At 46.3% G+C, this 144,179-nt stretch overlaps 4 protein-coding genes across 5 annotated transcripts; all 4 read right to left on the bottom strand.

Moving 5' to 3' along the window:
* Positions 1 to 28,503: 28,503 nt before the first annotated feature.
* On the bottom strand, positions 28,504 to 31,001 carry LOC125944370 (cuticle protein 63-like). The gene is made up of 3 exons (XM_049664776.1): positions 30,869 to 31,001; positions 28,751 to 29,588; positions 28,504 to 28,648 (listed from the first exon to the last, which is right to left on the bottom strand). Coding segments are annotated over exons 1-3 (843 nt in total). The 5' UTR covers positions 30,872 to 31,001; the 3' UTR covers positions 28,504 to 28,646.
* Positions 31,002 to 39,942: 8,941 nt separating this feature from the next.
* LOC119445877 (uncharacterized) lies at positions 39,943 to 104,178 on the bottom strand. The gene is made up of 7 exons (XM_049664775.1): positions 104,029 to 104,178; positions 102,118 to 103,144; positions 73,101 to 73,291; positions 61,139 to 61,250; positions 42,011 to 42,120; positions 40,147 to 40,828; positions 39,943 to 40,031 (listed from the first exon to the last, which is right to left on the bottom strand). Coding segments are annotated over exons 1-7 (2,256 nt in total). The 5' UTR covers positions 104,161 to 104,178; the 3' UTR covers positions 39,943 to 40,029.
* Positions 56,253 to 69,597, bottom strand: LOC119445871 (uncharacterized). 2 transcript variants are annotated; one of them, XM_037710176.2, is made up of 5 exons: positions 69,483 to 69,597; positions 59,220 to 61,250; positions 57,770 to 57,878; positions 57,600 to 57,660; positions 56,253 to 56,369 (listed from the first exon to the last, which is right to left on the bottom strand). In XM_037710176.2, the coding sequence occupies exons 1-4, from the start codon at positions 69,483 to 69,485 to the stop codon at positions 57,605 to 57,607; spliced, it is 2,199 nt and encodes a 732-aa protein (XP_037566104.1). In that variant the 5' UTR covers positions 69,486 to 69,597; the 3' UTR covers positions 56,253 to 56,369; positions 57,600 to 57,604. The 2 variants fall into 2 exon arrangements, 1 of the variants encoding a protein (XP_037566104.1); XR_005190697.2 differs by having other exon boundaries at positions 57,600 to 57,878.
* Positions 104,179 to 119,188: 15,010 nt separating the features above from the next.
* LOC119444857 (uncharacterized) lies at positions 119,189 to 125,433 on the bottom strand. Its single transcript, XM_049664774.1, has 4 exons — positions 125,363 to 125,433; positions 124,133 to 124,582; positions 121,661 to 124,018; positions 119,189 to 119,318 (listed from the first exon to the last, which is right to left on the bottom strand). Exons 1-3 carry the CDS (start codon positions 125,431 to 125,433, stop codon positions 121,816 to 121,818), a joined length of 2,724 nt encoding a protein of 907 aa, XP_049520731.1. The 3' UTR covers positions 119,189 to 119,318; positions 121,661 to 121,815.
* Between the last annotated feature and the right edge of the window lie 18,746 nt (positions 125,434 to 144,179).

Here is a 144,179-nt window from a genome sequence, read left to right as displayed (position 1 = left end):
TCTCGCAGCTTCTTGATTTCTTTCTCCTGGAGCTGCTTCCTCTCTTCATATGCTTTAGTAACTGCGGCAAGTTCTGATAATCGAGCGGCCTCTACGCGCTTCCTTTCCTCCTCGATTAATTTGAGGCCCTGCTCCTTGCGGAGCTTCTGTTCGCGAATAGTGGCCGATATCGCCTCCCAATCCATCTCTGCAACTCCCGAGTATCAGTGACTGGGCTGGATAGAATCCGGGAACGGATCCTGGCAGGCTCGCCAATTGTGATGTCTTTCGTTGTCACTGATCTCGGGGGCGTGCGGGTGTTATGAGAGATGGATAGGGAAGAGGCATGGCAACACAGCAAACAGATTCTTTAATAACACACACACTCAAAACTCAAACTAAAAATCAAGCACATCTAAGCACACTACGAGAAGAAATACTAATAAAAATACAAACTAAAATACAAAGCCTAACATTCTACTTGGCGCCTATGCGCGTCCGTGGCGGCTAACTCTCCAAAGTCAGGCAACCCTGTCTTATTTCTGCGACGCTACAAATAAGAGTCACCTTGCTGCGTTCGTCGTTGCACGTTTGTCTGAGTCCGAAGCTCGTCGGCCCTTTTCTTCCAGCAGTAGGTGTACTCGTTGATGCTTTTGCCTTGCCGTTGGCGCGTCGTCTCTTTATCGGTAGGGAGCTCGCCGGTGCTTCATCAGTGCTGCGCTCGTCGGCTCGTCCGCAATGGCGGTCGCCGTAGCCTAGGCCCACCTGCCTAGGCCTAACGTCGGGACGCGTTCCAACTCCTTCAAGAGTGCTGACGTGGCGTCCTGAGGAGGATCAATCGTGCCGGTCTGCCGCAGAAGGGGGAGCCTCTCTGGGGTGCCTGGTCCTGCCGTGAGAAGCTGCAGCTCGTCCAGGAGCCTCGCCCGAACTTGCCGAGGTCGACGGCCACGCCTTGGACGGCCAACGTCACGGACTCGGCCAGACCCCCAAGTCTCCCGTCGCCAGTGCGGTGCTGGCGATGCGACCTTCCTGGCCCGGAACCACGTCGATAATCCTCCGACAGCGCCGTTCATCCCTCGATTACGGCTCGGCTCACGCGCCTCGCGAGCTCGTGCCGTTCCGAACGCTCCGCTCACATCGTCTTTTTCTTCTTTTATGGCGCCGCCGGCGTCTTACTCATGACATGGCTCCCCTTTTTAAGAGTTTTTTCTCAAAAAACTGCTTTCTGTCCGTCTTCTTTCTTGGTGGCGAACTTGACTCTTGTGACTTGGGTGCCTTTCTGTGCGTCGTCTTCGCTTACCACTCATCACCACACTTCACTGCACTATCGCGCACATTTCACTGTTTGCACTGTTCACAACACTCATGAGTTCATTGTTCGCACCACTTCAAATATGTACATTTGTTTTGTACGCGTTATGTTCTCACTGTTTAGTCAATCCATCGCCCTACTCATGTAATCTGCCCCCACGTTCTGTCGTCCCTTAATATACTCTATGTGTAAAGTAAGGCTCCCTCTCATTATATCTGTTATACGTCGGCTTAGCTTTATATGAACGGGCTCCTCTGTTAAACACTGCATCTCGCTCCGCCCAACTTCTATTTGCTCGGGTAGGTCTGAAAATCCTTCCTCGACCTTGTTTCTCTGCCTGGGGCCTGCCCACTGCTTGTATCGTATCTTTATACTCCTTGGGCTCGATTCGTCCCGTTCCCAACTTGTGCCCCACAAATTCCCTAGTCTTGTAGCCTATCTCACACTTGGTTGGCTCTATCGTCAATCCTATGTCCTTGTCATCGGCAATCGCCAAACAAACACCAGTCTTCTCCTCGTTTTTCCCCTTAGCCATCGCCTTTTGGCATACGTCACATGCTTTTACATATCGTTTCACGTCACTCTGCACTCCCAGCCAAAAGAACTCTTCTGTTATTTTTTGTAACGTGTCTTTGATTCCCTGGTGCCCTGCCGTTACCCTATCATGCGCTAACTTCAATACTTTATTCCTCAGTTTCTTCGGGACCATCAACTGTAATACTTCCCTACCTGAACTAAATATACATTTCCGGTACAATAAATCATTCTTCTTTATAAACTCCGCTACTGTCCGACTCCTTTTCCTTTGCACCCGTTCTCCTATCTTCTGTTCACATTTTCTTATCGACTCATCCTTGTTCTGCAATTCTCGAAACTCTGCTACCGTTATATCTAACCCCTTCACGGCCGTAACCTGCAATGCTGGCAGAGGTTTGATGCCCTTGCTACTTGCTCGTGTTTGTACTACAGCGGCTGCGTCTGTGTCTTGCATTTCCACCTTTTGCGCTTCTAAGCGTTCCTTCTCTTCTACGTCCTTCTCGGTCCTCTTCCAATTTGGGTCGGGGTCATCTGCTTTCCTCGCTCCCGGTACATTTCCCACAATCAAATCATAGAGGGGATCGTCTACACATCTAGCTGTGACTAGTCCTGTATAGAAGGGTGTCGATATTTGGATCTGTGCCTCTGGCAGATACTTGACTGACCTGTCTACTAAGATCACTGGTTTAAAGTATCCGGTCATGCTTTCATGCGGCACTAAACTTTTCCTCACTAAAATTGTATTTGTTCCTGTGTCTCTCAGCACTGTCCCCTTGTGCCCTTCTACCTCGCCTTCCACTAAAGGCATGTTCTGTCCTCCCTGTCCATCCTCTCTTGTGCTCATAATGCATGCAGTCTGATCCATGTAACTAGTCCTGCATTCATCTGCTCTGTGACCTTTCTTTTGGCACAACTGGCAAACTACCGGTGCTTCGTGACGATTACCTCTCACCCGACAGTTCATCGCTACATGACCCAGCCGATTACATAGGAAACGCCTCTGCGGTCCCCTTGGTCTGTTCATTTGTCCTTGATTCTTCACCTCTTCTACCGCTGCTGCGTGCGTATCTTTATCACTCTTTCCCAAATTCTTCAACCCTTGTGCTTCTACAAACTGTTCGGCTTGTTCGGCCATCTGCTTTACTGTTTGCAACTTTCTTTCTTTGAGAAATATTGCCAGACTGTTACTGCACCTGGCCAGAAATTGTTCACCTACGACTTTGTCACGAACTGCTTCATACGTTTTGTCAGTCTCTGAAAGCTCTATCCACCTTTCAAAGTAGTTAGTTAGTCGGCACGCAAACTGTTTGCCTGTCTCCGAGTCTTCTGGCTTGCATGAGCGAAACTTCTCTCGAAACCCTTCTGCCGTCAACCTGAATCTCTGTAATAAAGTATTTTTCACCTTGTCGTAGTCTAGTGATTCTTCAGCTGACATACGCCCATATACACTCAACGCTTCACCCACCAAACATAGGCTTAAGGCGTTAGCCCACTCGCTCTTCTCCCAGCCTTGCCCGATGGCTATTCTCTCGAACCGATGCAAATATGCATCCAAGTCGTCTCTTCGCTCGTCAAAAGGAGCCATTAATTTTCTAGGGCAAATTCTCTTTGGTCTGGAAGCAGCTGAGTCGGATGACGCCGATCCGGGTGAACTTGTGCCTTCGCGAGAACCCGCGCCCATCTCCGCTAGTCGTATCTTTAGTTCTAGAATTTCCTTTTCGCTTTTCTGCTGTTCGCGTACTTGTTCATGTTCCTCGCGTGCTCGTTCGTGCTTCTGGCGCTCTCGTTCGTGCTCCTTATCTTTCTCTTGACGAGTGTACTCGAAGAATGTCATCGCCTCATCCTTAGACATATTCAAATCCTTTGCTATTGCCGCCAAACGCTCCCACTCCATCTTTGCTACTGCCGAGTATCGGTGACTGGGCTAAGATAGAATCCGGGAACGGATCCTGGCAGGCTCGCCAATTGTGATGTTTTTTGTTGTCACCGATCTCGGAGGCGTGCGGGTGTTAGACGAGATGGAGAAGGAAGACGGATGGCGACACAGCAAACAGATTTTTTAATAACACGCACACTCAAAACCAAAACTAAAAATCAAGCACACTACGGGAAGAAATACTAATAAAAATACAAACTAAAGTACAAAACCTAATGTACAAAACATTCTACTTGGCGCCTATGCGCGTCCGTGGCGGCTAACTCTCCAAAGTCAGGCAACCCTGTCTTATTTCTGCGACGCTACAAATAAGAGTCACCTTGCTGCGTTCGTCGTTGCACGTTTGTCTGAGTCCGAAGCTCGTCGGCCCTTTTCTTCCAGCAGTAGGTGTACTCGTTGATGCTTTTGCCTTGCCGTTGGCGCGTCGTCTCTTTATCGGTAGGGAGCTCGCCGGTGCTTCATCAGTGCTGCGCTCGTCGGCTCGTCCGCAATGGGGGGTTGAGAGAGGTCATGTTTGTAGTATTTCTTCTCGTAGTGTGCTTAGATGTACTTGATTTTTAGTTTGAGTTTTGAGTGTGTGTGTTATTAAAAAATCTGTTTGCTGTGTCGCCATCCGTCTTCCTTCCCCATCTCGTCTAACACCCGCACGCCTCCGAGATCGGTGACACACGAAAAACATCACAATTGGCGAGCTCATGAATAATGAATCTAATAATAATATTAGATAATATTATATTATAATAATATATATTACAGGATATTAATATATCCTGTAATACATGCAACACAGCAAGCAGATTTTATTTACACGCGAACTCAAAACCAAAAAGCCTCAAACCGAAAATCAAGCTACACACTGAACTAAAAGACAATGAATAAATAAATGCCAACAAATGTACAACCTAATGAACACACTAAGGTATCGGCAATAGCAAAGGATTTGAATATGTCTAAGGATGAGGCGATGACATTCTTCGAGTACACTCGTCAAGAGAAAGAGAAGGAGCACGAACGAGAGCGCCAGAAGCACGAACGAGCACGCGAGGAACATGAACAAGTACGCGAACAGCAGAAAAATGAAAAGGAAATTCTAGAACTAAAGATAAGACTAGCGGAGATGGGCGCGGGTTCTCGCGAAGGCACAAGTTCACCCGGATCGGCGTCATCCGACTCAGCTGCTTCCAGACCAAAGAGAATTTTTCACACGTCGACCACCGACGACGTGTCCAACGCCGAGGCGTGATCGAAGGAGAAACGGCGTTGTCAGCATTATCGACGTGGTTCCGGGCCAGGAAGGTCGCATCGCCAGCACCGCTCTGGCGACGGGAGACTTGGGGGTCTGGCCGAGTCCGTGACGTTGGCCGTCCACGGTGTGGCCGTCGACCTCGGCAAGTTCGGGCGAGGCTCCTGGACGAGCTGCAGCTTCTCACGGCAGGACAGGCACCCCAGAGAGGCTCCCCCTTCTACGGCAGACCGGCACGTGCGATGATCCCCGGAACGCCACGTCGGCACTCGGGAAAGGAGCGAGACGGAAGCAGCGGCCGAGGACGTCGCTAGGCCTAACCCGTCACCTCTCCCGGCCACGTCAGCAACAGCGACCGGGTCAAACAGGCTCCGAAGATGAGCGGGTGAACGTACCGACTGCAAGGCAGCCACGACTATGCGACAGTCGGCGAAAAGCAACGACTTCAAGAAAGGCCCAACGAGATTTTCGCCGGGAGAATACGAGCGACGAGGGCGAACTGAGTAAGGACGATACATTCTCGTAGTAGGCCAGAGTTGCCAGACGTTCGCGTGGGAAACGCCCAGAATTAGTGTAGGCGTAGTTAAAGAGATGTTTAGTGTGTATTTTAGTGTCTTCATTAGGTTGTACATTTGTTGGCATTTATTTATTCATTGTGTTTTAGTTCAGTGTGTAGCTTGATTTTCGGTTTGAGGCTTTTTGGTTTTGAGTTGGCAAACTAAAGTGCACACAGAACTAAAAGACAATGAATAAATAAAGGTTAACAAAAACAACCTAATGAATCACTAAATATCCTTAACTTCGCCTCCGTTAGTCCTAGGCCTTTCCTACCCCAAAGTCTGGCATCACTGGCCTACTGTTGTGACGATGCAAGAAAGTCGTACAACCAAAGACTCCATCCCTCACGCGCTTTCACTCGCACATACAGCATACGACCAATGAGATTTTTTTTCTACATCCGGACACGACCATCAAAGACTGAGCCCTTAACAGATTCGCTGTAAAACGAAGAAAAACAACGCAGGCGAAATGTTGGCTGTGTTATTTGACAGGAATGCAAGTTGGCGTTAAGAAAGGCTATCTCACTACTGGGCAGGTTCGTAGGCAGATCTATAATGGAAGCATTGCCAGTTTTTAAGCTAAGCGTCCTTTGCCTACCATCGCATGGTTTTGCCAGGGTCGAAATAAAGAAAACTCCTCAGGTGGCGGGATTCGAACCTCGGCCTTCCCCATCATAGCAGCAGCCCGACGCTTTAACAATTAGGCGGAAAATGCTTTTTAGGGGCGAAGCACCTTAAGGCCGAGCCTTGTCCCTCCCTCGTCGTCGCACGTCGTCCGTAGCTCTGGTTTGCATGGAGTCCGCCAGGGGCACTGCGGTGCACAAGGGTGTAGGGATGTAGGCTCCCTACAAGGAGGATATATAGAATTTGCTGGCGTGGAGCGGGCGGTCGTCAAGTGAAGCCGGCCGTAGACATCTTGCCAGTGGCAGAAAGTGCGCTTGACGTCGGCTGGTGCTGCTGCTTTCGCGCATTGTTTTATAGTTCAAGTTGACGCTATGGGCATGTAAACACCAACGGTTTTACAATGGCTCACTCTTGCGTTTATTACGGATGTGCAAACAGGCTAAAGAAATGTTGCGGCCTCATATTGTACCTGTAAGTATACGAAAACATCTTCGATTGAGCCATTACGCCCGCGTTACTCATGAGGGGCGCTAACTGATGTGGTATATGAGTGTGCTACAAATAACAGGCGTTAAATTTTTGACAGGTTACTTAAGATCCCGAATTGCGGAGTCTCTGGGAGCGGGTCGTTAGCCGTGAAAGGTGGGATGCGAGAGATGGAGATCACCTGTGCTCCGTGCACTTCGCGCCAGAGTGCTTTATCGCACCGGGCAAACAAGTTACAACGAGACTACGGGCGGGAATTGTGCCTTTCATGTTTCCCGCGTTTCCGCAGCGTCTACAAAAGCCCGTTCGTACAACGGCAGAATGTCAACTAATGACACGCTCGGCAAAATCCCTTTCTCAAGTGAGATGGGTTCGGCTGCTGAAATCGAGTGTCGACGAAGGTTCTTGTCGCACATTGAAGCAAAGGAAAGGAAACGTCTTTGCTGCCGTCAGTGTTTTATATTTTTTTCCCTTTATGGTGTTGCATTGGTTGTGCGTTCGCAGAAGAAAAGTTGTCGCAGTTTCACCTGAAAGGCGAAGCATCAATTGCGATAGCAAATTTGTAGAGAGCTATACGGAGTAAGGATAGCAGTTTCATCAGCTGTATAAATTTGGACATGCAGCAGCACCAGCAACGCGCAGAACTGTTGTCGACGCGGTCGGCGTTTTGCCCGCGTTCGCACAAAATGCGTGTGGCGTTGGTGACTGTTGCTAGAGCCTCTGATATAAATAGGCACTTGATGCCGCAGCTAAACGTCGCCTCCCTTCCCTCCCCCTCCCCCCCCCCCCCGCACGGCCTTTCGTGCGTCAGAAGAAGGCGCGTTTGCTGTACGTATATGGTGATTGTAAAGGAGGAAAGAGACGCCTACTTCTGCAGCCCTTAAGGGAGCACGGCGCAGAACGCGCGTTTGTTCTCCGCCGTGGGTTCACTCCCCGTGAAAGGGAGAGACGCTGTGAGCGTCGAAGTGAGCGGACGCACTCACATCGGCTCCGTCATCGAATGACCTACACAGCGGCCAAAATCATCGGACCACCACGGAATTTGACGCAGAGGCATCAGAGGACGCCAGGAACTCGCTGATACCAAGATTTTGGCAAGGCAAGTCCTGGTTTTCCCAAAATTTCCATCTTTCGCCAGACCACGCTGAACCGCCACGCCAGCACTGCCGGCTGGAGGGGAACGCGGGGTCCCGGGAGCCCGTACGCGGTCTAACCGCTACGAGGTGAAGTGAAAACCATCGGACAAAGGCCCGGACCACCCAGTGACCGTTATGGACACGGACCACGAAAACGAAGACCAAATGGAGGATGCCTCGGCCGTCGAAGAGGATTTCCGATTGCCTGACGGGGTGATCAACGAGGGATCCACCACCGACGCCGGGAACAGCGCGAAAGAAGGTCAGTGGAAAATCGCTCTATCGTTACGAACGCGAAAGCAGCTCAAAAGGTAGGCGCGAGACGCCCAAATCGCCGACGAGGAGAAAAACCTGAGCCACGAGGGGCAGCTACGGTTAGCGCGGCGACAAGGCGTAGAAAAAGATAACATGGCATCCTCTGTCAGCATGGCGAGGTACGGCGCACATGCGCAGGAAAACTATAGGGGACGCTCCGACAAGGATTTCGTAAAACCACCTGTGCAGAACGGCACTATGCTTGGAAGCAAGCCTGAAAGGAGCCGCCCGCGCCGCCGCCCGCCGCCCCTCCCGCGCAACGACATGAAAATCGTGATACGGCCAAAGCCTGGGCTCGCCGTAAAGGATCTGCAAACCCATCAAGTGGCTCGGGCGATCTCACAAGCCAGCGGAAGCCCGCAAGAGTGCCGAGGAGAAGATTTCCTCCTGCGACTGAGGCCGGGGTCCAATATCATAGTGGTCAGTACACCCTATGAAAGGACTGCCGAACTGGTCATGAAGATTACGAGCCTGAATATCCAAGGCAAGCAACACCCAGTAAATGCCTACATATCGACTCCCGAACACCTCCTCAAGGGAGTTATCCACGGCATCGACGAAGGGACGACCGAAGACGAGCTGATGGCAAACCTGCGAGTCCGCACTCAGGGCGTCAAAATAATGCACGCCCGCATGTTCGGCAAGACCAGGACCGCAATCATCCTGTTCGACGGCCCGATTGTTCCTCGGTATGTCTACTATTACGGAGGACAGATCCCCTGCCGAATCTATCAGCCAACTCACCAGTTCTGCTACACGTGTCGAAATGCGGGACATCGGGCCGATGTTTGCCCGGAACCCACATTCAAGGCCTGCAAGAACTGCAACTTACAAAATCCAGAGGAAGGACACAAGTGTGAACCCGAGTGTGCCCTGTGCGGGGGGGTTCATGTGACCGCCGCTCCCGAGTGTCGCAACAAACTTAAGCGTGTGCCACCACGAGGCCGACCACCTACTCAACCGACAAAGAAGACTACCAAACATCAAAGCCGTCCCAAGACGGAAAACATCCCGAAGAAGCGGTGGCTGAGCTCTGACCGTGACGGCTCCTCATCGCCAGAGAGATCCCGTTCCTGCTCTAAATCTGGGTCCAGGACGAGGTCCGGCTCCAGAGGCAACAAGCAACCCGAGACCAAGCCACAACAACAAAAGAAGAAGAAAGAAGCCAACGGTAACGAGGTGAGCTGGGCAGCAGTAGCCTCCCACCATAAACCACAACCAAACACAATACAATTCACTAAGCTTGAACGCGAGCTTGAGCTCATGCGAATAAGACTAGGCGATTTGGAAAGGGAGAATGCACAGCTAAAGAAGCAGCAATCCCAACCCCAAAGCCCACAACAACAGCCAGCCGCTCCATCTAAACGGCCTAAACCGCAGGAGGAGACACAGGAACTAACGGAAGCCCAAAAGAAGCAAATTCAGGATATGCTCATCCAAATACTGCCACGTATTACAGAGCAAGTCACGACACAACTGACAAAACAAATGCAAGACCTAGAAACTAGGTTCGATCAGAAACTACAGGCTTACCAGATCGAAATAAATAAGACGATCCGCAAACAAACCACAGGAAGCACAATCAGAGAACGAGCCGAGAAGCCATACAGTAGACCGGGGCTCGCAGCTATGTCCCAAGAAAGCAACCATGGCTAGACGTAAGAACGCGAACAAAGAAAACTTTGAAATATGGCAGTGGAACTGCCGGGGGTACCGCCGCAAAAAGGGACTATTAACACAACTAGTGGCCGCTCAACAAACCCCGCCGGGAATAATAGCCCTTCAAGAGGTTGGTACCCAACCCACTCTCCAAGGATACGAAGTGTACACCACAAACGACAACGATTGGAAAGTAGCTACACTCGTACAAAAGACAATCACTGCAATTCGGCACGACCCCATCGCTGAAGCAGAGATCTCCCATCTCATCGTGGAACTCATATACAAAGGCAGTAGAAAGAAGAGCGCCTTCGTACTAAATGTCTATAGTCCCCCTAGCCAAAGGAAGGCAGATTTCAGTAAACTACTAAAGGAGACTGTCCACCTTGCTAAGGGTAGCCTGCTAGTAATTGTAGGCGACTTCAATGCGAAAGATCCTAGCTGGGGTTACCCTAAACAAGACATTAAGGGCAGGAACATCCTGGACCAGATCGACCAGCTAAACATGAGGCTAATAACTGACCCAGCCATACCTACACGGATGGGTAACAGTATAAATAGAGACACAACCCCGGATCTTACCATAGTCAAGAACTGTGACAGGGTTGAATGGACAAATACACTCAACAATCTAGGCAGTGATCACTTTATCGTGAGCACCGTCATCCCAACTGGGAAGATACGGCGGCAGATTGGAACGGCAAAAATAACAGATTGGCACGGGTTTAGAGAAGCACAAACTTCCACGTCCAATGAAATTTCCGACTTAGATAAGTGGTGCGAAGAGATCCGTAACCAGAAACAAAAATTCACCAAAGAAATCGCAAGAACTAACGAGACCCCCGAAGTAGACCCACACTTACTCCACCTGTGGGAAGCTAGAAGGAGCGTCACGAAAAGATGGAAGAAACAGAAGCATAATCGGAAACTTAAACTCAGAATTGCAGAGATTACCCGTACAGCCGAGGAGTACGCGAACCAGCTAGTGACAACAAACTGGGAAAAATTCTGTGACTCCCTGGATGGTACCCTGGGCACAGCCAAAACATGGCGAATCCTCAGGGCAATTATCGACCCACAAAAACCCAAAGGCGAATGCCAAAAGTCCCTGGAAAAGCTACTACACACCCTCCCAGGAACAAACGAAGACATCATTAAGGCTCTACACCTCAAATGTTACGGGGACTTCACCCCTATACCCCCATATGAAGAAAATACAATGGAACCCCAAACCCAGAGCTAGACGAGCCCATCACGGTTGCAGAAGTCAGAGCGGCTATAGCAAGCTCGACACGCAACACGGCAGCCGGGGTGGATCGTATAACTAACGCCGTCATCAGAAACATGAGCGACGCAGCCGTAGTCGCTCTCACAAAATTCATAAATGACCACTGGTCCAAGGGAACCGTACCGGAACAGTGGAAGCATGCGAAAGTAGTCATGATACCCAAGCCCGGGAAGAAACTGGCGATAGAAAACTTGAGACCAATCTCGCTTACATCCTGCTTAGGAAAGATCTTTAAGCGAGTAGTAAACGTCAGACTACAACAGTACCTGGAAGAGAGTGGGCAGGTGCCGGATACCATGTACGGTTTCCGAGCTAAGCTCTCAACCCAAGACATCCTCCTCCAACTAAAGGAAGAGGTACTCACTAACATTCCGAATTCAGGCGAACACGTTATCCTAGCCATAGATATCAACGGAGCTTTTGACAACGTGAGCCACCATAGAATCTTGGAAGGACTAGCAAACACCAACTGCGGGGAGCGAACGTACAATTACGTGGGAAGCTTCCTAAGCCAAAGGACAGCAGAGCTAAAGCTGGGAGAGATCGAAACTGCAACCTTCCACCCCCCGAACAAGGGGACTCCTCAGGGAGCGGTAATCTCACCCACTCTTTTCAATATCGCCATGATTGGCCTGGCCAGAAAACTCCAAGACATCCATGGTATCAGACATGCTTTTTACGCGGATGACATCACGATATGGACAACCAAGGGCTCCTTGGCCGATAAGAATGAACAGCTCCAAACAGCAGCCACTACAATAGAGCAATATGCCCGCCAAAGAGGACTCCAGTGCTCACCCGACAAATCAGAAATCATAAGAATATGGAAAGGGAAAGGAAACCGAGCGGTACCCACGGACCCAAACCTACGCATAGAAGTCAAAATCGATGGAGGCAACATACCCGAGAAAACGACTGTACGGATTCTAGGGATGTGGCTCCAATCCAATCACAGATGTCAACATGCCCTCGCCCTCCTCAAAACAACGGCCCAACAAATCGCCCGAATGATAGCGCGAGTCACAAGCAGAAGAAGGGGCATGAAGGAGGGAGACACACTCCGCCTAGTAAGGAGCCTAGTAGTCAGCAGAGTAACATACAGTCTGCCCTACTACAACCTAACTAAAGCGGAGAAGGAAAAAAGCAGATGTAATCTTAAAAATGGCGTACAAAACTGCCCTACGCCTACCAAAGAACACTCCAAATGAGAAACTTTTGGCCCTAGGACTTCATAACACCTTTGAAGAACTAGCCGAAGCTCAACTCATCTCGCAGAAAAACCGGCTCCTCCAAACACCCACAGGCAGGAGCGTGCTTGAGAGACTTGGTTACAATGCCCAACTCCAAGCCCACAAACAAACACAACAAATACCGCGCACCATCAGAAGGTGGTACCAGGTAACCCCGCTTCCCAAAAACATGGACCCGAACCTCCATCCACCCCGGCAGGAGGCAGGCAAGGGCCCAATACATCGAAAGGAAATTCGGCTTTATGAATGCAGCACGATTTACCGACGCCGCACTCTACACAGGCAACGCTAAGAAAGCAGTAGCAGTGGTGACTGACTGCAGAGGAACAATAACCTCCAGCGGGTCGATATCCCCCAGCTCCATCACGGAAGCGGAGGAAGTCGCCATCGCACTCGCTATCCAAGAGGGAAGGAAATCAATGAAATCGCTGACAATCCTAACAGATTCGCAAACGGCATGCAGGAATTTCCAAAGAGGAAGGGTTGGTACGAACGCACACCGAATTCTCACCAAACTCAAAGAAGAATGCCAAAAAGAATTTATCCAAACGATTACATGGGTACCGGGACACGAAGGGATCACAGGGAATCTACATGCGGATAGAGCAGCCCGAGGATACGCTAACTACCGGGCCCTCAACACATCCGCTGTAGAGGACCTAACGCCCATCGATCCCGATTACTCGACTATATTAAACTACTATAGAGGGAATCGTATGCTCTACCCACCGCCCCACAGAAAACTAAAGACTGAAGAGGCCACCGATCTGCGTAGGCTACAGACAGGCACCTTCGTCAGCTTACACAAACTACACAAGATACACCCCTCAGCCTTTAGAGACATGTGCCCATGGTGCGGGTCAACACCAACCCTGTACCACATAACATGGGAGTGTACATCACACAACATCGAACCTCACATACCAAATCCAAATAGAGATCAGTGGGAGGCACTGCTGGCCAGCTCAGACCTAGAGGACCAGATCCTCCTGGTCAGAAGAGCTAACAGGCTTGCGGAAGCCAGCGGAGCCCTGAAATAGGGGCCCCGACCATAGATAAGCCTCGCATGAGGCCAGCTGAATAATTTATTTTACAATAAAGTTTATTCACTCACTCACTCACTCCCCGTGAAAGCGCGCGTCCCTTGCGCCCTTTCACGCGCACATACAGCGTTCGGCGCGTGGCGACGATTTCATCTCCATTGACGTCATACGGAACCTCACGGCGACGGCGACGGTGACGCCGACGGCAGAAATCTGCTTTGGAGTGTCCATATAATTGCTATCGCAATAAAACGTGTGCCGTGAGCGCCGCTTTCCTGCTTAGTTTTGTTGAAAAGAAGTGATCTTGATGTCGTGGTGACAGTCAAGCCGGATGTAAAGATGTGGTTAATGTCCTGTCTGCCAGCAAAAAGTTGTCGCAATTTCACCCGAAAGGCGAAGCATCAATTGCGATAGCAAACTTGTAGAGAGCTATACGGAGTAATGATAGTAGCTTTATCAGCTGTATAAACTTGGACATGCAGCAGCACCGGCAACACGCAGAACTGTTCTCGACGCCTTCGGCGTTTTGCCCGCGTTCGCACAAAATGCGGGCGGCGTTGGTGACTTGCCGGAGCCTCTGATATAAATAGGCACTTGGTGCCGCAGCTAAACGTCCCCTCCCTTCCCCCCCCCCCCCCCCCACGGCCTTTCGTGCGTCAGAAGAAGGCGCGTTTGCTGTACGTATATGGTGATTGTAAAGGAGGAAAGAGACGCCTACTTCTGCAGCCCTTAAGGGAGCACGGCACAGAACGCGCGTTTGTTCTCCGCCGTGCATTCACTCCCCGTGAAAGCGCGCGCCCTTTCACTCGCACATACAGCGTTCGGCGGCGCGCGGCGACGATTTCATCTTCATTGACGTCATACGGAACCTCACGGCGACGGCGACGGCGACGCCGACGGCAGACATCTGCTTTGGAGTGTCCATATAATTGCTATCGCAATAAAATGCAAAATCTGTGACATGTCCCCTCTGCTCGCGTGCGATAGCTCCCTCAAACTGCAAGTTGCTTCGTAAGGTGAAAGCTCTAGGGGCTAGAAGTCCGAGCACTAAGTTTGTGGTAGCAAATAAGGTACATTTGGTTTATTAGCAACTGTTTCCTCTTTTGCTTTAAAAGAGCCGAGGTGGACTGCATTCCAAGACGTCATTGGCCTGTGTGAAGAAGTTCAGAAAGGATTGCGACGGCTACAGGCTGATTGTGATGCCATTACAATGGTGAAGTCAAGGGCAAAGCACCTCATCTTGGAAGTCCTGGGTGCTTCCTCAGAGAAAAAGTGGTTCCATAAACTGGAGCAGCACATCCTTGACTTCGATCCGCTTGATAATCGAATTTACAATTCGTACAAGCAAATCGATCAAGAATGCATAAATGTGAGAATACATAAATAAGTTCCCCAATGCATAAACATGGAACTAAATCGAGAATTGAGCAAGAATAAAGGGAGATAACTTTTGACAAGGGCGATTATCTTATATCGCCAGTAGGGTACTTGTCACCGTGTTATTGGCGGCGCGTCTGAGTTAAGCGTCTCTCCTTTATATTTGTGCAGGTGAATTGCCTTCTGTACATGAGAGTTGGCTGTTGACAGGTGGAAAACAAACGTTTGGCGGCCAGAACGGCTTGTTTTAAATGCCTTATAACCGCGAGCAACTTCGTCGGCAGCGCACAGAAGCATGAGTGCGGCTGCGCTCAGCTCCTTCTTGCCACTGGCAAGATGGCCGCCGCACGCTCGGCGCGGCTTCACTCTCCCCAATACGTGCGTATAGGCGGCTTCCACTCCAGCAAGCTTTATATACGCTCCTTGGCTCCCTACAAGGGTGTTCGTTCCCGACGCGCGCTCTCTTTCTCTCTCGTCCATAGCTCTGGTTTACATGGAGTCCGCTAGGGGCGCAGCGGTGCACTAGGGTGTTCGTTCCCGACGCGCGCGCTCTTTCTCTCTCGTTCCCGACGCGCGCGCTCTTTCTCTCTCGTCCATAGCTCTGGTTTACATGGAGTCCGCTAGGGGCGCTGCGGTGCACAATGGCGTTCGTTCCCGACGTGCGCTTTCTTTCTCTCTTCAGCCATGGATGATAACGGTTGCTTCTGATAACGACGCGCCCGCCATGGATGAAAAGGCGAGAGTGGCGGCTCAACTGCAAGCGGAGTCGAGGGCTCGCAAAACTGCTGCAGCACGGTGACGCCGACAACAAGCGGACCGGGGGTCTAGGGTGCGGGAAGCTGCAGCAAAACGGCAACGCCGGCATGCGGACCCGGACCTGAAGGCTCGCAAAGCTGCAGCAGTACGGCAACGCCAGCAAGCGGACCCGGAGCTGAGGGCTCGCGAAGCTCGCGCTTGAACCGAGCATAGGCGCCGCCAACCTCAGGCAGAGAACGCTTCTGGCGTTTTGCCGCCGCTTCCCGTGCTCTCGCCGCCTCTGGGTCCGCTTGCCGGAATCGCCGTGCAGCTGCACTGATCACAAGGCAGTCTTATTGAAGGGAAAACGAAGTCCGCACCTCAATTCCATATACGACCAATACAACAACATTGTGTATACTGTACACATGTGTTGTAACTCATATGCATGTTCGAGTGGGCAATGTACGATCATTCACGGTTACCAGAATGATCCCCCGGTGCTTAGCCGACTCATCATCATTCACTTCGTGGATATGCGGTGATGTTTTTAAAGCAAAGCTTTATATAGCTAGGCGCAACGAAAAAGCGTTTATTAGTCGCCTGTCCACAGAAAACTATAATCATCAGCATTGTCTCGAGCGTCGCCGTCTTCTTTCGCACCCGGCTCGTTGGCGCCCCTCGGGCTGTGCTCGTGCTCAGCCCGCGCTTGTGCCACTGCTCCCGCGTTCGTCGTCGTCGTCTTCTTCCACAGCTGGCTGTGTTGCCGCTCATCATTCCAGCGTAGAATTTCACTTCTCTTCTGCCGTCTTTATGGGGAGGCCGCGTTTATCTATTTATTAACGCGATATCGTCAAGGGCCTCATGTCGCAGGAAACCCTGCGTTGGTGTCGGCGTTGCCGTGGCAGAAGAGATCATCCCCAACCACCTCGACCGGGCAGGCCCTCCGCCTGGCGCAAAGTGTGGCGCAGGCTTTTGGGGAAGAAAAACTGAATTTCTCAAAGTGAAATCCCTCAAAAAAATGGTAAAGTACAGCTTAAGCACAGCCTAGAGACATGGTGGCGTCGAACTGTTATTTCAATGTACGAGAAAACATAATTCTGTTACGAGGAAACTCAAAACACAAATCTTTTTTGCCAGCATTTCTACCATAAAAACAACGGCTCACTCTGGTAGCCTACTTGCGAAAATGTTCTCCAAATGGCGGAACGCTGTCGCTTGCGGGAGAGCGCGGACGCGCTCAGATGAGCTCCTCACCTTTTCAGCTTTTCAAGCGGAATTCTGCAAGTACGACCATTTTCACCATTCCCAATGGATCCGTGAAGTTCACCAGTATAAGAGGATACCAACCAGACCTGTGAGTGACTGAAACATTTATTGCGATAGCAATTATATGGACACTCCAAAGCAGATTTCTGCCGTCGGCGTCGCCGTCGCCGTTGCCGTCGCCGTCGCCGTTGCCGTCGCCGTCGCCGTGAGGTTCCGTATGACGTCAATGGAGATGAAATCGTCGCCGCGTGCCGCCGAACGCTGTATGTGCGAGTGAAAGGACGCGAGGGACGCGCGCTTTCACGGGGAGTGAACGCACGGCGGAGAACAAACGCGCGTTCTGTGCCGTGCTCCCTTAAGGGCTGCAGAAGTAGGCGTCTCTTTCCTCCTTTACAATCACCATATATGTAGAGCAAACGCGCCTTCTTCTGACGCACGAAAGGCCGCGGGGGGGGGGGGGGGGGGCAGGGAAGGGAGGCGACGTTTAGCTGCGGCACCAAGTGCCTATTTATATCAGAGCCTCCGGCAACAGTCACCAACGCCGCACGCATTTTGTGCGAACGCGGGCAAAACGCCGACGGCGTCGACAACAGTGCTGTGTGTTGCCGGTGCTGCTGCATGTCCAAGTTTGTACAGCGGATAAAACTACTATCCTTACTCCGTATAGCTCTCTACTAAGTTGCTATCGCAATTGATGCTTCGCCTTTCGGGTGAAACTGCGACAACTTTTTTATTTTCCGAGCGCTAACGCAGTTCACCAACGTGCGCGCCTCGCTAACCCAAACGCCGCCGGGAACGCGGCCATCGACGCGCCGGCGAGTGTGCGGTGCTCGCGCGTGCACATGTCGACTTCGGCAGCTCCTGAAACGACACCGATACTCACCAGGCTTTCTGAGCTTCCGGATAACAGCCGGGACAGCATGGACTGCCAGGAAATTGACGCGCACGACCCTCCCGGCTCGCACGAGCCTCGGACGCAAACCCACAGGACGGAAAACGCCAAGCAGACGGATGGGGACTGGCAAACAGTGCTCACGCTCAGGCAGAAGAAAGCCCTAGCACAAGCAAAAAACCAGAAACGCTACTCGGAAAACGCCGGAACATCGACGGATCACCACACGTCGAGCACACCGGCCCCCGGAAAGCCGAAACGGAAATCTAACTATCGGCGACTGCCCCCTCTTCCCAGAGATGACTTCAAGATCGTTGTGCGTCCACACCAAGGACTGCCCGTCAAAAACTTCACCAGCCCGCAACTAGCGGATGCAGTGACTGCGGCCTGCAATGGTCAAGTAAGCGGAGACCAGTTCCTACTCCGAATCAAACCCGGATCGAACATTTTTATTGTGTCAACGCCAAGCCAAGAAGTGGCCGACAAAATTCGCCGAATCGCTCAACTGAACTTGAATGACCGCGCGTACGCAGTAAACACATACGTGGCGACCAGCGAAGGAACGAATAAGGGGGTCATACATGGCCTCGAACCACGTACGCCCCCCGATACCCTCAAGGCCAATCTCCGAATACGAACGCAAGGAGTAGAAATACTTAACGCGCGCATGCTGGGCGACACGAAGACAGCCGTGATCACCTTTTACGGAGATATCACTCCGAGATACGTCTACTACAAAGGTGGGGAGCTCGCATGCTATCCTTACAAGAATACCACACAAGTATGTAAGATATGTCACGACATAGGTCATCGCTCGGACGTATGCCCTCAACCGGACATAGTGGTGTGCCACACGTGCGGAACGCAGAACCCAGCACCTGATCACGAATGTGCCCCCATATGCAAAGCATGCAGAGAAGGACATTTGACGGGAGACCGCGAATGCAAGAAAAGGCTAAAACCGACAAGCAACCGCTCACTCAAGACCGGAAAGCAACGACAATCCAGAATAGACGCAGCAAAGCAAAAACTGCCCGCGCCACCAAGGTGGTTCAGCTCCGAAGATGCCGAACGAAACTCATGGCCGACCCTCACCGACACACAACCAGACTCCCAGACAAGACATCGACTCAGGTCCAGATCCCGATCACGATCCAGTTCCAGGTCCAGATCTAGGTCAACAAGAAGACAAAACCCAGATCCTCCCACCTTCCAATCCTCTAGGGCCCCAAAACCCGAGACTCCCGGACACAGGGTGGAGGACTCGCAGAAATTCGACAAATCGAAGGTAAGCTGGGCGAGAGTGGTAACCCCTGCTGTTCCCATAACAGATAACCCAGAATATCAAAAAATTATAGCCGAGAACAAACTCCTAAGAGAGAGCCTGCAGGAAATCAAACGAGAGTTGGCGTCCCTAAAGCAACAACATTCTGCCACTTCTCAAAGCACCGCAAAAGCGGGCACGGCAACGACATCCCCGGCACCGGCATCAAAAGCTCAGACTCCGATAGAAAACGTGCTGGCGCAAATCTCGCAACAAATGCAAAGTATGCAGAATTTCCAACAGCAGTTATACGCACAATTCCAAAACCTTAAAAGCTATGTAGACGAATCAATCTCAAGCTTCAAACAAACAGTGCGTAAACGTACGAGTGGAAGCCCGGGCGCCCCATCGAGCAGACGGCCGCGTCAACTGAATACAACAGAAAGCGAGAACAATGGCGAGTAGCCTAACATGCACATCAGACCGACTCGAACTATGGCACTGGAATTGCCGCACTTTCAACAAAAAAGCGGCGGCCATGCAACAGTTTATAAACGCGGCTTTGATCAAACCAGATATCATATGCTTACAAGAAATCGGTACCAGACCAGTTAAGGTACGTGGATACTACACGATTTTTAACCCCGATTATCCACGTGTGGCAACACTGGTGGCCAGGGACGTCGCAACGAGTACCCACTACGCACAAAACTGTGCCATGCAGCACCAAATTATAAAAATACATGCCAACAAACGAGGTAGGGCCACAACCATCGTAGTAAACATATATAGCCCGCCAAAAGAGAAAGGAGGGGATTTTGAAAATATCCTCGCAGAAACGATCTCCTCACTAGAACGGAAAGACCGACTAGTCTTTTTAGGTGACTTCAACGCCCCTCACACAACCTGGGGTTATAAACGGGACACTACCAAGGGAGCGCTACTATTACAGGTGACAGAGAGATACGGTTTGCAGTTAGAAACGCTTCCAATGGCTCCAACACGCATTGGAAATAGCGTCAGCAGAGATACTTTCCCCGATTTGACATTTACCCTCAACTCGGACAGTGTGATTTGGCAAAATCTCGACGAAACCTTGGGGAGCGACCACTACATTATCAGCCTATCAATGGACTCGGCAAAAATCAGACGCACCATCGGGAAAGTAACAATCACGGATTGGTCGGTTTATCGAAACATTCCCTTCCCCGACAACGGGCTAGATAACGCGGAAGAGTGGGTTGCTCACATTCGGGAGGCTCACGCCCGCACCTCTAAACAAATCACCCTTACCACGGAAAACCCCGTAATTGATACCCATCTCCTGCACCTATGGGATTGCAGGAGGGGCCTCACATGACGGTGGAAAAGGCAGAGATTAAATCGGAAACTGAGAATCAAAATAGCTGAAATTACTGAAAACGCGAACGACTATGCTAGGAAACTGGAAGCCGAAAACTGGGTCCGGTTTTGCGACTCCATGAGAGGTACACTAACGTCAGCCAAAACATGGGCAATACTGCGAAGCATGCTGGAGCCGGAGAATACAAAAACGGTCACCAACAGGACCCTAATAACACTCGCCGAGGAGTTCAAGGGCTCGAACGAAGCCCTCATAAGCTTACTTCGGGAAAAGTACCTCGGCACGGTAACCATGGCTCCAGTCATACGGAAGTACAATGGCCCCGCAAATGGGACGCTAGACGCTCCGATATCAAAGGCCGAACTATTCGCAGCGGCGCAATCCGCACGACGGAACACCGCCCCCGGTCCAGACAAACTAACTTACGCAATGCTACGAAACCTTAGCGACGAGCATCTAGAAAAGCTCACAGACTACTTTAACCGGCAGGTTTGGGACAGGGGAACACTACCGACGCAATGGAAGGAAGCGTCCATAGTTCTTATACCAAAGGCCGGGAAAGCCCGCAGCCTGTATAACCTTCGGCCCATATCTCTCACTTCATGTCTAGGAAAACTATTTGAAAAAGTCATACTAAATAGATTAACTAACCACCTAGAAGAAAACGACTACCTATCTGACAGCATGTACGGCTTTAGGCAGCATTTATCCACGCAAGACATATTCCTAAGACTGCATGACGAGGTTATCACCAACATCCCAACAGGAGCAGAACACGTAGTGGTGGCATTAGATTTGAAAAGCGCCTTCGACACCATAGCACACGACCTAATTCTGCAAGAAATAAGCAGTACGGCGTGCGGAGAAAAAACCTATAACTACATTCGATCCTTCCTAACGGGCCGAAAAGCCACAATAGGTCTAGGAGAAGTCCGATCTGAAACTCTCGAGATGCCCAATCGTGGAACCCCACAGGGTTCAATATTATCCCCTTTGCTCTTCAATATGGGCATGAACAGGCTAGCTAAAGAACTGGAAAAAGTACCAGACCTAAAATTCGCGCTATACGCAGACGATATCACGCTTTGGGTAACAGAAGGATCCCTGGGGCACAAAGAAAGCGTGCTACAAGAAGCAATACAGACAGTACACCACTTTGCAGTAAAGGGCGGTATGGCTTGCGCGCCGGAGAAATCTGAATTCATCAGAATTCACGGCAGAGGGTACCGCAAACCACAATTCTCGCTCCGGCTCGATGGCGAAGAGCTCAATGAGGCACAAACAATGCGCGTACTCGGCCTTCGCCTTCAAAGTAACAGGCGCGCAGATAAAACAATCAGAACTCTCCGAACGACAGTCAAACAAATCTCTAGAATTATACGAAGAGTGACGAAGCATCGTAGCGGCTTTAGCGAGGCCGAAACTTTGAGACTTGTTCACGCCTTCGTCATCAGCCGCATTACATACAGCCTCCCTTACCAGGAGTTGTGTAAAACGGATCTGGAGCAGACAGACGCCCTTATACGAACGGCCTACAAAGCTGCCATCGGACTCCCTATGAGCACCTCCACGGCTAAACTATGTGCACTGGGGTTGCACAACACCTTCGAAGAACTCAAGGCAGCGGTATTAATATCGCAAAGAGAGCGCCTAAACTTATCCCCAACCGGGAGAAAGCTGCTAGAAACATTAGGCTACCCCGTACGACCGCACTACTGCGAGGAAGACTTAGTGGCTCTACCTCGAGCGATACGCGAAAACCTCATAGTGGCCCCAGTTCCCAAAAACATGAGCCCCTTTTACCACCAGGGCCGGCGCAAGGCTCGGGCACACCAACTTCAAAAAAGATTTGGAAATTGTTCTGAAGCGCTGTACACAGATGCAGCTCCGGGGCCAGGTTGCCATGTAATAGTGGCCACAAGCTCGATGGATCGATCGAAATTCCAAATTAGCGCGACAATTAGGAGCAAATCCATAGGCACGGCGGAGACAGCCGCCGTTGCAATGGCAATTAAGGCCAAAGATGCAGCCGGCCAGCCCTCTGTGATCCTCACGGACTCACAGGTGGCTTGTCGCCTGTTCATGCAAGGCAGAGTACCGGCATGTGCCCTACGCATACTAGGTCACACGCTCCGGGAAACGCACAGTGTCATCTGGTGCCCGGGCCACGTGGGGGTTGCGGGCAATGAAAGGGCAGATGCTCTCGCTCGAGAATTGGCTTGCCGAGCGGGAGTGCAGCCCGAGAAACCCCGATTCGATCATTTGACATCTCCACGCGACATCCTTGAGCATCAGCGTCTGGAACGCAGAACTTACTCGGGGCCCCATCCGAGTCTGAGCGGAGCGGATGCCCGGGATTTGAGACTAATTCAGACGAATACCTACCCGCACCTCGGGCTGTGGCATGCCATTTGGCCTACGGCCTATGCAGGCCACTGTCCATGGTGCTGGGGGAAGCCAACTCTCGCCCACGTAACGTGGGAATGCACGAGTAGGCCCCCAAAATTCAATTCCCCCATGTTGGGGTCCAAATTCACAAATAGGGAGCAGTGGGAGACCATCCTCGCCGGCGCGGACCTGGAGACCCAGAGGGGTCTACTCGACCAGGCCCGGCGAGCAGCTCTGGCCAGTGGAGTCTCGGAATAGGGACCCACCCATCCGCTCCCAACACCCCTTTCCTGTCCAATCAATAAAATGTTATTCTCTCTCTCTCTCTCTCCAAATGGCGCTGGCATGCTCGGAAGGTTAGGGAGCCTACATGCAAGCGCTGTTTAAAACAGCGCTTGCATGTAGGTCAAAAATGCGTTTCAGACACGTGAGCGCGTCGGGGCAATAGCAAACAAATAATAAAATAATGAAAGAAGGTGAAGGACCACATTTTAATAAGACGAATTATATTGCCCCTAGAGAAACTTCTTCAGAGCAATAGATTTCTGTGTAAAAATAAAGCCGACTTTGAGGGGATAGGTGTAAGCTTCGTCTTCGTAAGCTGGCTTTCCCACGTCCCACGTTCGCACCCAGCTTGCTTGCTGGGTGCGAACGATGCGATGCGAACGGGTCTCGATAACGCTATCGCGTTCTACTCTTAAAGGCGAAGCTTAAGCGTCCTGAATTTTTTGTTCATTTATTGACAGCGAAGCTGTTTAAGCCAGCCGTAATTTGTCGTGCCTATCAAGAAACTACCAAGAAATAAAATATACTTGCCGACGCGGGACTCGAGAACGCGTACCCACGGTCCCAAGGCGAGCGTCGTAATCACTAGGCTATACAGCCACTTTTTTTTTTTTTTTGAACGTGCTACATACAACAATTCATTCATTGTAATAAATACTAGGCTATACAGCCACGCTTGCAGAGCATGCATTTATGCGAACCATATGATTGCGTTCGAGCGTCGTCGTCTTCGACCACGACTGGCGCATTCGTACGCTCGTTCTCTGCGATAGATAAGTGGTTCTTGAGGGAAAGGGAAAGGTTGGCGCTATCTTCTGCAGCCCTTGAGGGAGCACGGCTCAGCGCCAAGGTGAAGAGGTTTTGCGCGCCATGAGAGCGAGAGAGAGAGAGAGACGCATTCACGGAGTGGGTTTCCTGGAACGCGGTGTCGGCATTGGAACGCGGTGTCGGTGTAGGGAGCCTACATGCAAGCGCTGTACTAAAACAGCGCTTGCATGTATAGGCTCCCTATGTCGGTGTTGCAAGCAGCGCTATGCAACGCGCAGTGACGGCCGCAAGTCCGAGACGCGCGAAAACAAGCTATCATCATAATGAGTAGTAATACGATGAAAAGTTCGCGCGCACTTCCAGAAAATGCTGGGCTACGATCGCCCAGCTTCGCTGTTTCAAGCGTTGCGCGGCCGAGTGCAAGGCTAAGCGTTTATTATTTATTTATTTATTTATTTATTTAGTTAGTTATTTATTTATTTATTAAATACTGCGGGCAGGTATTTCAATCAAGGAGGGCGACATATGGTACATACAATGAACATAAGGTTGACAAAACAAACACAACAATACAATTACAAGATTAGCATGTGGATTCAGTTTTTCGATTCCACTTGTTTACACTTAGAGGAAAAAAAGAAAACTTACATGTGTTCTTGCAAAGTAAGGGGCTAATACGTCATGTCTGCGGTGACATGTAATTCTGGTTGATAACTGTGATAAATGTTCAGATGGGCCAAGGCATAATTTGTTGGTCTGAAGTAGTTTAAGGACTTCAAGTCTGTTTCTTTGTTCTAAATTTGAAAGGTTTAATGTTGATAATTTCCATGTTTGGTTTGCTAAATTTGTTAATTATACATCTCACCGTTTTTCTTTGAATTCTCTCAAGACTATTGATATTAGTTTTCGTGTACGGATCCCAAACTATGCATGCACATTCCAGCTTAGGTCTAATTTTGTAGATGTAGCATAGCATTTTAACGTTAGATGTGGTTTTCATAAGTTTGTGCGAAAGACTTCATGAACCATTGCTTAAGAGGGAATGAACCATTCATTGTTTTACGCAACTGCCATATTTAATTTTGAAGCAATTCAATTTCGAAGAATCGCAAACGGCACTGGTGGGCGAATGCTGCTAACCACGCCGCCGAGCAAACTCTAGACATCGAACGCAAGGGACAACGGCGGATTGCGGGCATGCCATCAGTCACGTCGTTCTCTCCGTCGCAGCCGAACGTGTGTGCAACCACATTAAGAAACACAAAGACGTAACCAATAATTGAGAAATACATTAATGAACCATCGGGATTAACCGAGCTGCTGATAAACAACGGAGCTGCAAGTTTCAGCTTCGCTGGTTAACCATCTGTACGGAGTGCTTGGCCGGTGATTTTTATTGCGATAGCACTTATATGGACACTCCAAGCGGATTTCTGCCGTCGGCGTCGTCGTTGCCGTCGCCGTGAGGTTCCGTATAAAGTCCAAGGGCGATAAAATCGTCGCCGCAGCCATGTGCTGTAAGTGCGAGTGAAAGCGCGCGAGGGACGCGCGCTTTCGCGGAGAGCGAACGCATGGTGGAGAGCAAACGTGACGTCTTCCATCGTGCGAAAGGCCGTGGGGGTATGGGAGGAAGGGCAGATGACTTCTAGCTGCGGCACCAAATGCGTATCTTGCGACCGAGCGCAAGGTGAACTGGCGACTCATTCTCCCACGCGAAAGGAGGAAAGTGACAAGGCAGCGTGGGAGGGAGGGATGCGGCTTCTACTCTGCCAGCAACTGTGTATTTGTACTTTACGCGGCTCCGGGCTGTTGCGCGCACCGTATCTTGAAAGCGATCTCCACAGGCCTCGTACCTTAAGCATGCACTTTGCTTTCGCCGCTCAGTTTCTGTTGAAGCGATAGACCACACGAATGTTCGCTCGCTGCTGCGCCGCGCTTGCTCACGCCAGCGTTTTGACAGTGGTTGTCTGCGGTCATCGAGTGTGACACATTCATATTTGCTTGCGCGCGGACGCCATGCTTATTAATTCAGTTAGTAAGCGAATTGGTCCAAGTTTTTGCAGCTGATAAAATACTCTGCCTACTCCGTATGGGCCTCTTGTGCTAGAGTCTGAGGTATAGTAGCGGTGCCTGGTGGCGGCAAGAAAAGTTATCTGGGTAGTACCAGCTTGGGCTGTATGAGCCCTGACTGTGACGAAGCACGTTTCTAGTCCGAGTTTTGCGTTGATTCGCACTTTTTTCTGCCCTGTTGCGAGTACGAAAAGGCTCGTCACTTCTAACAGACCACGCCGACCACGCTGCGCGCTGGCCGCAGCATAGTTTTATGAAAACGAACTCTCCGTGTGGCGTGGGACATAATGCTGCAGAAGGCCTGAATCCCAACATCAGATTCTAGCGTTTTCTTTCAAGGCCTCACGCAGCGGAGCGTCGGGCGCGCCGGATAACTTCACTTCCCCACTATGAGCAACACAGGTTCGAGAGTTAAATGGGCTCAACCTTGTCCTCCAGCCAACACGTTAACGCAGCGCAGCAAGGTAGTATTGATTACTGCCGATGTTCGAGCGCTGTCATTAAGGGCTACATCAAGCGAGCAGCGCGCGATTCGCACGTACGTTATTGCGAGCTCATATGCATTGCATCACTTATTCACCAGTTGCTAAAGAGGCAGATGGCTGCTACTAGAGCGCAGGCATAACTACTTGTCTATATATTTATTGCGTAGTGTGGATAACCGGTCGAGCATTAGAGTTACAGAACGGATACCAAGAGATGGGAAGCACAGTCGCGGACGGCAGAAAACTAGGTGGGGTGATGAAGTTAAGAAATTTGCATAGCGGCATGCAGTCCTCAAAGATTGCAGGAGGCCGCCGTTTCGCGGCATGCTGAAAGACTGCTGCCATCGCATCACGTACGATCGTGCGCTCCAGCAGTTCGTACATCGCGGCATCTTGAAAGGCCGCTGCCGTCGCGGCGCGTACCGTCGTGCGCTGGAACTGTTCCGTACACATGATGTCTGATTATCGCTGCTGTGAATTCATTTATAGCAAGCATTTCCTCGCGTTTGTGCGCCTGAATCTAGCAGCGTGCAAACTTTACCTGAAGTTCAACTTCGTATGCGACAACTTCACTTGAGATTGACAACGCGCTAAAACTTCGCCGCGTATTTCTTGAACGGCGTACACGTATTCGGCGTTGCATAATTTCTTGCCTTTACGCAGCGTGCCACCCCTGAAAAAGTATTCGGCGCCTGATATTCGCTGCAGGCCATGGTACAACACAACCGAAAGTGGCGGGTCCATATTGTAAACGTGTTTTTCGAAGCAGACGACCGAGCTTGGTACTACCCAGTTCGGGACAGAGGGCGCGCTTTAGCACCATTTTCGCAGCGCCCCCTGAGCAAAGCAGGAGCTCCATAGCTCTCTACAAATTTGTTATCGCAATTGATGCTTCGCCTTTCGGGCGAAACTGCGGCACTTTTTCAGTGAACACCAACAATTACTCAATCCAACTTTGAACTTTTTCAATGGAAGATGGTGCTTGCTCAAGAGGCATAATTTGGACCTGATTAAAACGTCAGTATTGTCGTTCACTAGGCCACTTGAGAAAGTGGTATTGAATTATTGGCTTTCAGTTGGAGAGATACTACGTTTATGGGCATAGATTTACAATGCACTTTTTCGAACCAGTTGCTGTAAGAAAGTGGCGTATAGTTTCAAGCCACTGCTGCAAACTCTAGCCGTGAACCGTGTGAGCCGTGGACTTGGTGGGGCATATATTAACTTTTGAGTAAATTGCGCGAAGACGAAACAAGGAAGGAAACAAACACGACTGCAGTAGACAAGACGCTTCACTTTTCTCTACATGTGTCAAATATTGTTAAGACGGCCCTACGATCCTTCGATGTAGTTTCAAGGCTTAAGAATTCTTCGTAGATAACAATGTACTCGCGCTCTCTACTGTGGGATGGTATGTTCACGGCTAGACTTTGCAGCAGTAGCTTGAAACTATACGTCACTTTCTTACAGCAACTTGTTCGAAAAAGTGCAGCGTAAATTTGTGCCCATTGTGTACGACAGGTGCATTGGCCGGAGTAGAATTCATAGTATTAGCTGATAGTGGCTTGTGACTTCTTGGATGGCGGCTTCATCGTGACATGATATTTCTACACCAAGTATTGTGAGGTTACACTAACTGTATCATGCTGCTCATGTCATTGCACTTTCCCGTACCATCAAGGAAAAGTACTAAATGTCTGCTCACATTTAATTCTTACGTTCTCCTACCTTTCCCATTCTCACGACTGTACCAAACATACGATTCTTTGTTTCTGAAGAGTGAACTATTGCTTTGACTTCACATGAAAGCTTTCATGTATTATCGTTTGATTTTTAGTCATATTATTCATGGTCATGTCATCATATTGTTTAGACAGACTATCGCCTTCTGCTTGTCTGAAAACATTTTGAAAACATGAAAACATTTTACTTTTTAAATTATATTTCTTGCACGCTGTGCAAGAAACTTCGTGTATATAAAGTTGTGAGCTGTCGCCAAGGCTGCAAGGCTGTTGGCAGCTGCTAGTAACTAATACATCAATCAATTAATTTATTGGCTTACTGCATTGCGAAGACAATCTTCTTTAGCTAGTTATAGCGATGACTAGACTAAATGCAAGATTTCAAATACCGCATATACATACACGTTTGTTTTAATATAAGGAGGCTATAATTCCCTGGAAGCCTTATTGGCAATTGAAACTCTAGTCTGGTTTCACGTATGTAGATGTGCAAGGCATGATACCGTTGTAAACAGTCAGGCATCTTTGATAGAACACTTTATTATGAAGTGAGAGCCAATAAACTTGATTGCAAACTCGAAACAAGCTGCTGCATTGCTTTGTGAATTCTGTCCATACAGAGGGTCAGGAATGGGTAAATTTCTGCAAGGAGAGAGAAGGAAGAATTTAACATTAGTGCTGCACACGGATATACCACAACTCTGAAATAAGAACACGAATTGCTGAAGAGAAAACAGTACTTACACTTCTTCTTGCGGAGGAGGGTGGAGTAGCTGAGAGGCGAGCCAAGGCCGTAGCCATAGTTCAGGCCGTAGCCAAGGAGACCATGGCCGTAGCCGTAGCTGCCGGCACCATAGCCAAGGGAGCCAACGCCATAGCCGTAGTAAGCTGGGGCAGCGTGAGCAACACCGTAGGTGGCGACGGCTGGAGCGGCATGGGCAACGCTGTAAGTTGCAACGGCTGGGGCAGCGTGGGCGACGGTGGCAACAGCTGGGGCAGCATGGACGGTAGCGAAGGCTGGAGCAGCGTGAACAGCGGTCACGGCTGGGGCAGCGTGGACGGTATGAACAGCTGGAGCAGCGTGGACAGTGGTCACGGCTGGAGCAGCGGCGTAGCTAGCGAAAACTGGAGCGGACTGGACCACCCTGGTGACAGCTGGGGCAGCGGCGTAGGTGGCGACAGCTGGGGCAGCGTGGACAGTGGTCACTGCTGGGGCGGCGTGAACAGCGGTCACGGCTGGGGCGGCGTGGACAGCGGTCACGGCTGGGGCAGCGTGGACAGCGGTCACGGCTGGAGCAGTGTGGTAGGTGGAGACGGTGTGGGAAACGGCTGGGGCAGCCACAGCGTAGCTGGCGGATGGGGCGTATCCGTATCCGTAGCCAGCACCGTAGCCAGTCAGGCCGGAGTAGCCAACTCCATGGGAAAGGCCGTAATGGGAGAGACCAAGGCCACCGTAGCCGAGGCCGGAATAGCCGAGGTTGCCATAGCCGACGCCATAACCGACGTTACTGGCGAGGGTGTAGCTGCTGGGTGGGTGACCAAAGGCACAGGTGGCCAAGGCGAGGACAATGCAGGCACGCAGCTGCAAAAGACAAATATAAGTAGTTGCGAATCGGCGCTGAACGGCTTATGGTGTCCGGATGTAATATATGTTTCTGTGCGTAGCCTCGAACAGTGGTAATCTAGAGATGGTCAGCTATTCTTATTACTGGATGATGTTTATTGCAGGCAAACCCATGTCGAAGATATATTTATGTGGTAGAAATTTTAATGCTGTGGTGTAGAAGTGGGGCTGTGAGCATGGAACTAATTTTAATGCCCATGAAATACCGGCGGGTCTCGGATAATATACCGCGGGGCCTTACAAAAAACTCGTCTTTGTCGATTTCGGCTGACTGCAATCCTAACGACCTGCGTGGTGTCAGGTGATGAGGGTGATATATGCTGGAAGGCTCCTGAATTCTGGAAAACCAAGTTGGCGGCTCTATGCTGTGTTTACAGTTGGGACCGGGTAACAAGATTGCTTCAAACACTCGCTGGAATTAGCCGGCCGATCCAACTGTATCTGCGACTACGTTCGGAAAATTTCAAAGCGATTGATAATGTGTGCGCTCACAAGAAATAGTTGCGTTAGCAAAATGACTGTGTATAGACTCAATAGTCTTTTCACCTGAACTTGGCTCTATATGCACTTGAACTATGCAGAGAACATCAAAGTAGCGTTGAATAAGTCTATTGATTTCTGTATATTCCCAAAAGATATTTATGGTAACTGCAAACTGCTAACCCTCCGCAATCTTAGAGGGTACTCAGCAGTAGGTCTGTTATTGTGCGCTTTGTACATTGAATAGCCGGTTGAGAGGAGCACTATACTGCACTAGGATTAAAAACTGTGCGATTTAGAACATCGTCAAAGTAACTAAAAAATAAAAAAGGTGACTTGAAACCGAGTGGGGATTATTAGCTTGTTGTTTTTATATGTGTATTGTTGTTTCGAGCTTAATATTATCTTTGAAAATAATGCCACTTTTCCATTTATTGAGCAGCAAAGCACTGACATTCAAAGTCATGTTTCTCTATCCACATATACTACAAGGAAACCTGTGGCGCTCAGCTCCCAGGGATTATGTGAACACCAGTAATGCGAATCAAGCTACTGCCCTTTCTTTCAAATTTAATGTATCGACAAGCCAAGTTTGCAGGACATGGACGTAGAAGACAAAACATAGGTTGCTCTCTTAGACGTTCTGACAAAAATGACAGTAAAGATGTTTTATCAAAGCCGACAAGGTCAATTTTAGCCAATAATGCTCTTTTCATGGTGGCACACTGTAGGTACTGCTGAGTTAACGGGAGACTTACCATAGTGGCGGTGGTCCTAATCCGGTGGAGGAGCAGATGCTTCTGGTTTCGGCTCGTGAACAGGCGACCTTTATACCTGATAGTTGGCTAAGAGAACAAGTCGCAAACCGGCCTTTACCGTTGCTGAGGGAGACATTAACGCACTCTTTAAGAATAATAATTTTCTCTCCGCCAGCAGCCGAAGCGCACGTGCGCGTGGAAGCAGTAATAGTTTTACATTATTCCTATTGCCCGCGTCCTCACCTGTCAAGAATTGGAACGTCCGAGAAATGGCTCTTATTTCTATTCCATGGCACATGCTGCGTTCTCGTTCTCAGTGCAAGCAGTAATAAAATAAATGAACGTGGGCCTCTGATTGAACAGTACTCAATTACACATTCAGTACAACGCCTTAGACCGAACACCATGAGCCCCACAGAAGTTGCAGTGCACGAGCATCGAGTAATCCAGCATTCCGTGTAAAAAATGCTAGCATCGTTTCTATTTTTTTTTTCGGAGTCCTTTGTAGATTATTATTTCTGTCATAGTATTAAGGCATTTTGAGTACGTAGTGAATTAGTAGGATGGAGTTGTATTCAAAATAAGTTTAATTTATCTTCACAATATGAACGTGCTCGTCTGGAATGAAAGTGCAACTTTTATGTCACTTGAAGCCCATACACTACTATTTTTTCTAAATAAAAAAAAACAATTTTCCTCACAATTTTTTATAAATAAAAAAAGCGTTCGTTCAACGTTATTATACTTTTGTAATCCTACGTTATGTGAAGCTTGAATTGCGCAAACAGAAGCTTCGCTTTCACGTATAGATGGCGCATGATAGAAAAATGGCGAGCATTCTATACACACGAAAATTATCTCGAGTTTCTGATTATGTATGGACTTTGGCCAGAAAGACATGAACTAGATTTATAGGAGAGGACAGGCGCTGAATTTTTCCTGTATTGGTCGTCTCTGTTTTTTTAGCACATTGCTTAAGTCGAAATCATGGAGCAACTAGCCGACTAGGACGTGTTAATCAGTTTCTCATTATTTCGCGATATTGTCAAATGAATGTGCGCACTCTCTCATTCGCCATTGAAAATGAACTGCTTGTGTTCTCAGAAACATTACTCTGACTACTGCATAGTGACTCAATTAAAGATTTAATGTAAACTAATCATTAAGAACGAATGAGAAAACTGAATAATGACGTGTTGCAATTCAGCTTGAAGTTGGGACATGTCTTTCGCATTATACGGCGCTTGGCTTATGCAGGAGACTTGTATTTGGACTGCACGCAGTTGTCGACAGTGAATTATATGATTTAGCACAAAAGGAATGTAGTCTTATTGTATATAGAGCGTTTGGGTTGCCGAACTATCCAAACCGCAAATTCATCGCATAACTGACATTCTATTGAATAGGAGAAACCATTGGCACTCGGCGTTTCCAGGTTGTCCTTACGAGGACCTACGACCTTCGGTAGCGAGTAAATTTTCTTATGTCAAGGCATTCGAAAAAGGAAAAAGTATTTACAGTGTATTTACAGGGTGATAAAGCGCAGAACAGTATGGCCGAGAGCGCGCGGCAGACCAAAAGCGTCTTCATCCACGCTGCTATTGCTGCTCTAGATGCATGAACCCCGGCTCCTAAAGCGCCGTCGTGGTCCTTGCGATGGTGTGGACGAGCGGTAAAGCTTAAGGCGTGATACGCGAACCGCCTCAGTAGGAAGGGGAAAGAGAATAATGCTCGAGTCGGCAAATCTCATAAGTGAAGTCTGTCACTCGTCGTGGGCTCTTGAGTGCAGGGAAAGCAATTTTTCAGAGTGGATGGCGAAGCGGGAAGCGCTGCGCTGCTAAGCACGAGATCGCGGGATCGAATCCCGGCCTTGGCGGCCGCATGTCGATGGAGGCGAAATGCAAAAGCGCCCGTGTGCTTGCGTTGTAGTGCACGTTAACGACCTCCAGGTAGTCAAAATTATACCGGAACCCTCCACTACGGCTTGCCTCATATTCAGAACTGGTTTTGGCACGTAAAACCCCAGAATGAAGAAGAAGAGGAAGCGGAAAGCGAAGAAGGCTTGAGCAGGCGAATAGCAGCCCAATCCCATAAATGAAGTCTGTTACGCGTCGTGGAGTCCTGAGTAATGGGAAAGAATTCTTGCACAGAGCCCAGCGCTCCGAGTAGGAATCTACAGAAGAACAAGGGTACCCGGGTTACAGGAACGGCGTGATGGTGGAGTGATAACGTTGCCTGTGGTAGTCTTGCGATATAGTAAGGCGCTTGCGGTCATTATGGTGTGTCTCGTCAACTCTGGAAAGCTAGTGTCAAACGCTGAGCCGAACGAGACATAAAATGATGAAAAACAGGCGGTATCGTGATGAGAGGAATTTATATAGGCAAGTTTACCAAAGGGCAATGCAGCGTCTCAAGGTGGATGGTCACAAGAAAGCATGCATAGAAAGCATGTCAGTTAGTGTCTCGTTGAATGTTCAGTCAAGCCGTTGGTTTGCGGCTAGTAAGCCGTCGTAAGTTCTTGTTTTGGCAACGCGGTCGGCTAACGCGGTCGGCGTCGGCAGCTGCTCTACGCTTCACACTACTTAAAAATTCTACGCTGGAATGATGAGCGGCAACGGAGCCAATGTGGCAGAACACGACGACGACGAACGGGAGCCTAATGGTACGAGCGCGTTCGCGCGGTTGCGCAGAGATGCGCCAACGTGCCAGCTGTGGAAGAAGACGACGCACGAGAGAGCCAAATTAAAGCTAATGAAATGGCCAAGTTAAAGCTAAGAGTGAACTAAGTTAAAGCTAGGGAGGGGCCACCGGCTTCGCAGTTTGCTCAGACTTCGCACCACTAGTGTGAAGCTGCCCCCTTTTTTTATGTGCTACAAAATACAAACATTACAAAATTTAAAAAACAGAAAGGCCCACCGTATAAATTGGACACATTTATGTGGTAAAACGTTCAGAATAACCACGCGCACTGAGCGGGCCGACGGCTAAATGGATCATTTTTATGTGGTTAGGAAGTTGAAAATACCGACGTTTAAAATGCAGCCCGTAGTGTAAGCGGCTGTTCTTAGAAATTTTGCATGCGTCAACGGTTTTTCAAATTTGCGTTTACGTAGTACAATTGCGCCATGGGGGGGGGGGGGGGATACACAATTCTTCGTACAACTGCACGCCATGGTATGTTACAGAACGTATGTCTGTTACTCGATTCAACTAGGGAGCCTACATGCAACGCCGTTTTGCATGTAGGCTCCCTAGATTCAACCGCCCGGCCAAAACCAACCAACCTACTAGCAGCGGTGGCACGGGGCCATATACGGCAACATTATACAGCGCAAAGGAAAGCTGAGGCCTATTAGAGGCAAACTATATGTACATAACCGTGATTCGCACCCTTCATTTAATAAGGAATACACGTTGGACTGTTTTTTAGGTTAGTAAATGAAAAATCAACGCGTTAGAAATGGTGTCGAAGAGACGCTACGCGTTAAAAACAAGCCGACTGAAGCCGCGGCTCTGTAACCGGCTTTGAGTCAACAGTAGTAAAAGGTCCCAACAGATGGCGCGAAAGAAGGGCGAACGCGGGAAACTTGAATTGAATTCAGCAAAACCTCCATTGCATCCATCATGGGAGGAGTGAGAGGGGAGGGGAAGAGCGTGAGGGGTGGGAGGAGGGAGAAGCGAGGGTGTCACGTGTCAGGGGCGGCAGAAGACTATCGTCTTTCGACGTCATTTGCAGCGAAGCAAGCAGATATGCGGCCAATTGTTATTCATCATCATCATCATCAGCTTCTATTTGTGTCCACTGCAGGACGAAGGCCTCTCTCTGCGATCTCCAATTACCCCTGTCTTGCTGTAGCTGATTCCAACTTGCAACTTCATCACCCCACCTAATTTTCTGCAGTCCTCGACTGCGCTTCCCCTCTCTTGGTACCCGTTCTGTAACTCTAATGGTCCAACGCTTATCCATCCTACGCATTGTATGGCCTGCCCAGTTCCATTTTTTTTCTCTTAATGTCAATAAAATATCGGCAATCCCCGTTTTTTCTCTGACCCACACCGCTCGCTTCCGGTCTAACATTTTTCGTTCCATCGCTCTTTGTGCGGTATTTCACTTGTTCTTGAGCTTCTCACGTGTACTTCGTGCGCGGCAGCTCCGTCAAGAAGGTGGACAGGGGATGATAGCGGCGCCGGCAGCAGTGGCAGCGGCTGTGAAGGTGGCGAGAGGGGGGAGAGTGACAATCGTGACCTGCAGTTACGAACGTTTTTGGCGCCATTTATGACAGTGCTGGATACAAAAAATTATGGGGCTTTACGTGCCAAAACAAACATCTGATTATGAGGCACGCCGTAGTGGGTGACTCGGTAAATTTGGACCACGTGAGGTTCTTTACCGTGCACCTAAATCTACGTACACGGGTGTTTTCGCATTTCGCCCCCATCGAAATGCGGATCCCGTGACCGTGAATTCATCCGGCGACCTCGTGCTCAGCAGCCCAACACCATAGCCACTGTGCAACCACGGCGGGTGACAGTGCTGGATACATGCGGCTTTCCAGGTGCGAGCCTTTTGTATGCTAGCCAACTCTGTGCTCGGCCGGGTAGATTAATTACTCTTAGTGAGTCAAGCTTTACTCTACCAGCGGAAAAATCGATGGGTTCGAAGTAGGCGGAAAAAAAGTCGACACCGGTGATGTCATTGGAAAAGTGGGCGACGATGGTGAACAATACAGAAGGCTGATGGCCGGCCACATTGACATGTGCCGTATAGAGGCCAGATACGAGAGGCGTGCCACCGTCGGCAATACGCACAACACGTGGTAGGGCAGGGGTCATAACTTTATTCGGGTGGTCACTGAGGTGAACGCTCATTACAGAGATGGGCGCCTGCGTTGATCAAATGTGTCATAAGTAATTCGTCCACTTAAACGTCGATGATATTGTGATAGGTCAGAAGCATCAACCTCGAAGTTTGAGGAGGGGTCTTAAAAGCAGCGTCACCTCCAGTAACTGCACCTGTCATGTTCTCGAAGGAAAGCCCCGGGAGTAGCACGGGGAGAGGGAACGGTGTGGTGCAGGTGAACCGGAAAGTCAGCGTTGTGGCGAAGGCGAGCTGCTGCACTGGTTGGCGGTCAGTGTCCTCGGGGAAAAATTTGTGGTTCAGCCTCGGCTAGTACCTGGCCCAGACTTGAAGGTGACGCTGATGTCCCCTGTCCGAGATGGCGTGGACAAAAGACTTGAACAATAGCAAGAAGTCTGTCCCGCACTTTCACATCGAAGACAAGTCGGCCTGTCGCAAGGTGTACCTTCCAGGCATTCAGATCGTGATGACAGTGGCGTTAAAGAGGGTTCCAGGTGCAAGAAGGGTAAATGTCGGTATGGTTAACAGAACAGATGGGGTGAAGTCACATGTTCGCCAGTTCTTGCCGAAGAACGGATTGTATGAGCGATATGTTCGATTGGCTACCACTTTGAGTCACTGGCATCAAGTGTGCGGGTGATGCGGCTTCAATTTCGCGTCGAACGATTCGCGCAATAGTCTCAGACGTCGAATGCTGGGTTGTCGTACCAAGATTCTCACATGCTGATATTGCAGTCATGTTCGGAAAGTGCACGAAGTGATGGGCGACGTGTCGACTTTTGGCCTATTCTAAGCGCCGGCATACTGTAATAATCGCTTTGACGGTCGAAGAATCTCTGAAGGCTATCAGAGTAAACGCATCGTACGCGATCCATTTCTGTACGTGCGCGACCTTATCGGCTTCTGTCAACTTAGCGCCAACTTTCTGGCAAATGTCATGAATACCGTGAATGTACGTCGGAGAAGTATCGGTACTCGTCTGCACGAGCGAGGCAAGTTCATCCTTCAAGGCACGCTGGCAGGCAGCAGGCGGCCCATACAACTCGCGAACTTTCGTCTTGCATATGCTACAGTTTACGATCTGCACTTCGATATTATTGAACCAGGCCTTCACAGTTTTCGTTAGAGAGATTATGACATTGGCGATCATCAGAGTCGCTTCTCATGTGAAATTTGTGCTTACGCGCTGAATCCCGTTGTCGACGTCGTTGGAAAAGTCCCAGGATCACGGGCCGAGCCAGCATGTAGACAGTAGACGTGCCTAGTGTAACGAATTGGCGGCTGTTGCCGAGCCCCGTCTTGAGTCAGAACCCAGAACCTCCACGAAAATGTTACGTGATGGAAGGCAAACAAGAAAGACGTATTTGCAGTATATTTACAAGGCGATGAAGCGCGGCACAAGATGGTCGAGAACTCACGCCAGACCAAAAGCGTCTTCTTCATTGGCACTGCTCTGAATTCATAGTGGCTTAACAATATGATGTGACCAACAAATATCATCACAATTGACGATCGACGAGTAACCACGTATTTATCGTGATATGACCGATCATGGGTTTTAATAATCAAATAGTAAATATCTGCCCTAATTGAACTGGTGATTCATTTCAAGCCTTTCGTCTTACTCCCCCCCAACACGCCTCCTACTTCCCCTGGAAGCAAGGTAGCACATGATGACAAAACAACAGACGCAGCATGTGGTCACCCATTGCCAAAGTACAAAAGCAGCTTACGCATATATCTTTTTCCTCCACGATTCTCAGATCCACCAAGATTTCTTTTACTGCTTTTCCAATAGTGAGGGCAAGCAACAGTTCATTCGAAATTTGGTGTGCCGGAAAACATCTTGTAGTGCGCTGCTAGATTTCTTAGCACGATCAGCTGCTCACAAGTGTTTTTATGGTTTGTTACTATTTCACTGGGGCAGCAGCTTCGTTGTTCTATATAAGCAATTCCACATGAATGTAGGATTGGGTAGAGAGCAGTTTTCCTACATTCTATGAACTTGTTCTTGTGTTTGACGTCACAACTATGCTTATGCCCCAGGCAATGGTTAATCATACGCAGCGTCGTTTGTTTTGTCAACGTGCTCTTCCGTTTCTGTGCTTTTCTTTTCTGATTTTCTTGTTTCTTTAAATAAGAGAACTTGTTTAATTGACAATAAACAATTCGGTAGTGTGCGATTTGTCACCTAATTATCTGGCATGTCCTATAGTGGTGTCAATTTTACCCAGTTGTGATCACCACATTAAAGATGCACTTACAGTTTGTCTGAGTTTATCTATAAGTAAGCTTGTGGTCGATTGTTGACAATGGCTTTGACATTACTTAAACCGTTGTTACTTTCTCATAGCTTAGGAACTACATGCTTAAAGCCTTAGGCTGTCTGTTACAGAGCATATCATGTGGTTCCAAAATCCTCCCCACCAAGGAAAACTTCCGTAGTTGTCTACGTAAAGAAAAATAAGCTACTGCCCCATTGGCTAAGCTAGTGTTTGCAAGCAAGATTTATTCCCGGCATTTACCCATATCGTAGCCTTGCATTTACACCTATCGGGCCTGTAAGAATCAGGATGTATGCTGCACTTCCGCAGACTTGTATGTGCGCGTGACATACGTCGCTAGCGGTGGTGGTGTTTGCGTAACGTCATCTAACTTCGATTGTGCTTGTCGAACGTCGGCAACAGCTTCGCTGTACGTCCACTTTCACAGGGTGGAATGGAGGCGGAATTTGTTTTTCTTCCGTCATTACTACACCGCCCTCTTCCAGTGACAGTATTGCGTGTTCTACCTTGAAGGAGTTTCCGGAGTCACGTGGCATATTCAGTGACAGTGCAGGCAGTGCGTCTTTCGCAGACGCAGCTGTGCGTGTGTCTTTGACTCTTTGCCAGGAAGCGGGGTTCCCTCGAGAGTCATGGTGCGCAGGCTTCTACATGAAATCTGAGCCGTTTTCACGCCGTGGAGCCGTTAGATATCTTAGCAGGCACAATTGTGACCACGTGATGTACAAGCCGCGCTTGTAAGTTTGCAATACCCAAGCAAGGTGAGGGGCCCTTCAATTCAACGCCGGCCAAGTTACTGCCTTGTTTGCCTGTAATACCCATAATGTCTGAGTACGCTGCAACTGTAGTTTCATAGTTTCATTTTAATACGTCTGCGCAATGTGTTCTCTAGCAGAGAAGCTCGAGCGTCTTGCACAGTAAGGGAAAGGTGGCGTAGTGGTGCCTTCAGCGTTCAAAATTCGTTACCTTTGAAGGACCATGTTGCGTTTTACATCAAATAGCTTTCTTTGGATCTTTCAGCCGTTTTCGTGGTAGGTACCGTGGAATAGACTTTCATACCATAATTACTAGAGGGAACTTTGGCGCTAGTGTCTACGACAGCTGCAAGTGGGGTGAGTCAGCCAGCGGGGGAATTATGGTTAGTACATTGATTTGCATATAGTTCTTCCTTGTTTTGCTGCAAGCGGCTTCATGACATTGTACACTCGCCATTTGCAGCAAAGTACTGTGTAATAAATAACTTACAAAACATTAAAATTGTCCGGCTGCAGCATTCGAACAGAAGACCTCTAGCGCAGAAGTCTGACATTGAAACCATTACGCCACGAACGCTTTTCATTTATTGGTTTCTATTAGGCCATGGACTAATGCACGTCCCTCGCTCGTTGCTTCATCTGTTCATTCAGGCTTTCGCCTACATTGATAGTCATAGTCGGTAGTTTCTGCATGATATTTTATTTAAAGCCCGATGTGTTTCATACCGTTAGTCCATTAAAGAATATCGAAATTTCCCCAACTTGTAATGTGGCGCTTGTATTTTCCCCAAGGAGAAAGCAAAGTGAGCAAGTGAGGTCTCTATAAATGTGTGAATGTATCCATCGAAGTGCAACCGACATAAAGGGAGGGGATTCTACGCTGCGACGATGTTGCACCTGCGTCAGTGCGATGTCGAGCAGATATTATACATAAGGCAACGAAGAAGTTTAATGTTAGAAGGGCAAGAAGTGAGCTGTGGGTGTATGCACCTACGAAGCTTCGAAGGTGCATACACCTTCGAGATCGCAAATCCTGATCTAATTTAAAGCAAAATAGTTTGTGTTTGTCGGCGAGAGGGACTACATTCAGGACACATTACCTCACGGTATTGCATCCTCGATTGAATCGGGTGCAATAACCGATATAATAAATTGAATGCTGAGACCAGAAGCTCACGTGCGAACAGTTTATTTTTCGGCTGCCGTCACTGTAAATGACCGAAGCCTCGAAGACTCTTCTGTCCTTCCTATGTGCTCTGTGTCCATTCCTGCGTCGCAAAATAGAGAAATTTCTGAAATGTGAAAATTCAGGAAGAAATAGCGTCACGCGTCTTTCCTAAAGAGAAATAGGCAGAAACAAACAACAATCAAAAGAGCACTTACACTTCTTCTTGCGGAGGAGAGTGGCGTACTGGAAGGGGGAGCCGAGACCATAGCCGTAGTTCAGACCATAGCCAAGGAGGCCGTGGCCATATCCGTAGTGACCGCCACCGTAGCCGAGGCTGCTCACTCCGTAGCCGTAGGCTGGGACGGCGTGGTAGGCACCGACAAGTGGAGCAGCGTGAGTGATGCCGGCAAGAGCTGGCGCGTGGTGGACAGCAGCGACAGCTGGGGCGGCGTAAGTGGCGTAAGTGGCAACGGCTGGGGCAGCAGCGACCACTGGAGCCGTGCGAACAACACTGGTCACAGCAGGGGCACTGTAGGTGGCAACCTTAGCGACAGCTGGAGCAGCGGCGTAAGTGACGGCTGGGGCAGCAGCAACAACTGGAGCGGAGTGCACGTATCTGGTCACAGCTGGGGCAGCGTAAGTGGTGGCTACCCTGGCGACGGCTGGTACAGCGTAAGCGGCGACAGCTGGCGCAGTGTGGACGGCGTAGCTAGCAGCTGGAGCATAAGCGTAGCGAAGGCCGTATCCAGTCAGTCCAGAGTAGCCAACGCCATGGTGAAGACCGTAGTGGGAGAGGCCGAGGCCGGTATAACCGAGACCATAGCCGAGGCCATATCCACTAGAAACGTGTCCAGCGAAGGCGCTGGTGGCCAGGGCAAGGAGGATGTTGACACGGAGCTGAAACGAAAACGGCTATTATAGAGACGATGCCATTGCAAACTGTTGATTGCCAACCGTCGATTCTAAAAAAAGGTAGATTGAATTACTTCGTAAATCATATATTCATATTTATAAAATGATGAAGATAAGGTTGAAATATTGGGTGCGTTTTATAGACGCATTTTTCTACCGCACCCTCTTAACCATGCAAGCGCACTGGATTTCCGTTGACGTTATTTGGTAAAATACTTTTCTTCGGGTTACAGAGTTGCAAGAACATTGCATCAGCATTGTTCTGCATAGTGCTACAATGTCAGGCGTTAGTGCTTGAACTAAACGTCGAATGCTTTCATAGCAGCATTTGCTACGCGTGAAGTCACGATGATCTTTCCATTTATCTTTGCATTGTCCCAAATCTGAGATAATCTTTGCGTGGGCTCCTATTTATGCTATATTGGAAGCAGCGGTAGCAAGGTAGTAAATTATACATTTATGAACGATAACATGTCCTGCAAGTACCAAGAAAACATGTAAACGAGAAGGAAAAGAAAACTAGTAATTTTTATTGTAGCGTTAAAGCGTAGCTACGCAGAAAATAAAACTACACGTTAATCTTTCCTTTGTCTAAAGCTGCACAGGATTTCTGGCTTATTCAGCGACCTATACTAGGACACTATCGTCCCGCCTTTGGGCTAAAACTTTCGTAATTCTTACATCTCAACTTCTAAGTTCTGAAAGTTTCGCAATTTATTAGTTGTCCAGTTTTCAGAAACCGCCTCCATATTGGCATAATATTCGTATGGGGTATACTTCAAGGGTCACATTTGTGCATAGTTGTTTTTATGTTTTTTTTTCAGAAAGTGGCGATGCTGAAATGAGAAATCGTTTCTGAACTATTCAGATTGTTTCTTTTATTGCCTTAAATGCGCTGCACTTAAAATTACCACCCTGAAAGTTTTGCCTAAATACAATTTTTGTTTACTGATTAGATGTGACTTTCATGGGAGATAGTTTATTGTTTCCGGGAGCTGCAGAGAAAGAAGCTGCTTTCAAATGAATTCTTTTCTGGGGAAACTTTCATCCTACAAGTTGTGAGGCAGACTGGTTTGAAAAGCTACCAAGTATGTTCAGGGGCTATCCGCGGAAAGCACTCAATTTACTGATCTCCGGTCATCTAAAGACCTGTGTCTCTGTACTCACCATGTTGTCGGTCTTAATCCGATGGAGGAACAGAAGCGTCTGTTCCGTCTTGTCCTGAGGCTCCGCTTTTATAGCTGACACTTGGCCCGGCAAGAAACGGCAGCAAATTACTCCCCAGCGGAAGGTGAGGAGAAAGTGAACGCCCACCCTTAATATTCATCTTTGCTCGTCGCCAAAAAACTGAAGCATGCCTTTTTCGCAACCAATTAGATTGCTAACTGCAAGCGCTTTCTTGGCGATCCCCACCTCCTCTTCTATACGGCGCGAAGGACAGTCATCAGCGGCCATTTTTTTATGCGTGTGTTTTTATGCGGCGGTGTTTGCGTATCTGTCGTGCCAACGAGGAGGGAACCAGAGCCAAGGCGCGGCCTGTGGTCAATTACCCATGCAGTGTAAGTTGCTATCGCGATGCAGAGCGGCCGGTAATTCAGATGAGCTACTGACCGCCCTGTTTGGCGTTCGAAGCCATACCGGTAACCACTTTACAATCAAACTACAAATCAATATATTCTTGTTTACTTTCGTGACGGGGGTAGATCTAGATATCTGTGCTATCGATGCGTTGGAGGGAGAGTTTGAGACGCCAAGAAATCAAGTAACCAGGCAATGAAAATAACAAGGCTACTAAGTTTTTTTTTTTTGTTTTTTTGCGCATTCGCAAATTGTGTTCTAGCCAGGTCAAGGCGGCCACGCAAATTTGTCTTTTCTATCGTTGTTTTCTTGCTGTGACTTTTTCGGTAATTCGCTTGCAGTGCTGTTACAGCGGTCGTCATGGCTGACTGAAGACATTACTTAAACGAAGAATAGCTGAGAGCGATGCACAGACACTACGAGTTTCTTTATTTCAGTCGCCAAGGTGAACTTCAGTGCTCCCTCCTTATTTTATTCAAATAATGAAGACCTTACACAGGCATCCACTCAACTGCTCCTGATAGTGCAGGAGCAAGTCTTTCAGTGGTCAATAAGTAAACGTTTAAGGTCAGTTTCTGTCATGAGCTAATTTATTTATTTTTATCGGTGGCAGGAGTAACACTACACTTTTTTAATACATCGGCAATGATTCTGCGCATCGGCCCCTGGTATCGACCTAGAGTGTACGTAGTGGGATATCAGGCGAGGAAGCATTGCTAGTATTCGCCTTACAAATTCACTACTAATGCACCTTTTTCGCTTTGGCAAAATGAACAAAATAATGACTGTCACTTGAAAACATCTTTGCGTGATCGCTGAGGCTCAAATACAAACAAAAGGAGAGAGAACTGAAATTTTTGTTAAGCTAACTTTCTGTGATGTTCCACAAGGTGTTTACATCTCATTATTACCTTAGTAAGCCAAGGAATGCAAGGTTGAAAATTTAGCACATGACTTGAAAGACACTTAAAAAAAACTAATCGAGAAGCTGATGTGCACATTGAAAAGACTGCACTAGAACGCACCGCAGGTATGTGTGTTCACGCGGATAATGCTGTCATTTTTTTACGGTGCATGGAAATTCAGACGGTATGAGCACCATTTCATTCCGATTTCCCATGTTGTACAGCAAAATATTCTGAACATGGGTTCATAGAATACCGAAAAAATGGTGTTTATCAAACTACTTTCTTGAGTACGAGCAAGCTATAACAAACAAAATTTAAATCATAGCGGAGGAAATCAAAGAAAAAAAAAACGCGGCAATAGTGGCTCTCATAAAATGCTCTTTAATCTAGAATGACATGTTCACTTATGTTTCAGAAATTATTGTGACGCTGCATTGTTGCGGACTACAACATTTATTACCTAGTTTTTACTGAATAAGTGCGGGTACCATTTGCGTCTGTAACAGTTTGGCTGTTAATCGAACGAATGTTGAAATCGTATTTTTAAGAAACGTTGCTGTAAACAGTATCGGAAAAAGTTGAGATATGAAAACCATTCGCGGAGAATTCCGGTAGCAGCGCCAAAAAAGAAAAAAAAAAAGAGAACGTCTTTCTTGACAACCGCTGATTTAAGTGTTATCATAATTGTTCATTCTTTTCTTTTCATTATCTCCACTTTTGGCAGGTGCTTTCCTTGCTCTAGATGAAGCCCATGGGACATTTAATTCCCGTATTACTGCTTAAATACCGGCATTATTTTCAGCTCTTTTAGCTCCATTTCTTCATCCTTAAGGGCCAGCTTTTAATTTAGGCATTTTGCGTACGCTAGTGGATTCGAAGTAGTGATAAACAGGATACAGGGGCTCCTTCTATAACTAAAGGTGAAGACAGAAGGACTGTGCACGGCATTACCCGGGGGAACGTGGCAGGATAAGATGAAATAACAGTAGTTGATTTAATCAATGATGGAGGAGCTATCATGCTTGAAAAGCTTGCAGCCCTTTATATGCAATGGCTCATGTCTTCAAGTGTACCAGGGAGCTGGAAGGCTGCCAACGCTATACTTATTAATAAAAAGGGAGACATTAAAGAACTGAAGAATTATAGACCCATTAGCTTGCTTTCAGCATTGTATACAATATTCACCAAGATAACTTCCAATAGAATGAGGACAACACTTCAATCAACCAAGAGAACTAACAGGCTAGCTTCAGCAAAGGATATTCTTCAATATATCACATCCAAATCATCACTCAGGTAATCGAGAAATCTGGGAAGTCCAATCAAGCTCTATATATGACTTTCATGTTTTATTAAAAGGCATTTCATTCAGTAGCGATACCAGCAGTCAAAGAGGCACCGCGTAATAGAGGAGTAGTGGAAGCGTACGTGAACATCTTCGAAACTATGGTCACGTAGTAGTGACAGTGAAAAAAAAAACAGTCGTAAAACTGTGACTGACGAAACTGATTCATTATTGGGCAAACCTGTGCCCACAAAAGCAAGTTGCACTCGAAGAACAACTATAGCGGCGAAGACAGTCGGTGGTCATCGAAATCTGATCAGCGGGTCAAACGCGTCGGCTTTTATACATGAGTCATCGAAGGTTCAAGAGTAATCGCTGGTACCGGCGTGTTTTCTAGAAAGTGCTAGAGAATTCGCGTCGCGCATACATTCAATCAGGTTACACAGGTTCGGTGACAACGGACAGCGGAAAGAACCATCGATAACATTCGACAAACTTCCGATAGATGCAAGCGCGTCCCGCGATGAGCGATAACATTTGTTGGACGGTGAAACGTGGTCTGCCGAGATATACACACAAGTACACGTGTCAATATCTACAAAGGCTCCACAGCTAGCTTGATTTTCCGCAGGAAAAGTCAAACGTTGCCTTTCAAAAAAAGGCCAGGTAAAGAGACACAGTCTCTCCAATGCTATTCACTGCACGCTTCGAAGTATTAAAGCTATTCGACTAGAGAGGCTTAGCAGTAAAATTCGACGACGAATATCTCAGCAACCTTCGTATTGCAGATGACAATGTCCTGTTCAGCAACACTGGTGACGAATTACAAATGCCTGAGGACCTTTACCGATATAGTGTAAGAGTGGGGTTGATAATCAATATGCACCAGACAAAGATAAGGTTGAATAGTCATGCAAGGAAACAAGATTTTAGGATCACCAGTCATCCTCTAGAGTCTGTACAGGAGTACGTTTATCTACGTCAATTACACACTAGGGACCTTGATGATAACAAGGAAATTTACAAAAGAATAAAAATGGGCTGGATTGTGTACGGCAGGCATCATGAAATCCTGATTGGGAGTTTACTACTGTCGATGAAAGAAAAGTGTAGAATCGTTGCATTCTACCAGTGCTAACATATAGGCAGAAACTATGAAGTTAGCTATGTATGTAGGAAGATATTTGTGTGGACAGTTTCACTCCTGTCAAATGGGTGACCGCCATATATTTATTGGACTGTGCTTGCGGTGCTGGTGCTCGTAGATACAATAATAGGGCACTTGTGTTCGCATATGTATCATGATTTTATATGTCTTCTTGTTTATTTCCGTCTTTCGTTGCTCGAGTAACAAATTTTGGATTTTGGTATAGCCGACTCTAACGGATATCTCCTTCCATGTTTCTGCATCTAATTAAAAAATGCATTTTGCGGAATTTCACAATGGAGGAGAAATCATGCTTGCCTGTCTTCTCAAGCTACAGCTGATGAAGGCATTGGAGGGCAAATACGACTAGACACAAGGAACATAAAAGCAGACACCACGGGCGCTGTCTGTTTTTTCTTTAATTTTACGTGTGCGTTGTCTTATTTGCACTGCAATGTCTTTATCAAGTTTCAACTATGTAGCCCATAACAAGTTATTTTAAGCTAAAGCTGCTTTGCTTTATACTTAGTGTAGTTTGCAAGGCTTAGTGTAGTTTACTTGGGTTCGCGGGTCAGACGGGGTCAGGAGGCTCTAGAAGACAGCAACAGTAATTTTTTCCTACGGCGTGCTTGCCCGACAGCCAGGAAGAAGGTAGGAATTTATTCAACTGGACAAGAAACCTACGTCACATAAAAGACGCAGACATACCAGCTTTATACATAAATGCGTGCTTTCAAGTACACAATTGTCAACCAAAACTTTTACCCGCCGTGGTTGGTCGGTGGCGGTGGTGTTGGGCTGCTGAGCACGAGGTCGCGGTATTGAATCCCGGCCACGGCGGCCGCATTTCGATGGGGGTGAAATGCGAAAACAGCCGTGTACTTAGATTTAGGTGCACGTTAAAGAACCCCACGTCGTCCAGTCCCCCACTACGGCGTGCCTCATAATCAGATCGTGGTTTTGGCACGTAAAACCCTATAATTTAATTTTTTAACTAAAACATTAGCTTGGCTGTAAATGTTGCCTGTCTCACCTTGCGCAATAGTTCGTGGGCTTTATTTTGCAACGTTAAGAGGGACGCATCATGATGTGTGGTGAAAATATCAACAATGACGTTGGCGTGAAAGACACCCACGGCCTTTTTGTAGTCGCCTTCATCATCACCATCAGCTGCTGCAGCATATATAGCACAGGCTGTAATAATATTGCAATTCAGTGGGTAATGTAAGCACAAAAGTTATTGGTAAACACTCGCACTGTCTGATTAACTGAGCCTGTCTGGGCCTCTTCATCTCCACGCTACCAAATGAAGATAAAGCCACGTCCGTTGGGTCGTCGCAGAAATTTCATCTAGCTGCCATTGCTCTTTCTAACGAGGGCCGAGACATCGTCAAGGAGCAAATGTCCGTGCTTTTCCAAGAAGACGGCCTCCGCATTTTGAGGTTCCACTGTTTATGTGATCTTGGATCCTTACAGGGACACTAACATCAATAATTAATCAGTTTTTACTAATGACGTACACTTTCGAAGCACCATTTTATGTAATTTCACAGTGATAGATAGATTAATTATATAGAAAGTGAAAACCAAGGTTAGATTCTATAAAATTTTGTGAAGAAACCCCAGCACTAGTACGTCAGTTTGATGTCATTCATTTTAAAATATTTTTCCCTAATTATTGCGTTGTGGCCCTGGCAACCTTTTCTTGACTTGCTTATTTGTGCCATTGAATATTGTAAATTCCCCGCAGTCTTTATTTACTGGTAACCTATTAACTAGACTCGAGCAGAGCCAGTTAGAATATATGAAGTCATGGCAAGTTCGTGCGGAAACGGCAAAGCTGCGTCGTCACCTTTCTATAGTTATTGCTCCTTCCCTAGCTTGCCGACAGGACGGGATTCAGCGTTTGTTTTTATTGCCGAACCTCTTCGCAACTGTCTTTTTTTTGTTTGTTGTAGCATGATTTAGGAATGGAGCTCAAATAACTTTTTTTCTGTATTGTCGCATTCAAAACCAAGAGTGCCGCTGAAGGAAGAAATGATCGTAGCGAACTGTCTCAGCTTAAATCTCTGATTGTTTTACTTTGATTGTCTCGTGATTTCTGCAGTCAGTGACAAGAGCACTGGGGGCGGCTTTCCTTAGGATGGGTGATAAAAATTCCTCCCAGCAATTCGGCCATTTACGACCACATCATTGTGCCTCCGATGCGAGTGACCGCTTCGGCCCCAGCGTAGTCGAGCTTGATACTTCCGATGGCTCTTCCACAGAAGATATGGCCTCGAATAGCGACTTCACCATTGTCTCAAGCAGCCGTTTGAAGGGGAAGATCAGAAGGACATCACAACCTGTCGACAGCCACTGTAATATGCGAGTGGCTTGTGGTCATACACAATCTCGTACGTACCAACACCGACGACAGACATTTTGAACTCTCTGCAGAGCTTGTCGGAGTATTTTGAACTTGTCGCCCCTGGCCAAGTTGTAGAGATACGTATATATGATCTAAATAATATCCTGTCAGTGGAAGTCCTTACAAAGACCATACTGGACACACTGAAAGCAGTTGTTCAGATGGGAATTAGTTCAGTCCGCGCATTCTCCGCGTATGACAAGGAAACTACAACAGGCGTCATCTAGGACGTGGACGAAGGGATTACTGACTCCAGCCTTGAAAAATTGCTCTCATTGTCGGCTCCTGTGCTTGGCTTTCATCGCTTTGGACGGTCCCGTTGCGTAAAAGTACTGTTTCAGTTGGATACCTTGTCTACGCACGTCAAGGTTGGATACGTGAGGCATTCGGTATGTCCTTACGTACCTAGGCCTCTACAATGTCATAAATGCTTGAAATTCGGGCATGTCAGTGCAGTTTGCAAGGGCGTGGTAACATGAAAACTATGTGGCGGATCTCGCGAAGATAACTGCAGCGTTGCTGCAAAACGTCCGAACTGCTCGGGCGCCCACGATGTAACATCAAAGAAATGTCGCAAGATGAGTAACGAAATAAGTATTATGAAGAAGATTGTTAGAGACCGTTCCGCACACAGAAAAGCTTCAAGGGTTCTCCGGCGCCGTAGGCGTCGTTCATGACACCGACGCAGACGAGGAAGCAGTGCTCATCAAGTAGAAGGACCAGCGCCCAAAGTACAGTCTTCATCACCTGCTCGCCCGATCTTGCCAGCCAGAAACGGAGACACACTTACTTCAGTGCCTTTACAGAACACGACAGTGCAAGGTGACCAGTCATTAGCCCCGAATACATCAGAGGCAGAATAGCCCTCGTTACCACCGAGACCCACATGTACGCCCTCGTCACACAGTGCTGCTGCATGCAATGAAGAGAACCGGAATACGGATGATGTTGACGTCAAGGCTATACTAAAAAGCAGCAATTACGATAGCAAATTAGTAGAGAGCTATACGGACTAAGGATAGCAGTTTTATCAGCTTTATAAACTTGGACATGTAGCAGCACCAGCAACGCGTAGAACTGTTGTCCACGCCGTCGGCGTTTTGCCCGCGTTCGCACCAAACGCGCGCGGCGTTGGTAACTCTTGTTGGGGCCTCTGGGGGCGGCTCGGAGGTTTTTGACGAGATCAGAACGGGACACGCGTCAAGCAGCGTCGGAAGTCTTTACCACCTTCTCGCCTCGCAACGTTCAATTATAAATACGTATTTGGTGCCGCAGCTAAACGTCGCCTCCCCTGCCGTCCTCCCACGGCCTTTCGCGCGAATGGAAGAAGCCGCGTTTGCTCTCCGCTGTGCGTTCAGTCCCCGTGAAAGCGCGCGTTCCTCGCGCACATATAGCATACGGCGCGCGGCGACGATTTCATCGCCGTTGGACTCTATACGGAATCTCACGACGACGGCAACGGCGACGACGAAGCCGACGGCAGAATTCCGCTTGGAGTGTGCATGTGATTGCTATCGCAATAAAAATTTGATGGGTGCAATGCCCAAGATCCTTGGCAACCTAAACTGCCCGGCTTCTAAGGCTGCTGCACAACTACTTGAGGTGTTCGAGCCACTTCTAGTAGTTCTTCAATAAGCGAATATGGCATTGATGTTTGAGGAACGCATACATCAGTAGCTTGCTATGCAATGAAACGCCAGAGTTCTACGTGGTCGTCTGTCGGATTTCAGACAGCGGGTGTTTAAGTACCAATTTTCAGTTATTGTTATATGCGAGCCAAACATGGATTCCACGTTCCGTACCTCTGGGTATATCCAGGTATGGTCTCGCAGTGACTAACGTGCAAGCAAAGTACTACTTTCTTTACGCCGCGATCTGACGTACTTTAGACATCACCTAACGCTGCATAATACCGATGATTACGTATGCCTTACTATAAAACACAAAAGGCGAACGTACTCTATAATTGGAGGATACATCCATCCAAGAGCGAAGATTGACTGCTCCTACCTGATGTCTAGTGCTGCAAGCCGCACGAGGTCCGGATATTGTGATTGCAGACTTTAACGCACATCATCCCTTATGGGGTAGCACTGCAGTGAAATGTCATGGCAGAGATTTGGCCGACTTCATGTGTAATCAGAGACTAAGTGTGCTCAATGACGGTCACCTACATTTATTCGTAGAACTTCTCACAGCAGCTGTCTCGACCTTACTTTTGTGTCCAGAAGCCTTCTGTCTACTGCATGTTGGTCCACGGGTGTAGGAACTCATGGAAGGGACCACCTCCCAACATTCGTTCAATTTAGGTGGTTCCGCCTCTCAGCCTCACGATGCACACATCAAACAGACTGGACTTTATTCAAGGCGTCTATCAAAACAAGATGTCACTACACGACTACATCATCCAAGGTTGAGGACATCATTGCTACTTCTATGCGTGACACAAGGAGACAAGTTAACCTACCGATGTGGAGATTACCGATCGATTCACAATACGAGGCCTTTCGTGCAATCCGCCGCTGCGCAGAACGACCATACAGAAGAAGGAAATCTCCGTCAGACCTTTCAGCCAGTCGCCGAGCGCAACGACACGTTCTTAGGCATCTCGACAAGCTTGACAGGCAGCGGTGGCGGACGTTCTGGGGCTCTCTGGACCCAAGACAGCCTTTATCTAAGATCTGGCGGGTAGTACGAAGTCTGCAGACGGGTCCACAACAAAGCCACCCACCCTATGCCGTGGCGCTACATCATGGCCTGAGTGAATTGGAGGTGGCCAATGACTACTGTAAACTTGTCGTGGTCACCTCTAATACCGAAATTGAAGCTCTCACCACCATTGCACCCCCGTCACCTGATGAACGTCTCGAGCTGCCGTTTACGACGCAAGCACTTGACACTGCAATTTCTGTCTCCCGACGCTCATCGACTCCAGTTCCAGACGGAATCACGTACGCTGCGCTCCATCATTTTTGCACAGAAGCACCACATATCCTATTGTCCTGCTATAACATCTCGTGGGATTCAGGAAATGTTCCAGCTAATTGGAAATGCAGCTGCATTATTGCATTGCTCAAACCGGGGAAATGCCCTAATGAACTTTCCTCCTACAGGCCGATCGCCTTGCCCATCTGCGTCGGCAAAGTTATGGAAAGGATGGTACTGTCAAGATTAGAGTGGTTCTTAGAAAGCATTAACTGCTTTCCCCAACTTATGTATGGGTTTAGAAGAGGCCGATCTGCCATTGACGATGTGGTCAACTTGATCTCCAATGTTGAACAGGAACGAAGTCAACGCAGATTAGTGGGGCAGTTTTCCTTGACATTAAGGGCGCCTATGACAATGTTCTGCATTACGTAATCCTTGATGCGCTAGAAGATTTAGGCATTGGTGGCCGAGTATATATGCTTGGATCGTTAGTTATCCGAGTGGCCGTACCGTGTATATGTTTACAAGCGATGGAGACACCGATCAATATAATGTTTACCGCGGTGTTCCCCAAAAAGGAGTTCTCAGTCCGACTCTCTTCGATGTGACATTGATTAGACTTGCGTCTGAGCTTCCCAACAGAGTAAAGATTAGCTCATATGCCGACGAAATATGCATATGGGCATCTGATGCTACGCGTCCGCCACTGCATGCGCGTCTCCAACTTGCAGTGACAATTACAGCCAAGTACTTACGACGCCAATGCTTCACACTTTCAATTGAAAAATGTGCAGTGCTTGCATTCACGCGCAAACAAATGACTAAATACCCGGTAGTCGTTAAAGGAACAGCGATACCTTACGTAAGACACCACAAGTTCCTTGGTGTAATCATAGACCGTCAACTATCCTGGTCAAGGCACGTCACTACATTGAAGTGAAAACTAAAGAGTTTTGTCCTTGTGCTTCGGGTTGTGGCAGGAGCAAGATGGGGCCCGACGGAATCGTCCCTTGAACTGTACCAAGCCCTGCTCGTAGGCTATATAAGATACAGCATGCCGGTGCTCTCGAACATGAGACCTAGCTGTGTGCGGACGCTAGAGAGCACCCAAGCTCAAGGATTGCGCACGTGCTTGGGCCTATGACACTGCACCTCAACCAATGGAACCATCGCGGAAGCTCTAGCTTTTCCCATCAATGTATATACGCTCCGCGAACCTCTTCGAGTGCACCTACGCTTGTTCACCCGATATAGGCAACATCCCCTATTAGAACTCCCTGCCACACAACTGAAGTGCAGTTCTTCAAGAGGCATATCTCGTCATGAGAACATTCTGCCATTAAGATTCTCTTCCCCATGCATTCCTAGAGCACTACCGTGGGTCCTCCCTAAAGCGCTTGTTAAACTTCAAATCGCTGGTATTACGAGGAAGTCCTGTGTTTCAGTCCATTGGCCGTAAGCAACTTACCCTATCGCACGTTATTACAGTATACGGTGGTACTTCACCCGTGTATACCGATGGCTCTGTTACCCCATGTGCCTCAGCCGCAGCCTTTGTCATCACGCAAATGACCATTGCTAGAGTCTAGACGGTTTAAATAAGACCGCAAGTCCACTTCAACTGCCGCAGAACTTGTTGCTATCCACGGGGCAATACGATTCCTTGCACGAGAGCCTCCTCGCACATGGACTTTATTTTGCGACGCCAAACCCGCTCTTCAAGCCATTGAGTGTGCTATGAGACAAGGCAGTTATTATATTTTTGTTCTCGAAATCGCAGAGCTTCTCGACATTGCGACAAAAAGCGGCCATCATGTCACCTTTCAGTGGATACCTGCACACTGTGGTGTGAAAGGAAATGAACAAGTAGACGCTGATGCTAAAATAGCTGTAAATAATGCGCCTGAAGTAAGAATTGCGTTCACACGAACAGAAACGAATGCCCTGCTTCGGTGCGTTATGCGTAAATCTACACTTAAGCACTGAACCAATCCAGATCGACGACACAGGCGACTGCACAAATGGGACTCAGAAATGACGTTACGCGTGCCTCATAAACTGAATAGGAGTATAACGAGTATGATACACCGAATTCGTCTTGGTGTTGCACACACGAGGCGTTATGCGCATATCATCGAATGCAGTGACACTAGCCCCAACTGCGATCATTGCCAGGCGCCAGAAACACTTGAGCATATACTTTGCTCATGCTCAGCATACGCGCGAGCACAGCAGAGCCTTATTTCTATTATTGAACGAGTTACTAAAAGACCAATAACTGACGAGATTGAATTGGGTCCTTGGCCTGACGCCAACACCGCAGCTGTGGTCATTGGAGTGACTATAGCCTTCCTTCAAGCCACTGGACTCGATGCACGACTCTAGTATGACCCCAACGTGATGGACATGTATATACGCACCGCCTTATCATCATCCATTAGCGCTCTTTTTCTGCCCACCCTTCCCCCTTCCCCAGTGTAGAGTTGCAGGCCAGAGCAAACTAGCGCTCAGGCCGACCTCTCTGCCTTTCCTCAAATAAACCTCTGTCTCTCTCTTTCAAGAGTACCGCTTTCAAAACCAAGAGTGCCGCACAGCCAAGAATGTCTTCTTTCATCTTGCCTCACCAAATCGAACTTGCCCATCGTAGCAAACAACCAGCGTCCATAAAAATGATTTTCCAAAATCTTTCCGTCAGTTAAAGATTTCTATGCGCGCAATAAAAACGCAATAAAAACGGCATGATCTATGAAATAGTTCAGATATATTATTTACTTATCACGTGGTGATATCGTGCCATGCAACAGCAGTGAGTTCCCTCACTCGAGATACCGAGAAGCAAGGGCCGCCCTTTAGTGACTAGCGCCGCAAAGAACACGTACCGCAAGTGTCGAAGGCGTACTTATCAATCGTTGATGTCGGTAACGTTTAATATACGTTGTCATTTATTGGGGTGGCATACATCTATAGTCATTGCTGGGTTACCGCATGTCTGTACTTGCACATCATGCCGGCCTCTATGAATTCACGACGTCGCGCTTTTTCCTATACGCTGAGGTGGGCTTAAAGGCCAAGATATAGTCCAGCGTTTTCGGCGCGCCAGGCCGCGGCAGGCGAAGTCGGATACGCTACGCCAGCCACGCCCACCGTTACTAGATTACTTTGAAAGAGGTAATCTCTTGGCTGCCCCTAAAGCGCTGATGTAATTCTGGTCTAGCGGCAGCCGCGTGAAATAGAACATGTTCTATCTTCGCGCCGGCGGCGCTGAGCGCGCCCGACGCAGCTGGGCACGCTGGCTACGCCGTGACGCTGGACTGTAGATTGTGCACTTGTCACCGGCGTTGTTTAACCGTGCCATGCGTGGCCAAGCGCGCGCGTTACGCCGGACTATATCTTGCCCAACAACAACAGGAGACGATCTTGCTTTGCAACAGGAGACGACCTGAAGAGCAGATCTCTTACTCTGCTTTTCTAGTTAATAATTCATTCCATGGCATTGGAACAAATCAAGTACCGTTACGACGCACCGGTTGGCGCTACATTTGGCGCAATGCCAGCGTTTGCGTGCGTGCGAACACAACTTTTCCACCACGGAAACTGCTACATCGTGTTTCGTGGTTAAAATTTTTGCATAGCTGTTAACGTAACCGACACGATCATGGCGCCAAGATAGAAGGGGTCAAGATGTCATAGGCCTCGTCAGATGAATGCCCGTCCAGGATTCGATCACGGTTGCCCAATGTGTGCGCCGCCTTGGCGTCGTTACGTTGCCCTTGTGAATGTTGTCCTCACGCCGGCGTTTCTATTATTGTCTTGCATGCTGTCATTGTTAGAAAGCAAGCAAACGTGGCCAGCTGGAAGCCGAGGTCAACTTCAAGCAATGAAAGCAGAAGCTGTCTTTCTGAATTTACCGGTTTTCAGGCACGCGTTTGTTCTTTTTTTTGTTTTGTTTTGTTTTTTCGCGTCTTTCTTTCGATCGCAGAACATTTAGACGAATGTCATCGTAGTGTAAAAGAAGCAATTGAAATTCGAAGAAACGACTCATCAAGAAAGTATTGCTATACGCGAGAACAAGCACCGAGCGTTACCGCAAGTCAGCTGCCGGCTTTTCTGTGACAGCAGGTGCGGCATCTCTCGTTAAAACAATAACGCGAATAATAGAGGATCTACTTTTAAAGAAAAGGCTTCTGACCTCTCTCGTTTTGATGAACGATGCCGTAGTGCTGTATGGAAATATCGTGCACCCGTTAGCGTGGACGCTTTGACAGCCTTGATCAGAGTCTTTTGTAAGTCTTTCAAAGTGAGAAAGAGCGAAGGAAGTTCTTGATTCGTAGAGCGGCATTTTTGTTTTTCTCGAAGGTGCATATAGCCGCTTACGCGCTACTCTGCTTAAGGAAGGGAACTGAACGAGCGCAGTGGCGAATGGAAAACACCAAAATAAGTGAACCTTGCGAAGATAAAACTAAAAGTAAACTTTGCAATCATATTTTCAGGTGAGACAATACGTGGAATCACGGGTCTCATGCTCTGGCCTCGATAAGATAGGTAGGCCTTGGATTCATTGTTCACATACGTGTAAAGAACCCGCCCGTCTCAAAATCATTAACTTTAACGGTGCAAGGTCGCACGAAGACAGAGGGTGTCAGTCTCCGCTGACAGAAATATGAAATTTTGAATAGCAATGGCCAGTGAGCCAGCAAACGTGATCAGCTGCACCAACGCTGCAATTGAATTCTGCAGTATTTTTGAACGCGTCATCATTAGTAGTGTCAAACAGCCGAAGTGTATGTGTGTGACGGGTTGGAAGCCGGGCACGCGGCAGAGGTAGAGAGAGGATGGGTGACCTTAAAAGATGGGTGTACAGATATACGCAAGCTCCTGAACAACACTTGCAATGGGGTGATTGCAGTGTAAATCGTGTATCCGGTACATCAAAGTGGTGCCACGTAACGCTCAAGCATTTATCTCGCATTTACCGCTAAACCGGCAAACAATTTTTTTAGTTATCTCGAACAGGTTGGCTGGTCAATTTTGTTCACATCAGCTTACTGTGCTCTGATAAATTTTGCAAGGCGTAATACAAAGATATGCAAATCACACAGAATGTTTTTCACAGTATCAGGAAAGCGTAAATGTAAACACAAGGGGCTCGTTGCAAAAAAAAAAGCTTTATATACGATAATCATTGAATTACAAAGCTTCTCTTTCTTTTGTTGTATCTTTATTTTGTTGGTGGCGCTGAAGAACGTGCATCTTCGTAGGCAGTTCTGCTGCTGTAAAGAGAAAGAAAAAAAATACTTAACTCTATCACTTGTTTCGTTCCCTTGGGAGAGTTCCTGTGGCAAGTAGTTATGATAAATGAACACCCGGCTCCTCTACACGTGTAAACTCTCCAATGTTATCATGATAAAGAACCGCCTATACTGTTTGAATACAATAGACAAATTCAGCAGAAGCTTGTGAAAACCTAGAGCAGCGATATGCACTATTTCAACCTGAAGGAGCACGCTTCTTGAAAGTATCAGCAGGCCTGTGTAGGTACGCTTGTTTAAGGAAAAATATGCCTGTTTAGGGAGCCCTGAGGGAGGGAACCTTTATTGCGTAGGCATTTTATTTTTTTCGCTTTTACGCTAATGCTTAGGGATCACATAAATCTCGCTTAGGGTAGGTGCAGTAGAATAGGACCGTCGGTTGGCTAGGCAGGAGTATGACAAAGTGCACTTGCATCAGCGTTGCAACCGTAGTTTTGTACACATTTTACTAGCTGGAAATGCGATGCTACGTTCGTTCGGAATAAGGATTAATACCAGGGTTTGTCTGATCTTCGTGATTTTGGCTTCAGACGTTCTGATGACATCATTTGTTGCACTTTATCGTTTCACAGTTCCAAGGAATCAAAACAGCAGACGATCTTGGAATGCCGGCTTATGCGGTCATCACATCAGAAGGCCGATGCAGGCTATGTTGAAATTTCACCATCAAGCAAGTTGGTCAAGGACCCAGAAACTCCGCGGCTTCTTTTTTTTATGCGTGCATGCGTATATTGTTTCTGTCTTTGTGCATCTCCCTTTTCTTCTTTTCATTCTGTCTCCCCTTACCATGTTACCCTCCAGGGTAACATGGAAGACAGGGTGTCTATCTTCGGTATAACTTCCCCACCCTTCGCATCTAATTTTTCTTTCACACAGATACGGCAGCAATAAAAATAATAATAATAATAATAACATCGCTAAAGTCATGTATTTGCACCACTATGAGTTTTGTTTTTAAAATCAATTTAGAGATCAGAAAGCCACTTGGAAGGCAGAAAGACGAATTAAGAGAAACCCATACAAAAACCATCTTGATGGAAGGTTATAATATAATGTTTAGAAATCAGCGGCCAGCTATTACCTTTGGGAAATTAAGATACATAATTGAGGTAAGTGTTTTCTACGGAACGAACGTTCGCGACAGTGATCAACAAGCGCATGTTAAATTAATCTGCGAAGAAATGTACTCACAATTTTTATCGTCCTACAAAGGTGCTCAGCTGGCGGGTAACGTTGCGTGCGATCGTGGTACCTGGCGCGAAGAGAAAGTTTTGAGGGGCATTAAAAAAGTATGACAGGTGGCGGACGCTGCATTGTAGAATTCTCTAACACCACGATCGGCTGCGCAATGATCTCCGTACCGCTTCCCCCAACCAGTGGGCCCCGCGCTTCTCCGGTAATGGGTCCGGCCGCTTTCATCGCATTTGCTACGGCTGATGATGTCAACGCTGCTGCTAACTTGTAGATACCCTGCGAGTAGTAAAAACCAATAGTTCAATAATTGCGAAGGCTGCGGCCGCGTTAGCTGAAAGCACAGTGGTAGCTCTATGCGCTGCAGGTAATTGCGTGAACATCATTAATTCATTGTATTCTTAGCGAATGCTGCAATATCTTCAAACTCTAATGCAACTGTTTGTCCGTCCTGAATTACTCTTCGAAAGATGTAGCGCCGTAACTTAAGGTAAAACAAAGGAAAATCATTTCATGTGTACTCATATCAATACTTGTATACTGAATCTTTCAGTGTCAGAGGAAGGTTAGACTGCGCAGGATAAATGGTCAAAGCCATGAGTTGACGGCGCCTTGTATACTTTAATTAGAGTCCCTAAAGAGCTCTGGGTGATGCGCATATTCCATTGCTTTTTCCCAGCTAAAAATCACCCTTCCAAACACTTTAATAGAAGAACAATGCAGCAGGCACGCCTTCTTTAGCGTAACTTATTTAAAGAGACACTATAAAGGGAAGTATTTAGTAGGGCTAGATCTAAAGGTAAGGCTTAATTATTAGCGAAATCGTAATTTGTTGAGAACGGAGGTTTTGCAAGCGAGAAAATGACGAAAATTAAATCTCGGAGTAGACCCTCCTATCTACGATTTTGGTACCTCTCATCTGACGCCAACAGTGCCCGATAAACATACAGTGGTGGAAAGGGAGCTCCCGTGGGATTATGTGAGCTCGCACGTTTCGTCGCGGGTCGTTCAAAGTGAGGTCCAACTGCGGAAATTTTGTGAACGTGTTTTACCTAACAAGTTCATATATTGGCACGCTGAAACCGATTGAGAGATTTCCAGTCGAATATTTTGCCGATCTAACTTGGCATAATATTTCGCTTTAGTGTCCCTTTATTCCATTCTGCCTTCCCCGTTGTATATACATATCAGTCGATAAGAATAACAAGAAAGAATAACAGTGCGGGGTTCCATCTTCCGGATATCTAGATATCTGGCTATCGCGGACTTTCTCGCAGACGCGTGCATTTTGCGCTTGTTAACAGCGCAGCTTAAGTTGTGGAAGGAAAAATTGACCTTCACTGGTATGTATCTCGAAGCTACAAAGGAAATCCTGGTTAGCTCAGTTGGTTAAGCGACCACCCCGGAAAGGTCGCCGGGTGGAATCCCGGACCAGGTCGAATAATTCTTCAACTACGAAGTTTTTATTATGAGAAAACCGTGGGGTTTTCCTTCGTAGCTTCGTGCAAGGTACGGGTGGATGTAAATGTTTGCTTTCATCAACCTTCATTTTATTTGCGGATTTCCGCAGAACTGATTTGCCAGATTAAGTCCGGTCACAAAACGCTAGCATGTACTCACCGGTTTCTTCAACTCGGTCACAGTGCTAGTACTTGTGTTGGCCACGACGACATGTCGTTTGTTGACTTCGAGAGCGGCTGTGGCCGATTTGCTTCCTGAAGTAGGAGGAGAAGTAGTAGGTTTGGCTGTCGACTTTGTTTTAACGATCTGTGGAGCCGTCGTACTTTTCGTCGGCGCAGTAGGAACGGCTCCGACAATTGTGGGATGTCGAGCAACCACGACGCTGGGCGAAGTTGTCTTGTTGCCCGGAAACTTTAAGATTACGGGAGAGGGATGGGTCGTTATAGATGATTTCACCAGATTAGCCTGTTCCCCGGGAGACAGTGAAACATTCACGCCAGGTGGACGTTTAACTACTCCAACAGCGCTCTGAATAACCTTCTTCACAATTCGTCTGTAATGGAGCTTCGAGTTAGCCGCCACAGACGCTGGGGTCGGTTTCTTGTGCGAAGTTGGAGTGCGAGTAGTGAGAACAAGCTTAGGCGCGACGGAGTGGTGATCATGCCGACGAGAAGTTTCATTCTGAGAGACAATTAATGTCGAATTTGTAACCGTAGTTTGGGTAAAATTTTTTATGGTTGTACTTCCATTGCGTTTTGTTGGGGGTGGTGGTGCTTGAAGGACAATTGGAGGCCTGGTGATTCTGCCTGCCGGTAAGGGAGGTTTCTTAGAGATTTTCTCCTTCGCCACTTGTTTCGCTGGACTCACAGTAGTCGGTCGCGTCGCTAACAGTGTCGTGGATGGGTGTGCGGCGGGAGACTTTACGAGTACGGTGGGCGCTGGCGGGACGATCACAAGCGGCGAAGGAATGGAATCTTGGCGAGCCTGTTTGGGAGGGGATGTATAAGGTTTCGGGCGAGCTTTTGGGATCATTGTTGGTGTCGGAACGACCACATTTACTATCGTCGGGGCATTTAACATAACTGCGGCGGGTGGTTGAACTGAGCTCTCTGATATACTTGTCGACTTCTTTGTCAGTGTCATAGTTCTGTGTGTCGAGAGAGGTTGGCTAAATGAAAATGATGGAGGTGGAGCGGTTTGAACTATAGCGGGGCCAGGCGAAACGATAACCGAATGTGTGTTGTGGAACTTTTTCGCAGGATATTTAATACTTTTGGAGGAATGTATGGTCGAAGACGCAGAAACTGTGGGTTTAGGCACGATAGGCGAAGGTGATTCAATATGAAATTCACTGGGACCAGTTGCGAATATCAGGTTTTCTGTGTAGTACGTGTTCTCACTTTTTGGGGTACTATCCACGGTATTTCTAAAGGTAGGACGAGGAACATGCGGTGGTGGTTTCAGTGCATACCGTGACGGGTCTGGAATACGAATTACCGTGTTTGCCGGTGTAGATATGATGTACGGAATGTTGGTTGTAATTAGAGTGGCTTTCTGGCTTCCCTCGCCTAATGAAAGTTGAGCAGTGCTTTTCGTAGCATTTCGACTCAAATTCATGGGGGCAAGGTTTCCTACGGCATTCCTAAAGGCAGGAGGACGAATATAAGGCGGAAGTTTCCACCCATACCGTGGCTGGTCTGGAATCTGAAATACCGTGTTGGTCGATGTATACGTAACATGCGGAACCTTAGTAGTAGTCAGGGTCGCTTTATTGCTTCCTTTTCCTGAGGAAAGCCGAGGCGTGCTTTTTGTAACATGCGGACTCGAAGCCACTGGTGGAAGGGAATCTGCTGAGAGATTGGTAGCCACCGGGCCTCCAAAAACGAGAGCAGTTGTCGTGCTCACTACAGAAGGCCCTCGTTCAATTTTTGTTATCCCGATTGTTCTTGTTTCACCATTGCTTAACGTGTCTGCAGTAGGCTCAAGATTGTTTAGCTTAACCGCTGTGTATGGTACCTGGTACCAAGGAAACCTGATGTTTGATAACGGCACTGCCGGAATAAATTGCGAGACCTCGCCTTCCTCAGAAGCTACGCTAACGGCCGTGGGTACATAGGAGTAAATGCCAGCGCTGAAAATGTCGTCAGGGAACACGACAACGACTAGGGCCAGGAAGAGGCAAGGTGACCCCTGCAAAGAAAGAAGAAAGAAAATGTACTTGTATTATCATTAAAAAGGACAACTGAGGCCATGAAATGCTGTGTTTACTGTGCTGACCACTTTGCAAAACTGATAGTCTCCCGTGATTTTCTTTGTGGGAATTCAGTCTGCGTATGTGTGTCAAGCCTTGTATTACAGTTATTGTACAGGAAAAGATGGAGTGTGGCTAAAAGCGCCCGAAAACGTTCTATGCGAGTTTTCACGATGTCCTAGGAGAACTAACAGTTTTACTCAATATATATTTAGAGAAGAAAGTGAAGAATGCTAAGGGTAGCAAGCAGAAACATTCTGAGATGTGTGGGTTATGTTTTCTGCATAAATTAAAATAACTAAAGACTCATATTTTACCCCCTTGTTTTACCCCCTTGTAGGTGTTATAAGATGTTACACTGCAAGCTTTCCCCCATCATTTGAAAGAACCAAACGTGGTAGCAGTAATCTATTTGCTGCGAAAGTGGGCCATGGTATGGGTTACGTCTACTGAAAGTTGCAAGTGTGTATAGTTCTCACAGAAAAACACTAATGGAAGCGTAAAAGAGTTTTACAAACGTATTTTACGAACCGCGCAGGAAGTTGGGCCAATGTTCTGAAACAACTGAAATTGTCGCGAAGCTGATATTTTTATAAAATAGGCTGCATGTTATGCGTGATGTGTGGTTAAGTTTTAAGGGATTTAGTAAATTATAGTTTTCACACAAAAACCTTAAGCAAGTGCATGAGAACGTTATGCGGCCGTTATCAGGTAGGTGGACCAGTGTCTCGAGAGATCTCCACGTCACACCGAGTTTGAATTTGGTAAACATGCCGCGCACGGGATATATAACGCGTCGCCAAACTTTACCATTCCAGCCCTAATTATAAGCTGTGCAAATAATTACTCGTTTTTTTTTCGTATTGTCGCGCGTTATGGGAGGAATGCAGTAAGTTTTTGCGCTGTCCTTTATAATATATGAGTATAAGTAGAATCTTATGAGTAATGCATAGGGGAAGTACTTTTGTGGACTAACTACATTTCTTGCAGCAAATAACGTATTCAAATGCCTAGAAGCGGTATAGATGTGTTTTACCCAATGGCGCAGAATTTAGCCACTGCGCAGATAGAATTGTAATGCCAGATAGATGAAATTTTCATAAACATTTGAACGAAGCCTAATATTGTTCTCTTATGCGTTATGTGATCGTTGTCCGGTATATTTTCCAATGTCCTGAAAGAACTGTATACGTCACACTGGGGAAAGTTTCTGTGTAAAGTGTGGCAAAGCTTTAACGTTTCTCAGTTAATCACGACCATTTCGAATAGTTACTGTACCCCAGATTTTTTTTAATGTTTACAGGCTTTTACAAAACCCCCGCATTGTTCTTGGTGAAGTAAATGAGTCATTTGTGCATATTTAGTTTAAATAGGGGGCACGTTAAGGCTGATGTCTAGGCAAATTTCAAAATGTGTGGTTTCAATACGACACGTAACTAAGCCCTCTGTCCTTGTGAATCAGAAGCCATCGAGATCGTATTTGGTTAAAACAGGGGGAACATTATGGCAAATGAGCAGGCATAGTCAAAATAGTGTGGAAGGTGTTCGGCCTTTGCTAAAGATTTCTTAGACAACGGCTCGAATGCGTTACACGAGGTAGGATCAAAAGGTTTTGAGACTGGCTCTGTTTTGAAGAACGTAATTTATATGTGGACATTCAAACAGTCTCACCTGCGAACTAGTCTCATTGCGCTAATCTCCTTGCGTCTGGTCATCTTTCCGGAAAGATTTTAGCACACTTGTGCCGATTCGAGCTTGATTACGGAAATCGTGCCAAAACGACGACATCTGAGCTCTGTTTTTACTTCTGGAACGATAGTGAAATATAAGGATTTCGCCTTAATAAGCAACAGCCAAATCTGACGATTAGGGTGGAAACTGTGTTGTTTAAGGCCATTAAACTTGAAAGGCCTAGAAGCGCTGAAGTGGGGCGGAAGTGGACTAGTTTAAATGTGATAGATATTAATGTACATAAGGAAACTTCATTCAAAACAGAGCCAGTGTCCTGGTATGTGGGCAACGTTGCAAACTTGAGAGTCATATGCGGGCCACATTTTAATGTGTGTGGTTTAGTTACAGGCAACAGAAAACCTTATTGCAACCACTCGAAACAAACAGCGTGCCTGAAGTTTGGACTGTAATTCTGCAAGGTCGCACAGGTCGGCTGTTATTCGTGAGCATCGCCTATATAGCTGGCGAATGAAATGTTCTTACGGCAGTTCTTTTTAACGTCAAAAGATACAAAATTGAGATATGGATGGATAACTTAGCCGAAAATTTTTTAAACGTTAAAAATTGAAAAAAAAGTGGTCTTAATTCGAAGAGTCTTCTCTTTTCCTTGGTGCAAGCCTTCAGACGCTTCGCTAATGCATCAACTATGAAACGCAGATATCGGTCATTGATTTTGTCCCATGCCTTCCGACGAGCACGTTGCAAGTGATTAGAATTTAGGGGGTAAGAAGCGCAGTCCGTGCACTCAAGCACAAAAAAACAAAGAAATGTTTCTGAATATATGTAACACGAACAGAAAGGCTGCTTTCGCAGACTGAAGTTCGCAAACTTAGTGCTGACGCACTGCTAAACCCTGTGAGCACGCACAGAATCTTGCTGGAACGTCCACAGTCAACCTTTGAGGTAAGAGTGGCTCCAGCAACCTTATTCAGAGTGTCTTTACGGTAGTTTGATTGTTCACTTCGACTCCCTGGTAGATCTAAACCAACGGTGGCTTGTCAATCAAGGACACCTCCGGCTTATACTACGACCGAGGCCAAGTATTTCTTACGACTAACATGGGAACCATAATCATTCGCTTCTTTGACCAATAAAACCAGTATTCTTTTATTTTTGCAGCTGAAAGTTGTTCACTGGTGAACTTTTTACAGCGAAATTCTTTACGTGTAGCTCCCGTATGCATCCGCCGCATGCGTCCCCAGTACCCTAGCCGGCTTACGCGCGTATCACGGCGCGTGGACAGGAATGGCCGGTGGCACAGAGTCAAAAAACAAGTAAAATATGTTCGGATTCACCTCAAATTTCGCAGCGAGATTCCTGTACAAAAAGCGAACTAATCGTATTGAAAAGAAAATTTGGTGCATTTAGGTCTGGGTGGGAATCGAACCCGGGCTTTTGGATTGCGAGACGAGCATGCTTCCCCGACGCAATTTTGGTTGCTCCACGGTTCTGGCTGACTAAAGGTCTGCCTAGTGCGTGCGTGAATGCACACGTCAGGTCGCAGCCATCTCTACGACTAAAGGTTTTACCAAAGGAATTATGATTCTTTTGCATTCCTTCACGTAAGCTGTCCTAAGTGCCTCTGCAGAATTTTTTATTCTTCGCATTTCGCCTCTTTGTCGATAGCTTCCGCGGGCACGTCTTTTTAATTCGCATTTGCAAGCGAACAGCGAGCCGCGATATTATGGCGTTTCACTTGGCAAAGCGGGCAGCAAAGCTCGGTGTCGGCGTAGTGTGTTGACGTATGAAAAAAGTGTATGATTCGATAATGCATGCAGCCTAAACAGCTTCACTCGTAATCTGTCCCCATATTAATTTCTCGGCGCCACAATTTTTTCTCGTTAGAGAACAACACGGCATGCTGGTGTTCCAGAGAGAAAGGTTAGAGAAAAATAAAGCAATTCTGAAGGTGATTTGACGGCATAAGATAATCGAAAGCGTGCGTCTTCTGGACTATGTATGCAGCCTAAACAGCTTCACTCGTAATCCGTCCCCATATTAATTTCTCGGCCCCACAATTTTTTCTCGTCAGAGAACAACACGGCATGCTGGTGTTCCAGAGAGAAAGGTTAGAGAAAAATAAAGCACTTCTGAAGGTGATTTGACGGCATAAGGTAATCGAAAGCGTGCGTCTTCTGGAGTATGATTGAACGTAAGGCCAGAAAGTGTTTTCCGATGTTTCTAATGGAACTCTGACTCATGCTGAACATCATTGACAATTTCCTCAAGCTTGTCTTCATTTTCTGCTTTATCCGCTGTCTCACAATTCTATCCATCGTAGGAGATGGTCCAGTGTGAGCTCATCCATTCTTGGCTCGATGCTTGACGGTCCTAAAGGTATCAGACAGTGAAATGGATTGTCCTGTACAAAACACCAGCGATTGCAGGCAATTTTCCTCCTGCATGTAACAGTCGCTTGAGAACAGAACAATGTTGGTCCGAGCATTTATCAACGCGCAAGCGTTGTGATGAGCCTTGTACCCATCCGGGCTCCGTTCCTAGTGCGGAACAGCAGTTGTCAAACATGCTGTGTGGCGCCATGTTCACTCCACGTATTGTTAGAACGCAATAGAGGTAATTCGAGAGTAGCCGTACAGCTCGATATCGCTTTCAATGCATAGCACTCGACTGAAAGTGTGAATGTCTAATTTTTTAGGTAGCGAATAGTTTGGGTTTGGCCCAAAATTGTGACAGGTTTAATTATAATGAACAGGGTATCACCTATTCATCTTAACCAATCGCCTAGCATTTTGTTTGGAGGGGGTTGTTGCTACAGGTTGTCTTTCTTAAGCGCGATACAACAGTGTCAAACTTTTCATAATACATTAGTGGAATACTTATTAAGATGGGAATGTCATCCAATGGATGGAACACGGACATGAAATTTTCGTGAACTATGATATTTGTGCATAAACTAATGCGAATTAGGTTTTTCAGGCTGAGCCTGAAGGTAGCGAAGTCTCAGGCACAATACGCGCTTGATCTGAAGCAGGTCAGGAGGACTCAGACTTTACGACAGTTTTATTCTGTAAGCCTCATTACTGGCTTTAAATAATTACTGTGCTTGTTTAGCCTAAGCTGCCCTTCCACTTCTTTAGTGTGGATAAATTAGTAATCAAGGTAATTTGAACGACAATAGAAGGAGCGATCCATTTATGTTCTAATAAAGGCTAATAATGGTTGTTCAATTGATGTCATGGCAAAACTTTCATGAAAGTGTTTCTTTACGCTGGCCTTAGAAAAGTTCTACACAAGAAACGCTAGCAGGAGCATTTGCTCCACCTGCCACGCAGAGGGCGCCTAGTCATCTTGGAGCTCAATGAACCTTTCTATCTGATATTTATCTTAAATTTAGGAATAGAAGAAACCTCAACTCCCCGGCTCCAGTAAGGTAGCAAAAGAACGCACACTCTTAAAAAATAAATGAAAGAAGTGAAAGTAAGCACCTGGTATGTGGTCGTATATCAGAAACACCCCAGACACGTGTGCTTAGTGATGAAAATTATAGCATACATCGTACGCACTTATCAACGAGAACAGAGCAATGGAATCAGCGAGCTATGGTTACAACGTTTACAACTGCTTGGGACACCTCAAAGTAAAAATTTCACTTGATGTCAAAACAAATGTGGCAAATTTCTCACTCAATAAAATTAATATCAGCGCATTAAAATTACGTAAAAGGAATGCAACCAGATAAGACATTCTAAATAGTGTAATATGGGTACCCAATACATGGAATTTATATATTATCCGCGACAAACTTAATTTATTATTGTTGCTTTATTTGCTAATATTGCTCATTTCAAACAATTGTTGCTTTTTTAAGCAGTATGTTTATTAGGAGCCATATTGATTTAGATTCCCGTTTTAAGGAGTATGTTAATCGGGAGCAATATTGATTTAGATTCCCGCAAATGTCTTACCTTTTTTGCAGCAGTAAACTGACAAATGTTTTCTTTGTGCAGTTAGATATAATACCTACGTGAACAAAAACGATTCATGTGTTCTGAGTCGGAAATGATTCTAAGCAGCATAGACCTAAGCCAGAAGTCGGTCATGGTCTAGTGAAAAGTGACTGCGCAGTTACAGATAACAAAAGTAATATGGCGCAGTATTTCGAAAAGTTAGTTCTGCTCGATTTCTGCCAGTTCTCACATTAAACTATTGAATACCCGAAGCTGCACAAAAAAGCAATGATCGCAAAACGTGACCAGTTCGATTTCGATTGCAATCTCTTCTGCTTATCACACTTTCTAAGCAGCACTCTCATTTGATGCACAAGATTTTAAACATCAAGGAGTTTTTTGGAGCTAAGACAGTTGATCCCAGGAACGAAATAAATTTCCGGAGTTGCATTGTTATGCTATTTTACTCTATAAAATATCGAACGCACTCGAGATCCATACTACGTTTCTTAGGTATTTCTGAACAGTTAATTAATTTTTCGTCTATGGAATATATAGTATAAACCAAAGCATTACACGGCTTTGGAATACTAACTGGGGTGCTTCCTGGCATACCGGCCTAAGGGGCCACCAGCAGAAAAGTGGAAACACGCGGTTGTGGGTATTCCAATTGAGTTGAAGAGTGTCTGCTGTTCGGCTTGTGGGCGCATGCACTATTGGATGAAAAACAGCGCATGCTATCAAAAAATAAAGAAGTAGGCAGATTCTATCTTGCTGTTTCTTCCCCTAAAGTGCGCACTTTTCGGGGTTTTTTTAACTTCTGGAAATAAAAAGCCTATAGACTACAGAATGTAAACGAGTGCAACTGAAGCGCTACGCTATCAAACAGCTGCGGAGCTTTCGCTATCGTATACCGATTTCTGTCATCTTTTTCCCATTATCTCTAGAATATGCTTCTGTCGTATGGCATCCTCACCTGATAGGTCTCACTAACATACTCGAAATGGTACAGAACAAAGCCGCGCGGTTTGTCACGCCATCCTATTCACGTTTCATAAGCGTTTCATCACTAAAAGCTGAACTTAATCTAGCTACGCTTGTCATGCACAGGCGACATACTCGCCTATCGTTTTTTTACTCACTTTACCACAGCAACACAACGTTCGCCCAATCGCACATTTTTTCAGCCCCTCATACTTGAACCCGTCTCGATCAGGCGCACAAAGTATCACTCATTTTCGCCTGGACGAAGAAGTACCAAAATCCGCCATTAGTATTGTGCATAAACGAATGAAACTCCCTGCCGTCCAACATCGCCGAGATATCCGATCCTTCAATATTTCACTCAGCGCTGCTGGGCTATTTACAAGGTGAAAAACATTGCTAACCTGTACCAGCATGTCTTTGTCTGATATGCGGTATTTGTATGCTATATGTATGCCGTGTACTTTCCGATGTAATCATGATCAGTGTTTCAATGGCGATGTAACGAAATGTTCTGTACTCGCCATCAATGTATTTAGTTGATTTTAATTTTTTTTATATTTTTAGCTTTGCTATTCTTGACACCTTGGTTCAAATTAACTCGCTGTTGCGTTTTTCTTGTTTTGTTGTAAGTATTCTTGTCTTCGATTTATATTGTTTACCAATGATATTTGTGTACTCACCTGAACCCCCCTCCCCCTATGTATATATGCCCACTATGGCCTTTACGGTATTGAAATAAATAAATAAAAAGGGGTTACCGAAAGGTCCCGTTTTTGTTAATAACAAGCATTTGAAGCCAATACATAATTAACCTTCATTATCTACTTGCTTCATATGGTTGTCACATTATCGTTTCTTACAGAGTGTGGAGTGATTTAGGCAGCCTTCGAACACAGTGAAAAACATTTAGGTACTGTGCCCAATGTCATCACAATTATCTTGAGGATTCCCAATTCCCAATTATCAGGAGGATTCTAATGTAGTTTCATGGTCGAGAAGAAAAATAAAGAGAACAAGAGAAAGTTACCTATGAGACGGTGGTAATTCTTCGAGAAGTAAATTTCACTTGAGAAAGTTCTTACGACAATCCCTATTTTTCAAACGTTCGAGATTTGAGATTGAGCAAACACTTCACCTTTTCATCCCATTTTTTCTTGCACAGCTGTCCAACTTCCATTACCACGTCACCTACCTTTCACTTTGATTGGTAAAGCTATGTAAATATAGAGTATGGTGATGAAGTTTACGCTTGCAGAAGGTGCAAGTGTGATTGTAGTGAAATATCAATTTAAGATGACCATGGATGCTAAAGTGCGCCTTAAGAGGGAATTTATTGAACTCTTCCGTGAAAGGTGACTGTCCTTTGTGTTTCACAACTTACGGCCTGGGCGTTAAACTTAAATTTGAACGTCATTGCCTCAGCGACGGGGTTCGTTTCCAGGGTATGTGACCAGTGTGTGGCGAAACATTGAATGGTAATAACCCAACAATTAAAACAATAGGCGACACACATGGAAACTGAAGAAGGCATTGAAGAAAACTTACCATTAAGCAATTATGACAACAAGCTCGTCGATTCAAGCAGGAATATCGCAACAGCCCTGAGACGTTCTATATTCGTGCCCACGTTCCGTTTGTAGTCATCCTAAAGGTGTCCACAGATGGTAACGAAGCCTTCTGTCCGGAGGCATGAAAAAGAAAAATTACGTCTTGAAGAATGAATGTCTGTTTTGTTTGCTGTGCAATAGAGTACCTGTCACACATTCACTAGAACTCTATAAATAGTGTTATGCGAAATTGTATTTTCAGGTTGTTTATGTCAGATGATAACTACCATCCTGCGAAGCAAAAAGCGTCGAGAGTGACTGATGAGCCACTATTGGCAGACGTGTATACTTCGCATCTTCTCGAAAACGTCATTGCCTCAATGCTCTTGCATAAAACCTAGATCGTATTTGATGAGTTCGTTAGGGAGCAAGATATTAAGAACACATTCTCCTCATTGCTCTTCTTTAAAGAGTCATACGCATCAAATCATTAATATTAAGGAGGGGCCGCCGCTCACACACAATGCGTGACTGTTTCGGACGAACATTGTCGATGAGGAGAGGTCCGCGAACATCGGTGTTCCGGCGTTGCGTAGGTTCAACAGCAATAAAACATAAACTGGCTTTCCAAAAAGCAAAATGGCATGTCTATAGAGCTGTAGCGCGTCTGCGCCAAATCCATGAGAAGAAAATGCGGCAATGAGATTTCTACAATAGCATATTTAACAAGCGTAAAGTATAAAAACGAACGCATACACAAACAAAAACAAACAAATAAAAGAAGAAATGATGCCTATAGTCTTGGTACTGCTTCGACACTGCCGCTTTGTTTTTGAGAACAAGCCTGTCTTCGCCGTGCGTAGTACGCTGCTTTGAATTGCAACCGTCCGTTAAGGTTGACAGTCAAAGATTCCTACAGCGTTAAGACAATGCTGGGATGTATGGAAAACCCTGTTGTCCGTACTATTATTTTACTCTTATCCTTTATGTTCTGACGCCTCCTTTCTATGAATATTTCGTAATGACGCCTGCGCACAAAGAGAACGAGATGTAGTCGAGTCCCTATAAATAGTCGTCAGTAATAACGACAAGCATGAGCACAGGGGTCCCATTCTTCAGCAGTCTCCGGAAGATCTGAAGCAATATCATGGTAAGATATGTTCTTCTGTAGTGAAGTATCATCCTGCACCGTATCGAGTGGTTGCTACGGGTAAAACGGTGGCTTTTCTCTACGAAGTGGCGCTTTCTGAAGCTTGGTGGGGCTTGGAATCCGCTTAACGCGTAGAAAAAGCTGTGATTACAAAAACCGCACGCATGAGTTAAAAGTTCGCTGTAAATATGATTTGCCTTGAGGAGAGTGTGGGGGGTAGAAATCTAATTGAATAATTGTATAATAATGAAAATGGTTTCGCACGCTTGTTCAGAAAAGGCCAACTGTTGTAGGAGATGTAAGCATGCTGGATCCAAGGACCGTCTAACGAAGGCGCTAACAGGGACATCCAATCACTGGGGCTGAAGCGAGAATTCGCAAGTGAACCAACTGAGGGCTCGTAACCTTCTGGAAACGAGATTGAGATAGCGGTAAAAAGAGGGAGGGACGAAGATACACACATCATAGGTAGAGAGGCTAACAATCCAAAGCATATTTGGCTGCCTTACACTTGGGGACGACGAGGAAAAGATGAACAGAATGCAATCGATGTCTATATTCATCTATTATCAATTATAAACACGTATAGAATCTGGGTATTGTGGCTCATTTTATGGCGTGGCATGAGTGATTCTGACTGAGATTTTATGAGTGTGCATTTTTGCGTTGGTTTCTTGCTTATTTATTATCGTGTAAGCATTGGAAACGCATATGAGCCAGGTAACAAAAACTGCCTACCCAGAAAATCTTGTCGACAGAATAGTGACATAAGGAAAAGACGTAAACTTCCTCTTCATCCTCATCTTTTCCATTGCATTTATATTCTATGTCTCCTGCATTTGACGTTTAACTTATAAAACTCTTTTTAATCGTCGCCGTGCCAATGCGTTATCTTGCTCCGCCCACATTTTGAAAACATTAGTCAGTAGTGACCTGACGCTCTAACTGTGCCGTCCTGCATATTGTTTTTTATATTAATACTTATTATAATCTTTCGTGATTGCAATCTTTATCTGGAAAATCAATTTGGACTGCATTACCTCCATACTTACGTACAGTAGAAACCATTTAGGTACAATTCGAAGGAACAGAGGAATGTGTTCCGTTCATCTGAAGTTTTATTTAGGCGATGGACACAAAAATCATCAGAAATTGCTTTGTATTTTGATATTACTGCGGTGAAAAGAAAGAGGCTTTACTGCATTCCGCTTCTAATAATGTAGTTCCGCTTCTAATAATGTTCCGTTCACGCGCGAAGGGTTTCCCAATTCTTCTGCGCAGTCCTCACATTCAAAATGGCACTATAGACATTAAACCGTATCCCTTGCCGTCTGACCCGAAACATACCGCGCATGGAACAGTAATATCTATGTCTTTGTCAATAGGATGATAGTCTTCGCCCCAAAGTTGATAACGTTGTTCCGTTTATCGAGCTTTTCCGTTTAAGCGGATTTCGTTTAACCGGAGATCACTGTGTTAATTACATTACTTGAAAATACAAATAAGATTTCAATTTCCAGACCAATTTCACAGCACCCGGAAATAGTTATATTTGCCATCAGAAACTTTAAGACGATTCTCTCCAGATGCGACAGTCCATGAGAAGCATAAGAATATGCCCAATAAAACACACACCTCTACAATTTGAAGAACTGGTCATACAAAGCCTGCGATTCTTATTCTAGGCGTGAAAACTACGGGGTTACGGCGAACTTACGTCCCCGAAACGATTGGGTATTGAAACAAACAAAAACGGGCTCAAATGATCCTAACGGGAGTGACAAAAACAAATAAAGTAAGAATAATGAGAAGTGTTTCTCCCACCAAAACGCTTCTCGAATTTAACTTAAATAAGTTGTCGCGTACATCTCCGCTTCCACCGAACCTAAGAAAAAATACCCACAGGTCTGGAGCCACGCTATTGCAATGCGGAACCACTTTCTAACTTGATCTTCTAAGAACTGCCAGGAAACACAAAAACTGCCCTCATCGGCGCCGCAGGAGCTTTAGGAGCGCACGTTTCAATTATCTCGGCCACGAAAAAAAAATGTCGCCAGTAGTAATTCCGGTCTTCCATGTTCTGGCACTCAGCAAGAACACAATCCTAAAACCTTTTTTTCTTTTTGTGCAGATCCGTGCAAGCCTCCTTCTGCTGCTTGCCCTGGGCACCGTCTCGCAGGCACTCCGCACTTACCGGTTCCGGTACCTGAAAACGAACGGTCTCCCTCCACGGGGCGATCGACGACCCACTGGGACAGTTCCAAAATCTGACTCCGAACCGCAAACTTCCTTTCTGGTGCCGATGGTCCCTGTTGGTTCCGTAGCCCCATCCTTTCCGCCCCTTGTCACAGGATCGTTGCCGTTGCGGCTGGTAACGCCGACGGCGCCCTTCGTATCGGTGAACCCGCCTACCGTGATACCAACGAGACCAGTCGTAGCACCGACTGGCATCCTTAGCGCGCTCACTCGACCGGAGAACCTCACGCTTACGTCGAGGCTCTCATCGGGACCGAGCGTGACCACCACGGTGTTCCGGGCCCCCGGCGGCGTCTCGGCCACCAGCGTGCAGCGCATTGAGGGCTCGTCGACCGCCTTCTTCAGCGAAGCGGACACCCTGAGGAAGGTGAAGCCCAAGCCAGTCAGCGTGCTCGTTCCTACTGTTGGCGCCGTTCCCCAAATCGTTCAAGCCGCCCCAGTTCGCACTACGGTGGTGACTCAGGGCAAGCCTTCGCTCAGCTATCTCTTGTACACAAAATAAAAACGCAGTGAGCCACTGTTGCTGACCAAATGCTGCTGAGCTCTTTATGCCGCTCGTGCTTTGGTGCCCTTGCCAAAAAACAAAGAATGGTGGGAGTTTTTTACGATGTTGCTGCTCCATAAAATTGGTGTATTTCACGATGCAGTTACGCGAAACTTTTGTTCAAAGGCAAATGTTACTGAAATGCAGTCTGGTAAAATAGTCTGAAGTGAATCAATGTATTGTGATCTATTAAACCGCACCTTTTTTTTCGATAAAGGGAGCAAAATTACCTCAAATGCTGTTCAGGGGTGCTATGCAGGATGCGCTGAGTTTGGCGAAACTCGGAATCTTCACGAGCTCTGGCGACGCCCCAAGATGAACGAATAAATGGTAACAAGACAAAGTTTGTCCGTCGGCACGCCTCCGGTTTCATTGGTTTATCTAGATTCACTCTGGGTGGCATCATTCCCTTGGGTGTTGCCATATGGGCGGTCGACAAACTGGGGCTCACGCGATCATACGGTCGGTGCCTGGTCGTACCTTCTTTTACTTGTTTGTCATTCCACCGAGTGCATCACAGGCACAAGCAAGTTATGAAATAAATGCATTTAGTACAATAATATTAGTCACATTAATGTGGGTTATAAGCATTTTAAAGTTTACAAGATGTACAATGAATGTGTATTAGACTAATTTGTAGTTTATAGCGTTTCGCGTTATTCCCCGAGGGGACGCTCGCCCTCCTATTTTTTTCTCTGGATTCGATTGGCGCGGCTCGCTACGTACTTGCGCTAGAATTTCCGAGCACCGATTGGCGTGCGCTTGGTTTTCACACTGGGGTTTCAACAGATCGCTCGTTGCTCTTTCTCTTTCCTCTGGATTGGTGCGGCTCGCTACGTGCTTGCGCTCCCATTTCCGAGCACAGATTGGGGTGCGCCTGGTTTTCACACTGGGCTTTTAACAGATCGCTCGTTGCTCGCGCTAAAGAAAGGCTGCGAGTAGGGTGCCTCGATGCGTGCCTCGAGACACCCCAGCTTCCCCAGCTGCGAGACAAAGTGAGCGTCGGCTAGCGCCTGAGTGGTTTGCCGCGCGCTTACCGTGTAAGCACTCAGGAATGCCGGAAAGCATTCATAAAAAGGTCAGAAAACTACGCTTTATTTTCTTTTACATTGCGATACACCTTCATACTGGCAAGCGTAGAGCGATGGCTTCTAACAACCGCAGGAACGACTCTTTATACTGGGTACCCCGAGCGATCCGTTGTTTCTAACAAACGCGAGAGGGTCTTTTCAGCGCACGTGGCCGTTAGTGCCATCACATCCATCCCAGGTGGCACTCCAGCATCGGTGCAGTTACCCTGTACCCATCGCTGACGAGGCGGCGCTTCGCCTTTTGACAAAAATTTGCGTATGAACGCCCGTGATGGGGTCCACAAAGTTCACGCTGTGGTTGACCATCTCCAAATGCAGATAGTCAACCACAGCGTGAAATTTGTGGACCCCATCACGGGCGTGAACTTGCCTCAATCTCCAAATTCAGATTGAGGTATAGCCCCGCTAGCATCCACTAAATTTGGGATATATTTGTATGCGGCGAATTCGTCACTATGAATAATGGTCCCCGGTTGAACATTGAATGCAATAATGGCGCCTAGCGTCGCTGCCTTTCGTCGGTCGACCTTAAAGTCGCAGCACCCCTCTGGTCGCGCAGAACATGCCGAAGACCCATGGGCCATGCATCATCTTCCACACCGCCGTAATTTTGGCGGCTCGGCGGAAAGTTTTCGCCCTACTTAAGGTGGCCTCGATTGTAATTTTGCTCGCCGCGAAGAAGGCACTCGTCAATTTGCGCTATCTACCCGCGGCCACCGAGTGGAGGTTGCGCCAGCAGCTCACCCCTCGCGAACTTACGGGGGTAGTACCTCCAGATTGCGATGGTGTGCTCCGATAGAGGAAACCAGTCGCCGGCCATCTTCTTCAACAGCCATATGTCTACGCTTTTGCTCACGTAGAACGTGAGCCAAATCATTTGCCCCCTGGAGAGGTGGACGTTCGGACGGCCGAGGTGGTCCGTGTTGGCGACGTAACTTCCTTCGCCTCTCTGCACGTGCAGTGCAGCGGTACCGTGTAAATGCGAAAACTGATTTCGCCAGCTGTTGCACCGAAAGGCAGCCCGGCGTCCATTCTGAGCCTTCCAATATAATTTGACCGCTTCACCTGCGCAGGCTGGTTGGTTCGGGTTGAACCACCAGGTGCTCGCAGGTGCCCCAGTACTCCGATAATGACGCCGGACCTGGCCTGGGCTGGGGCGCGGTGGATGAGCAGCGCTTGAAACAGGAGAGAGCCGAAGTGAACGCACTAACTTTTCCTCCGCAGCCTAGTCAGACCACTCTGTGCTCGGAAAGCATAATTTGGCCGCCACGCTGTCTCCGCAGACGGCGGCCTTGGCCTAATTCGTCACACAGCGAGCGCACTGACGTTTTGGAAAGGCAAAAATGCAAAAATGACGCGAAACTCTACGTCGGTCATGTAGGTGAAAGGGTCCAGACGGTCATATTGACACTTACTGCCACTGGATGCAATGGCACAGGCTGCTGCTGCCGCCGCCATGTTCACGAGTTCAACTCGAGAAAGGTTTCGCGATGTACGAGTTTGGCACAAGTTCGCCTGTCAATCAAAACCATAGGTCACGCCCCGCGCGAGGCATGTAACTCTTGTGCGCGCCCACCACGGTTGGGCCAACTTATTTTTCGGCAACAGCGACGTGGTGCGGAACTCAGAGGCCTTAAAAACCTTGACTGGCGAAATAAAACACGCACAACGCACTGTCATCGGTGATGTACTGAGCACCACTATAAAAAAAAAAAGCGTCGACTTTCGCTGGCTTATGCATATATCTTCTTGGGCTGTGATGGACCCACAACACGGTTCATTGCCTGCATTGTGGCGACGTAGCGCACAGCAAATAATTATCGGCAGGTCACTGTAGCTGGTTGCAAGGTGTCGATGCGCCACGGTGGACGACGATCCTGAACAGTACGTAGTGTTTTCCAACGACAACATATCGCAGCTGTCATTTGAGATGGCTGCTCTGTCATCAGTGATGTATCGGAGCCGCAGGGTTGCAAACACACCCAGTGCGATGACAGTTCTTCATCACAAGCACGGCACACTAAACAATTGCAACACCTTCCTGCGTTCGAAGTCTAATTTCCTAACTGCACACAAGAGCCCTCACCCGCCAAAATGCGATTGCTGCGCTGTCGTTACGATATCCATCTGCGATTTCTGTTATCTCAACAGCAGAGGCAATCGGCAAGCACATTGGAGTGAACAACACACTCAAATTCTGCGTACATGCGCACGGAGGCACCTTCAGTGGGCAAGCGGTTACAAGCGACGAATTGTGTCGCTGGGCAGCACGGTCTTCTTCGTAATTCATTGCGGAGGCTTCGCGCACGCAGATGAACTGGTGCATTTTCACAGTGCTGCGTCACTGCGGACGCTACAATACCGCACAGAAATTTTGCAGCGACATCCGTTGTCTCTATGGCTAGAGTGTCGTTTCAGTTGGTAAAGCGGTGGCCTTAATAGCCGCCTCAGTGAAAGCACCTGCGGATAACAGCCATGCCGCAGCGCTGCGTTGGCATTCCCCTAATAGACAGGGAATGGACAGATCGTTGTCATGACTGACTGTATGCGTCATTATCGCATCGATTTATCGAGAATAGCACTGCAGCGCCCCTGGCTACTGCGCACCGTATGAACTCCCTCGTGCATGCGACCCTCTATAATGTATGCGCTTGTAAGCTTTCGCCTCACTGTCGCCACTCGCGGCAAAAAAGTGCAAAATATAATAATTCACTCGATGTCCGTTTGTCAACACAAATTTATAGCACTCAAAACGAAAAAAAAACGATACTTTAAGAAATAAAATGTTTGTTATTTATTTGCTGTATTTCAATGTATTCGATTGAGGCAAAGTGTAGGTGCAAGAATGCACCGCATGTGCCGTGTTCGCATTCGACGGAGGATAGAAAGATAATGCCCGAAAGAGGACGCACGCCCTTGACAAGGTAAATATACCTGGTAGCGAAGCTTCCATAGAAGCCCATACGTTCAAAACATGGCGGCTTATCGGTGGTTCATGGGGCGTAGCGCCATCTGTGTGAGGAGGGAACACTTCCGGTGGAAGAAAAAATAATTTGACGTCATATCCGTTGAAAACAGAAGTGACGTCATTTTGTTCTCATAGGCGCGAAATTTGTTTTCGGAGGCCTGCCATTTGAGCTGTATATTCAAATGCCCCGCCATTCGACTTGATGGGCGTTCCGAGCTTTCAGCGCGGAAAGCGATACCGGAAAAGGTCAGCCGTACGGGTGTCGAAATCGCATCGCTGCACAGAACATACTTTCTTTAGAGGCCGACGAACGCTTTAGGCGTAGATTGAGTAGAGTGCTCATCCTTTCGTTGCACGCCAAGCCCGTCGGCAAGCGCTGTCGCACGAAAACAACTAAAGTAAACAAGTATCTGACGGTCGCAACTCGCTACTCTTGACTGCACAGGTTAAGAAACAATAAAACTACCCGCGTCACCTAATTCAGAGAAACGTCGACATGCAAAACAACACAACATGTAAGGGGTGCGTATTGTAACAGGTGAACTTTACGAGCGCGCCTTTCCACGCGCTCCAAGAGCTGCATTGCATTGCAAGTGATAGCGGCGTCAACGCCCGCCGCTATCAATGGGCGCTCTCACGGTGGGTGCTGAAAAAAGGTATTTGTTGATAATGATCAAGTAAAATAGTGTTGTATCTTCGCAGCATGAGTATATAAAATGGATTAGGAATTTTATTTTCGTTGAATGAATATAACTGCGTGCCGCATTAATTCAAAAACGCCTTTTCCTTTCCCACTGTTTATTCCCTCCAAACATAGTCGCGCTTCAATCGCTGCTCCCATAACCACCCTTGCTGATGTTGGTGACAATTGGTTCTGAACCGCTTTTCGCCCGAAGCTTCGCGACCTATGTGGATCGACCTTGCCCTTGACGCGCCCGAGGAATGCGTGGCAAGCGGCTCATGGCAAGTGTGCAGATATCTGACAGCGGGACAGGGACGGTATTGCTAAATTGTGATAATACGTTGATAACAATACGCGGCGCGGGCGCGTTTTGTTGCGCAGTCCTCTGTGCTTAAAGCGCGGAAGCACTGTACGGCGCAGGGTGCGCTCATGTTGTCATACGCGACTTTATCTCGACATTTCTTTTTGCCTGCTGTTATTGCACGTTCCTTGCTATCTCCGTTGCCTGACTGCCATCGACTAAACACGGATAAAACTCGTGCGAACGAGCAACTCGGCGCATCCTGCATAGCACCCCAGTATGATTCTGCGTAATATTTATGCACATATTGTCTAGGAATTACGCATGGTATGCCTCATGATGCCGATATCCACTAACTTCATATAATCATGTAAGACCGTGAAGGCAGCTCACGTGACTCTCTCTCGAAGAAAAAAACACTCGCGCTTATATATATATATATATTCTGATGAAGGCTGACCCCGGCCGAAACGTCAATAAACCGCTTCATACGCGCGTCTACTTCGCTGTATACACACCCTGTATACAGGGTGTTTCAGCGAACACTTTTAAAATTTATTTAAGGTTTCCTGTGGCAGATAGCCCAATTCTAGTTAATGAACTGGTCTACTCGAAGAGGCGGACATTATTTCCACGAAAAATTGAAATGCATAACCGACTAATTAACAAAAATGTACTAATTAAGTTTTTAACTAAATACCTGATGACCCATATTGCAATTTATAAATTGTAGCCGTTGAGTTCGCAAGGCGGATCTACTTGGAACGAATTCTCGGGATGACACCAGTATCGAGATATTAATTCCCGAACTTTGCGGAGAAATGCATTGGCGTTCCAGTTAATTTTGTGCTTCAATCCACAAATAGACTGTGAATGCACTGGGCTGATGCATTTTTGTGCCGCATGAGAGCATGATACTTTGTGGTGCCTTATAAATGCGTTCGGCAACTGAGCAATCACAAAGCGCTCACCATTGGCGCAAAAAGCGCCGGCCTCCATGCGGCCCCAGTATAGAGTTTCAAACGCTCAGCCCTTTATCTCACATAGTTCACTGATGAGATTGGGGATATTAACTGCATGCCTTGTATAACGCCGCAAAATTGGGAGAAAATGAATATTCAGTGATTACCTTGAAATTACATAATTACTCTACGCCCTTCAAAACGTCGGTACACGTCATCCGTAGCCATGACCCGCCTTTTCTCTCAATATGAAATTGCAGTCGCGGCGAGTCCCTTCCCTACCATGGCAGTGAAAAAAACTTCGTAAAAGTTTCTTATAGCACCTCTAAACATGTCAAGACGAAGGTTGAGCGATTATCATCTGGCCCCATAATCAACCCAAACACATCAAAATTTGCCTGCCTATCACCCCTTAATGTTTCCCAAGTTTCATTAGAATTTTGAAATTCAGTAGTGCTCTAGTTTATTTTTAAATCATAGAAAAAAGACAGCAAACATTTTTTAGCTTTACTTTTCACACTAACAATTTTGCTGTACATTGCTCGTGCAGCCAGTATTGTTCGACTTTACCGAGCATCGTGTGGTCAAAAGCAATACAGAGTCCTTTACTACGGCGTCTCTCGCAGTCCGCATGTTGCAATGGCGTGATGAAACTAATGATGCAAACAATTAATAACGCTGGAGCACATTAGGGACGGGCTCTGGCTTGACGGTTGCTCGTGCGTACACCATCAACGCTTCCGCTTAGACTAAGAGGAACTCTCGACTTGAATTTATTCCTGGTTGCTCAATTCACTTCGTCACGTGGAGGCATCGAAGCTCCGGCAAATAATTATGGCGAGCAGTCTTGCGCATCATGTTCATTGAATTCCACTTGCGGAAGTGACCACACCTCCGATACGATGGCGTCATTGTTATTTTTCTCTTACACGTGCCAAATTCATATTTCTTATCGCGCCGGAGCCGGCTGACTTCTTTGTTAGGCTGGTTGGGCGAGTCGCCCATTTTCCTCAAAGGGTTAGCTTTCGTTCATGTGTTTATCATTGCCTCCTACCACCTTATCAAAACTTAATTTTCAGGAAACAACTCGCCGACTACAATCTTGAAAGTGCGCACTGAGCCAAGATGGAAAGGAATGCTAGTTGGTACGTATTCATGGTAAAAGTTAAGCGTAAAATATACGCAGGGGACAAAAGGGCACACACCACCAAGCGCTGTCTCAAAATATTTTTATTGCCCGTATACGTACAGCAATGTTGTACACACTACACGACCCATGCGAAAGATATATAACAACGCAGCTCACATCAGGAAAAACCACAAAAAAATGCGCACGCGCGAGCCAGGCGTAAATTAGTCTCTCCGACAACGAGATAAGTTTACGTGGTCAATACTGATGCACCAGGAACTTCTTTGTCAATCTCTTGTCTCTCTATTGATAGCTCCGTGTATATTGGATAAGCATTTGCTCAATCAAACGAATTCACTCGAGAGTCAGCCCTTGTAGTGTCTGGTCTTCTGTCGGGCGTGTATGTTTCGCGCTGTACTTTTTACCGCGGACGGGCGTAAAATTGGACTATTGAGGATTCAAGGTATGTACAGAAAGTTTGGTCTGGCAGTTTGGAAGCCGTGGTCGGCTTATAACGAATATGGTGGCGGTGCACGTTACGCCATGAAAGTGCACCTATACCATTTCAAAACAAAAGAGCAACAAACTGTTCCAGTAAACAAGTTACACCGAAAGTCTTAAAACTGTGGCACACGCGCTGCAGAAGTTATTCTTCAAATTTGTGCCTACTCATTAAAAAAAACACCAAGAACCACAACTGCGAAAATTTGTGCTTCAAATAACAGCCAAAGCGCGATATCAAATGCACAAGTGACGGCTGTCTGTTTGAACTAGATCACAGGAAGTGATTAGAGTAAATCTTCTGTCCTTCAGCATTTCCTCTTTTTCAAGGTACTACGTGGTTATAAAACGCTTGTTCACGCCAACTATTCACAAATAGTTAGCTGACGCATCGTCTAGAGAGCCAGTAACGAATGGCAAAGTGCCCCATTTTCGCAATAAGCTCGGGTGTGCTTTTTGTGCAAATTTTATAATTGTGATTGCCGAAATCTGCTGCAACATTGATGAGAAAAGGAATGGTACAAATGCGCGGGAAGACCACGACCTCGCATATACACGCCACACTTTATTATCAAAACGAAAGGCAAAGAACGTGTAAAATTACTTGTAAAGCTTTAATTAAAGAAAAACGGGAATCGTTGCCCGAAATCTGCTCTCTAATGAACGATAGACTTCTCCGTCTATATTTTAGACTCTCAGAATTAGACTTTCTTTTTCAATCTCACTGAGTTTACATTTCTAGGATAAGAATCAGAGTAAATAATAAGACCATATTTACGTGGGTCTTTACAACGCCAAAAAAGAGAGTTTTGGTTTCCCAAAGTGCCTGGGTTGTGGAAGATTGCGCTTCTATTAAGCGTGAGCAGACGAGTTTGAAAGCGCCAACAAAATCTGATATTCGTCGGGTGGGAATTGAAATGTGTTATATGTCTCACGGTGAAACTAGAGGCACGTAATAATTTTCGTTTTTGAATTGTGACAGAATCCCGAACTTTGAAACGTATGCTTCATCGTGAACATGTGAAGTTGCTGCTCCACCTATAGTAAAAACTTTATGGAAAAATCAGGGGCCGAATACACAAATATTTACGTTCCTGTGAAGTAATTGTTAACGGTTATCCACTTTCGTTAAGTAGTGGAAGCATAAAAACTAATTTATTGAAAAAGGCGCAGCGTTTGAATTTAAAAATATTTTCGCTCTCTGAACTGTTTTTCTTGGTCAGTGGCATACGCTAATCATCTATGCTATCAATATTGGCCGAATCCAGTTCCTATACACTGTTCTTGTCCACGAGCTGCTTTGTGTATGCGAAGTGGGGTCCCGTGTCTTGCAACTCTAGAGGCGCTATAACGTAAAATAATTCCCAACTACTTTGATTACAATTTCTGCAATCAGCCTCCACCATTGGTCAAAACATTTTCAGGCCACTCCAAACTTCGCCTGTCTGTCACACGACGTCAGGAAAATCGCGATAGCCCCCATCTTATATAGCGTGTACACACTGATTATGCATGATTAAACCGCACAAAAGAAAAATAATCATTTCTGATTCGACGCCTTTTCACCATTAGCCCTTTGCTATTGCTCCAATGTTTTCTGGCTACGCCCACTTCGCCTGTCTGTCATGCGACTTCACAAAACCACGAAAACTCACCACGTCAAAGTGGCGTGTACGCGAAAAAAATGCATTAATATTCCGAACAAAACTTAATTTTTTTCTGAATAGCCACAGACTTCCCCGTTCCGAAAGGAATAGAAGATGGCTGCCCGCCGATCGCTCAGGCCCTCGCTACTCACACCTGCCGGTGAGCATGTATTTATTTGCGCATTATATGCCTTTTTGCGTGGCAGTAAAACGTTATCGAGCCCTTTCGGCACGTATATGACATCGCTCTGCCAACTCTTCCTTGCTGAGGATCCGTTTTAGCGGCATTATTATCCTTCCGTTGCACGCCACCTGCGATTTTAGACCAGCCACCGCAAGCTAAGTAAGGCGAAGCGGACCAATCGGAGAAGCCGGCACCGCCCTCTTCATGCGGTTATCTATTTTCACTGTGCTATCTCGGCCTCATCGCGACCCTCTCCACTAGAGCGTGCTCCTCGTCTCTTGTCAGCCAATTAGATAAGAAAAACCGCTGAGTTCAGGCAATGTTATTGGTTTTGAAAGCGAACAAAGGTGACCTCCTATAAACGAGGAGAGTGTTTGATTGCGTTGTTCAGACAACGCTGCGGGTCACCGCCCGATGCTTGCGTCGGTGCATGGTTACGTAAATTTGACATCAGGAGTTTGGAATCAAAACACTCTGGAATCATGTTACGTTATAGCGCCCTAGTACAGCTTTGTGAGCGTCGTATCAAATTCAAGTACTACCTTTCATAAGTAAAGAAATCATGAAGACTCTCAGAGCAAGAATAATTTGCAGCTCAGCATTTTACATCTTCTTAAATGCCATAAAAAATAACGTTGAATAAATATAGTGCCTCGGGTCTGCTACGTTCGCCTGTAATGTTACGATATGAAAAGTAAAAATTGGTGTTAGTGAACTTTGACACTATTTATGCCTGTGAGCACAGGCGAACCAAAATTAACAATGATTACATAGAAACAGAACGCACCTCTGAGTCCATTGCGTCATTCCCGTAAGTAAATTATGTCAGTACCAGCTAAAAACTGACATAAATTCAACCTACACGATCATAGCCACTTGTCAACATTTGAAAACCTCTCAACTTCTATTTTTATTAAGATATAGGAATGTGGGAAGCTAAGCACTAATGAAGGAAGAATTCCCGCAAATTTAACAGCGAAGCTGTTTAAGCCGGCCGTAATTTGTGGTGCGTATGAAGAAACTACCAAGAAAGAAAACAAAATAAACTTTCCTGCCGAGGTGCCATTCGAACCCGCGTACCCCCGGGTCCCAAAGCGAGCGTCGTAACCTCTAGGCTATACAGCCTTTTTTTCTTTATGCAGGGCTTAGTTTATTGCCGGGCTTAGTAGAACAAATGAACACACAGCAGTAGACGGTACGCCAGATCGCTCAATGACCAAATTGCCACTGCGGCCAGGTGTGGTCATTTTAAAATTCCCTGAGCCCTACCAAAGGCTTCAGCCTTGACAGCCACTCAGGAACATCTGTTTGTGCTTTCAATATCTCCAGAAATCTGTGCACACTTTCGCGGAAATACATGCGTGCTGGTCTTGCGTCTGGGTCACAAAAATAGCCAGCCATTCGGGAGCGCCATATACTGTGGAGGCCCATCAGCATAATCTGGTCAAACGGAAAACCATCCTCATTATCTGTTGGCAGGTACCTGATCCCGTAAGAGTCGAGTGGTAATTCTTTTTTAGTGGTTCTTTGTAGCACATCCCAAAATTATACCCCTTTCCAGCAGTGAAGAAAAACATGGTCTATTGTCTCAAGCTGCTTCCATATGAGGCAGTGGGAACCCCAAGTTAGAGAGAAACCCCTTTCCTCTAAAGGAGATTTAACAGTTAAAGTTCCAGTGTGTAACATGAAAAAAAAGATGGTTTTGGTTCCCGGCGACACCTGCTTTTTTTAACTCTCTTTAAAACATTTCCACCTGGGCCTCCAGAGTATACGGCCCTGTACAAGGGCACGGGAAACACCACGTCACAAACATCTTTGTACATTTTTTTTTTCTTTTTAACGCTACTCAAATACTCCAGCGAAAAACGTGTGTTTAGAAATTTGAGACTTAGAACAATTTCTCTGAAGAAAACACGAACGTCAACTGAAACAGATTGCGTCGTCACCACAAAATTAAGCAATGCACGCCCGAGTCTTTGTTGACACACCGTACGCAGGAATGGGTCTCTAACATCTCGGGAAAATAAAAACCTGTTTACAATCTGTCGCACAAACAAATGTCCCAGTCCTAAACCACCGGCCATCACCTGCCGAAACAAGTTCGTGCGGCTGCACCTCTCCCAACTGGACGCCCAAACAAAGACAGCAAAAACACGGTGCAGCTTCTGCACATTTACTCGGGAACAATGCAGCACTTGCATTACATACCACAACTTGCTGATCAAAAAAAAGATTGCATACCGTAGCTCTTGCGAAGACTGATAGACGAGAACTTTTCCATCGGTCCGCTTTTTCTCGCGTCTCTTGCGCTTGCGCTCGCCAGTATGGATCAGTGTCTTTATAAAATTCCAGCGGCACCCACAAGTACCTTGGTGGCGTCGTAACCCAAGCCACGTTGGCAAATGTGTCTGGAGTCGCAGGCCATTCTCCGTGCCAAAATCCCAGGCACTTACCCCAGTTTACCCCACTTCCGGTTACCTCACTGAAGCGCTTCACTCCTTCGACTGTTCTGGAAATACTTTCCTTGTCCCTGCAAAGAACCGCGACATCATCTGCATAGGCGAGCAATTTAATCCTCGGTCGCCTGTAGATTGAATCCATGGATTGTATCGTTCTGTATTATATTAAGACATAGCGCTTCTATATAGATGTCAAACAATAGAGGGCTGAGGGGGCAACCCTGGCGCACCGAACGTCGACGTTTATTACTAAAAGAGTTGACTGTTGAGCTAGTTGGTGTTTAGACATAGGAACCATTGTTAAAAGCGCAAAACCACACAACACAAGATAAGACCAGACGAGCACAGGCGCAAGTGCTCGTCTGGTCTTATCTTGTGTTGCGTGGTTTTGCGCTTTTAACAATGGTTCCTATGACGTTTATTACCCCAGCAATTTGTTAACAATTAGCCTTGTAGTGCAGTTGCGGTACGCCAAAGTCACTCCCTCTCGGATGACTGCAGCGATATTGATGTTGTCCAATATGCAAAACAAAATACAATGTGGCACACAATCAAAAGCCATTTCTAAGTATATATGCACGTATATGCACGCTTAGTAACGCCACACGTGCATATGTGGCATCACAACATTCGAGTGCACATCGCGCCTTGTGAATGTTGTAAACGATGGAACGACCTTTGATCCCACACGTTTGGTGAGGGCCGACTATTTCGCCTATAACACTCTGTAGTCTCCCAGCAAGAACCTTCATATAAATTTTATAGTCCACGTTTGTCAGAGCGATAGGTCTGTACGACGATACCTGCTTGAGTTTATCTGGTTTATCAGTTTTCGGAATAAGTACAGTATGTGACGTCCCAAACGACTTCGGCAATGCATTTACTTCATATGCCTCATTAAATACTGCAGTCAGCAATGGAGCTAGTTGTTCCTTGAATGCTTTATAGAAGGCTGCACTGAAGCCATCGGACCCAGGTGATTTCCCAGGGTTTAAATTATCTATTGCACGCTGTACTTCTTGCTCGCTAATGGCTGTTTCCAGTCTTAGTTTTCGTTCCTCGTCTAGTCGTGGTATCGCCCCCAGAAAAACTTCTTTAAACCGGTCCAGGTCAACATTCTGCTGATAAAACAATGCCTGATAATACTCAAAGAAAGCTTGCCCGATTTCTTCATTATCTGTCACGCTTTCAGAAAATGCATTTATGCGAACCATATGATTGCGTTCGAGCGTCCTCGCCTTCGTTCACAGCTGGCGCGTTCGTACGCTCGTGCTCTGAGAGGCGATGAGGTTTTGCGCGCTATGAGAGCGAGAGAGAGAGAGAGAGACGCATTCACGGAGCGGGTCTCCTGTAACGCGGTGTCGGCATTGGAACGTGGTGTCGGTATTGCAAACTGCGCTATGCAACGCGCAGTGACGGCTGTAAGTGTGAGATGTGCGAAAAGAAATTATCATCATCATGAACAATAAGATAAAAATTTCGCGCGCACTTCCGGAAAATGCAAGGCTACGATCGCCCAGCTTCGCTGTTTCAAGCGTTGCGCGGCCGAGTGCAACGTTTTTGAGGAAGTCCTTCAAACGGACACTTTCATCCAGTTTCCCAGTTCCTAATGTCCGCGGGTGTTTTTGAGCGTGTGTGATCTTATCCGGAAGTGTTTGAAGAGCACGCATGCAGCCCCAGATTGTTCTTTGCTACGTCACACCGACTGTGCTGAAGTTCGTTTCCTCTATTGAGTTCTGCGCCTCCGTTCAGAGCAGCCCTGAACTCAATCTTGCTCAAATAAGCCTGTCTCTTATTTACGAGTATCCCAGTGGCGGCGCCGATGTTCCTTTTTGTGAACTAACGAGGGAAGAAATGCACAGAAGGCTGGACACGCAGACCAATTTCCTTTCTATTAAGTGCGGTTGGCGGTCAATGTTACTTATAACACAAAGTTTCGCACTAGGAATACCGAGTATAAATGTCGGGCGGTCTGCGGGAATGGTGTGTATCGCTGATAGGTCAGTGAGGAACTAATATAAATTAAATTGCCTATTACTAAACTCAAGTGCAGATCACTTTTACGAGCTGGTCGATCCAGAGATGGCACCACAATTGCAATTTCAGGTATTAATTTTACAGCTGTCCTGACTGTTGCGAAATCACAGGAGGTATCGCATCGAGTAGGGTTTAAGTGCTAGCGTGCCGGCGTACCAGTGATGATACTTTGCCACTAAACGGCCGGACAAAGCGATGGAAATCTGAGACTTGTTGGAAAGAGAAGAGAGATTATGTAGAACACATTTAGGCGTAGCTGGGAGTGAGCTGACATGGCAAAACTGGGTTGACTGGGAGCCGTCCCTTTGGAACAAAGGGCCACCACAAGAAATTCGATCGGCGTCCACTGCCCGCTAGTCTATCTTTTAGCATGACAAAATAGAGGCTGGTGGGGATGTCACCTGTGAGTACGTTAATTTCTTTTTTCATGGAAAAGGAGTTGTTCATGAAGACACTTCGGAAATCGGTAATTAACGGTCTGCGTCGGTTGGGTCTCCTCGCACCAATTAGCGTGAGCGAAATACATGCTGCGTGTGGAACGGAATGTTCTTTCGCAATAACTCAATAGGACCATTAGCCCTGGAGCCAATTTGCTTCGTGGAAGAACTGCAAGGAAGCGTTTATCTCCTGAAATGAAGGTGAGTCTACAGTGGATGGGCACGAGAACACAAAAAGCACCTCTTGTTTGATTGTTCTCACGTCAGCTTCACATGCTCGAAAGCGCGGTGCCTCAGGCGTTGCCGACATGACATCGCGTGCACCTTTTAATTCAGCCTTGCTTCACGTATGTTTCAACATGTTTATTCAATCTGCAATTTTTTTTATCATCGTGCGCTTTCTGCCGATTGTGTCACTATTGTGGCTGCAGGCACCGGAACTGCCACTTTAGCAATACCGAACTCTGCTTTGCCCGGCGTCGGGAATGTTTCTAATAGTAAATATTTCTCTTTTATATTGAAAAGAAAAACATAAAGAGCGATTCTTTTCTACCGCACACCGGAGCAGTGGGAGACCCAGCTCGCCGGCATCAACGCTGATGACCTGCAGCAGGCTGTGAACAAGGAAACGGAGGCGGTCAGGGTCAGACGACATCCTGGACTGAGGAGGCCAGCAGCAAGGAAAACGACTATACAATTTTGTCTGCTGTTAATAAATTTCAGTCTCTATGAATCTTTCTGGTGCACTTCGCTACGGATAGGGTCACTATTGGAGCTGCGAGCGCCCCAACCATCATTTAAGCAATATTTAACTGTGCTTTATCAATGTGGCCTCGGGGATGTTCTTAATAATACAAAATTTATTGTTTCTAATACGGAGTTAAAAAATACCGGAAAGGTGACCTTTCGGACACTGATACCAGCTTTTACCCTAATGCAGTGACCCTACGAAACGAATGGTTTCATCTGCAATGAAAGCGATACAAATGTCATTCGACGCTTATCGTCAGTTTGTTCACTAAACAAAATAATAGCAGGTGACTACCAGCAACCGTTCAGCGTTCGCTTCTCGTGCTTTGCTTTCTACTTTCCTGCGAGCACTTCGACACGTAGCCCCCGAAAATGGGTATAGTTTGATGTCGGAGGCCATGTTTTATTATTAGATTTTTATGCCACTGAAGTGAGCACTGTGGCCTTAGGTCATGACGACAAGATAATTAACCGTGATGCACGCAACTAAGCCAGGCGCCTAAATCTGGGGAATTTTAAACACAGTAATTCGCCCTTGCAGGCCTAGCTATGGCCTTGAATGGCCTATAAGTGTGCAGATCCTTCTCGAAGACAAAATTTATCCTCATGTCTTCGTTGCTTTCACATCACAATTATGCTCGCACTAGAGGGAAACGTACACCTCCAATGGTCGAACCATCCTGGTTGATGCGCATTTTATGCTTTTATGATTCGGCATTATTACTAATGGACGCATGCACGTAGTGTCCGAAACGTTGCCGTCATGACATGTTTCTGGCTTAAACATTCGCTCACGGTACTTGCATTACAAAAACGTACGACTTTTGGGATAGGTTACTATTGCCCTGTGGAAGTCGCGCTGGCGGTGCGACTTTGATGCCACTTTTTCAGGCTTGGTGGTTATCTATAGAGATGTAAAATTTGCAGAAGTTTTGAAGCAAGTAAAATAACTAAATATAAAAGTACTACATTTCTGGAATTTTCTGGAAAAATTATCTTAACCTTTGTTAGCATACACAAGTAAAACAATAGCATACGATGGTCCGTGCAAAAACACGTTTCAAAAACTTGTGCCCGGACGTGCACATTTTGTTACAAATCACCAAGTTCGTTTGGCGACTTTTGGCACTTTCGGAATTCTCATTCACCGGCCATAAAAGGCGCGTTTTCGTTCTACATGGAGAGGGAGGCTGATGTACGGTCTGCTCAGTGACGAATACTTCAGTTTTACAGTTTGTGAGTTCAGCGTGTTTGTTACGTGGTCAATTACATGTAGTAAGGACGATGGCAAAAAACTAGGGCAAACATCTGGCGCTTTCCCGCGTACTGAAAGACGGGAAACAAGGAGCCATAAAGTAGATTCTTTCGTGACCTGCTAAAATCTAGTGTTAAAATATTTTTTTACAGCGAAGCTGTTAAAGGTTGCGTCGGGATGTAAAGGTTGCGTCGGGATGTGGAAAAAAAAGGACATTGGCCGTATGCTGTATATGTGAGTGAAAGCGCTCGAGCGCGATGGGCGCGCGCTTTCATGGGGAGCCAACGCACGGCGGATACCAAACGCGACTTCTCTGTGGAAGGGGAGTGGTGTGCGAGGAGGGCATTGAGGCACCCTAGACAGTGCGTGTGCGTTCCCGCTCTCCCACTGCGCGCAGGCGCGCAGCCCTGCCGGCCTCTGCCGCCTGTGCCGCGGGCTCTCTCTGGGCTAACGCCCGCCTCTCCCTCAGCAGTGTCGACAACGGCGTTTAGCCGTTCCGTCACGTAGACATCGCTCTAGTGCTCTTATCAGTTGCCCTTACGACTCGCCATGGCCCGGCCGCGTGCCGTTCGTTCGGAGGAACAGCGCAACGAGTGACGGGGAACTGGCGACTGAATCTCCCACGCGAAAGGAGGACAGTGGGAAGGCAGCGCGGGAGGGAGGAGTTGCGGCTTCTGCTTTGCGAGCCACTTGTACTTTGCGCGGCGCCGCGTGGTCGCGTGCACCTTATCTTGAAAGCGATCTGCAAGACGGCTCCAACGTTTGCATGCGCTGTGCTTTCGCCACTCAGTTTCCGTTGAAGCGATAGACCGCATGAACCATCGCCCGCTGCGGCTGGCGCGCTTGCTCGCGCCAGTGTTTTGGCAGCGGTTGTGTGCGGTCACACAAACAACGCGCAAAACTGTTTTCGATGGCGGCAGCGTTTTGCCCGCGTTCGCACCGAACGCGCGCGGCGTTGGTGACGTGTTTATGAAGAACGTGCCAATCTTTGCCGTACACCCTATGGCGGTGTACCGTAGCTACCATAAGGCCATGGTCCCTGCGGTCACTAAATAAATGAAAACCAGCGGATCATATATATTTCTCATTCTTTATTAATTCAAATAACCAATTACACCATCACATCTTAATAGTCATAATTGGAAATACATAATTCCCACTATGGTACAGCTTTGTTCTCGAAACCTCAGTGCCGGCACGTAAGTGTGATGCCATGGATTTTAATGTATTATATTAGAGTAGTTTTGGCGCCGTATAGTATACATATTCCATAAGCCTGCCAGGTTGATTGCACATTTGGTGTCTACGAAAGGCTCTGTAAGTTGCTCCTACAGAACTCAGTGTAGCGTTTCAATAATGAAGAGTACCTGACTATGAATCCATACTTAAGCTGTAGAAACGCACGACGTCCGGACTCAGTGTGCATGTTAAACTTTCCCAAGCCTCCGCCTCCGAGTAAATGCGAATATTTATTATTTGTGATAATACCGCTCAATGAAACAGTTTTTCTTATTGTACCCTTAAAATTAAATTGTTCGCCCAGCATGAAATCTAGCGAACGAAATTATTTCATGGGAGCACATCTTAAAAATCTTGATTGAGAAGGTTGTAGAAGTTCTGCTGCCAGGCTGGCTTTCACCGGAAGAGTATCGCTCAACGGATTACATTAAAATTCAGAACCAAAAGAAAGTTTGAACTTCTTTGCAGACATGCCTTATTAGAATGAGACAGAAAGCCAAAGCTATCCTGTTGCTTCTTAGGAAACTACTTGACCAACAATTTCGAACTATTTCCCTATTGCACATAATTATCGATGTCTCTGTTCGCATGCAATTGTGCACTCGGTTATGGCAACAGGAAATTTTATTCTGCATACCGACCCAGATGTCAATGTACGGACTGGAAAAGTTGTCTGAGAAGGCTTTTAAAGCCTACTTTCTGGATCATTGTTAATGAGAGATTTACGAGTATTGCTCTACGAGTCATTTCTCAGCCAAGAGAGGTGAGATCATCAGTCCCACAATAAGTAGTGCCTGTAGAGGTGGCCTTTCAGAGCAAAAATTTATGTACCCTTTTCGCGTAGCAGTTTGCTCTAGAGAAACGAAATGGCGCTACCAGTGGTGTACCGCGTTGCCTGATGCAAAAGCATGCAAGAAACCATTTACGCTTCTACTCTGTTACTGTAGGATAAGCTGTGGGAAATGCAATTGGGAGATTGTTAACGCACTGTGCTCCGTTCAGGCTGCAAAATGTGGAACGGGAGAGAAAAGGCGGTTTCAGTATTTGGCTGAAAAAAATGGGAATGACATAATAAGGAATTGAATGAATCTGCACGAACAAGTTCACTGAGCGGTGCTGCACTAGGACTGCATGTGTTGCTAGCCCTTCGTGATGCACAGCCTTTCCTCGAGGTTAAGAACATTCACTCATCTGGCAGAGTTGTATCGCTAACCTCCAGAGAAAGCACTTCAACTCCGGAACGTCGGCAAGAATGAGTACGGCTCGTTAGACAATGACCAAGGGAGTATAGCGCTGTTTCTTGGTATAATAAGTTTCTCATACGTTGTCCACGCTCATCCACCCCAACAGACACTCAAATTTACGCTCAGTCTGTCACCCACGTATCAAGAATAAGTGAATAGAACCAACTCATTGAAGCGTGAGTGACAATTACATGGATAGCAAATGAATTTTCCAAGCTGAACGTGTCCTGACGGTGGAAAGAGTAAGGAAGTGACCCGAGATAACACGTCTTGGCTTTGACTGAGCTAATATGGAGTACAGAACGTCTGCGTTCCAAACCCTAACTGTGGGCTGTGTTACGTCTTAACCCGGAAAAGTGCATTGCTTGCACGCTCGGCACGAGTCAGTCCGTTCATCAGCGTGCGTATAGAGACAGCGACCGGGCGTGTCGTAGACTATGACACTTAACAAAGGAGCTCGCGTCGAGGCAACCACAACCAGCGTCATCCGTGGATACGGTAATTCTGAGCGTAATCCTGAGCCTGACCAGAGGGCCGTCACGCAGAGCCCACTAATTGATGAAAGGGGCCATCGTCGACCAACACCGTGGGAACCACGTCGAGCACAGTTTCCCAGATGGCCACGACGTTTCAAGAATGAAAAAAAATTATGGGGTTTTAGGTGCCAAAACCACGATCTGATTATAGGGCACGCCGTAGTGGGGACTCCGGATAATTTGGACCGCCTGGGGTTCTTTAACGTGCAACTAAATCTAAGTACACGGATGTTCTTGCATTTCGCCCCCATTGAAATGCGGCCGCCGTGAACGGGATTCGAACCCGCGACCTCGTGCTTAGAAGCCGAAGTTTCAAGAATGCAGCGGTGAGGGTGCGACATCGGAGGTGGGCCCGGCGGATCTGTGCGTCAACATGGGAGCGATATTTCGACCGATTCGACGATTGTGATTGACCTAGATACCTTCATCAGATTCCCTAGTCCAGTGTCCTAGGGAAGACGGCGGTAATAAAAGCGGAGACCTGTGGTGCAGTGGGGTGGTTCTGACGAGTCCTGATGTGAACTCAGACGTTCAATATCCTCCTGGTGGAGTGGACTTTCGTACCAGGGGCCAGTCTAAATAACGCAGATTAAACCCTTTTTCCTTCATTCCTACTACTGGACGTACTAATCAGTCGGCTTGGTGGATTCCTGGGCAGAACGCCATCTCGAGCGGCAATAGCGGCAAGAACAAATCTACCGTAACTGAGCGCTGTCGCAATCAATTAGACATAAAGTAAACAATCAGATAGTCGCTGCACCGAGGAAAGTTGCCGAAACACGGCAAGCCGCTGCTTTAAAATGGGCGGCAAATAAAAAAAATAAGAAATAAAAACGAAGAGCCAAAGAAAGTATCACCCTTCTTCAGGTGCAAAAAGTTTCGACAGCTCATAATTGGAATGGCCAACCGCTCCGAATTTGGTGGGATAGTCCCTACTTTTGGCCGTTCTAGTCAGAACGGCCATATATTCCGACTTTCATTCTTTTTCATCTGAACAAGAATAGATGGGCCTGACAATATTGTGCCTGACTGCTCATTTCCACATTTTTTGGTGGGTTGTGTTGCAATTTCTTAAACATAAAGATGGCTTCGTCTTCTCATTTATGGTTCCCTTATAGGCCCTAGCCGTTTACAATACCTCCATCCGTATTTGTAGCCGCGCTAGTCAGGCGACTATACTCCCCATTTCTAGTGTAAAACTCAACATGACGGCGCTAAAATACCATGTGCAACTTTCCTGCACCTACAGTCTACAGGCTTCTGGTACTACTTAGAGTCGTTGGTCGCCAAACTGCTCGCCCTCCTCAGCGAATAACCTACCCCCCCCCCCCCCCCCCGTGTCCTGACTTCAGCCACTCGAGTGGGAACCCTACTTGCATTGCATTTATATTACCGTTTCTAGTACAAGCACCGTATACTCTACGTGCACCGGTTAGACACGGAGTAATGAGCTCAGAAAGCGCTTACATAATCTCTGACGCTGCGGCCAAAGCTTCGTGTCATGCATGCAGTCACCGTCTGCGATATGCGCCAAAACAAAGGTTCGCTGATCCGCAACGGGCGTCATGCACATCCATTGCAAACACGGACGCAACGGAGACTGCTACGGCAACCAATGGACGTGTCGCCACGTGATAAAACATGGTGGCGCCACGGCATCACCGCGAAAAGGACCCATAGAGTTGCCGCACACCACCATCAAAAATGCTACACAAGCCGGATGAAATATAATATCGCCTGAATGTTTGTACTTGCAAAATGACAACGGAACTATGAGGTGATTCACGATAATGTGCTCCATTTTAATAGTAAATGCGGACTCTTTGTTTCCTCAAAATATTTTCCTCAGACATTTCTGTTCTTTCCACGCCCTCATATCATAAGTTGTTTCTGCTACAGTTGCGTGTCATGCTATATTTAAAACAATGATTTGGAACAGTTTACTGCTTTAAATACAGAATTATTGCATATCGATAGAAAATATTGTGGTACAATTTGCTCATTACATTACAGATTACGCCTGCCGACAAACCTAGAGATTTGCTGAAGCACACTAAGTAAACCGTTATGTCTATGTCGTACACAGCTGTTTTTACCTTCTATGTTCCGCAACACATCGAATGGTACAAAGTAAAGGCTGAGTGAGACTAGTTCTTGCAATACAACAAATTCGGGACTGGAATTGAGCTCTCAAAATATTGCAAATCCAACGCTCGTGTCGGAATCTTTGTGAAGCGAAGCGTCAGTGAAGCGGTTAAGTACTATTAATCTAAATGCAAGGCGCGCAATTACCCTAATTTTTTCAATAGCCAACATGTAGTTTTGTAAAATATGTTACTGTTTGTGCACCACGAACATCACAGCAAATTCATGCCATATGTTTATGTTTTTGTACTACACTGTTCACAAGCGATGACAAAGTCAAAGTTTATGCGGTTGCATATTAAGAAACTTCGACGCAGCAATATCATGAGAATGAAGATGTTGTTTGATGTTTGTCTACTTAAGGATAATAAGGAGACATTTATTCCCAAAGTACGACGTTTATGTAGATACGTTTAAGGTTTGTATAGTCCTTGTCTCACAATGGAACATACCGATTATGATTAATCAGCCAAAGATGGGCGCATATACAGTTTGCACATACCCAGCCGCACATGAACGGTGTGGGCCAAATAAAAGAAATAAGAAAAATCATTAGAAGCCGCTGAACCATTTGGGGCTTAGTAAACACGTACAGTATATGTAGACGTTTTATGTGATCGTATGTTGTTGCATCATGCAAAACAGAATGGCCCTACTTTGCCGGTGATTGTGCAGAGCTTATATAAACCGGTGGTGATATATTGACAAATTATCTGGCGAGATACTGGTCGACCGATAGACGGACGCAAAACCGTATTGGGCTAGGCAAAAAAAGAAGTGTCGCTTTCAAACAATTCTATCGGAATTCACAAGGTTTTTTGAAGCCAAAAGGATGAAATCTAATACAAAACCATGCACTGGCCATTGATCCCAAGATGGCGCAAGTCGACACGAACGCTACATTTTCTTCTACTGTTCTTAGTGTGATGTCACCTTTAAGGCGCTTCTTGCTCATGGTCCTAAGCTGGATGTTCATCTTCTTACCGCATTGTGGCCTAGCGGCCCTGTGCGATGGCCTCGGGTCCTCCATTAAGAGCTGTATTTCTAGATTATGCTAATTACGCACGAAAATGTAATTTATGCATATATGACTATTGGAATTTTTTTGCCGCCGCAGGCACATGATTCTGATCCACTTGCTTCAAAGCCGCTGTATTGGGTGTTATTGGTTATGCTACCTGTATACTGAATCACTTCACTCTACTACTCAAATTTCTTGCACGCGTTCAGGGTTGATGCTCGAAATAGGCTTCGATTGCCCTTGTGCTATTCTTCTTCTTGCAGTGTTTTTTTTTTGCCGGTATAGATGTGCTTGAAATCTACAAAAGCGGAGGTGCTGATTTATTTACTTATTTTATTTATTTAATACATACTGCTAGCCTTATATTTAAGGCTGTAGCAGGGTCGGGACACAAATACAACTGTGAGAGTGGTATCAAACATGATTAAGAGTTTCCGTTAATACCAATTCCAAACAGTTTCTGTTAATAACAATTCCAAATATTGTGGACAAATAATAAAGGCAGTACAGACGCTTTCCTGCAAGTCATATAAATGTATGCAATTCATATACACAAAGGTAATAATAACACTGTAAGCATAAAAAAGAAACCTTTTCACGAACAATCACTGGCATGAAAAACACTTGAAAAACACAGATATACTTTTAATCTTTCAAGCTAAGGCAGTAGAGAAATATAATTAGTTAGTCTTGAGACAAACATATCACTTGAACTGCTACCAACGACGTGTTCTGGTAGTGCATTCCATTCTGTTATTGCCCGTGGAAAAAATGAGAACTTAAATGTATCATTGTGGAATCTATACTCTTTCAAGTGTTTACTATGTTTCGTTCTAATGGGCCTGGTCTCTGCGAACGACAGAAGTCGGCGGCTATTTCCGTTTACTTCATTATTTAAGAGCTGGAATGCGAACTTGAGACGTAGAAGCTTTGCTCGTTTGTTTATTGTAAAAAGACCTGCTCTTGCAAGGAGTTCAGAAGGCGAATCACGGCGTCGATACTTGTTGTACACAAATCTAATTGCTTTTCTTTGTACTGCTTCTAATTTATCAATACATCTTTTCGTGTGTGGAAACCAAGCTATAATACCATATTCAAGAATTGAGCGTACTAATGATGTATATGCTAATACTTTTGTACTTGGTGAAGCAGTCCGGAGTGACCGTTTTAGCGAGCAAAGAGCGGAAAAGGCTTTACATGAAATATATGACACCTGTTTATCCCATTTTAAGTCTGAGGAAATAATTACGCCGAGGTACTTGTATTGGTCAACGACTTTAACGGTACTTGATCTATTACATAGGTGAACGACAAAGGCTTCTTTTTTCTTGATATTGTCATACAGACAGATTTATCTAGATTAATATTCATCTGCCATGATCGGCACCAGTTCGTAACGTTTCTAAGTGCATTGTTCAGAGTAACTTGGTCTGTAGTATTGTTGACTTCTTTATATATTATGCAATCATTTGCGAACATGCGGACTGTCACATCCGAGTTCTCAGCTAATTCATTAATAAAAATGAGGAAAAGAATAGGAGCTAGTACTGTGCCTTGCGGTACTCCTGATAGAACAGGTGAGTGTTCGGATGAGTAGCCATTGCAGTGAGTATACTGGGTCCTGTCTGAACGGTAATTTTTAATCCATTTTGTGACCTTGCAATTACCAAATAAGTTATCAAGTTTCCAGAATAACTTAGTGTGCGATACCCGGTCAAAGGCTTTCGATAGATCAAGAAAGATAACGTCAGTTTGTCCGCGGTTATTAATGGAAGTTGCGAGGTCATGGATTGTTTCAATTAGTTGCGTTGTCGTTGACCAGCCTTTTCTAAACCCATGTTGATTTTCACATAGAAGTTTGTTGTCGTCTGTGAACTGCATAATGTGTTTAAGTATGATATGTTCAAATATTTTGCAGACAGTACAAGTTAAGGAAACTGGAAATTGTAATACTTACGGTAATCTCTAGCGTTCTGAAGCGTTCTGAACACGCAGAAACAGCGCTGCGTGTCGAATATAGAGTGGCGAAAAAGGAAAACGCCTTGGTGATGATACCTGGCTTTGCCTAGATGTGTTTACGACCTACGGACTATAAGGATGATTTAGCACGCACCAAGCAGATTAAGCCGCGATGTCTAAAACTCGGCCTATCAAGGGCCTTATACATCGGCGCTTTGCAGTTAGCTACCTTGGCCCCGATTGTACTACATGATCACCTTGGCTGGTTGGCGTCACCTTGGTGGGTTCTGCTCGAAGATCAGGAAAGGGGTGAAAAAAACTCATTTTATCGACAAATAGATGCTAATACGACGCTGATCCCGAACTACAGCGAGACACATCCACTTCTCAGCGACGGGTATGTGGTATTGCTTCTGGGGCACGTGAGAAATGTGGTGCTCTTTGGCACGCATATAGTGCGAATGTTTGACAGAGATGGAGAGAGAAAGATTTATTGTGAGACTACGGCTGATAGGTGGACCTGAACTACTGTGTCCTAGAGTGCTGATAAGCGTTGGTGTTAGCGTGAAGGGCAACACAAGGAAAGAGAGAAATTGAAGATGATACAGCTGCAGGCAAGATGCACTCGTGAAATAATAATCAAAGAAATATGAAGAAACGCTCAAGGTTTCAATTTTAATAATGCTTGCGGCTGCAATTGTTTCAGTAGTTTTCGAACTTTACGGCTCGGGAAAGTTTGCCGACTGCAACCGCCCGTGATATTATGCTATTATCTTTGAATAGTTTATTCTTTGTAGAGTTGCCGGCGCCACAAATGTAGCCGAAATTTCAGATTTCATCCAAATAAATTAGTTACTCACTTTACTGATTAAGTTATTGTAGTTACGCGTATTACTGTAAGAAGTGTTTTCACTGAGTAAAATGCCCAGTCCAAATAGCATGACATAGCCTGGACAGCATTATAATGCATTACCGGAGCTCACAAGCCGCGTAAAATGTGAACTAGAGTGTCTTTCAAATTCTGCTATAATTCAACGTTATGAATTGAATCAAATACCCGAGTGAGGTTCCGGATCACGCATAGTGTACAATATTTATCTGACCAAGGCTTTGGGTTATATTACCTCAAATATATCTGAATGTGAGCTGCCATCGTGAGCGACCTTATAACCATCAAACTCGGAGAAGAAAGGGTTGTTGAACAAAGTCAAATCACGAACGAGTTCAAATATATGCTAATTTAATGTGCCGCCATGAGTGTATTTGTTATTTTGCATCTAAAGTTGATCGGCTGTCCAAAGTGGCATATCAATGAAAACATGAGCTCCGGTTTCAGTGCGCCTACATTCAAAATATTTGGCCTGTCTATCAAAAACGCAGCCAGAAATTAACACCGAAGCTAATATGAATCGAAACAATTTCACTAAGAAACAAACCATGGAGTCAAAAAAGTTCATCGAAGCAAGAAGGACACGCCCCATCCTTAGTAGTGATCAACTTAGATCTCCAGGTGATATCGCAAACGCAAAGGCTACAAATAGAAGATGAAACCTCTAAACTTCCTGGTCATTAGTAAGAGCCTTCCTTTATGTTTATTTAACAGTACATACAGTGATATCAATAATACTGTTCTACTGTGCTTTAATTCTACCATCTTGGCAAGAGCACAGGGAGATGTGAATATTCGCAATTTTAAAACGAGTCGGACAGCTACTGCGATTTTATTTCTAATTGATTCAGAGATACACTATTCCAAACGGCCGAATATTTATTTGGGTTGGAGTGCAAGGGATTAGCACCGTAAGTGGACCGCCGATGAAGAGAGCCCGATTCAAGTGAGATTTGTTACGAATAATTTTACTGCACATAGCCCCGGTTGTAGCAAAAAGGCATCAGTTAGTGAGCGAATGGGCAAGGTGAATAACTTCTGCTCAATCACTTTCATGCATTCATCACGAATTCCTGACATTTATGCCGCCAGTACAGAAGTTTGTCGTTACAATTCAGGGCAACCAACTTACTACATAGCCAGTCACGCCATTCTTACATCACTTTAAAACAATGGCCTGTGTAGTAGTATCCCACTCCTCGATAGCGACGAACGCTAAACTATGCGTGCTTGTCGTGAAATGATGTGCCCTTTTTGCATTACTGTAATGACACACCAGGCAATGAAATGCAGAGCTATTGGCTTTAGTGCCATTCGAAAATTTTACTATACGAACATTCCTAAAAGTAATAAATCGCGTGTATTCATACCAATCCAGCATAGCTTGTCCTAACGGGCATTTGGTTCCAAGAACTGCATGTATATAGTGTTATGACATATTGCTACGGTAAATGTAATTTTGGCTAGGCTACCACTATAGGTCAAGAACAAACAAAACTGTTTGCTGTTTCACCCAACGTGAGAACTAGTAACGCTTACAGCCACCTTCTGCCGCTTGGCGGGCAGTGCGCATGTCACGCGGGCTGCCCTCCATAGCGTATGGCGCACAAAAGCGCTACCGGGAAAGTATATCATATACAGCCGACATATGGCGAGTTTCGACGACGCTGAAAGTCGAAGGTGAGCACTACCATGTGCTGAGTAAAGCGCATGGGCAGCGCAATGGGTCACCTAGAGAAATCCGGATTGATGCACCTTTGCGGAGGCCGTCACGGCATCTGGAGATTCTGATGAGAGACTTCCAGTAAACCTAACCGGGACATTTTCGCAGACGATGACTTTCGGCGATGGTTCAACTTTCACATGGTGTAGTGCAGGATGCATCAACAATTGGAGTGGTTTTCTTGAACCACACGTTCAGCTCAACCGATTTTGCTCAGTCGGCCAATCAGCACGCACTGAAAGTGATATCTCTGAAAGTGACTGTGTGAGCATACGTCCCCAGGAGTTGGAAACAGCTGCACAGCCTAAACTGTGGTACTACTTCTCGAGCTATTGTGTTGTAAGGATGAGAAAAAAAATCCTTCATTAGGAGTACAGGGCAAGCGTTTTATTTGTTCAGAGCTGCGAGAGTCATGAGCGAAACTTGCACGCCGTGCTGAAATTCCCTGCATGGTAGACTCAGTCAGATAGTTCGACTTACATATCTTGTTTCTGGAAAAAACAGAAATGAAACGAAAAGCACACATTCAGTCGCTTTCGCAGAATGATGAGACGCACATCATACTATACTCCATCTCACAAGCTATTTGCAGCACTGTAGAAGCTACGTAGTTCTTTAGACACCAGGAAAGCGAATGCCCCTGGAAATTTGTTCATCCGTGCCGCTTTCACTGCTCACCGCTACAGCAATTTTCGGTATGCAATGCGTATGCGCAAAAGTCCCAACATGTCACGTATTGCTGTAACGTACCATGTACCAAGCGAATATTCAACTCTCTAATCTAGCCAATGTAAGACAGCTACGCCCAGAGCAATAATATGCTGCGCAAGGATAGTGCTACCTCTGTACGCTCGTATCTTCGGCAGTGCTGCTAACGACGCCTGAGATGAAGTTTACAATTGATCTAGGTGCCTCCTGAATAAACAATGGTACTTACAGAAGACTCATGATATGAACCCCGCTCAAGACAATTATTATTTAAAACATGATTCCTTTAAATCATAGGACCTTAATTTCATTTATCATGATGTGAGGCACGTCTTGTAATGAGAAGGCAGGAATTGAAAGGAGTTTTTCACCCGGTATTGGTGATGTTCTGTTCCTATTGCCGTACGCTCTTCCTTGTTATTGTATTTTCTGAGTATTTAAGATTAGTCATCTTGTTGTTTATTTTGTGTTTCCTTCTATTTATCTTTCATTTCTATATTCTTTTCCTTCCTTCGTGAAGAGTAGGCAGGCATTATTTGTGCCATTTGCGTTGACAGTTCCCAGCATGCTTCTCGCTTTCCTTATCTTTGTTTTAAGTAAATATATGTCTTCAAACCAACTTCGCAGTTTATTCTACGCGATATTAAAAAATGCTGCTGTAAACTGTACTTCGCAAATGATATCAAGATTGTACTAAAGGCACTCATGCTCTTGAGATGTACTGTCCATAAAATTCGCAGTTGGTCGGAACAGATGCATGTGTTGAAGCAAGTATTGCTCTACCTACAGGAGATCTTTACAAAATAAGTGAACTTACACTTCTTCTTGCGGAGAAGAGCGCTGTAATGGAGGGGAGTGCCGAGACCATAGCCGTAGTTCAGACCATAGCCAAGGAGGCCATGGCCATATCCGTAGTGACCACCACCGTAGCCGAGGCTGCTCACTCCGTAGCCGTAGGCTGGGACGGCATGGGCGACAGTTGCAAAAGCCGGGGTGTGGTGAACAGTGGCAACAGCTGGAGCGTGGTGCACGGTGGCAACAGCGGGAGCAGCGTGGTAGGTGGCGACCGCTGGGGCAGCGTGCACGGTGGCCACAGCAGGAGCAGCGTGGTAAGTGGCGACCGCCGGCGCGGCAGCCACAACTGGGGCAGAACGGTAAACGCTGGTCACAGCCGGAGCAGCGTAGGCCACGGCTGGAGCGGCGTGGTGAACGGTAGCAACAGCTGGAGCGGCGGCCACGACTGGAGCAGAGCGGTAAACGCTGGTTACTGCCGGAGCCGCGTACGCCACGGCTGGAGCAGAGCGGTAGACGCTGGCATAAGATGGACCGGCGTACGAAATGGCTGGAGCGGCGTGGGCATAGGTGGCAACAGCTGGAGCGGCTGCCACGACTGCAGCAGAGCGGTAAACGCTGGCATAAGATGGACCGGCGTACGAAACGGCTGGAGCGGCGTGGGCATAGGTGGCAACAGCTGGAGCGGCGGCGACAACTGGAGCAGAGCGATAAACGCTGGTCACCGCAGGAGCGGCGTATGCCACGGCTGGCGCGGCGTGCGCAACGGTGGCAACGGGTGCAGCGTGAGCGACCGTGGCCACAGCCGGGGCATGGTGAACGGTTGCAACAGCTGGAGCGGCGTGGTAGGCGGCGTATGTGCGAGCCACGGCAGGGGCATAGCCGAGTCCGTAGCCGGTCAAGCCGGAGTAGCCAATTCCATGAGCCAGACCATAGTGACTAAGGCCTAGGCCGTAGCCAAGGCCGTGGCCAACGCCGTAGCCAACGCCGTAGCCCAGGCTTCCAGCGGCGGAGGCATAGGTGGCCAAGGCAAGGAAGACGCAGGCGCGAATCTGCAGTTGAGGAATTGGTAGATGCTGAACGATATGCGTACCAAACAGCAATTTGAGCAAAAATTAACAGAGCGATTGCTTTGAGGTTTGCGTTGATAAAGTTTCGGTATGAATATTGGTGAAGGAACCTGCTGGAAGGATTATCTTACAATCGCAACTTATTAAAACTATACTTGCCCACTTCCCTGGAGAAGTGTTAGCCATATATCTACCATGAGGCAGCCAATACATTAAATGGTCTACGTAGCCTTTCAGCTTTTATAATATAGATAGCCATGGGGGAGTGACTTACGCGTACACAAAGGCTGCCAAGTAAAGCACGTGTGGTCTTGATGAAGGCTAGTCTCCTTGCCAAAACGTATACACCATCGTGATGCCTTATTCAACCACTTAATCATTTATAGCCAGCTTGAAAGCTCCACGCCTAGTTGAAAAACACGTTCCTGAATCCTTTAAAGACATACACTTGTGCGAGGGTTTTAAAAGAAATCGTACTACCACAAAGCAGTCCATGTAGCATGCGTAACAACAGAAGCGAAAAGTTGCCTGAACTACAAAAAACGAGCACAGGACCTTGCCGATTAACGCTCAAAACCATGACAATAATTCTTCTATGTTTCCAGAAGCTTAAAATGGCAAACAGGCACCCACTGTTTCTGTGAATGCCAGATGCATAGGCCTATTGTCCGTTTCTAACTTTGGTACTCATTCTTGTCGTTACACAGGCAATACGACTAAGACTTCCTGAAACTGCTGCTGCAGAGGAAGTACGAAGTTGCTGAAATATTCCTTGCGCCCTGTAGCATAGCGCCGGGTGTTATTCCCGTCTTAGTCATCGCTGAACAAATGGAAAGGTTTGAAGGGGGCCGAGCTTTGGTATTTACCATGGTTGGCTCTTGAGTGCAGGTGAGATGAAGACGAAAAGCTTCTAGACTGCTGCTACCGTTCCTATGCCGTGTTTTTATACTCTGCAAGATGGGCCGCCGGAAAGGGGAAATGATCGAGAGAAAGTGCATTCGGGTGTGGAACCTCACTGCGTTTCCACCGATGCCTTCACCAGCATCTCTATAGGCGCGGTGGTGGCTTGATGCGCTCAAAACAGCGTCTGATGAAAAGAAGCAAACAAGGTCGCACGCAACGAGCAAAGCCAAACAGAATCCGTGCGCACGGAAGAAGAGCGTATCGATATGACGGAGGCTGGCAAGGATCTTTTTTACCGTGAAGACGGCGAAACGCGACTGGAGAGATGCTGATTCTGGCTAGCACACCGAAGGTCAACGAGCGTGGCCTTTCTCCAGTTTCGCGCCGCGTGTTACGTGACTTTCCGTTTTTATTTTGTTTACTTCCGCGCTCGAACGCTGGGAAACGGTGAGGTACAAGGCGCAACTGTTCCGAAGATTGTCTTTTAAGTATTCCAGCACGTGTTGTGTACTGCACGTCGCACGTCGAGCAGCGCGCGCACAGCAGGCAATCGGCAGTAAATGGCGCCGTCAAGGATTCTAGATAAAAACTGGGCCAGCACAGGGCGTAGCAGCATTGGTGCTTTTAGTCAAAGTGGGGTGCTGACAGTGCGAGCTAAAACCTCCTCGGTTGTCCGACATAGGTAAACACGAACGCAAATGCTATCTGTCTTAGGGAAGAGCGTCTTCCTTCTGTGCAACCAACACATCGCGCTTTTGTGTCGCCCTTCTATTTCGATCGCAATCTTACAAGAACGACTACGCCGCGGTGTTGGTCGACCAGCCCTCTTTTGACTTCAAGCATGAATTCCGGATTAACAATTTTAACAATTAGAAGGTAATAAATTGGTAATACAATAAAATATTACGGCGATATCTCTTGTGTGAAGTAACCGTAGCATGTAAAGAAAACTTAGTGGGAAGCCGATGAAATGTAATGTTAAATTCTTTTTGCGGCAACAAATCTTTTCTGGTAATATCACGAGGAACTCGAGGCGAGTCGGGAAACACTCTTGAACAATTTTTGATTAAAAATATTTCTTACCATTCTTAATTAGAATTATTTTCTTCATAATATTATGCTAGAAAAAACACTTCTTTTTGAGGATTGGGCTTTGTAACATTGTAGCCATTCAAAATAAAGAATATCTTGGTTACATCACAAGCGTAAACACACAGAGCGTGAGCAGGCGAAATGATAAGGCAAGTCTGGATACCGTTATTCGGGAACACCATGTCAGTGTTCGCTGTAGCTTTTTGCGCACAGTAGCTTTTTGGCGGCCGCATTTCGATGGGGGCGAAATGCGAAAACACCCGTGTACTTAGATTTAGGTGCGCGTTAAAGAACCCCAGGTGGTCCAAATTTCCGGAGCCCCCCACTACTGCCTGCCTCATAATCAGATCGTGGTTTTGGCACGTTAAACCCCATAATTAAATTAAATTATTTATTTTTGCGCACAGCAGGCTATTTCGAGTGAAACTGTCAGCAACTGTTAGCACTTTAGTGCGTTTACTTATGATGATTTCGTGGTCACTAATTTCATGATGAAGCTATCGCTACGTATCAATCTATGCTTCAATGTCGCTTTGTGTATATGCTTACTATTATCCGGTGAGCCAACGCACGCGTGGAGCTCGAATGATTTAGTGGCGCGCTCTTTGCCCGTCACGATTATTAATTCATTTATTTGGTTAGTTCATTATTAGAGGCCGGATCTTTAGGCATTAAAAAAGCGCGTTTTAGGCGCCAAAAATAGGCAGGCAAAACAACGTTTTAGTCCTCCAACATCATAAATGCAAATAATTTCAAACCAAGACGTGCGCGGCCTATATCTACGATAGGAAAACAAGAAATGTTATTGTCTATGATGGCACAAAGGCGCCAACGGTTGAACATAGCCGTGAAATTGTCCCATAAAACTGCTGGACTAATGACGATCAATTGGCTTTATTCAATAAGCACACTGCTCATATTCATGTTCAATGGCCACTGTACTCGAGCGTCGCATATAGTGAAACAGGCATGAAAAAGCATACTTGAAAGCTGGGAATACTGATTAAAAAACCGATTCTTTATGTCTGTCTGACGCAATTAAATTAAGACACAACAAAAACAGACAAATAACAAATGCAAGAGAAACTACGATTTATTAGGAAGTTAGCATGTTCTTACATGAGGACTGTTAGGTACAACTCATCGCAATTTCCTCATATACAATGACATTATCCGAATTGTACCGGCCAGACGTCCCAACACTGGCAAATACACTTCCGCCCGTTTGAAGTGCACATGTTTGAAGAAATATGTTTGGAGAGCACGCGGAACGTAGTCTAAGAATCACTGTGAAGATTGTGGAAACAATAGCAAGCTACCACCATCTCCAGATTTTTGGATTCAATATTGTGCCTCTTGTCACTCAGAATCATCTCGTACGCTGAGAAGGAACGCCCGACGGTGGTGAACACCTTAAAAGTAAATTACAAACAAAGCAAAAGCCGCGTGCACATCACATTTTTCTTTATTCTTTTGCTCTTCACTCTCCTTTCCCCTGACGGCCCTCCGCGGTGTCGCATTCGCCAACCGCTCGCGCAATGTCAGCGCGGCGGCGTATGCTGGCCGGCGCGTCCCATTTCAATCTGCTAGCAGTTGTTTTCCGGGAGTTGGTTGAACTAAAGGACTAGGTTGAATCCCATAGAGTTCCGAACAGTCAGTGTTGCCCGGTAACGTGACTAACGGTCTCTAACGGCCCTACAAAGCGAAACTTGAGGCTAAATAGTGTTCATATAGGCGCCGATATTGAAAATAGGCATTAATAGGCATTAATAAGCATTTAGGCACAAATGCCAAAATAAGCGTTTATAGGCACTATAAAAACACTATAAAAGCCCTTCTTAACCTCTAATTTATGCTCATATATCAAAATGAGATGATAGGAGTGCAAGGAACAAAAAAGACATTTGCCTAAAATCCGGTCTCTATACATTATTTATCACACTCCTCAGAGCTTTTAAAATCTTTGCAGAAGGGCGGTGGTTACAGAAGATATAAAATACATCAAAAAAAGGAAAATAAATCAGGAGTGCAAGTTGGCATATACCGGTTGTATCTCCTAATTGCAGTCAAACCTTAAAAATATACAAATGCCACGTAGCTGGACAGAATCAAGGAATCTTTTTTTCCCATCGCTTGGAGAGCCTCATATTATTTTTTTATATTCTGCCTAATGAGATGTCTTGTCTTAATAATTGATGAACTTATCAAATGTTGTAATTACATGAAAAGTGTTAACGAAGAAATTGTAGAGCTGACTCGACATTCTTCCTGCATCTTCCAGGAGCGAAATGCAACTGACTGCTCCGGAATGTTGCACTTTCATATGTTGCATATATTGCACTTTCAGTTGCAACATATATATACATATATATATATATATATATATATATATATTGCAACTGATATGATATTGCATGTTATTATTGCATATCATTTGATATTGCATGTAATATGATATATATATATATATATATATATATATATATATATATATATGCAGACTCTTCTAAGCGCTCCCATCCCTTCTCTACCTCTACCACGTGACCTGCTTTCCTCACTTCACACACATATACGCCTTCTTTTACTTTGACACTTTTAATGCTAATGCATTATAAGTACGGGTTTGCCTATGTTCATCACCATATATTACTCTTTCGGGAACGGTCATTAAATCTGGAATGTCGAGAATCATGCACGTGCGTTTTAAGGTGTTGCCAATAAATGACGTCGAAATCACCACACACGTGCGATGGCTCGATGCAAGTACTATCGCAGGAGCCGGCAGCGCGTCATCGGTGAGGCGTTTGAAACATCACCTCCTTTGATACGCATAAACAGGTAGGCGCAAGCGGTAACAAGCCGCCAAATGCGCGGTCGAGCCAGGTATGGTTTAGCTGTCGCCGTGTTTGGCATCACACGCCCTTTTTAGGGCGTTGTTTGATTGGGAAGTGCGAGTAGGCATCACTTGTTCTTTCAGTGCACTTTTTTCTTCAAGACCTGCGTTTATTAAAGTGGTCGATTTCTGTGTATACCTCTGGAAAGTCGCCATGGTTCTTGGTACAGGTGCAAGTTGACGTGCCAGCGCCTCTGCCAAGAATGGCGACTTTAATGACTCCGTCTAGGAAGCGGACCGGCCTCCAGAGTGACACCGACAGCGAAGATACCACTGTCTACTCGCTCAGCAGTGAGAACGTCTCTGATGACGACTTTCAGCTTGGCAGAAACCGCAACGCGAAAATAAGAAACACGAGGGCTCACCTTTCTTCAAGCTCGCCCACTGTACGCCTGTCATGTGCATAGAGCGCGACACAGTGCGATGGATGGAGCAAGAAAAGAAGCAGACGATAAAGACTGAGCGCCTGGAGGCGAATTCCGTATTGCATGGATGACGACGATGTCGAAGGGCATCCAGTATCAGAACGCGCGGCGCAATACAAAATAAAAAGAAAAAAATTACAACCAGAAGAAAACACACAGCTTCCAGCGGCCAATCAGGAAAGGAATAATGGGCCAGCGTGGCAGAAAAGCGAGGCGCACGAGCAGAGGGGGAGTTCTAGGAAGCGACGCCAGGAGAAGGTCGGTCACCGGACCGGGAGCTGAAGACGGGCCGTCGGGTTCCGGATCCGAGCCACCAGGACTTAGCCCGATCGGGCCTCATGCGAACCCGTTCCCGGGCGTCGCCACTCCACCCGATCACGGACTGCTGCTCGAGGTCGGCGAACCCCTGCGCCCGTGGGCAGAGTTTGAGCAGTCAGGCTACGGGCTCGAGCCCTGCGCACAGCTGCCTGGCCGGAATGCCGCTGCCATCTGCCCGTACCGCCAAGCTGCCTGCATCCCCTCTTCAAATCGGAGCTGCCGCACTCTGGTCGCCCGTTCATGCGCCGACCCCATCGACATTGTGGTGAGACGAACGCCACATCTTTCGTCGTTTCGCTGCCTCCCATCCTCTTCGAACTATTACGCGCCCTAATACTCGTGATCAGCCCGGACTCGCGTATTCCTGATACCGCCTTAACTTTAGGTGTGTTTTTAAGCGAAGCTTTATAGGCTCACACGTTTCGGCGGCGGTGGTGGTGTTGTCACGCTGAAAAGTGGGTCGATCCTGGTGATCGTGCAGAAAGGGTCCAAGCTCAATGGCACATATCCCTGTCATGTGGGCTGATCCTGGTGATAGTGCAGAAAGGGTCCATACGCCTGTGGGCTCGGAGACCTGTAACGCACTCTTGAACAACACTTGCCACACGTGGGACCCGAAGAGACAAAATAACCAGCCCTTCGCCTGTCGAGAAAATGGGGGTGAGCGAAGCTTGTCCGGCTCTATCGTGAGGGCTTCCGAAGCCCATGCAGGCAAAACGTCAGCGATGTGCCGCGGACCGCGAGTTGGGATAGCGCGATGTTGAGGTCAAAAGTCAACGAAAAGCCGCCGACCCTGAGTTTAGGGAAAACGAAGCGGAACGCCTGCGGCAGTGTCGTCTTGCCAAAAGCTTCGCTTACCCCCATTTTCTCGGCAGGGGAAGGTCTCGAAATTTTTTTGTGCTGTGTTATTTTGTTGAGTGTTTGTTTTGCGGTTTTCTTTTCAGTCTAGTTCTGCTAAAAGTTTTTGTGTGCGTTTGATGACAAACGGCTTCGATCCCAAATAGAGAATCGTATGAACCTTTAAAGAAAAGAACCTGCATCTCAACGACCAACTAGTGATGCCGGAGTCAATACGATTCTGGTTATACCAGAAGTCGCTACCGACAACCTGGGGTGACTCAACAGGCAGTCTGTCTCGAAGCTCCTTGAAGCGGTAACGCAAAATCTACTGATGGACATCAAAGTCAACAAGCGAAAAAATGTCCTTGGCCTTCGACGTTGCACATGAGGTGGAGCTGAGCACTTTGAGCAAACTTACGGAACTTGGTGGCGTGAAGGTCCGTCCAATATCCCTCTGGACAGTGGTGCCTCTTCTGGTGTCATCTACGACGTGGACGTCTCCATCTGCAGGGCTGACTTTGCAATTAGAGTGAAGCCAGCTGTTACTGGCGTCGCAATAACTCACGTGTCCCTACTCGCCACAACCTGCTGTGGGAATGTAATTTTCAAGGGCGAGTTTCTTCCCTCCCTGTTCTCCGTGGCTCACTTTAGACATCCCGTGCGACCAGTTATCTCAGTGTCACTCTAATGCCACATTTGCATCAGGCTAGGACAGTTGAGGGCGGTGTGTGGCAACACGCGATATTCCTCGCGCTGCGCAAAGCGCCACGCTTCATAGTCCCGTGCAGCTACGATATTCGAATGCCCGAATTACCTTGGACCCCATGATGCTTCCTTCAATGACTGCTTCACAATAAAGAAGAAAAAGGCGGCCTTGAATTAGATGGCGAGGGACCGTTTGTCTCGTCGGGAAGCTGTTACGATCATTAGAAAGCGATGCTCTTGATGCCATCGTACTTCAAAGAACGCCGATGCCTCTGTGAAGATGAGTGAACCACATCCGATGACACCTCCTCTACTGCCCACTAGGCCTGGCGGAGTCGAGTCTAGCTCAGGCGACACGCTCGTGACGGAGAACATGAATACTGAATCTTTTACCGCGCTACAAAAGCTACAGCCGCAGCCGAAGCAACAGTCGGTAGCACAGCCGATGCCACAGTCGATGCCACATTAGATGCCACAGCCGGAGCCACAGCCGCATCAAAGGATGCAGAGCACCGCGGTAGAGTCCACAGCACCGACTCTGGTTTATTACCCGGAGAAGACCGGCCAGTGGTTTTGATGCATTCGGGCCTCAGGAATACATTTAGGATACTCTTGAGCAAGCTGCAGGCTCCACCAGCGCGAAGTGCAGTGCAAGTAGTGGATTCTCTTAATCCAGTGCTTGTACGTCCCGAGTGCTATTCGCATAACGACCACTGGCCCCTGGGTCATTCCAGGTGACTAATGCACATCACCAACTCAGAGACTTGACCTTGGTGTCCTGGCGCTTCGCTGCACATAGTGCAGCATGCACGAACAGTGTTCACTCTCTTCATTTTTCTCTTTTATGTCCCCTTACCCCCAGAGTAGGGTAGCAAACCGGACGCTTGTCTGGTTGACCTCCCGGCCTTCGCTATCCTGGCTTTGTCTTTCTCTCTCTCACTGCTCACCTAAATGGACCACGTACGAGCAAAGTTTCAACCGGACTCGCCTCCCGTTTTATCAGTTGCCTGTCATTTTCACCCTGTTTAGCGATGCACATCGCAAATGGCCAGGACGTAGGGAAGAAGAAGACAAAGAAAAGAAGCTCGCGTTGAATGCCTCAGTAAACCGATAGAGTCACGATGTCTACGTAGAAACATTAGGTTGACGCAGTCGAGGTCTGGAACCTGCAAATGAAGATCAAGTTCGACATCACGCGCCTTCTCGGGCTTGAAACCAGATGGCGAGAGATACATCGGGCAGCCGGAGGACCGCATGCATAATATGAGACCTTTTCTGTGTGGGAACGCACGCAAGCGGTTTGATTTGCAAATAACATCGCACGCAAATACTTCTTAGACGGAATGGAGGGAAAGCTTCTGGAGTGCTTTTCAGATGAATCCTGTAGAGCTCTGGAGTAGTGATATTGTAACATAGTGATATAGTAATATAGAAAAGTTATATTGTAATAGTGAGGGACTAATATCAAAAAGTACGTTTTGAAAAGTGGCGGTCGCTTCGTACTTCTGACCTTATATTGGCTGATTCTTCTGTCATCGCTGTTGTCATATATGGTGTGACTAGATATAAGCCAAGACCGATTCTAGCGAGGACGCTTACCACTATGGACGAATTACTACTAGCACTGACGTATACAATGACGTCTACTTCTTCACAAGAAAAATAGAAAGCTGCCTATCAAGAAAGGGGTCACACAGTTTCTCTAATGCTATTTACTGCATGCTTAGAAGATGTATTCAAGCTCTTAGACTGGGAAGGCTTAGGAGTGACGATCAACTGCGCATATCTCTGCAACCTTCGGTTTGCAGATGACATTGTCCTGTTCAGCAACAATGGGGACGAATTACAACAAATAATTGAGGACCTTACCCGAGAAAGTATAAGAGTACGGTTGAAGATGAATATGCAGAAGACAAAGATAACGTTTAATAGCCTAGCAAAGGAACAGTAATTCATTATCACCCGTCAGCTTCTAGAGTCTGTAAAGAAGTACGTTTACCTAGGTCAATTACTCACAGAGGACCCTGATCATGAGAAAGAAATTTACAGAAGAATAAAATTGGGTTGGAGTGCATACGACAGGCATTACCAAATCCTGACTTAGAGCTTACCACTGTGGTTGAAAAGAAAAGTGTACAATCATTTAATTCTACTGGTGCTAACATATGGGGCAGAAACTTGGAGGTCAACAAAGAATCTCGAGAACAAGTTGAGGACCGCACAAAGAGCGATGGAACGAAAAATGTTACGCGTAACACTAAGAGACAGGAAGAGAGCGGTGTCGATCAGAGAGCAAACGGGAATAGCCGACATTCTAGCTGACGTTAAGAGGAAAAAATGGAGCTGAGCAGGCCCTGTAATGCGTAAGATGGATAACCGTTGGACTATTTGAGGTACAGAATAGATACCAAGAGAAGAGAAGTGCAGTCGAGGACAGCAGAAAACTAGATGCGGTGATGAAGTTAGGAAATTTAAAAATTAAAGGTTGAAGCATTGGTGCTGCTCATAGTGAATTTTGATTTTATCTTATGAAGACCTGATAATATCCTCTGAAATGATTTGGTCGCTTAAGGAAGAGGATGTCATCAACTTCATATTGCCCAAGATACTGATCGTAAGCTCTCTTCCGCAGAGGAAGCACCTTTGAAGTTTTCAGAGCTTTTGTGCACTGGCTCATATCCATAAGCCACAACAGCAACTGAAGTGCCTTTCCTCTTACGCGACAGCACTATAGTAAAGAGAAAGCGATATAGCCTCAGTCATGGAAAACATCCATATGGTAAAACCATATAACATTCATTTTTTAAGAGTGTTGCTTGGGCTCTCAGGTCACTTCCGCGCGTTTATAAAAGACTATCCGAGAAAAACTAAATGTCTCACTTCACTGACACTGAAGGCTCGCTTTAGAATGGTTCCAAGAATGGTTCGTATGGTCCCAAGAATGTGAGAACAGCCATCTGGAACTCGTACAAGCCATTTCATCCGATCCAGTGCTAACACTCCCAGACTTTGATTGGCCGTGTCAAATTTGCAGAGATCCTTCTCACTACGCTGCTGGAACAATTCTTTATCTAAGAGACGAAAATGAGCAACCTGGCAGGGAACTCAAGGTCATCAGATACTATTCTCGTACATTCACGAAACCGCAAGAGAACTATGCAACAACGGAAAAGGAAGCACTAGCGGTTGTAATGGGCATAGGATACTTCAGAAGCTATCTGGAAGGAAAATACTTCAAGCTCTTCACAGATAATTAGGCGTTAACATATCTCTTGGAGCTGGCACTGCCAAAGGGCAGAATATCCCGCTGGGTGAACGATATTCACCAATTCAGCTTCGACATAACGCATAGACCAGGTCAGAGACATCAGGATGCTAACGCTTTATCGCGACTCCAAGTGCCGCAAGACATTTCGAAAGGAAGAGTTAACTTGCTGCAATTTCAGGAGGGTACGCAAGAGGTGGAGCTGCGCAAAGGGAAATTCAATGTTCCTGAAACTACGGTGCCCACAGTCCTGAAGTTATATAACAGCCGTCCACAATCGGGAGGACATCATTAATTGTGGAAGACCTACCACAAACTCACTCACGAACCCACAAACTCGTCGGAACAGAATGGTACTGACAGAATAATCAACGATCCCATTCGAAGTCATTCATCTTGATTATAAATAGCCTGTTCAATAAAAAAAAAAGCATGCGCGACGGAACGTAAGGCCCCCGAGCATTCGTTGAAACGGCACCGCCTTCGGGATTGGCCCACATAACCAAGTATTTCCCTCGTCTACCGCTGCGTAGAAGCTGTGGGGCATTGTAGCGCATTCAAGATCGAACCACGTCGAACAGGTTTAAACGTTTCCTCAATGGGGTAGAAATGTCTCCATCGTTATTTCACCATAAACCACACGACATAGATAAACGTAAAATGCTCAGCGATTGAAACACGATACTCGGAGGACAACGCGCCTTCTGGAATTTTTCGCACCTCCGGCGGGCGCTGGTGACACCGATCTGACGAATTGTTGCATTAAATGAAAGCGAGTGCCTTTATGAGGGATTGTGGCGGCGTTCATCTTTATAAGAAATTACCCAGCGTTAACCAGTAGCGCAGCAAGGACAGGCCCCGCCATGCGGTCCGAGTATAGCATTTCAATTGCTGAGTAGTGCACGTGCGATAAGATAACGTTTCGTCGCATAAACGGCGCAATCTGTCTTTGTCTCTCTTACGCCTATCAAGTTCTTCAGTAAAATTCTTTCATCAGCATGTCATAAACTTGCATTCAATGGTTGGGGTAGCAGTCCTGCTTCCGCCGTCATAAGATCATTCTCAGCGTGGTCGTCTTGCGGCGGTCGTAACGCACGCTTGTGTCACATACACAACTGTTCGCTCTTACAAAAACACGTTGGTGACGTTTTGAAGAACCCCTAATGATGCTGGATGGCCAATTACCAGAAATGTTTTTTTGGATAACACCGATGTCTACAGTGTACGGGATCTGCGTAATTTTATTTCTCCTGCAGATGACAACCGTGAATGTAACAGGATGACACGACGACACGAATAACGACGACTTACCATCACATGTATTCCCTGATAAAAGCCGGACCCCGCCCGAATCCTTGGAAATAAAAAAAAACACCGTTTTTCGGACCTGCATCGACATGCCATAAGAGTTAGTCAAACTTCTTCTTTCTGGGGTTTTACGTGGCAAAACCAGTTCTGATTATGAGGCACGCCGTAGTGGAGGGCTCCGGATTAATTTTGACCACCAGGGGTTCTTTAACGTGTACTACAACGCAAGCACACAGGTGTTTTTGCATTACGCCTCCATCGAAATGCGGCCGCTGCGGCCGGGATTGTTAGTCAAACTGCCGGATCCAGAACGATGTTCACTATATATATATATTGTGATGATATGTACGGAAGCGCGTGAAAAACAAAGACATTGCTATGTTCGCCGTGCGGGGGCGATGACGAAGTGGTGTGATCGCGTGGCGCGTGGTGCGTGCGAGTGTTCTGAGCTGCTCGGCGTTGAAGGACCACCGGTTCTCGCTGGACGCCCGGTCCAGAGAACCCAGATAGCCCACTACGCCGTCCTCGGGCGCAAAGGACCTGTGTTCCTACTGGGCAACCGTTCCAGGGAGCCAGGCGACCGGGGCAACTCGTTCTCGGATCCCAGTGACCTGTGTTCCTGCTGGACAACCCGTCCGGGGAGCCAGGCGAGGTGGTCGCTTTCCCGAGTCCCTGCCATGACGAGCCTGCTGCCGGAGGCGAGAGCAGTAGCGAGAGCAGTTGCACGGCTACCGCGGCTGTGTCTGCTACCGTCGCTGTTGCAGCTGCAGATCCCATGATGCCATGGGTAGGCCCATGGTGAGGTCGTCCAGCCATCAGCCGACCCTTCGGGCCCGACATCGCCCTCTACGCGTCAACGGGCTCCACGCAAAGGGAACGCACGGCGAGAGACTATAATATGCAACAGGACACTTGAGTAGCAGCTTCGGAACTGCATGCGTTAGCATAACTCTTAAGTACATGTCCATCGTGAAGTCTTTACGTCTTTGTGCTGTTATCGTATATTCTGTGTTTGTGTGCACTCGAGGGGTCGATTGCGTTCCTTGGTGAGTGGTCCTGGGCCCAAACCTGATTACATGCCATCACAACCTAACATCATTACATTTTGTCATCATATATATATATATATATATATATATATATATATATATATATCGCGGCTGCTCAAAATTAAGCTTTACGGAATGTAAAAAAAATGACCTGTGGTAGGTAGAATAATTCTCATCATTGAGCAGGGTTATTCGAAGAGGCGGACATTAGTAGCACGAGAAATGGAAATGCATATTCAAATATTTCACGTAAAATCACTAATTCACTTCTTAATTAATTACTTTACGACACATATTGGAATTTAAGAAATGTAGCCGGTGCGCTTGTCAGGAGTATCCACTTGGAATGAATTTCCAGAATGACACCAGTTTAGAGATATGCGCCATCAAATTCGCCGTAAAATTCACTGTTGTTCCACTTACTTTTTTACCAAAATGCCGTTTTATACATCGCAGCACAAAAGTATCTGGAAGGCCCATGTATTACTTCCCACACTTTGGGAAATGATATCTCGAAACTGGTATCATTCTGGAAATTCATTTCAGCTGGATGCGTCTTGCAAACTCACCGGCTACAATTTGTAAATTGCAATGTGTGTCGGAAAGTAATTAACTAAGAAGTTCATTAGTCAATTTTTGTTAATTAGCTGAATATGTGTTTTCATTTCTCGTGCTACTGATGTCCGCCTCTTCGAATAACCCAGCTCAACGATAAGAATTATGCTACCTACCACAGGCGATTTTTAAAAATTCTGCAAAGCTTAATTTTGAAGACCTGATATATACCGACTGCATTTTTCAATAGGCCAAACGTATTTTGAAGGATACAACGTCGCGGTTTTCTTGGGTGTATTTTCCGGACAGTCGTGGTCGGTAAACCTACCTTTTTCAAGGGTCATATGTATTGTAAGGGAGTGAAGGAGACACAGAGAGAGCACCCGTTCCTGGGCCAGCTGTTCTATTATCTACCCACCTCCTCTTCCTCTACTTCGCTTCTCGCGCAAGCAGCCGAGCCCCGGTGCCGTTCTTCCACATCACAGTATATATATATTATAAGAAGCCAACAAACGACACGAAGGACAGCATACAGAAAATTCCTTGTATTTCTGAATTGAATTAAAGCAATCATAAATGAATGGAAATGAAAGTAGATAAAAAACAACTGGCCGCCGGTGGTATAAGAACCCCTGTCTTCGCATAATGCGTGCGAAGCTCTTACCAATTGAGCTACCACGGCGCCGTTTTTCCATCTACGTTTTTTGAGTATTTATGTTTACCTGCTAGAACTAACCTTGGGAGTGTTCTGCAGCGCAACCTCTCACGGCCATGGCGGCAGATGTGGAACATCTTTTCGGCCACAGGCATGACGTCTTCGTTTGTTCGCTTTTTATGATAAGACTAAGAAAAATCGGGACCTCGGTTTCCTTTCTTGTTCAGAATATCGATATATATTATATATATACATATATGACACTCAAACACTTTCAACTGATAGTAAGTGCTTGTCCTGTGTTCTTTTGTCATCATTGGCTATTCGCGCTTTCCTGACAATGAATTAACACCAACTGCCCAGTTCGTCCTTTTGTTGAAGTATTCGGTGATTGTAGATACATATACACAGGCGAGATTTCCAAAATGCCTTACACGTGGTACTCGCTTTTCCAATAACGCAACTTTTAAGTGCCCCAAAGCAAGAGCATTCTCAGAAGACCCTAGAAAATGCGTTCTAGGAAACACCCATTCCCATCATCAGCAAATGCTCACAAGACCACTCTGTCTTAGAAACAGCGTAGCTCTCTGATATTCGACAACAAAGCTGTTAATCCGATTATAACCGCTCTAAAACACAAGCATAAGCGCTAAACGTGCAGTATTTCCAACAGTGCTCTTCCCTTCAAAGAACAAAAAGCTGTTGTATGCTGCAAATTGAGAGACAAATGCATGCGATTAGTGTGATGTTTCCAGAACCACACAGGAATAGCTATTAAGCAGAGATTACCACGAAAACAGACAGAGTAGACATAATATCACACAAATGAACTTTCGAGTTTAGAAAATAAATATATTAAATAACTTTCACTTTTGAGAGCAATCGCAGGAATATACTCCTGTTAACTTGCCACCACGAGAAACAGCTGCAGCGTGCTCTTGAAAAATCATGTTTCTCTGTGGAGTCAAACGAAGGGGAACGGCATTCTCGGCGCAAATAGTACGTCAGCTTTAACAAAACTTCTTCAGCCGCAGAGGCGGGAGTGCTTATGTTGTCAGCACCCCAGTACGAACAGTGGCTTAGGCAGGAAAACCTGTGTTGGTCTAAACTGGTGCGGAAGTACTTAGTGTATCATATCGAAACATTTAAGAACAAACTGTTAACATTGCAGAACGTTATTGCAATTTTTTTAGTTGAACCTTGTTTTTAGAAGTTTGGAGCTGTTCCTCAGAAATTGCGAACCTTTCAATAATAATCATGGGTGGAGGGGAGAATACAGCGGTGCAATAACTGCTCCATTGTAAAATAGCTTGTGATTCTCCAGGTTGCAAAAAGACTGCCAGGGTTCTGTCTACCTCGCGTATTGATCACACGGATATGGCCAGCTTCAATTCCCCGCTTAAAACGTTGAATACGCGAAATCAGAGAAGGCAAAGAGAGCGTTCTAACCGATGAAATATAAACTAATAGGCATAAGGGGAAAAGAGTAAAACGTACGCCAATGCTAAAAAAAGATGCGGTTAGCAAGTATCCTAGGAAGTGAAGTTAGCCTCTGAATTAACTTATATGCGGAATATTATGCTTCATATAATTGCATGTCTCATCTTGCTTTGTAATTCTTGTGGCTTGACTTTATGGTACGTCTGACAAATAAAAACTGATGAATGTTGTTTTCGGATGGCCGTACGAGAGACTACAAGTGTATGTATGTATATAGAAATGTAATATTTGGCTTTTCATTTACTCAAATAAAACGAAAGCACTTACACTTTCGTTGCCGGAGCGTGAACTGTGTTTTTTTTTGTATGTACGGCGGAAACTGGGTAACTGTTTCTTTTGAAATCATGAAATTTGTTTTGGAAATAAATTCATAAAAATGCATTATTATGGGATAAATAAAGGTTCATTGATTGATAGCCTTGAATTCTCACATGCATACCTGCACCTGGTAGACATCCAGATGTTTCTGGTGTAACTGATAGTTCTTCGACACGAATAACTATTGGTTGGTAGAGTGAGTGAGTATTTTATTATGTACAAAAAATTTAAGACATAAATATTTATGATGAGTGCATAAAAGTCAGTGTCCCGTCATCTCCTTGAGCAACGTGGTCTTGTATCTTGATTGTTTGAATCAGCAAGGAATTCCTGAAAATATACATACGTTGATAAAGAGAATGTTAGGTTTCAAGAAATACAATCTCGCACGAATTGCAGTGATACGCGGAATGGGTTGGAGACCTTTATCTTGCTGGATATTTAGTGGTAAGTTAAAAGCGCCCAAGAAAAAAGCACAATACCTGTTTATTTTGTAATCTATTATAAGTCTGTAGCAGGCCTTCATCGCTACACATAAGGAAACTTGAAAAGTCACTAAGCGACGATCGCTAATGTTGCTTTTAGAGATGTTTTGATTTAATTTTATTTTCATTTAATTATTGTATTTCTAGTAGCTGTCAATAGCCTAGTGGACTCGGTGACAACTCACTACGTCACTACTCACTAGGTCATATACATCAAAAGTTCTGCACAATGGGAACAGAATAATGCAGGAAAAGACATCTGTGAAGTGTGTAATAGTACAGTAGACAAGCACCTAACTGCGATAGCAAAGCAGGCTATGAATAATACGACTACAACATTGCACAAGAACGCTTGCAAACTCTCATGACAGGTCAGAGAAGAGATCACTGTTCAGAATAGAGTCCTATGTTTCTTGGTGTCGTGACAGTGGCACGGCAAAATAAAGTCCAGATAAAATGTAAACAGGCACTTAGCAGTTTTACCAGACGATTAACAAAAGCCCAAGGACGTGAGCAGCATGGCAGAGTCAAGGTTACCTCGCAGACTTAGTGCAGAATTATCATGTCGCGATGAAGTCGTCTTTCACGCAGAGTCACATGACCCAAGTCTGCCACCCTCAGTTCATAACTAGCTCTGAATAGCTCAGAATAACTAGCTCTACAGAACCTCAAATCGTTTATAAACACTTAGATCAGCAGCGGCCCCCGGTTGGAACGCTTTGGCACTTTAGGAAAGTAACCAAGGGACTGAGAAAAGCAATTAAAAAAACTTCACCCACTTCTGGCCCTTTTTAAAGGTAGCTAGAAAACCTTTCAAATGTAATGCCAACGTAACCCACGCGCCTTCAATTTCTATGACAGCATCTGGTGAGAAACGGCGTGTAATGCTTTGGTCATGTAAAAATGGACTTTGTAAACCTGATCCTCGGTTTAATAGTATTGGTGCGCCACTTCCAAGAAAAGCACGCAAGTTTGTATCTACTGATCATCCCTTCTGAAAACAATGTGTCATGCGTATGAAGTCTTGCTTAAAGAAATAAATTTATACGATCATAAATAACCTTCTTCAGACCTTCCGAAAGACAACAAAGGAAAACAAGACGCAAATTACGGATATAACAAGAAATCCCAGATTTCATTGCCGGGAAAAAGAACACTAATTGCAACTGTAATTGAAGAACATTAGTTTCGAAGGATAGATTCAACAATAATGTTAGGACGGGACAAGCACGTCAGTACAGCCCGTGATATAAAGCTTGGAAGGGCCCCAGTTCCCGCAGTGAGCTTTTGCGTATTGACTTGAATACTTAGTCTTCTGTTATGTGTCAATATTGTCACGTGCATAAGCAATATGATAAGCATCATATGATAATATGACAAGCAATTGATAAGCATTATGATAAGCAATTATCGTTATCCGTAGAATTGATTGTGGCAGGCGCTCTAAATTGTGGCGAGAAAGTTCTATTGAAATGTTCAGTAAATGTCTCGCTATACCTCCAGTGGTTTAACAAAGAATTTATCTTTTGGTTTCAAAACTGTCACATTTATTTATCCTTTCCCTTCGCTCTGGCGCAGCGCCAGAAACGGCTGGGATCCTTACTGACGCCTTCCTCAGCAATCGTTTGATGAAGAGCTTCATCACGAGCCAGCAATTTCTTTCACTATGCCTCTGGAGATGGTGAGTATACTTTTCCAGTACTCACAATCAAATTGTTAGTACAGTCTATGGTACCTATGTTACATTTTATTCTTTCTAGTTCGCGGAAAAGCATGATGGAAATCTTGGTTCCCTACGACGAAGTAACCGAATAAATTTTGTCATTGCGTCTGGAACACTCGAAATAAGCAATGGAGCATGATGCTCAACGTTCGTTTGACCGAAATAGAAATCTAAGCTAGTAAGTTTACATCATGCATGCTAATCGACGATTCAAGAGCATAATTAATGAACATTGACAAGGTCATAATAGCATTAAGGGCTTGCGGTCATGTATTGCGCTGTCAAGTTTCTCATGCGAATTCTACAGCATATCAAGGTTTCTAAGAATGAACCAGACGGATATTTCGGACGTTTACGCAAGTTGGTATGGGCCCTTATTACTTGACAAACAAGTAAGTTTAAGAAGCCGGTAAAATGTGCTTTCTATTGGCTTTTGAGCTTCCTATGTAGTCAAGAGTACTTACACTTCTTCTTGCGGAGCAGAGAGGCGTATTCGAAAGGAGTGCCAAGGCCGTAGCCGTAGTTCAGACCATAGGCACCAAGACCGTGGCCGAAGTTATAGTGGCCAACACCGTAGCCGAGAGTGCCAATGCCATGGCCATAGGCAGGGCTATTGGGGTCAACGGCGTGAGCGACAGTGGCCACGGCTGGTGTGTGGTGAACGGGCGGTGGTGGAAACCGCTGGGGCAGCCTCAACATTGGCGAAAGCTGGCAAACCAGCTACGGCAGGTGCTGCGTGGTAAGTGGTTGTAGAAAGACCTGGAGCAGCGGCTATTGCTTCAACACCTGGAGAAGTGTGGTACGTGGTTGTAGTGACAGCCGGAGCAGTGTGCACTGAGGTAACTGGGCCAGCCCCGACAGTGGCTATAGTTGGAGCACCCTGGTAGGTTGCAGTGACAACAGGAGCTGCAGCCACGTGGGTAAATGGGGAAGCGGTGACAGGGCCAACACCTGGAGATGCGTGGTAGGTTGTCGTAGTGACAGCCGGTGCAGCGGCCAAGGAGGAAACCGGGGCCGCAGCCACAGTTGCTACAGCTGGAGCAGAGTGGTAGGTAGTTGTAGCGACAGCCGGAGCAGCGGCTGTGGCTGGTGCGGTGTGGTAGGTAGTAGTGGACACTTTAGAGACAGCTGGCCCACCAAAAGTGACAAAATTAGGGGTAGAGGAAACTACTGGATCAGACTGGTACACTTTAGTCACCGCTGGAGGGGACGCCACAACTGGAGCCGACTGGTATACCCTGGCCAGAGCCGGTGAACTCTGGTATACTCTAGTAATAAATGGCGCGGACGCATAGGCGGCGGCCACCTTGGCGACTGCTGGAGCACTGTATGTGGTGACAGCAGGTGCAGCACGCACAATTGGAGTGGACTGGTAAAGACGGGTCACTGCAGGGGCAGTAGAATACGTGGTGGCAACGTTGGAAACAGCCGGGGCCGTGGCAACAACTGGTGTCGAGTGGTACACTTTAGTCAAAGCTGGCGAGGTCTGGTAAACCCTCGTGATAGCTGGAGCAGCAGCGTACGTGGTTGCCACCTTGGCTACGGCGGGAGCAGTGTATGTTGTGACAGCTGGCGAGGCTGCCACAACTGGGTTGGGCTGGAATACACGCGTGAAGGCTGGGCTGGCTGCATAGGTGGTCGAAACCTTGGCAACGGCTGGAGCAGCAGCTACAACAGGAGCAGACTGGTAGACTCTTGTCACTGCTGGGGCATTCTGGTAGACTCTCGTGATTGCAGGGGCAGAAGCATAGGTGGTGGCAATCTTGGCAACAGCGGGGGCTGCAGCAAGAATTGGAGCAGCCTGGTAGGCCCTGGTTACTGCTGGGGCACTCTGGTAAACTCTCGTGACAGCAGGGGCCACACCGTAGGTGGCCGCAAACTTGGCGGTGGTCGGAGCAGTGTATGTGGTTACGGCTTGGCCGGTTGCCACAACTGGAGTGGACTGGTAAACACGAGTCACTGCAGGGGCAGTAGAATAGGTTGTGGCTGCTTTGGCAACAGCTGGGGCGGTCGCAACAAATGGAGCTGACTGGTAAAATTTAGTCAAAGCAGGCGAACTTTGGTAGAGCCTGGTGATAGCTGGAGCAGATGCATATGTCGCTGCTACTTTGGCGAAGGCTGGAGCCGTGTACGTGGTTACAGCAGGTGCGGCGGCCACCAGTGGAGTTGACTGGTATACACGGGTAACGGCTGGTGTGGCACTGTAGGTAGTAGCAACTTTGGCGACGGCTGGAGCCGGCTGATAGATCCTTTCCACGGTGGGGGCGCTTTGATAGACCCTAGTGACTGCTGGGGCCGCAGCGTAGGTTGTCGGAACCTTGGAAAAGGCTGGGGCAGTGTACGAGGTGACGGCTGGTGCAGCTGCTACTACTGGGGAGGACTGGTAGACACGGCTGACGGCTGGGGCTGTGGCGTAGGTGGTGGTGAGCTTAGCAACAGCTGGGGCGGTAGCCACAACAGGGGAAGACTGGTAAAGCCTGGTTAGAGCTGGAGCATTCTGGTAAACCCTAGTGATGGCTGGTGCTGTAGCGAAGGTGGTGGCAATCTTGACAGGAGCTGGCGCGGCTGCCAGAACTGGAGCTGACTGGTAAACACGGGTGACTGCTGGGCCGGTGGCGTAAGTAGTAGAAACCTTAGAAACAGCTGGAGCTGCAGCCACAATTGGGGAAGACTGGTAAATCCTCGTCAAAGCTGGAGCACTTTGGTAAATCCTAGATATAGCTGGTGCACTAGCATAGGTGGTGGAAACCTTTGAAACGGCTGGAGCAGCATATGTTGTAATAGCGGGGGTGGTGGCAACAGCTGGTCTAGACTGATAAACCCTGGTGATAGCAGGAGCACTCTGGTAAACGCCAGTAATTGCCGGGGCTGCTGCGTAAGTGGTGGCAACATTGGAGACACCTGGCGCCACACCCACAACCGGTGCATTGTGGTACGTTGTGACACGGGAAACAGCTGGGGCAGCTGCGTAGGTGGTTACACCTGGCGCTGCATGGTAGGTAGTGGCTACCTTAGCAACTGCTGGCGCAGCGGCGTAAGTGGTGACCGCTGGAGTAGCGGCGTACGTGGTGAGTGCCGGTGAAGCGTGAACGGTCGTCAGAGATGGAGCAGCGTGGTAGGTAGCAGAAACAGTACCGCTCACGGCTGGAGCAGCGACGGCGTAGCTAGTACCTGGAGCGTAACCGAGGCCATGGCTGATGCCAAAACCGGTGAGGCCAGAGTAGCCAATACCATGGTTCAAAGCGTAGCCAGTATATCCTGCGCCATAGTTGACAGGAGCATAGACGGCGAAGGCGCTGGTGGCCAAACCGAGGATGACACAAGCGTAGATCTGCAAAGAGTAATTGACTTCAGTTAAGAAAACGTAAGTACCATGTCGGTGTGTGCTCAGCAAATATAATTCGCCAATGTGCAACGATATTCAACGGGGTTATGTAATCCGCACTGTATGTTAGATGAGGCACTGCTTCAAACGTTTACCTATTGAGTATCCCGTTTTGTTCGGCGATTGCGCATCCGCGAATGTTATTATGTGGGAAGGTATTTTAATGCTCAGAAATCAGATCGAAAATATGCACCTACTTTTGCACCAACTGAAATAGAATGTTATCACTCAATAGGTATTCTGTTGCTTCCGTTCTTTTTTTCTTGTTTTTTTTTTTTTGTTTCAAACGCAATCTGATAAAAACTCACACGCCTATGCGAAAAACAACTTCTCTACCGTTGAAAACTATATGGCTGATTGAACGAAACCTCAGCAATCGAAATTTTAACCTAATAAATTTTCGTGCCTTGTGGAGAGTTGTGCATATCACAATAAAGTAACTAGTAGCGAATATTATTACAATGAAAAGCAATGTCAAGACAGCATTTTTAAAAAATGGCTTCAACGCTGGGAGCTAGCTCAGCATTTGGAGATATATAAAAAGCGAATCTGAGAAGGGGTAATGTTGTATTGCCTATTTTGAGGTTGTACATATCGAATAACAATGGCTCCTCTTCAAACGCTACGATAGGTGCCCAACTGAGCAAGAAACGCATGCAGTATGGCAAAGATCGCATCTGACTGTATCTTTTGTAGCTGCGTACTTCTCATCTCTTCGCAGAAGTGGCAAATAACTAGAAATATACATCATGCGGGTCACTCTGAAAATTCCTTTTCCTACCATTTCATTTGTTGGAAGAGCAGTCGGTGGAACCAGGAGCTGCTGAAGCAGCGTCGCTTTGCTGCTCGCATTTTATACCTCTGGTAAGAGTGAAAGAAAGAGATCCACACTGCAATAAGAGAGAGCTGCCTTTTAGACATGTTTTTCGTGAGCACTCATGTGTATGAAACCGACAAATGCATCTCACGGCGCAGCGCATCTAACGGACCAGTATCCGGTTGCAAATGTTTCCGTGCACTGTGATCGATTCGAGGAGGTAAGGTAGAAAGCTGAACTTATTACGCAACTCAGGTACGTGGACAGAGGAGGCAAAATGCTCACGCCCTATAAGCTCCGGTTTTTCTCTTCAAGGTTAACGCTGGTCTGTGATACTCCTCAGGCTGAGTGATTTTTCTTTGATTGTGCATGTGTGCTCAGGTGAGATTGTTTTCCTCTGACTATACAGGAACGCTGGAACTTTTTTTGCTGGCATTTGCACAAAACGTTTACCCTAAATAAGTAGTAGAGTGCTGCTACACTCGGGAAGACAAATGTAACAAAATGCAGTGGCTTACAGTATTTATCTCATCTTTCCTCAGAACCCAGAAGCACTGAGACGTACCGAGAAAGGTTGAGGCGCGAGATAAACTGTACTGAGGCAAAACATCCTGCTCTAGGACTAAGGAAAATTCCGATCAGCTTAGGCACCTTTTCGTAACAAGGCGCATTGAATGCACATGTGCGTGGCTCGTAAAAAAAGAAAAAGAAAAGAAGAAGAGAAATAGCCGCACTCTTAACCTGAAGAGAAACCTTAGCAATACTCGCATTTTCGCATTCATCCACTGTTCCGGATGGAAACTTCAAGTTTGGAACAAGGTCGTGCGTGCGTTCGTGAATTCCCCTACGGTAGAATTAAGGCACATGTGTTACCTATGACACGTCATCCTCAATGATGGCTGGGGTTTTGCGACTTCAGTGGCTGAATAAAGCATTCAAGCAATATTGATGTTTCAGATATGTATATGAACCGCATCTTTGAATGCAATATCAGAAGACTCACTAAAGTTTACAAACCATTGTGTTTTGAGGCAGCACAATTTGCATATGAGTATAAGAAATCAATTCAGGGACGGCCTAAGGACGCCAGAAACTCAAAACGAGATGACTTCTTTGATGTCGAGGTAGAATATCACCTCATTACGACCCACAGGGGCGCTCTGTGCTAAAAAGCACACTTCAATGATGCCACTTTTGTCGGCATACTGGAGCACCTTAACACGTCAAGGGAACGTCTTATCGCCAAGCATCCGGATACCGCGACAACGTACAATGACGGTGAAGCCAGCGAGGACTTAATGTACAAGGAGTACTTTTCTCATTCTTTTGATTATCAGGTGCTACAAGCACTAAGCTAAACAAATCTTTATGCGTTGCATTGTAGCATAATATATAGCTTGCGGCCTGACGGGACGCTCGTACATCTAAAAAATTTAAAAACAACAGATGAAAGATATAACGACACGCGTCTCATTTATAAAGTGGGAAGACCCATAGCGATCATTGAAACGGGCGATTTTTAGTAACCTATTCTGCAGAAGTCTGATGAAAGTGGAAGAGGGCACAAGGTCACTCATTATATCTGAGGCCCATGCCTGGGATGCGTTATCGCAATGTGTACAAAGTACCCCTCATTTTTCTGGAGCGTTCGTTGTTTCCTCTTTGTTATATCGGGCACGTTGCCAAAGTGGCGCGTAATGGAAGAGAGAACAGTTGCTGTTTTAGGGGGCAGTCGAGCAACTGAGCGTGTTTCTCTGATGCTTTTGCAGAGAGAAAAAAAATCGCCGAAGGCAGACAGTAACAAACCACACCGTGGACAGTTAAAATAGCAATTTTCAAGTGTAAAAAAAGAATAGAAAAAGAAAAAGCTTCGGGGTAGCAACATGAAACTGGAATGTTGTGTTTAGCTGTGGCAAACGTATAGTAAAATGCGTCAAAGCAATAATAAAGTGGTTGTTGGCGGTAGAAATTACTAGACAGAGGTGCATATGACAGAAACTTCAAGTGTTCCGTGCAGTTGTATAAGCGATGTCTTTGGAACCAACATTTTGATAAGCAGATGTGCTTTCGCAAGCCCACGTGCCGCGCTAGCTGAGTGGCTTTGCCTTTGCGCTGCTGAGCAAGAGATAGTGGATTTGATAACGGCCGTGGTGGCCACGTTTCAATAAGGTCGAGATATAAATACGCTCGTGTGCTTAGAATAAGGTGCGCTTTTAAAAAGCCAGATGGTAAAAATATCCCGATGTTCCCCACTGCGGCATGCCTCATAATCAGATAGTGGATTTGGCAGGTACAACCACACAATTTATTTAAATAAATCTTAAGTCTTCGTCAGGGCTTATACAGATTCCATTGCCAAGACGTTGGCTGAACAGATATGACTAGCTCCACCACTGTCGTGGACTGAAAAGGTTGACGTATTTGTTTGAGGAACTTGGTATCCCCGTGAAATGCTGGTAGATTTTTCGAGTTCCCTTCCGTTTGAGGAATAATTTTTAGAATACAGGATGAGTAGCGAATTCGTTGGTGCCATTTATGTTATCTTCAGGATCGTTCGTGCTTAATCGGTAACGTGTTTAGCGAAGCTGTTCGCTGTGTTTCCACAACTATACCGTTCTGTATTGGCACTCGGTGGACAAGATGAAACAGAAAGACAACTTGGAGGTAATTCAACAGACGCCCTATATCGTAAAGCAATTATATGAAATTGTAAAGAAAGCCGTGGTCTGGGCCCTCAGTAATATAAGTTGATAACAGTATTCACCAGCATAATTTTTATTTGATGAGTACTTGTTCAAGTTGCATTATTTAAGAGGCTCATAACCTGGATTTGCGTTTCTATGACGGTGAGCTTGTTTGCCGGTAACTTGTGTTCCATTTGATGCAGACAGAAAACTGTAAGAAATGCGACCTAAATACTTTTATTCCGCATCAGATTACGGTTAATGTGAAATAACATTATCGCGTAACTGCCCTCTTGCAAACCAGCTCCATAAAGGTGTAATTACTGATAACACCATGTGAAGACTTCGTGAAATGAAAGTCCACTCCTCCTGCTTGAATATCCCGAGCTAGTTATACAATTCTGGCGTTCCGGCTGCCTAAGAACTACGATTGTCAGAGTAATTCTACGGCCTTTCATTTAAATAAATTCCTATGAAATGGTTCATAACTACCTCATAATATTTTTTTCCTAGTGAAGCTGAAAGCTGTCGTAGAGTGCACATTTTCTTAATTTGTGTTAACTACTGGCACATTCACTTACGTTGCGACTAAACGCAGTGTGTGGGCTGCTGTAATTCAGGTAAAATAATACAACACAAGGAAACTATTTGCCCCGCCTGAGAATACATGCAAGCCCACTGTAGCGCATCTCACGTTGCTTTTTTTGAAAACAGTTTATATGAAGTAATATTTATATGCAATTCAGAAGGACAAATGCTTCTTTTAACGTTGATGCCTGGGAGAAGAAATGCATTGCTTATGGTTACGATATGTTTTTTTTTTGAGAACTGAAATATTTAAATTATATTAGGGAAAATCAAACCACCATGGAAAAAACAGATGGAAGATTACATTACACTAAGGACACTGGTATTGAAATTGTTGTACTGAATTGACAAGTACATCATAAAAAGTCGAAGTTTCGCCTGAAGGGCGAAGCATTGATAGCGATAGCCCTGTTAAACGTTAAGCTTGGACTTACTCGTTTGGTGCCTTTACTCTGGGATTCAGCCGCAGGTATGTTGATCCGCAATGCAGAAATTTCTGGCCCTAATTCCCTGTAACTTTGTATCCTTACCGTTTTGTTTTGTTCATGTGAATTATTAATTATTCATTCTTGCACTGGTGTTACTTTCATTTTGACATGTAATTTCGTCTTTCACGCGTTCTTTTCTCTGTGGCGCAGTCGTGAAACTTTAATTGTGGTCATAACTTAGGAATAATCCTGCCATTTTTTGAACAATTCTCCACAGTGGGTATGCGCCAGGAGTTGGTTGGGCATCAACTACAGCAACAGCTCCTCGAACGCTGTTCGAACTATACGCGGGTGCGGAATTTTGGCGAGACGCAGCACTCACGCCAAATCCTGCTCACTAAACAGTAAGAAACTGGTAGCTATGAAAACGACCCTGGCAGCAACAAAACGCGAGAAATTTCTTTGCACGGGAGTAATTCTTAAGATTGGTGTTGTAATCCGCTTCCAGATGCAAGCGTCCGTGGCCTGATGGTTAGATTATCGGCATTTTGTGCTACAGGTCCTTCATGCAATTCCGGCCCTCTAAGAACTTTACTATGTTTATATATATATATTTTGCATGTATGTATGTATGTATGTATGTATGTATGCATGTATATATATATATATATATATATATATATATATATATTTATTTATATAATATAGTAATTGGTAAGCACCGTGATGTTCCGCATACCACGCAAATAACGGACAAACAACTAAGAGACTTGTATGTGGTGCAGGATCTTTACGTTACTGGTTAAGTGTGATTCCTCTCGGTTAGTGTGTATACATGATTGTATATATTTGTGTGTATATATAGGGGTATGCATATGAGTGCGTATGTATCTACGGGTATATGAATGCAAGTGTATATATACATATACATAGTATGTTCAGCAGCGTCTACTTGTTTCATTTTTATTCACCATGAGAACGACACAAGCTACCTAACTATTTTTGATCTGGACACCAGTGGCTCTGTATGTACACGCATATGTATGGGCATGTGTGTATGCACGTATGTGGGTACATGTGGGTACATGTGCAGCAGATATATATATACCCACATGTACCCACATACGCGCATGCACCCACATACATGTACCCACATACAAACCTGCAGCATAGATTCAGGTTATACTAAACAACCGCAATGACCCTTTAAACACATTTTTCCTACCACGATGTGCCTCCTCTCCGAGGAAATCGTGGTGAAGATAATGCATAAGTATGGAGCATGCACTGGCAATGTGTCCGTGGTACACTGCATGGCGGACATCTGATTCACAGGATAAATCTATTGCAAGCGGCGGCTGACTCAATCTATGACTGATCTTGACGTGGCTTAGCGCCACCGAAAAACGTCGCGCATCACGCCAGCGGCCTTTTTATGCATGGCTGAGTTTGGTGCCGATTCAGAAGTTCGCTTTTGTCGATTGACACAATTAAGGCTGGAAACGTTCAAGTGCCGAGATAGAATGACTCCTGTCATGAAATATCGCAGACCTACTTCACGCATTCTCGTTCCTAAAAGCATCGAATGGTGGCGGCTAGAGAATCGTGAGACTTGCGATATAACCCCAAACTTGCAGAAAAATACAAGAATAATTACCGGCACTAAAGTGATTCTTGGAATTAGAGGGACGAAGACCTTTAGCTGATGGATATTTCGCTATTTCATGGGCTGAGTCATGCAATTGGCTGGACGCAAGTATGGTGTTGACTTCATATGCGTGGTCACCGTCGTTGCTAGCTTTCGGTAGTGTTAGTTAATAAGTGATATCTGTCTCATATTTGTATGCTGTACACCAATGATTGCGCTGAACAGACACATCAATAAAAATTAATTACCCAGCACTCGATCACAGTCACGAAGCACCTTATGTACACTACCAGCCAAACTGACATTGGCGGACTAATAGTACGGGTACCACTTGAACTCACATCCACACAGTGACCACCATTAATCTGTTACCATATTTGCAGGAATGAAGCGAATGACAGTGCGAAAGGTGCTCCCACGTATGGATAAAACTAACGTGACGGACACTGGAATGCGCCGCGGGTGCAGTTTAGTGCCTCCGATTTACTTTCTACTTGGCTTACAGACAAACAGAAAAATATACCTCAGGAAACTTCCCATCAGATGGCTTATTTGCTAACAGAGCAGGGACCACCGCGTACTTTCAATGGCCAACGCGGGATACCGTGCGATCTTGATAACCTAACGCACAGCAAGCAGCATCACGAAGCGTCTATAAGAATAACAATAACGAAAGCGGGAAAATTCTGAGTAAGATCGCTTAGCTAAACTAAAAGTGGAAGACGTCTACTAACAGCAGATACTTTCGTAAAATTTCAAACCAAGCTGAGCAAGTTTTTCATCACCTTACAGAGCTATTTCGTCTAATGTTCTTCCATGAACATCAAACTCTGAATCCTTGAGCTTAAATTTATCATTTGCGCAAGGGAGGTGCCCTAAACAGATTTGGCTTATACTTCTACTACACGGAACCCGCGTGCCGGCCTTGTCAAGTGCACAATAGCTAATTGTAATGCGTCGATGGTTCTTATCTTTTATTCCGTATTTGCTCAGCGCGGACGCCGCACAAACGGCGGTCCTTTCGCCAGGTTCACAGCTTCGATCCCTTGCAAAACGGCATCCGGGTTGGAGACTGCGACAAAAGTCGTACGAGCTCGCTCCGCGATAACATCTGTCTGAAAGAGAAGCGTAAGTTTTACGTGCTTAAAAGAGAAAGAGGAAGTGAACGAGGGGAAAAGCATCAAGTTAGATATATTGGCTCCTAAGTTACTGTCTCCTTCTTGGCTCATATGCCAATTCCCGGAGACCCCGGTGTCTGCCACGGCACTCATTGAAATGCACAACAATTGATTCCGGCTGCTGAGAAGCGGTGTCTCACAATGTCGTTAGGTGGGCGTGTGTGAGCGTTTTAAGCCGCTTCCGGATCGGATCACCTGCCTCACAGCACGAGCTCACGCATATGCTGTATAACCTTCTCCCCAGTACGTACTGCCCTTTTTTTTTCGTTTCACTCGCAAAACCAAAAGAGATTAGTTTGGACGCATAGCGCTGGTTGCGAAATACCATCGTTTACCGGCTTGTCCTTTTACGACGAGTCATTGGGAACGATCGCATCAAAGACGAGATTCGTTTAGAATTTAATTTGCGGAAGCTCGATAGGAACACATGGCAGAGCTGGCAGCAAGAGAGTTGGCTATTTTAAGGTAACAAAGATACGCAAACTTGATGCGTTTGGTCTGTTTGGCGCAAGATGTCAGTGTTCTTGTTGCTTCACTTGTGCTGTTTAAGATATTTTGTTCTCCCTGTCGAGATACCAGGTCATGCATGGCGGCACCGATTAGGATGAAACTTTGGCCCTTCACATTTTCTGTGCTTCTAGAGTGATTCACAGCTCAAACGCTCGGGAACACCGTCTCGAAAATTAAAGTTTATTTCATCATCATCATCATTTCGTGCTTCTCACGTACAACTTCCTCATCTACGCGCAGAAGGCCCGATAACACACCTATGGCTTCATTTACGCATCTGCTAAGCGTAAATTGTGCTTGCGAGTTCGGTGCAGTTGGAACAGCGCTTTCTCTCGAAGCTCATAGACCCTCATGAACCGACAGCGAAATCTTTTTAGGAATTTTATTTTTGAAGCGTTATGTCCCTAGATACCTTTCTAAAAGCCACGCTGGTGATTCGTTACCTAACGCTATATATTTTTTTATCTTCACCGCATTTATTTTAACTTGCTCTCCATCATTTTGCCCACCTTCGTGTGTGATAAAGAATCAATAAATAAATGAATTAAACATATTGCATTGCTGGTCATTGTTGTCATCTATATAGGGCCGTTGATCGGCCAGGACGCCCCCTTATGACACTGCTGTATGCAGAATCGTCCGCTCGGCACGATGCCTAATAACAAAAGAAAAACGAGACACAAAGTCGATCGCTACAAACCCACACACTTTTACTCTGTCGACACAAAGAAAATGTATGTTTTTCACGGTCCATTATGTGTTCGAGTTGGACAGCGCTGTGTCACATGTGCTTAGATGTTGTCTTTTATTATACGTGTGGAACCGTCGCCCTTGAACATCAGCAGGGATGAATATAACGCAAAAAGTTGTTTGTACAAACTCTGCAGCAACCACATTAAAAAGCCACTTACGTTTGAAAGCATCCGATGTACTGCATCCAATTGGATTCGTTGTAGTGTCGGCACGCCACGTGGCTTTTAGTTGGTAATGAATAGCTTCCCAAAACTTTTATTGTTGTTCGTGGACTCACTGGATGAGATGGAGGAAACCAATTACTTAGACGGCTACGCTATCTAAAGAGCACAACATACCAGATCACATAACAAGGGGAATATGCATAAGGTCATGTATAAATGAGAGAGGAAGAGCTAGACATAAAGCTGGTGAGGTTCGGAACTCAAAAGCCATAAAGTGTGGATTTCACATGGCGGATGTGAACACGTGCCAAGCCAGTTTGATTTTCTCTCTCCCTTCTTCATTTTAACGCGAAAGCGTTAAGAGCCCCGTGTTGCAGAATATGCGGCATCGATGTCAATGTTGGCGTCAGCTTTGGCGCCCGCGGCCGAGAAAATCATCCCGAACCACGCAGGCCCTCCAAATATATTTATGTACGCCACACCATTATACCATTAATGTTCCACATACCTTGTCTTGCCTTCTTGGCAGAGCTATTCCTCAGAATTTCGAGAATGACAATCCACAAACAAATGTCATGAAAGAACACACCCACAGCGCACGCCTTTTATGATAAATCTTCTCAGAGTGAAATATTACAAGTACGAAACAAAAACGGAAACCGGAAAATTATGCTTTTTTTTTGGCGCGGCTGTGCAATATCTCCGGGATCGCCCCACGCAAGAGGCCGCGTAGAAAGCTCGCCTTCGTGCATAGCGTTCGCCGCCAGTGTTTCCCGGTAACCATTACGGTTGCTTAAGCTGCAGTTGTCGGGAAGCGTGAGAAGCAGTCAGGAATCTTTGAATGCTATCGCGTTACACTCTTAAAAGCGAAGCTTAAGTGTCCTCCCTAATTATTTTTAATTTCCCCCTACGCCTCTGCTATTCAATGGTCAATATAAACGAAGGCAAGTCACAATCGCTTCTTATATCTGGATAAAGAGTCCTCCGTTCGACAGGCTTGTCTGAAGTCATAGTCTGTTCACAGTGCCCCATAACAACGTAAAGAAATTGTGTCAGGCATACGTCAAGCATTAGCCTTTCTGTATTATTGTCTCTCGGTCAACCGTACTTCGCCCTGCGTCAGATTTGTTTTCAGTGTGAGCGAAAGTCACCCACACATTTAGCCGTGGTGCGTAGCCCTACGCCTGTCACTGGAGCATAAACCGTTTACGGACAAAGACCGAAGAAATGCGAGTGGCACTACGAACAATATCGTCACCCCAGAGGGTTCCTGGACGTTCTCCCGCACCATACGTAGTGCAAACAAACACTACATGTCCTGGGAATCAATGTGGCTCTTGCCGAATGCGTATGTCATATTGAAAGTATAATGCCTTCGCGCCGTCATCGTTGAAGCATTCTCATCCCTGTCGGCTCCTGGCTACAATCTGGGTGGATTGGTCGGTACCAGACATACACTGGATCTAGCGCAAGGTGCGGCAGTCCATGGCTCCAGGTAATGCACGTAAGCGCGGACGTCCACTCCAGCAATAACACGCCTTCGTTGTCATGCCGCCATCGTCAATCAATTCGTGATCAGCCTGTCGTCATCGTGCCATCGTCATCATTTCGTCGTAGTTACAGAGTCGTCGTCATGGGGTAATAATGGTCGTTTCATTGTTGGCATTTTGTCTCAGTGATTCCACTAATTGCTCGTCCCACTGTCGTCATGATGTTGTCGTGACGCCGTCGTCGACACGATGTTGTCAAAACACCGTCGTCGTTGTTGCAGCATCGCCACACAATTGCCATTTCATGGTAATAATTTTATAATCCTTATCCTATTGTCATCAAGCAGTCCTCCTCATTTCAGCTCCGTAATTTCTTTCATCGCAACCGCCGTCTCACGTCGTCAACTATCGTCATTCCTTCGTCGTCGTGCGTAGCATCTGCATGACCGAGCGCAACAATCTTACGTTGATCAAGGCAGTTCCCAGAGAAAATCTATAGCCAACTGGCTTGTGGGGCACCTGCTTGTGAATCATCATTAAGTATTGAACGACGTTATCCATAAGAAACACGAAGAAAATCTTCTAATAAACAGATTGATTCCCACAGCGCTTGATATGGGCACATATTTTACACCTTTCGTCACTATTACCGTTCTAATCAAATTATTTGTATAGTACCTAGCATTCTTCTCTTGGATTCAAGTAGAAAAAAACAACAGGCCAATGATTCGTTTCAAAATTGTTTTGTTAGAGCTTTCATGGGTACTTTTGATAGGGATGGACCATCCTTCGGTACGGGATAGGGCCAAATATGTCGTAGTGGGGTAGGAATCTTGATAAATAAGGCCAGGCTAAAACTTATTCGCTGCTTCTTGTGTGTTACTGCGGTCACCTTCTCTCCGCAAAGACCTAGAAGGACACCCACGTGGATCACATACAAGGAAGGTTGGGCGGATAAGTCGTGATGTGCTTGTCAGGATGCTCCACACAATGACAATATGTGTGATGATGGTTCATTTCACTTAAATTTACATGCAATTTTTTGCCGATCTTGCTTAAAATAATAAATGCATTTTCCCAAAATTGTACTGGGCAATTCACTGCGAACAATATTAATGAAATGAAATTAGTTCAATCGTGTTCCTTAATTCCTAAATTTTTGCTTTATGCTCGGCAGAAGGCGGAGTTGAAACAAACAATGGGTATCTGATATTTATCTGGTATAAATCTTATAACAGACCAAACAATGAAAAACAGTAATTTCTGTCTTTCGCGGCACTTGTTCACTTTGCAGAGAGGTCATTTGTGAAACCGCTTTAGTACTAGGATATGTGACGAAGTGAATAATGGACATTTGGGCAAGTTGGTACTGGTTGAACAAAGCACTGTCCAGTGTTTTTCTGCTTTGTGTCTTTGTCGTCTTGCGCTACCCCTTCAAGGTGACGAAGTGACTTTGTTGCGGTGAATTGTGCTGCATTGATACATTTTCTCTGTCGTCATGGAATCACTCGCCATTCAAACTATGACAACAAGCTTTATAGAACTGATGAAACTTTCACCTCGTGCGATGTCACATTGTCACATATTCAGGACTGATTAGGCTGCGTCAGCCATGACCAATATGTATTGTGAACAAGTGCACGTATACTGAAAACAATTTTCATTGTTGTGCGACTAGTGAAAATATCTATATTTCCTATATAAACTTAATTACCTAGCCTGTTGGCCTTCAGATCTGTGACTAAAATATCCGGTGTCAGACTGCTCCAACGATGTCAGCTTTTAAGTATTTTTTTTCAAGACACTATCATTAAAATGTAGTGTACAACTGCAATAGCCTTCTATTTTCTTATATATGTGGCTATTACGACAAGTAAGTATGCTTTATGTGCTGTAACGATGTGCTTTATGTGGGTCTGCTAAAGTGAATATTGCTATAGTGAATTCATATATTATCATTATTTACTATATTGAGCGTATAAAGAGACATACGCTGAAAGATACCGTTGTTCATCATTTATTTTGTAACCATGCTAACCATCGCCTTGGGAACACTATGGTATACGGTGAGTGGTTTAACGTAACGACCAAACGCATACCGAGTCCAGAGGCCACTGATGGCGTCGCTAGGGAATTGGGTGGGTGAAGAGAGAATGAGACACAGCTATTGGTTGGTAGATATTACGTTTTATCACTGACGTTTCGACACGCATCGTCATAGAATAGCATCGCTCCGGCGCATTGCTTTTGTCTCTTTGGGTCCCACGTGCAACAAGGGTAGTTCAAGGGCGCGTTACAGGTCCCCGAGCCCACAGAGGTGTGCGCCATTGAGCTTGGACCATTTCTGCACTATCACCACAACCGGCCCACTTTGTTCTTCTACGCGTCGTTTTGTCCGCGGACGCAATCCGCCAGAACCTAGCCGTATACAGCTTTGCTGTAAAAAGGACAATGCATTGACTGTTACTCAGTGAATGGGGTTGACCGCATATGTAGTAGCCTGCACTTGTTTATATTCATGGCTACTTGCCAAGCCAAATGCAGAGGTTAGCTGCTTTTAGAATGTATTTGGGAGCTATTAAAGACGCATTGCTTTCGGCACAAGTTTGAACTAAAATATAACCTTCGTATTCGATGCGACATATACTATTGACGACAGGTTAGGCTCAGTTGCGTAGGTCAGCAATCTCAGTTACGGGTCGACTCAACTGACTCAAACTGACCCTTAAGTCTAAGTGGACCCCGGTGAATAGACTATTCGTGAGTCTGAGTGAGACATGAACAACCAATAGTAGCAGCTTCTGTAGACCATCGCATTGTATCTAAATGATTACACATTTCAGCACCGATGATGATTGGCATGAGCGGCACACCTACCTCACTGGCTACATTTGCTCAAAATGTTATTACGCAGGTGTAGCGGAAAACGTTCACGCTCAATACGATAAATATGATTATGATCTCGATTGTTTTATGTAGTACCGATGCAGGGCCACGACAAGCTAAAGTATAATTTCCTTACAATGTTCGCCCCTGTTTCGGCAACCCCTTCATATGCCATATTCCTTAACCAATGTTGACGGCATGTGGCCGTAATTTTTGCGTTTGCGACTTCGCCGTTTTCTTTCTGATACCGTCGCTGCAATAGCCTACTGTGGAAAAGTGGGTTGGATCGTGATCTCAACCAGGCAAAATCTCAAGAAACAACATTCTTGTTGCTGGTCCGACGAATTTCTTAGGCGGCATTTCTCTTGACTGAGGAATTTTTGTAAACGCTTATGTGTTGCGCATGAATGGGACATCGGCAGCGCCGTCGGTGATGGGAGTTCGATCATTAGCCTTTGCTCGTCGCAGCCGCAGTCGGCGCCAACAGTTAACCCATTCGTTCGGTTGCCAAGTAAGCTTTCATTAGGCGCGCTCGAAGTGGCGATAACGACTACAGCATGCCAAATCCGCGGCTTCCGAAAGCGCGTCGCCGAGCGGTCTGCAGCAACAACAGAACGCGAATATCGAGGGAGCCATGCCAGAATGTTTGTATGTGGATGACTCAACGCAGTGCTATGAAATTACGTAACGCTCCCACAAGCAAACTGCTTTAACACAGCTTTCTCGACAACATGATTACCACGAGGTTTGAAGGAATCGTGAAGATGCAGACTCGAAGAAATTGTGAAGTTTGATGTAATGATGTTGGGGAATGCGGATAGCCAGTGACAGGCAACTCTTACAAATTAAAAGATTTGTGGAGCTTTGGAGGACGTGCCCTAGCCACTTCATAACCAATGACGAAAAGAGTGGCGAGGCTTTGTTGCTCAAAGGGTTCTGCCAGCCGCAATGAAAAAAAGTATGTGTGCCTCTCTGCGGGTTGAGAAAATATTGGGCATTTTGTGCGCAAACTACTCAAGGAAGTATAGTATCCAAATTTTGTATACCTCGTCCTCACCGTCCCCATGGTTTGCTATGAACCTGGGGACTAAGGTCTTGCGGCAAGACTCGTGCCGACTCGGTGCGCGGCCGATGCCACCACGATTCCCACCAGTTCTTCAAATGGGTAAAGATGTGTCCCCCGCCTAGTGCTCGGCCAGTTGTGGGGATTCTTCCTTGTCCTACTACAGACGTCCATCGGAAGAGCATCAGCCGCGACTATCAGAGGCAGACTAGTGTTGCCACCAGGTACCTACCAGCAAAATAGGTACAAGCGCGCTCGCAGGCCAGGTGCTCGGTCATTATGGTACCATAGCAGATTTTTCTGAATGCGGGCCCTTGTTCTCTTGCGAGCCATGATTGCGGTAAGGATGGTCACACACAGTGCCGACGCATTTACCTTGCATTAACAGCATGACTGTATGTGGGCGAGCTATATTGTTATTCAATCGTGATTCACAAATTAGTGTATCTCATCGATGAACATACAACGTCACCGGCATCTTTTGCTTTGGCATAGACCTGTGAAGTTCGTTACGGTCTGGTGCTCTTGGTACTTTCTAGCTGAACGCTTTACCCAAAATGATTTATATGCCTACGCGCACGTTGTTGCATTCTAAGGCGCTTATGGAAGTATATGACTGTTTTTTTTTCTGCTTAGTAAGGGATAGCTGAGACGTTACTTGTTTACAGCCTAATCACAGTTATTTTATACTAAAACAAGATGACAATAAACACTAGGTTCTACTTGACGTTCCAGGCTTTTATACAAGTTCGGCAACCTTGGCATAAGACCACCACAAAGCGTCCTGAATCGGACAAATCTATGCGAAGCGTCTCTTTTTGGACGAGTTTCTGTTTCACACGCCGTCTCGTCGATGACTCTCGCGTTGAGAGCGCTCTTTAAATGGCTCCTGCCCAAGGGCGTTGCCGCGGCGTGGCGTCCCGTCTGCTCATAGGAGTGCCGGTCACGTTTGTCTGCTGTCGCGCGATATCGGCGTCCTTGGTGCGTCCACAGAGGACGGCGAATTAGCGGTGGGCTACCTTCCAGGGTGCTGTCCGCGACACCGCTTCTGGACGGCAGCCTGCATTCTCATTTCCAAGCTGCGGCGGCACTATAGAGGATTGTGTCCCGATTGCTGCGTGGGTGCATTTTGTCGCAGACGATAGGTGAGCCAAAAGGCTTCGACGGCATTTCGCTCACTCGCTGACTCGTTCACTCGCACAAATAAATTACTTTAAAACCCGTGCAACTTTTTGACGGCTACGAAGCACACCGAGAAGCCGGTATATAGGCCGGTTCAAACAGCAGGTGACGCCCGTAGACCCCTGACTTGCCCGAACAATGTCTGTGGTGTCTGCAGGAACCCGCAAAACATTTGGACTGATACTTAAAGAGCATTCAGATTTTTCGTTATCATTTGCGGGCGCGTGACGTGGTCATTGTAAATCACTAAAGAGTCATATTTCATAGTACTTGCGCTTTATTACTGTAAACGCCTGTGTGACTCTCTCCTCGGACAGGGTCACACTCCCAGAAAATTCGGAGGCTACACAAGTCGGTCATAATCGCAGTGAAGGCGGCCAGTTTAGCGGCAAAGAGCACCTACGAACAAAAATATTTGTGAAAGCGGTCCCGGTACAATCGATGCATTGTTCTCACATTTAATTTACTTCTGCGACTAAAACGTACCGTGGGGGGTAATTATAGGGAAATGCTGGGCAAATATTGGTCGATTCGTTTTTCGTTGTACTACCAATAAAAAAATGCTGTATGAGGGCGGTACAGAGATGAAAAGTAATTTGCACTTACATTGACATCAAAAATTTACATCAAAGATGATTCAATGTTCAGGTTGGGAAGTCCTTTCACGAAGGATTTTTTCAGGAAAACGTTCTTAATATTGGAAATCACTGGCTTCCTATATGACCTTGCCCATTTAATTATTAATTGGATCAAAGCAAATCATAACTTTTTCTAGAAATGTCACAGTTGCCTTCAGTGAAGGTGAAGTGCAAAATATTTCCGGAAGAAAAATACTTATTAGCGCACATGTTTCATAACATTACGATCGTTGTTTCAGCGCTATGCATACGAAACATAAAATTCTGTTTTTTATAGCGTGATGGCTGGCTTAAATGGCAAACTTATCATCTTTAAAATTTGTGCATGGCCGTATTTCGCAGAGTTGATTAAAAATTCTGCAGCAAACCACAATTCCAAAGATTGTTACTGTATGCGAGGGCGCAACAGAAATACGCAATAAGACTTTATGGAAAAGGCAAGCAACTATTGCTGCACAAAATAACTTGCGTATGTCATTTTTAGTAAGCCACTTAATCGGCCAAACTGTTGCACACAATGAAGCGAGCCGCCGGTGACAAAATCTTGCACATTAAGCGATATTCGGTTCTGTGATCGTATGATAGCACACGTTTTGTATGTATTTTAATTTAGAAGGTCACTAAAGCAAGAAGATATTTTACGTTGAATTGGACTGTGTGTACAGAGACAATTTTGAGTTCACGGAAAAGCGCTTCTACACATGGGCTGATCTCCCGCCACCAGTTTTGGCGATGCCGAGCATATGTGTTAGCCTCAAGAGACGCGTATGGTGATGCAGACACACACACGTAGTAACACACGTAGTAACACACGAAAGCGCACACAGAATGCACCTTCACAAACACGATCACAAAAGGAGAGGACATCGAGGGACGCACAAACTAGGAAAGGTGGCAGTTGCTGTTTCATTTATACAGAGTGTGCAGTTCGCCTCGTGCTGATGTCATTGTCACTTAACATGCCAGATATTGCGAGTGACTGCAGCTACCATTTAGCATTCAGCCGACTAATTTTAACCATTAATTTAGGGCTTCCCTGCTCCGCGCGTACAGAAGGTATTGGCAACCTGTGGCCCCATTGACAAAGTCCCATGTACGCAAGAGCTGCTTCCTAGGGCCGGCAACGCCCAGTCGTGATGGCGAGTGAGATAATAACGAAGCCGCCGGCCTATGCCAAACGCATCTGTAGAGCGGAAACCCCTGTGTGACTCAGACGTTGATTTTTGGCACGTGACTCAACTTTTGTGGTGTCCATATTACTTCCTCGTCGATTCTGCCAGCTCTATAATTGTTATGAATTTCGAGGTAATTTTACTTATTGCAAAGCTTCCTTGTAGCCACTGCGTTCAGTTCTAACATGAAACATTGAGACACAGTCATGCCTACTCCGTTGAATAAGCCACACTGAAATACGAAGCCGAAGCGCCGCCTTATCGCAATAGAGGGGATCCAGAAGCCTGCGTACCAACCTCTTTTCCTGACATTAGAGATATAGGTACGCGATGCGCACGTGAGGTTAAAGTTGAGAAAAGTGTCCTGTGTAGAAATTTTCTGGGACATAAGAAATGCCCTCAATCGATGTAGGATGGAATGCGGAAGGCCTAAGAAGCAAGTTAATCCGAGCAATCTGATAGTAAAGCGCAGTGTCAATGAGATGCCAATTCCACCTCGACTGCAGTTTGAGTGAAAAACAGGCTGTCACTGTTAAATGGTTTGTGACACGGTCTTTCATTATCACTTGATCATTGAAACATAGAGCAGAGGGACAAACATATGATTACAAACACACAAAAAAAAAAAAACTGGGCTCTCCTCGCACCCTTTTGCTTGAAATTTCAATTTCATATCACTGCCTCTAGACCCCACCCACCGACAGCGACCACCATTTTGGCATGGATTGTCTGACGTCAGGAAGTGCGAGGTCACTGCTGTGTCACCTCCGAAACATTCCGATAATACATTAGACGTCTGGCTCCGTACGGTCTGGCACCCAACGGCGCAGCAAGGGCGTAGCCCATTGATTCCTACCCGTAATTTTTTTTCCTGGCGAGATAACAGCAGTACAAACCAGAGAAGGCCTTCAAAATCTACCTCGGACTTCATGCGGAGACGCACATATATCTGGTTCATTGTACGCGAAGCATGGCAACCCAGGCGTATTTATGGCTCCTGCAATAACTTCTAGCGCCTGTAGTGCATAAAAACCTAAATCACGGCCCTCGAGATTGGCTTTTCTTACTCGGAAGCAGCCTTTGCTGGGGGTACAATTTCATTTCGGTATCAGTTAGGGCTGCCAGACGGATGTACGAGTTAACAGTGATATAAAAAAATCTCATCCACATTTTGCACCACGACGATTGTGCTCAAGTTCTGCCAGCTTGCTGTATGACGCGTACGGTTTAACTTGGAATGCGTAACCAAGGCTCCAACATTTGGTTCATGACCCCTGTACGAGGAAAAAAAAGGGACATGATCGAAGGGGGCACAGGACTGGAGTTCGCGGGGCATTTCGAATGACTTTGAGAAAATATATTCGCGTGAGTACCTGCAAGTAAACCGTGAGCATGATGCTTTGAATTTTTAGTGTTTGACTTTTTGATGGGTCAACAAACTCGGCAGTGTAATTCCAATTGACCCACGCGGATAGCTTTCGGGCACGACAGAATGACCTAGAGCGTACGATTCTAGAATAATCATCAATCCTCCTGTTTCTTAAGGCGAAAGCCTTAGGTGTTTATGTTGCCGGTGACCTTGGCGAAACTGGACCGTGACGAAAAATGGCCGACACCGCAAAAAATGCTAGTTTGACGTCACATTTCTCAAGGAGGTTCCTATAAACAAAATAAATTAGTGGCTTCGAAAAGAAAATTTGGTACATTTCGGTCTGGGTAGGTATCGAACTCGGGTTTCTGGGGTGCGAGATGAGCACGCTTAAAAAATGTAATATAGGTTTTTTCATGCCAAAACCATAATTTCATTATGAGGCACACCATAGTGGTGGACTCCGGATTGATTTGGGCCACCTGGGGTTGTTTAACGTGACCTAAATTGAAATTTACGGGTAGCTGAATTTCGCCCTCGTCGCAATGCGGCCGCCGTGGCCGGGATTTGATCCCGCGACCTCGTGCTCAGCAGCCCAACCCCATAACCACTCAGCAACGGCGGCGGCTGTGAGCACGCTTCCCAGAAGGCACGGCTTCTCCACGGTTCAGGCTTACTATATGTGGGCCTAGTGCGTGCGTGATAGCACACGTCACGTCGCAGCCATCTGGCTGACTAAAGGTGCGGCCGAATGCGTTCACTAACATGTTGCAGTTTAGGTACTACGTTAAGTGTTCATATGTGGCGTTCAAGAGGTCGCCTTACTAGCACACGTGTAATTCCCATTCACGCTTGTTATGTCTTGCATTTCTAGCCCCGATTGTATAACTTAAAGTATTACCAAATGTCCAGCAGGCTTTCTCCTTCTTGTGTTACCAGAGTGTAACACCTGCCGAACTTTTTTAAGTATTGGTAGCACTTACATTACTATGTGTAACAATTTTTCCTTCGATTCATTCAATAAGAAA

This window comes from Dermacentor silvarum, chromosome 3 (genome assembly GCF_013339745.2).
Source record: "Dermacentor silvarum isolate Dsil-2018 chromosome 3, BIME_Dsil_1.4, whole genome shotgun sequence".
Taxonomy (NCBI): domain Eukaryota; kingdom Metazoa; phylum Arthropoda; class Arachnida; order Ixodida; family Ixodidae; genus Dermacentor; species Dermacentor silvarum.
The sequence above is the reverse complement of the archived record's forward strand: the minus strand, read 5'-3'. Positions and strand labels throughout refer to the sequence as shown.

Excerpts from the sequence above, each read along its gene's own strand:
- LOC119445871 (XM_037710176.2), bottom strand. Across the intron at positions 57,879-59,219 it reads TGACCGAGTTGAAGAAACCG|GGTATCTACAAGTTAGCAGC; the intron begins GTGAGTACATGC and ends TACTACTCGCAG. Across the intron at positions 57,661-57,769 it reads CCCACTGGTTGGGGGAAGCG|GTACCACGATCGCACGCAAC; the intron begins GTACGGAGATCA and ends TCTTCGCGCCAG.
- LOC119445877 (XM_049664775.1), bottom strand. The coding sequence starts at position 104,160 with ATGCACTTTCTCTCGATCATTTCCCCTTTCCGGCGGCCCATCTTGCAG. Across the intron at positions 61,251-73,100 it reads GCGTGAGGTTCTCCGGTCGA|GGGTCACCTTGCCTCTTCCT; the intron begins GTGAGCGCGCTA and ends CTTTCTTTGCAG. Across the intron at positions 42,121-61,138 it reads TAGCGTAGCTTCTGAGGAAG|TAATTTGCTGCCGTTTCTTG; the intron begins GCGAGGTCTCGC and ends TCCGCTGGGGAG.
- LOC119444857 (XM_049664774.1), bottom strand. The coding sequence starts at position 125,433 with ATGCGAGCAGCAAAGCGACGCTGCTTCAGCAGCTCCTGGTTCCACCGA. Across the intron at positions 124,583-125,362 it reads CTCTTCCAACAAATGAAATG|CACACACCGACATGGTACTT; the intron begins GTAGGAAAAGGA and ends ATATTTGCTGAG. Across the intron at positions 124,019-124,132 it reads GCTGTTTCCCGTGTCACAAC|GGTTTATCAGTCTAGACCAG; the intron begins GTACCACAATGC and ends TGCTATCACCAG.